At 24.9% G+C, this 131,839-nt stretch overlaps 14 protein-coding genes and 1 long non-coding RNA gene across 17 annotated transcripts; 6 read left to right on the top strand and 9 right to left on the bottom strand.

Moving 5' to 3' along the window:
• Positions 1 to 49,979: 49,979 nt before the first annotated feature.
• LOC134831985 (uncharacterized) lies at positions 49,980 to 50,793 on the bottom strand. The gene is made up of 2 exons (XM_063845841.1): positions 50,478 to 50,793; positions 49,980 to 50,346 (listed from the first exon to the last, which is right to left on the bottom strand). The coding sequence occupies exons 1-2, from the start codon at positions 50,791 to 50,793 to the stop codon at positions 50,081 to 50,083; spliced, it is 582 nt and encodes a 193-aa protein (XP_063701911.1). The 3' UTR covers positions 49,980 to 50,080.
• A 941-nt stretch (positions 50,794 to 51,734) lies between these two features.
• Positions 51,735 to 56,121, bottom strand: LOC134829132 (glutamate receptor ionotropic, kainate glr-3). The gene is made up of 7 exons (XM_063842129.1): positions 56,112 to 56,121; positions 55,909 to 56,049; positions 55,485 to 55,852; positions 54,824 to 55,009; positions 54,189 to 54,764; positions 53,233 to 53,510; positions 51,735 to 52,827 (listed from the first exon to the last, which is right to left on the bottom strand). The coding sequence occupies exons 1-7, from the start codon at positions 56,119 to 56,121 to the stop codon at positions 51,735 to 51,737; spliced, it is 2,652 nt and encodes an 883-aa protein (XP_063698199.1).
• Positions 56,122 to 59,553: 3,432 nt separating this feature from the next.
• On the bottom strand, positions 59,554 to 61,097 carry LOC134829918 (peptidoglycan-recognition protein 1-like). 2 transcript variants are annotated; one of them, XM_063843213.1, is made up of 3 exons: positions 60,727 to 61,097; positions 60,032 to 60,442; positions 59,554 to 59,981 (listed from the first exon to the last, which is right to left on the bottom strand). In XM_063843213.1, exons 1-3 carry the CDS (start codon positions 60,965 to 60,967, stop codon positions 59,737 to 59,739), a joined length of 897 nt encoding a protein of 298 aa, XP_063699283.1. In that variant the 5' UTR covers positions 60,968 to 61,097; the 3' UTR covers positions 59,554 to 59,736. The 2 variants fall into 2 exon arrangements, with proteins under 2 accessions (XP_063699283.1, XP_063699282.1); XM_063843212.1 differs by having other exon boundaries at positions 59,558 to 59,981; positions 60,721 to 61,097.
• A 6,953-nt stretch (positions 61,098 to 68,050) lies between these two features.
• Positions 68,051 to 74,573, bottom strand: LOC134830421 (constitutive coactivator of PPAR-gamma-like protein 1). The gene is made up of 7 exons (XM_063843901.1): positions 73,940 to 74,573; positions 71,701 to 73,014; positions 70,111 to 70,788; positions 69,893 to 70,050; positions 68,635 to 69,158; positions 68,450 to 68,577; positions 68,051 to 68,396 (listed from the first exon to the last, which is right to left on the bottom strand). Exons 1-7 carry the CDS (start codon positions 74,058 to 74,060, stop codon positions 68,314 to 68,316), a joined length of 3,006 nt encoding a protein of 1,001 aa, XP_063699971.1. The 5' UTR covers positions 74,061 to 74,573; the 3' UTR covers positions 68,051 to 68,313.
• Positions 74,574 to 77,768: 3,195 nt separating this feature from the next.
• LOC134830450 (uncharacterized) lies at positions 77,769 to 79,614 on the top strand. The gene is made up of 3 exons (XM_063843947.1): positions 77,769 to 78,403; positions 78,467 to 78,515; positions 79,584 to 79,614. Exons 1-2 carry the CDS (start codon positions 77,902 to 77,904, stop codon positions 78,472 to 78,474), a joined length of 510 nt encoding a protein of 169 aa, XP_063700017.1. The 5' UTR covers positions 77,769 to 77,901; the 3' UTR covers positions 78,475 to 78,515; positions 79,584 to 79,614.
• On the bottom strand, positions 79,478 to 86,833 carry LOC134830449 (uridine-cytidine kinase-like 1). 2 transcript variants are annotated; one of them, XM_063843945.1, is made up of 7 exons: positions 86,740 to 86,833; positions 83,473 to 84,076; positions 83,275 to 83,411; positions 81,293 to 81,732; positions 81,085 to 81,230; positions 80,827 to 81,024; positions 79,478 to 80,172 (listed from the first exon to the last, which is right to left on the bottom strand). In XM_063843945.1, the coding sequence occupies exons 1-7, from the start codon at positions 86,817 to 86,819 to the stop codon at positions 80,056 to 80,058; spliced, it is 1,722 nt and encodes a 573-aa protein (XP_063700015.1). In that variant the 5' UTR covers positions 86,820 to 86,833; the 3' UTR covers positions 79,478 to 80,055. The 2 variants fall into 2 exon arrangements, with proteins under 2 accessions (XP_063700015.1, XP_063700016.1); XM_063843946.1 differs by having other exon boundaries at positions 86,354 to 86,822.
• A 1,481-nt stretch (positions 86,834 to 88,314) lies between these two features.
• LOC134830620 (uncharacterized) lies at positions 88,315 to 89,618 on the top strand. The gene is made up of 2 exons (XM_063844162.1): positions 88,315 to 88,720; positions 88,779 to 89,618. The coding sequence occupies exons 1-2, from the start codon at positions 88,372 to 88,374 to the stop codon at positions 89,528 to 89,530; spliced, it is 1,101 nt and encodes a 366-aa protein (XP_063700232.1). The 5' UTR covers positions 88,315 to 88,371; the 3' UTR covers positions 89,531 to 89,618.
• A 1,870-nt stretch (positions 89,619 to 91,488) lies between these two features.
• LOC134829131 (protein trunk) lies at positions 91,489 to 92,172 on the bottom strand. The gene has a single exon (XM_063842128.1). The coding sequence runs from the start codon at positions 92,170 to 92,172 to the stop codon at positions 91,489 to 91,491; it is 684 nt and encodes a 227-aa protein (XP_063698198.1).
• Positions 92,173 to 93,933: 1,761 nt separating this feature from the next.
• LOC134829280 (uncharacterized) lies at positions 93,934 to 95,263 on the top strand. The gene is made up of 2 exons (XM_063842303.1): positions 93,934 to 94,136; positions 94,194 to 95,263. Exons 1-2 carry the CDS (start codon positions 94,040 to 94,042, stop codon positions 95,144 to 95,146), a joined length of 1,050 nt encoding a protein of 349 aa, XP_063698373.1. The 5' UTR covers positions 93,934 to 94,039; the 3' UTR covers positions 95,147 to 95,263.
• A 4-nt stretch (positions 95,264 to 95,267) lies between these two features.
• On the bottom strand, positions 95,268 to 99,337 carry LOC134829279 (UDP-glycosyltransferase UGT5-like). The gene is made up of 3 exons (XM_063842301.1): positions 99,211 to 99,337; positions 96,871 to 98,170; positions 95,268 to 95,908 (listed from the first exon to the last, which is right to left on the bottom strand). The coding sequence occupies exons 2-3, from the start codon at positions 98,136 to 98,138 to the stop codon at positions 95,620 to 95,622; spliced, it is 1,557 nt and encodes a 518-aa protein (XP_063698371.1). The 5' UTR covers positions 98,139 to 98,170; positions 99,211 to 99,337; the 3' UTR covers positions 95,268 to 95,619.
• Positions 99,338 to 100,512: 1,175 nt separating this feature from the next.
• LOC134829692 (differentially expressed in FDCP 8 homolog) lies at positions 100,513 to 103,064 on the top strand. Its single transcript, XM_063842908.1, has 2 exons — positions 100,513 to 100,958; positions 101,999 to 103,064. The coding sequence occupies exons 1-2, from the start codon at positions 100,584 to 100,586 to the stop codon at positions 102,944 to 102,946; spliced, it is 1,323 nt and encodes a 440-aa protein (XP_063698978.1). The 5' UTR covers positions 100,513 to 100,583; the 3' UTR covers positions 102,947 to 103,064.
• A 730-nt stretch (positions 103,065 to 103,794) lies between these two features.
• LOC134829130 (uncharacterized) lies at positions 103,795 to 109,641 on the bottom strand. Its single transcript, XM_063842127.1, has 11 exons — positions 109,281 to 109,641; positions 108,420 to 108,758; positions 107,553 to 108,358; positions 106,648 to 106,802; positions 106,501 to 106,596; positions 106,143 to 106,434; positions 105,489 to 106,079; positions 104,660 to 104,910; positions 104,316 to 104,604; positions 103,850 to 104,261; positions 103,795 to 103,799 (listed from the first exon to the last, which is right to left on the bottom strand). Exons 1-11 carry the CDS (start codon positions 109,639 to 109,641, stop codon positions 103,795 to 103,797), a joined length of 3,597 nt encoding a protein of 1,198 aa, XP_063698197.1.
• A 6,856-nt stretch (positions 109,642 to 116,497) lies between these two features.
• On the top strand, positions 116,498 to 117,361 carry LOC134829129 (phospholipase A2 inhibitor beta-like). The gene has a single exon (XM_063842125.1). It carries the CDS (start codon positions 116,498 to 116,500, stop codon positions 117,359 to 117,361), a length of 864 nt encoding a protein of 287 aa, XP_063698195.1.
• A 1,528-nt stretch (positions 117,362 to 118,889) lies between these two features.
• LOC134831358 (Y+L amino acid transporter 2-like) lies at positions 118,890 to 120,501 on the bottom strand. Its single transcript, XM_063845077.1, has one exon. It carries the CDS (start codon positions 120,434 to 120,436, stop codon positions 118,958 to 118,960), a length of 1,479 nt encoding a protein of 492 aa, XP_063701147.1. The 5' UTR covers positions 120,437 to 120,501; the 3' UTR covers positions 118,890 to 118,957.
• Positions 120,502 to 120,723: 222 nt separating this feature from the next.
• Positions 120,724 to 125,830, top strand: LOC134831913 (uncharacterized). Its single transcript, XR_010162027.1, has 3 exons — positions 120,724 to 120,981; positions 121,409 to 121,539; positions 125,563 to 125,830. It is a non-coding gene; the product is annotated as an uncharacterized LOC134831913 (long non-coding RNA).
• Positions 125,831 to 131,839: the final 6,009 nt, after the last annotated feature.

Genomic DNA, 131,839 nt, shown 5'->3' with positions numbered 1-131,839 from the left:
TAGTTCGAATTTGGAAAATGAAGCAAGGAAGGAGAAGAATATTTATTTTACGCTAATTTGTGATAAATCACTCTAAATATAAACTCATATTATCTAAAATATATCATAAACTCAATTTGAAAAATTTAAGATGAAGATGTTTAAAACTTAAATCATCAAATGTCAACTTAACGTAAGTTGAGCTTAAATTTAAAAGTTACGTGTTTGGTCCCTTAATTAAAGTTAAAATTAATTTTCAAAAAAAAAAATCAAACTACATTAACTATGGTAAAGAATCAATATAATTTCAAATAATCTGAGCATCAAAATAGTTAAATTTTTGAAAATACTTCAATTCAAGTTTACCAATAATTCACAACTTTCCCATTAATTCTTATGACAAAACAATGCATCTCGATAAATAACTCGACATTTAATTTCTTCTTTGTTTAACCAAAACTCAAGCTTATTCAACTGTAAGAATTCACATCATCAACTCCAACTGCCCTTTTCTTCCTTTACTATTAAAGTTCCTTTGCGTCATTCATCTGGACAATTTTTTTCTTCCGTCGCTTTAAACAAGGAATAAATTTCGTTCATAAAAAAAAGTGAAACCCGTATTTAGTTAACAATTTTCCAAGGAAGCAGGACGATAAATATGATCTGCCACATAAATTCAAACGTTTATTCTCGTCTTCTTCTTGCATTTTCCCCATAAAATACCTCCGTTGTTGTTGTCGCTTGTTTGTTACTACTATCGTTTTTGCACCACACAAATCTACGAAATAAACTTGTGTTCTTGCTGTTTGTTACTGTTGCTGCCATAAGAAAATAATAATAATCGTGTCGTCAGGTCATATATAGCGCATTTGCCATTCCATTGCCTTCGTTCCAGTTTTGCATATATTTTATTAAAATATTACTCGACGCTGTTTAGTGAAGTAAGAAAGTGATTTATTTGACTAAAATGCATTTTTTTGTATTTCTGATTTTTCTTTTCTACCTTATGGAATTTTTTGTTGTTTACATCACGCCGAGCGATGAAGGGAGAGAAAAAAGAGAAAAACAACAGAGATTATCGCACTTCATTATCACTTTCAACACAATTTTCAATAAACTATCCTCTCACGTATTTTTTTTTCGTTTCGGATTAATTTTGCAAATACTCGTACGACTTGATGCTGAAAAAAATAACAACTTGTACAAAAATTTAATTGATTGTGTAAACAGAACATTAAACGGTGAATTATGTGAAAATTGGATCGATCGTTTTAAACCGACCGTCGGTGCGGCGGAGACACAGAGAGTGAAAACGAGTGTTAACTGAGTGTAACCAGACGCTTATTTAATTTTTTGTTGAATTTTTGTATTTTCCTGCTTCTGCTTGGGAAAATTTACTGACTGACTGATTGTTGTGGGATGAATGCCATGTGTCGTAATGTATACACACTCGACTCGACTCGAAAAAAAAACTATATGCCGGTGTTAAGTGAGGTAGAAAAATTTATTGCCTCTATTAACAGATTTATTTGTGTTGTTTTTTTCGTGATTTTTTTATTTTGTATTTTTTTTCGGGAGAAAAATGTTAAGAACAGTCATTTTCATATCGTAATATGATTAATTTTCTCTCTAATTATTTTTTTTATTGCGTGAGTGTGAGAGTGAGATGCCACAAAAAATATTCTGCATTCATTGTCAACAACCACAAATTCATCACATGGCATCCAGTTTCACACACATTGCTTTGTGGCATTTAATTAAATTTCATTCTGTCGGATGCCATTTTATTTCATTTTTAATTTTTTAATATTTTTTCTTTGGTAGGATGATAAAATTTTGAAAAATGTTTCAGCTTTGTTCAATTTTAATTTAAATTTCATAATTTTTCTTTAATTTAAAGGAATCAAACATTAAAAAAAAATTGAATTAGCAAAAAGCGATTTACGAATTTCAAAAATATTTTTATAATTTATTTACTGTTTAATTAATTTATTGAAATTTTTTAAAAATTATTTATTAAACATTTTTTTTTATTTAATTTATAATTTTTAAGTTAAAAATTAAATTAAATTTAATTTTTATTAATTTAAAAAATATAAAAATAAATTAATTAAATAAAAAAAATAAAAAAAAATTTATTTAATTAGTTTGATTTTTATTTAAGAATTAATAAAAAAAAATAAATTTAATTTAATTTAAAAATTTCAATAAATTTATTTAAAAAGTAAATAAAAAAAAATATAAAAATATTTTTGAAATTTGTAAATCGCTTTTTGCTAATTCGATTTTTTAAAAATGTTTTTACTCCCTGAAATTAAAGAAAAATTATGAAATTAAAATTAAAATCGAACAAAACTAAAACATTTTTCATAATTTTTCAATCCTTATTTCATTTTATTTTTATAATTTTCATGAAAAAATTTTTTTTTCCTCTTTCACAGCCTTTCAATTTTAATGAAAAAACTGAAAGGAAATGCATTATTATTTGTGTCAATAACTTACTGCCCATGCTTGAAACGATAGAAAAATCGTCGGTTGTTGATGATGGCATCGGTTGACTGCTTCGGACAAAATTAAAATTGAATTTTGGTCAAACTCACATAAAATTCTCTCCAATTTCATTGTTTTCAACGCAAAGTTACTCCGCAAAAAAAATCAATTTTTCACTTTTTCATTGATTAAATCGACCCCCAAACATAAATAAATGTCGTGCTATGCAAAAATGATTCCAACATTATTCAAAAAAGGGATCAATTTTGCATTAACTCGTCTTTCGCATCTAACACACAGCGCCATAAAATGTGTTTCAAACACCTCATGAATGAATTTTGTTTTTGCTTGTGTCAGCTTTAAAATACATTTTTGGGCCTAAACAAAAGATGCAGAAAATATTTTGCTGTCTGTCGAGCGTATTCGAGACTCTTATCGAGATATTTTTGATACAGAATTGGATTTTTGAATAAAGAAAAAGAGATTTGTCGGAGTGTGTCTATGTGCTTTTTGTGTGGTTACAATATCTACAGAAATTTGTGTATTGAATATAAAAGGAAAATCCACATTCTGAGGTTTACGCAAAGCAAATACGGATGAGTTGGAGAAGTGCTATATCAGTAGTTGTCGTTTTAAATATTTATTGAAAGTTTGATGGGTTTTTATGCTGAATTTATGTGACAGGCTCTTTAATTTTCAATAATTTTTTTTTGTTTTTAAATTTAAATGGAATATTTATTGATTTGTCAGAATTGCAGAAAAAAATTAAAATTTAATAAAAAAAATATTATAAATAAAAAAATACTTTGAAATATTTAAAGAATATTTTGACTTTAAATTTTTTTTTTTTTTAAAAAAATTATTAAAAAAAATTAAAAAATAATTTTTTTTATACGAAATCCAAAAAATAAAAAAAAATTAAATTAAATTAAAAAAATAATTTTTTAAAATTAATTAAAAATAAAAAAAAATTTTTAAGTTATTTATTTAAAAATTTAAAAAGCAAATTATATAAAAATTAAAATAAAATTAAATAAATTATCATAAAAAAAATTATTAAAAAAAAATATAAAAAAATTTTTTAAAAATTATTATAAAAAATTAATGTTTTAAATTTAAAAAAAAATATTTTTAAAAAAAAAATATAAATATTAAAAAATTTTAATAAAAATAAATTTATAAAAAAAAAAATAATTTTTTTTTATTTAAAAAATTTTTTTTATAATAAAAATTTTTTAAAAATTATTTTTTTTTAAAAAATTTTTTTTTAAATTTTGTTAAATTTTGTTTTAAATAAAAAAATAAATTGACCATCCAACTATTCACAATAAAAAGTGAAAGCTATTTTCGCAAAATAATTCACTTGCACTTGTGATCGTCAATTTTTATTTGCATTTTAACCCACAACAAAATCAATAAACACATTAATGGTCATCGACATTCAAAAATTTCGCAACGCCAAAAAATTCTCCCTCTGGATACTGTAAAATTGCATTGAAAACTAAAATATTTATGCGAACAAATGCCGAATAAAATATGGTCAATGAACACCAATTAGTGATTGTTGTAGCAATTTATCAAATTTACACTCAATCAAACAAGCAGACAGCAGCAATGTGTGTGCATGAATCATTTACCTCTCTCTCGTCTATGAAGCACTTTGGCAAACACACACGATGTCGAGAACGATGAGAAGCACAATCGACTGCAAAAGTCAATCAATAACTTTGACCTGTGTGATGAGCAACGTCGTCGTACGAGGCAAATATTGAACTTGCATGCCGAGGCGGTCGATTGTTAAATGATGTGTGCAACGCAAATCTAATCTGATTACAAATAATGTCACTTTAATTTTTCAAACGCTTTTCTCGCCATTTGTCACGATTCGTGTCACGGCGAAAATTTTCCAATTTTTAGTTTTAATTAAAAAACACTCAAAAAGCGAGCGATGTGTGTTTACCCAAAAATTTTTTTTATTGTTCTCGAATTTTTATTTCTTTTTTTTTGTGCCACGGGCAAAATTAAAAATTGATAAAAACTCAATTCAACAGTTTTTTTGTTGCCCAATGTTTACAGTAGTCTGATAGTATTGAAAAATATAGTAAACAATTGTTTTTTTTTTGTGTTTCAATGTTTGATTTGTCGGGAAAATGTATTATGAGCGATAAATAATAAATAAAGAGAGATTTTTTGTTATGAAAACTAGAGAAATTATATTAGCATAACAATGGATTGGCGATAAAAAAAATAACCAGCAGATAAATAAACGAGAGATCATCTATCAGATTTTGTGGGCTATTGGGATAAAAGTAGATTTGAATATTTTATTAATATTTTTTTTTGTGTTCAGTATTTTTTTTAGGTTAGTTGAGATTTTTAAAAGTTAAAAAATTTTTATATTAAAAAAATATTTTTTTTTGTTTTGTCTAAATTGTAAATTTAAAAAAAAATTAAATCTTCAAAAAATTTTTTGAATAGATATTTAATTTTGGCTTAACGTGTCAACCTTTGAAATGTTTAAATTATTTTTTTTATTATTTTTTTAAAATTCATACAAATTTTTTATTTATGAAAGAATTGAAAAAAAAAATAAATAAATTAGCAAATGTCAAAATAATTATTCAAAAATTTTTTATAATACGTTTAATCTTTTTTTTTTGTAAATTTTCTCATATGTTGAGCAAAAAATTTGATCGAATTAAAAAAAAATTTTTTTTTTCATTTTTATTTTTGTTCATTTTCAAATTAAATTTTTATTTAATTTTTTTTTTTTAAATTTTTTTTAAATTTTTTATTTTTTAAAATAAAAAAAAAAAAAAAAAAAATTTATTTAATGAAATATTAATTTAAATTAAATATTTAAAATATTTTATTTTATTTTTTATTTAATTTATTTTTTTTTATTTTAATTTTTATTTTAATTTTATTTTATTTTAAATTATTTATTTTTTTAATTTAAAATTTTAAAATTTTTATTTTATTTTATTTATTTAACAATTTTATTTTAATTTTTTATTTATAAATATTTTAAAGATAAAATTTTAAAATTAATTCCTTAAAAAATTTTCCAATTAAAAATTTTACCTTTAAAACTAATCTCAAAAACTAATTTAACTCCTAAACTCATCTACCAAAACGCAAAAAAATCACACGACATAAAATGCCTCTTCTTCGCAGTCATTTCACACCAAAAAATAAATGACGTCACTGTCTTTTCCGCCTCCGAATTTCCCACAATCACGACACAACAACAAACGTGAGACGATTAAATACTTAAAAACAAAACTCCTGTTGCACACGGCAGACTTTTTTGTTTTATTAGTTGCGGGAAACGAACAGAAAGTGTCTTCTTTCCGCCGCCGTGTGTTAGTTTTCTGTAACAAAATAAGCAAAAACGACAACGACGACGACGACGGAGAAAAAGGAGATAACGGTGTCTGTTTTCATTGCAACAAACATGCAAAATCGCAGAAGAAAAGTTTACCAATTTTCCGTGAGCCAAGCAAGGATGACACAAATTGGAGGTATTGGGAAGCAGTCTTTGTTTTGTTTTGTAATTAAAATGTTTGGCTTTCCTTACTTTCCGTTTTTGCTGGCGCACAGTCAATTTTGTGTGTGCAAATTAAATAAAGTGAGAACCGAGCAAATGTGCAACAAGAAATTATCCAAAGGGAAACGGGAATTAAAAGTATTTTGTTACATTTGTTGTTTTTGTGGTTTTGCAAAATTCACAGACGAAAACAGAGACAAAAGGTGTAAATTTATCTCGATTTTCTCGAATTTTTGTTGCTTTTTTGTTCGAATTTCTTTAGAAAAAAAATATTAAAAAAAAAAATCTGAAAGAAATTTTGTTCTAAAATTCACAACCAACGTCAGTTCACACAAAATAATATCTTAACGTGCCTCACTTTTGATTGTCTGACGTGAAAATTCAAGGAAATTTGCACCGAAAAGCCACAGAAAATGCAAAAGCTTTAAATAAAAAATTAAAATTCGTTCGTTAAGGCTCAGAATGAGAGAGAAAAGCGGAGAAAATTAAAACGTGCCACAAGTTCTTTGCATTTCCTTTCTATTATTACTGTTTGTTGTTTCTTTTTATTTTCCTCTGTGTTTTTTTTTTGTTTCACGATCCAAAACATTTACAGACAAAATACGACTCGGGCAAAGTTTATGTGGAAAATACGAAAATTAACTACAACTGCACTGTTTAATTTTCCAACATGTCAAGTAATTATGCATGCATGCAAATGTACACGTTTATTTATTTATTTTGTTTCTCCCTTCGCACAATTTTTGCATGTTTGCGAAATAATAATGAAAATTTTTGCGGAAAGTTTCGCTACAAGAAAGACCGAGCATAACAATAATTATTACACTAAATGTCTTCGTGTTGAATTGCTAAAGCGAGAGCAGCATTATGGGGAGTATGTTAATCATTGCTCCAGTTTTTAGAGGTTAATTTTACGGAAATGTTTTTGTTTAGTTTTTAGGGAAAATGTTTTTTCGATTTTAATTTTTTTTTGCTAAATGAAAATAAAAATATTTTTTTTTATTTTTAATTAATTAATTATTTATTTTATTTTTCTTTATTTATTTTAAAATAATTTTAATAAAAAAAATAAAATTAATTAAAATTAATTTTATTAATTAAATTTCATTTTTTTTTTTAATTCATTTTATTTTTTTTAATAATTTAAATTTATTTTTTTTTAATTATTTTTTTTTAATTTATTTAATTTTTTAATTTAGATTTTTTTTATTTTATTTTATTTAAATAATTCAATAATTAAAAAAAATAAAATTTTAATAGTTTTTATTAAAATTAAATTAAAAATTAATTTATTTTTTATTTTTTTTTAAATTATTTTTAAAAAATTCTTTGATTTTTTTTTTTCAAAAATTTTTTTTTTTTAAAAAGAAATTTATTTAAATTAAATTTATATTTTAAAATTTTTTTTTTAAATTTTTAAAAATTTATTTTTTTTAAAAAAAAAAAATTTAAAAAAATAAAAAAAAAAATATTTAAAAATTAACTTCAATTTGAATGATTTTATTTTATTTGTAAAAATTTTAAAAAATATAAAAATCAATGACAATTCAACAAAATAACGTTTTTCCATTCGATCTCAAAAATATCCAAACAACCAACAAGGCATTAAAATAATTAAGAAATCTAAAAATAGTTCGGGAAAAATTTTCATCGAACGCGATTTTCGCATCAAAAACTTACAAAACCACAAAAATAAACAAGAACAGCTCAAGTCATCCCGCATCTATTTATTAAAATAATAAGAAAACACTTTCCGATATAATAAATAGTTTGTAAAAGGTGGCTTATATCGCGCCTTCTGTACGAAAAATCCTATAGAAAGAAACATTTTAAATGACTTGTAATTAATTTCGAAAATTGTTTACACTTATTCGAACATGAAAAATATAAATATTTATGTGTTTCAGATTGATGCAAAAGTATCAATTTTGTATATATTTTTCGCTTACTTTTTAATGTAAATTCGACTCGCTTGAAAATTTTCCCCATGTGAAAGTAATATTTAAATTTATTATTTTTTTTTGCAGAAAAACTATGAAAAATTCGAGAACGTGCTTGAATCAAGATGCAAGAAGAGCAAAAAAGCAAACAAAAACAATCATCATAATTTAATAATAACCTCATTTTTGCACCTTTCACGTGATAATAAACGTTCACTGCATTAAATTGCGAAGATCGAGGGATTTTAATACAAAAACGATTATCTCTGCTTCGTCGGAGGGATTCTCGTACAAAATCACGTACTTGGAACTTTTTTTCTCATCCAATTCCGAAAACAAACGTAAATTACCTGCAGCAGTCTGTTCAGTTGTGGTGTCAATGTCGTCGTCGTCGTTGGTCGGAAACAAGTGTAAGGTATCACGTTTCAATTTTTTTTCTTTTTTTTTGAATTCAAGTAAAATTGAAGGAGCACAGGAAAACACTCTTATAAATTATTATTATTTGCTTTTATTCATGGCCAACAAGAATTTTTTTTTCATAATCTATTCAAATTCTCATTCAACATTTTTTTTTTTTTTTTTTTCAGGGAAAATGGCTATTATATTATCTACCTTCGAGAGAACACTCGAGAAAAGGAAAAAAATTGAAATAGCGGAAATACGAGGAAAGACTAAACGATTATTATTATCAACAAGTTGCCTTCCATTGTTCAATTTATTCAGATTTTTTTTTCAATCGTGTCACTTTTTATCACGAATCTGGAAGAATTTTAAATTTTTTTCAAGGTAAGATGTGAATTTTTTTTTTTAAATAAATTTTTTAAAACGATACAAAAAAATCTAAACATTGTGAATATTGATTGATATAATTTTGACGTGAAAAAAAAATTTTTTTTAAAGAAAGTGTGAACGCAAATTAAATTAAACAAAACCGAAGTGTGATGAAAAATCTTTGGCTGTCTTGTTTTTGCTTTTTTGTGAGATTTCAAGGGGGCATTCCATTTTTATTTTTTTGTTTTGAAAGAAATTTTAAAAGAAAATGATGAATGTCGAAAAAATTTGAATTTTTGTTTATAAATTTTTTTTTTGTGAAAATTTACGATATTTCCTTTTGTATGCATTTTAAACAAAATTAAATATTTTTTTTATTTTTTAAATTTATTAAAAAAAAATAAATTATTATTTTATTTAAATTAACTAAATTCAATTTATTATTTGATTGTTAATTTTATAAAAAAAAATTTAAATATTTTTTATTATTTTTTTTAAAAAAATTAATTAAATAATTAAATTAAAAATTTTTGTAATTATTTTAAAAAATTTCATAAAAAAATTTTTTTTTCAAACAAATTTAAAAATTAAAAAAATAAATTATTTTTAAAATAAAAAAAAAATTTCAAATTTAAAAATAAAAAAATATATACTTTTTTCTTAAAAGTAATATTTTTGAATGAAAATTTAAAAATTTTACTCAATAATTATTTTAAAAATTAATTTAATTAAAATTTTTAATTTTTTTTTAATAAACTTTTAATCAAATAAAAAAAATAGTTTTCAAAAGAATTTAAATACTGAAAGAAAATTTAAATTTCATGAAAATTTTGAAATATGTTAGAAAAAATATTAAATTTATTTCAATTTTTTTTCTTTAAAATTTGAAATTTTTTTGAAATTATTATTTTTTATAAAATATTAAAGTAATTAAAATCCCCCCAATAAAATTAAAAATTAATTTCCGTATAAATCTTTAATAAAAAAATTAATATTAAATGTAATTCGAGCAAAATTAATTATTTTTCCATAAATTGCTTGAAAATTGTTCCCATATTGATTTCTATAAATAATTACATAACTCTCCATTACACGATGCAACTGTGCGAAAAATTCCATGCAAAGTGCGAAAACTGACAGGAAAAACAAACATCATCACTTTGGCGAACATGTGGCTCTCATCAAACTTCGGGCAAATTAGTCGGATTTTACTTAAAAAAATGGAAATTTAATATCGGTTTAAATTGTGCGCATGGAAAATTTCTCTCAAAACTCATAAATTACATCAACAAAAAGGAAATTAATTACCGACATTTGTATAAATGTCTCTAAATTGTGCACTTTGCGTGCTTGTGTGTGCCTAAAACTGCACAAAACACAATAACAATTTAACAATCATATCAACAAGACAGCATTTCCTTTATCCGTTTGTGTATCTTTTGCGTTTCAGATAAATGTGTCACCCCTAAAACGCACTTTGACTTGCACTCGGACTCACACTTGACACAATTTATGGGCGTCGGAAATGCTGAAGCGGCATTTTTCGTGTGAATTTGGGTCAAAAACGGACCGTTGCTCATTATCGGAGCAAATATTGACGTTCCAGTTGTCATCTTGAACGCACAATTTTCATATTCGATGGGAAAACAAGCAACACTTTGTGTCTAAAATGCACAACGAGCATCATTAAAATGTCTCGTATTTGCTCAATGCCGAATGTACGACGACTCAAAGTGATGTACAAACACCTCGAGGCGAGAACAAACAACAAATGCCTTAAAATGGTGTTGTAACAACAATAACAACGTCACATACGTCGCACCGTGGCACAAAGGATAACAATAATTGTCGTGCAGGATTTAATTTAATAATTCAATGGAAAACACACTGATCCGATGCTCCCTTGAGACAAAAACGAAACAAGCAATATCTTGGCTATTAATCTTGCATACGGCGAGCGAACGGAACAATTGATTTAAATTTATTGATTAAGTGTAGTAGAAAATTGAATTACGTTGTTTTCGGGCCAGCCATTGAAAGTCGAGACGATGCACGGTAAATTTAACGCCTATTGTTGTCCAGCGGTGCAATAAATGATGGATGATGCTGTAACTGTAACGTAATTTATTGTGTGTGCCGCGCGTAAGAGGATCAATTGACATATTTTCGAGATAATTGTCATGTTTGGTGCGAAGTCACATGTAATTATTCGACATGCTGAGATAAAGATTTATACGGAATTAGGATCTTTGAGGCATGTTTATTGAGGGGATTTTAGTTACTTCAATGTATTTAGACTAATTTTATTTTTATAAATTTCATACAAATTATTTTTTTAAAATTAAAAAAAAAAAAATTATTATTTTTTTAAATTTTTTTTTAAATTAAAAAAATTATTAATAATTAATTTAATTTATTTTTTTATTTAATATTATTTTAATTAATTTTAAAAATATTTTTAATTTGATTTTTTTTTCATATTCGAATATACTAAGTATATTTTTTATATTTTCATCCAAAGTTAAAAATGAGAAATTTCTAAGAATGAATATTTTAAAATTTTTTAAATTAATTTTTTTATTTGTAAATTTTTATTTGACATAAAATTTTTTTGAGGAAACTTAAATGTTTTAATTATATTTTTAAAAATTTAAAAAAAATTTTTTAAAATATTTTTTGTTTTAAATATCACAAAAAAAAATCTTGAAAATTGATATTTAAAAAAAATAATAATAATAAATAAAATAAAATATTTATTTTTTTTTAATGTGTAGATGATTTTGTATTATTTTTTTCAAATTTATTTATTTAAATAAATTTTTATTATTTATTTCATTCTAAAATGTTTCTTAAAATTTTTAGAAATTAAAAATTTTTTAAAAATTAAAAATAGGTTTTTAAGCCCGAATTTTTGTTAAAAAGAATTAATTTTTAACAGAAAAAATTATTTTTAAAATTTTTAGAATTCTATTATTCTCTTTAAAAAATGAAATTTCCTTTAATCCCGTGTAAGAAATGCAATTTTCCCTGCATTAACTTCGACACCGCAAAATTTGTTCACTCAAAACCATAAACTATGACAAACTTTTCCGTCTTTTCATCTCCGTTACCTTCTCAAGTAATGGCAATACATCAATTGAAATTTACATCACACACACACGAAACGACACAAAAGGCGACAGAATAATATCAAGATTAAATGTGTATTAAGGTTAATTTGATTTGAATGTCTTCATTTCACCTCCGCTCTGCAGTTATTGTGCCAAAAACGGCGAATAAATGTCTTGCTTAACTTCCATCTGTCTCTTTTAGCTGAATACGAGACGAGAAGAGTCAATCTTCACACTACTTGGCATCACTTGTGCGAATAATCAAGAAGACATAAATTCAATATCATCTTTAAATGTCTCCGTTTTCCGACATAATACTTCGAGTAAAGGCATGCAGGATGAGACTTTAATAAAATAAATGGTATTGTGATTGATTTATGCCAGAGAAAACAATTTAATTATTGTTATTGTGTTAGATTTAAGGCTTTAAACTTGTGTGTCGTGAGGAGGAGAAGAGAAGAGAAGAAAATCTGTGTCATCCGAGTTTGGTGCTAAAGATAATTTATTGAGACAAAAGACGAATAAAATGTCTTTAAAGACAATGAAAATATTTTTTTAACATTTTTTTCTCTATTTTTGATTTTTTATTTATTTTTTTTTTTATTTTTAAATTTAAATTTTAATTAATTTATTTATTTTAATTTTTTATTTTTTTTTTATTTTTAATTTTTTTTTATTTTATTTTTATTAACTTTAATTTTAGAAATTTTTTATTTAATTTTTTTTAATTTAATATTTTTTTTTTTTTTTTTATTTTTTTAAATTTTTTTATTTTTATTTTTTTTATTTTTTTAATTTTTAATTTATTTTTTTATTTATTTTTAATTTAATTTTATTTTTTTATTTTTTTTTTTAATTTTATTTTTTTTTTTTTTTTTTTTTTTATTTCAGAAAAATTTTCGAGACATAAGAAAAAAGTTCATGAACGAACAAAGTAACAACATTAACATCGTTAAAACTTTTCAAATAAATTTTTTTCTGTGTTTTTCTGATAATCGTACAACTTTTCTCGTCGTTCATGGAAAACACAGGTGAAAAAAAATTTAGTTCGTCATTTTTTGTTATTATTTTTTTTTTACTTTTTTGTCAGGTAAGAACAAGTGAGAGAAAAATGAAGAGAGAAAACTACATGCTTGTTAATATTATTTTTTTATCTTTTGGCAAGTCGACTCGACACTATTTTTTTCATTATTATGTCTCCAAGTTAAAAATGACATGAATACCTGTCACTGTTCCTGATACACGTGTTCGTACAAATAAAACAAAAAAAAAACGACACAACATGGAAAGCAAGTCCGACAAAAAATACAAAAGAAAAAAAGACAATTTTTTAGACGCACAACTTTTTTTTTGCTGTTACAACGAAGCGGGTCCAAATGTCAAATTTTTAACATATTTTTACAATTGAAACAACAAATAAGCAAATATGTTACAAATATTTTTTTTTCTAAAGTGATTCTCATAGTTTATGATTATTTTTGTATTAAATGAAAGATGAAAAAAAAAATAAATATTTTTCCATGGATATTTTTAGATCTATATGTCTCGAAGTTGGTGACGATGATGAAAAAAAAATATTTTTTTTTTTGTGAAAACTATGGTACAAGTGACGATCTGTCAAGCGAATGTCAAATACATTCGAAAGTTAAAAAATATTATCATTGTTCAATGTCGCTTTTACACATAATTTTAATCACGTAGAGAAAAATGGACACACAATAATAATAAAATAAAAATATTTGAGACATTTGTCGATTTGATGAATGAAGGAAAAAAATGACAAAAGCGCTTTTTTCGATAATAAAATAAAATAATTATTTCATTTAATTAAAAAAATTTAAATTTAATTAAAAAAATTTTTTTATTTAATTTTTATTTTTATTAAAATTTATTTTAATTTAATTTTTTTTTTAATTTTTTAATTTAAAAAATTTTTTATTTTGTTTATTAATAAATTTTTAAATTAAATTTAATGAAATTAATTTTTAATTGCAATTTTAAGATTTTTTTTTCAATAAATTAAAATTATTATAAAATAAAATTTAATTAAATAAAATTTAAATAATAAATTTAAAATTTTAATTAAATTTAAAATAAATAAAAATTTCATTTTTTTTTGAAGGATTATTTTTTTTTTTTAAATAAATTAAAAATTATTGTAAAATAAATTAAATAATTAATTAATTTTTAAAAATTTAAATTTTTTTTTAATTTATTTATTTGAATAATTTTATAAGAATTTAAAAAAATGAAATTTTTCATTAAAATATTTGAAAAAAAAATTAAAATATTGAAATAAATTCCAAAACAAAATTGAAAATTAATTTAAATAATAATTATTAATTTTATTTTATTTTATTTTATTTTAATTAAAAAACTTTTATTTTAAAATTGAGAAAAAAAATTTTTTTTTGAAGTGAAGGACAAATAAACATTTAAAAAGCAATTTTAATAAAGAAAAATATCTTCATAAAATTTTAAAATGACAATAAATTAAAAATTTGAAACAACAAAAAAAATCTTGAGGAATTTTTGGTTTTATGAAACTTTGAACTTTTAATGCTTTGTCACTTTTAATGCGAAATAGAAAAATAACGCAAAAAACGTGTCTCAATTTTTTTTTATTTTTTTCTAATCTTAGAAATTTTGAATAGTTTCTTCATAAAAAAATAAATAAATTTTTATCGTTCAATATCATCTGAAATTCCTTTCCAATTTAAATTTGGTTTTGTGTCTTTTATTTTTTTTTTAAATTCTCCAAAGTAACAATTTTTTCTGAACAATAAACTCCATTGATTCCATTCCAAACAAAGCAAAAAAAAAAAAGATAAACTAGAACACTGCGTTTTTTTCTTTTTTTCATTATAAATCATTGGGTATTATAAATTTAAAAATGATGAAAAAAATCTGTTGTCGGTCGTTCATTGAATGAAAACATGTTTTTAGCACATGCACGAACAAAAGTATTACACACATAATAAAAATAAAAGGCAACGAGAATAGACAACAGCCGACAGGATAATATTGGTCGCGTATTATTGCTTTTCCATTGTGCGAGTCCTGCTGGTTAGTTTAGTGCCGAGAAATAAATGAATGAATTGGTAAACATTTTTTTTTTGAAACCAAAGCGATCGAAAAGACAATAGAACGTTGTTGCTGCTGAAAGAGAAAAAAAATATTCAGTGCGATAATCCGGTCACGGAAAACACGTTTCTTATGCACTGTCAATTTTTTTTTCTTTAATGAAAAATGAAAATGGGTTGAAAAATACAAATTTACGCGTCTAAAATCATGAAAATTAATGAGAAAATTTGTGTCACAAGGGGATGAAATTTTTTCCTTTAAGACATTTTTTTAAATAAATCGCTTTTAAAAACATTTTCACACCTGAATGATTTTTATTTTTATCGATTTTACAGGCTAATAATAAAAAACAACGAAGACGGAGATAAAAACAAAAGGTAGAAAAATTTCAAGTGAATTAAATTCGAGACGAGGACAACGGTTAATGCCATCACGCTGACAAGAAAAACAAATAAATAAAATGTTTAGTAACAAATATTGATTGAAAAACGTTTTTTCTTGAAAAAAATAAATTAAAATATGGAGAAAATGGGGGATGCGAGGACAATCGATGAATATCAATGAAGGTAATTTCTTGAAAAGTTAATGTTGTGAGGAGACAATTTGTGATAATTTTCTTTTATGTTTTCTCAGAATGTTAAATTATTTTTACAAATTAATGATTTTATTTCATTTTAAAAATTATTTAATTATTTTAATTTTAAATTAAAAATTAATAATAATTTTAAAAAATATTCATTTGGTTTATTTTTTAATGAAAAATTTTTTAAAATTAATTTTAATTTTTTTTTATATTTAAAAATTAAATTTAATTTTTTTAATTTTTTTTTTTAATTAAAATTAAATTAAAGTAATATTTTTGTCTTATTAAAACTCAAATTATTTGTTACATACTAAAATTTATATCATGCTAAATTTTTCAAATATAATTTTGAAATTTTATTTTTTTTAAATTATTAGATAAAAAAAAAATATTTTAATAATTTCAAAGTAATTAAAAAAAAATTTTAAAATTATTTAATTTTTTAAATTAAAAATTTTTTTATTTAGCTTTAATTTTTTTTATTTTTTAATTTTAGTTTTTTGTTAAATAAAATTATTTTTAAAAAATAAATAAATTAAATTAAATTATTATTTTTTTTTATTTTATTTTTTTTTTTAATAAAAATTTTTTTAAATTTATTTTTTTAAATTTTCAAATTTATTTCAAAAAAATTTTAAAGAATTTAATATTTTTGAATATTTTTATTCACTTTTTTCACAGTTTTTTAATTATTTTTTTTTATTTATTTTTTTATAAATTTTTATTTAAAATTAAAAAAAAAAACAAAATTTAATAATTTTTTTATTTTAAAAGATTTTTTTAATTTTCTTAAAAAAATTTAATTCGAAAAATTTTAAAAGACACATGAACTCATAATTTTTTTTATCTCAACAACTATCTTTATAACACATAAAATATGTCACATTACACCAATCCTTAACTTTATCATCGAAACATCAGTAGAAAAGAAGACACACCTACAAAAATTTCATTTTTTTTTCTTTTATTAATTTTTTCTTCACTTTCACATCAGATAGAAAAATCATAATTTTCATCAAAAAAAATCAAATTTTCATTATCTTCATCAATTTTCATCAACTTTAATTCAATTTTTATATTTTCTCGTTATTTTTTCACTCAATTTTTTTTTTCCAGCTAATTCAATATTTTTCGTTATGACGACAGCAGCAACCAACGTGTAAAGCCTTACACAGCTACACATCGCTCGAAGTGAAAAAGGTTGTATTTTTCTCTCGTACCTCCGACATTCACAATGTTTAGACACACTGAAAGAGAAAAAGACAGACAGCCAATCGGAATGTACGGAAAAATACGAGACGGAGTGTGATAACGTTGCTTTTTAAGGAATGCCGGAGATTTTAATGCAAGATCAGGAAAAAATTTATTTTGCCCCAAAATTAATTTTTAAATCCTCCGAGGTTAGTGCGACAATTTAAATACGATGAATTAGCAGCAGGTCACACCGCCGAACCGAACCGCAAATTAGTAACCGATAATTTCAATTCGATTTTAATTTGCGCGATTTCGCATTTTAGCACGACAGGCATATTGAATACATTGTTTTGTTCCCTTTTCATGAAAACACAACAACAAAAAATTTGTTTTCACACATTTTCAAAACCAATAAAATAAACCACTTTAAACACCTCGCATTTAATTTTCGGATATTTTTGACAAAATGTACTGAACGGTAATTATTAGAAGGCGTTCGAGTTTTTGCGGCGAATTTAATTTTAAAAAGTTTTTTTTTTATTTAAAGAAATAATTTATTTTTTAATTATTTTTGAAATTTATTTTAAAAATTCATTAAATAATAATTAGTTTTAAAAAATATTTTTTTTTTAATTTTATTTTTTTAAAATTAATTAAAAATTATATTTCTTTAATAAAATTTAAAATTAGTTTTTTTAATTAAAAATGTTTTTAATCTTTTGAAATTGAATAATTATTTTTTAAAATTTGTTAAAGAATTATTTTTTAAATGAAATTTTAAATTAATTCTTTAAATTAAATTTTTTATTAATATTTTCACTAAAAAAATGTTTTATAAAACTAATTTAATTTTTTAAATTATTTAATTTTTTTTCTTAAATTAATTTTAAATTTTTTTAATAAATTTTTTTTTAATTTTTTAAAAAATTATTTAATTAAATTTAAAAATTTATTTTTCAAAAAAAAACAATAAAATATTTTTTTTAAATTTAATTAAAAAATTATTTCTTTAATGAAATTTAAAATAAATTATTTTAATTTATTTTATTTTTAAATCATTTATTTATTATTATTTTTATTATATTAAAATATTTTTTTTTTAATTTTTTACCTTTTATTAACTTTTATTTTTAAATTATTCAATAAATATTTTTTTCGTAATACCAAAACAATTTTATTCTTTATAATTTATAATAAAATTATCGCACCTTGAGATTTTTTAGTATCCGTGAAAATTCTTATACGTGAGTCAAAATGTGTGTCAAGTTATTTTTACAGTAAATTTTTATTATTATAATTTTTTCACTTTATAAATTTTATTATTTCACTGCTTTTATTTATTTTACGTGTGAAATTTTTCTTTTAATTTTTTTCTTAATTTTTTTATTTATTTAATTTTTTCAAAAAAAATTAACCGCAATTTTTTTTTGCAATTTTATTTTTTTAGACTTTGATTTTTTTTTTCGTTTCAGAAAAAAATATTAGCGTCGTTATTTATTCAAATATTTATTCTGCAAATAAATTATTGTGAATTATTTGCCCGGAAAACGGATTCTTTACGTCTTAATCTGCCGAGAACGAATGCAAGACTGAAGAAAAACATTTTCGTACGCGTACATCGACCGACTTTGTGTGAGTTTCTGTGTCTGTTCGTGCATCGTACACGTGAAAAACAAAAATAGTTCGGTGTACGTTTACTTCATAGCACGTACTTTACTCCCTGAGACGAATTTTCAATGACGACTTCGATGATGGTTGATGATTGTTTTTCTCTCGCGCGCGCCATGTGACTCCGTACGGCGCTTTTCTGCACGAATTTCTATGGAAAAGGAAATATTTATAATTTGAATCAGATGTTTTTGTTGTTCGGGAGTCAAAAGTAGTTGCGCATGACTCGTAATTTGTACGAAATGCATAAAAAACGTACGGAAAAGCCGGTTGAGAGAACAAAAATAATGAGAGAGAATCCGATATTTGGACCTATTTTTGTGCATTTAACATCAAAACAACGAATTATTTCAAGCAACAGTTAATTTTTGCCATTTTTCGTCGAAAAAAGAATTTTTCATTATCCTCTGGAGCGCCATTCAAATTGATTCATCCTCTTTTTCCGCCGTATTTTTATTTATTTGTAACACTTGATTCGCAAAAAAAAAATTAAATCTCCTTTGCAGCGAGAATTTTATTGCCAGCATCATCGAGTCCGTCGTGAAAGTGAATGGAGCGGGCCAATGTTGTGCTATAAAATGAATAGAAAAGCAATCAAATGTTTATGTAATGCAAATTTATTCGTTGTAATCTGTTTCCATCCTTCGTTCATTCACTTTTTTTTCGTCGGTCGATTCTCTAATGTTTTCTGGTTTATTGTTTATTTCTGCATATGAATTAGAATAAGTGTAATAAAAAGGAAGAGGAAAAGAATGTCCGACGCGTGAGTGAGTGATGTTGTTGCTTTTATTGATTTTTTCCTTCTTTTCTTGTGTTTAAAGGGACTTAGAGGAAAAAAGGTCAACATTTTTGTTTATCTTGAGTGTTGTGTGAAGGAATTTTTTTCGGTATTTAAATAATTTTTAAGGAGGATTGGAAAATTTATTGCTTTGAATTTTCAATTTAAAATAAATCTAAAAAAAATTTAAATAAATATTTAAAATATTTATATAAAATAATAAATATTTTTTTCAACAAAAATAAATCAAATGAAAAATTAATAAATTGAAATAATTCAAAATTTAAATAAAAAAAAAATTAGCAAATATTTTAAAAATTTAAATTATTTTGAATTTCTGACTTTAAAAGCCATTCAAACAATTTTTTTAAAAATAAAATTATTATATAAAAAATATTAAATATATTAGAAAAAAAAATAATTAAATAAAATAATTAAATTAAAACTAAAAAATTTCATTGAATTAAAAAAAATTAAAATTTGAAAAAATTTCTAACATATACAATTAAAATTTATTTTAAAAAAATATTTTTTTTTATTTTTTCAAATAATTTAATTTTTTTAAATAATTATTTACAAATAAAAATAAAATAATTTATAACTTTTTATCAACTACAGACTTTCCATTGAAATGCATATATTTCATAATTTTGTACCCCTAATTTCACATTTTCGTACTCCTCGAAAAAGAAGAAAAACGGTCATAAAATTTTTCAAGTCAAGTTTTAATCAACTTTCGATGGATTTCAAAGCTAAAATTGAATAAATATTCATTCTAAAGTTCATTTCTGTTCATATTGGGTCGATATTTGATGAAACAAAAAAATCAGCGTTTTAAAAACGCTGATTTTTTTACATGTCATTTTTTGATCACTTTTAAGCCTAAAATTGAATTAATATTCATTCTACAGATGATTTCTGATCATATTGGGTCGATATTTGATGAAACAAAAAAATCAGCGTTTGGAAGTAAAAGTCAAATTTGTCAAGTTTGTCATTTTTTAATCACTTTTAAGCCTAAAATTGAATAAATATTCATTCTACAGATGATTTCTGATCATATTGAGTCGATATTTTTTTGGAAGTAAAAACGCTGATTTTTTTACATGTCATTTTTTGATCACTTTTAAGCCTAAAATTGAATAAATATTCATTCTAAAGTTCATTTCTGTTCATATTGGGTCGATATTTGACGTAACAAAAAAATCAGAGTTTGGAGGTTCAAACTCTGATTTTTTTTGTAAGTCCTTTTTTGATCACTTTTAAGCCTAAAATTGAATAAATATTCATTCTAAAGTTCATTTCTGTTCATATTGGGTCGATATTTGACGTAACAAAAAAATCAGAGTTTGGAGGTTCAAACTCTGATTTTTTTTGTAAAAACGCATGTCATTTTTTGATCACTTTTAAGCCTAAAATTGAATAAATATTCATTCTAAAGTTCATTTCTGTTCATATTGGGTCGATATTTGATGAAACAAAAAAATCAGCGTTTGGAAGTAAAAACGCTGATTTTTTTACATGTCATTTTTTGATCACTTTTAAGCCTAAAATTGAATAAATATTCATTCTACAGTTGATTTCTGATCATATTGGGTCGATATTTGATGAAACAAAAAAATCAGCGTTTGGAAGTAAAAACGCTGATTTTTTTACATGTCATTTTTTGATCACTTTTAAGCCTAAAATTGAATAAATATTCATTCTAAAGTTGATTTCTGATCATATTGGGTCGATATTTGATGAAACAAAAAAATCAGCGTTTGGAAGTAAAAACGCTGATTTTTTTACATGTCATTTTTTGATCACTTTTAAGCCTAAAATTGAATAAATATTCATTCTACAGATGATTTCTGATCATATTGGGTCGATATTTGATGAAACAAAAAAATCAGCGTTTGGAAGTAAAAACGCTGATTTTTTTACATGTCATTTTTTGATCACTTTTAAGCCTAAAATTGAATAAATATTCATTCTAAAGTTGATTTTGGGTCGTTCATATTGGGTCGATATTTGATGAAACAAAAAAATCAGCGTTTGGAAGTAAAAACGCTGATTTTTTTACATGTCATTTTTTGATCACTTTTAAGCCTAAAATTGAATAAATATTCATTCTACAGATGATTTCTGATCATATTGGGTCGATATTTGATGAAACAAAAAAATCAGCGTTTGGAAGTAAAAACGCTGATTTTTTTACATGTCATTTTTTGATCACTTTTAAGCCTAAAATTGAATAAATATTCATTCTAAAGTTGATTTCTGTTCATATTGGGTCGATATTTGATGAAACAAAAAAATCAGCGTTTGGAAGTAAAAACGCTGATTTTTTTACATGTCATTTTTTGATCACTTTTAAGCCTAAAATTGAATAAATATTCATTCTAAAGTTGATTTCTGTTCATATTGGGTCGATATTTGACGAAACAAAAAAATCAGCGTTTGGAAGTAAAAACGCTGATTTTTTTACATGTCATTTTTTGATCACTTTTAAGCCTAAAATTGAATAAATATTCATTCTAAAGATGATTTCTGATCATATTGGGTCGATATTTGATGAAACAAAAAAATCAGCGTTTGGAAGTAAAAACGCTGATTTTTTTACATGTCATTTTTTGATCACTTTTAAGCCTAAAATTGAATAAATATTCATTCTAAAGTTGATTTCTGTTCATATTGGGTCGATATTTGACGAAACAAAAAAATCAGCGTTTGGAAGTAAAAACGCTGATTTTTTTACATGTCATTTTTTGATCACTTTTAAGCCTAAAATTGAATAAATATTCATTCTACAGATGATTTCTGATCATATTGGGTCGATATTTGATGAAACAAAAAAATCAGCGTTTGGAAGTAAAAACGCTGATTTTTTTACATGTCATTTTTTGATCACTTTTAAGACTAAAATTGAATAAATATTCATTCTAAAGTTGATTTCTTTTCATATTGGGTCGATATTTGACGAAACAAAAAAATCAGATTTTGGAGTTTCAAAACTCTGATTTTTTTTGCAAGTCATTTTTTGATCACTTTTAAGCCTAAAATTGAATAAATATTCATTCTAAAGATGATTTCTGTGCATATTGGGTCGATATTTGATGAAACAAAAAAATCAGCGTTTGGAAGTAAAAACGCTGATTTTTTTACATGTCATTTTTTGATCACTTTTAAGCCTAAAATTGAATAAATATTCATTCTAAAGTTGATTTCTGTTCATATTGGGTCGATATTTGATGAAACAAAAAAATCAGCGTTTGGAAGTAAAAACGCTGATTTTTTTACATGTCATTTTTTGATCACTTTTAAGCCTAAAATTGAATAAATATTCATTCTACAGATGATTTCTGATCATATTGGGTCGATATTTGATGAAACAAAAAAATCAGCGTTTGGAAGTAAAAACGCTGATTTTTTTACATGTCATTTTTTGATCACTTTTAAGCCTAAAATTGAATAAATATTCATTCTACAGATGATTTCTGATCATATTGGGTCGATATTTGATGAAACAAAAAAATCAGCGTTTGGAAGTAAAAACGCTGATTTTTTTACAAGTCATTTTTTGATCACTTTTAAGCCTAAAATTGAATAAATATTCATTCTAAAGATGATTTCTGATCATATTGGGTCGATATTTGATGAAACAAAAAAATCAGCGTTTGGAAGTAAAAACGCTGATTTTTTTACATGTCATTTTTTGATCACTTTTAAGCCTAAAATTGAATAAATATTCATTCTAAAGTTCATTTCTGTTCATATTGGGTCGATATTTGACGTAACAAAAAAATCAGTTTGGAAAAGTTTGGAGGAATAAATATTCATTTCAAAATTTTTTTTGCAAAGTCTGATTTTTTTACATTCATTTTTTGATCACTTTTAAGCCTAAAATTGAATAAATATTCATTCTAAAGATGATTTCCATCAAAATCTCCACGATTTTTAAATAAATAAAAAAAAAAATTTTTTATTCTAAATAATAAGTCTGCTGATTTTTAAAAAAATCTATTTTGATTTTTTTTTTAATTCTTTAAAATTTTTTGTTTTTAACAATATTTTTTTTTAATTTTTAAAATTAAAAAAAAAAATAAGAAGAATTATTTTGAATCTTTTAAATACAAAAAATATTAAATGAATTAGAAAAAAAATAAAATAATTAATATTAATTAAATAATTTAAATTTGAAAAAATTTCTACAATTTAAATTTAAAAAAAAATATTTTTTTATTTTTATTTTCAGCAAATTATTCACAAAAATTTATTTTACGAAAAAAATTGAAAATTAATGAAAAAATAATTTTTAGCATACTTAAATCAAAAAATAAATAAAAAAAAACTTGAACTTACCCTTAAACGAAGTTCAAAGACATTTTAGTACCCAAGTCATGAACAAACCCTGATGAAGAAAAAACTAAAGAAAGTAACTAAACTAACGAAACGGTAAAAAGGTAATTCCCCGAGCAAACATTAAAATGTCAGAAGTCATAGACGGCAGTCTGCTCATGTATATGCCTTGTAATAATATCATCAATATACCAACTCACTATCCGTCGGTCGTCCAAAAAGTAGGAAAAACTCCATAAATTTCACCTAATTTCGCCCATATATTAAAGTCGACGCTTCGTGGCTCTGGACTGATAGCTGTGGGCACTTCAATTTTTTTTTTGTAATTTTTTTTTTTCATTTTCACAGACTAACACTTTCTTTCGAGCTCTTGTTCGGGGGATTTTTTTACAACATTTTTATTTTATTAGCGTGCGAAAAGTAACAGCACAGCTCTTGCACATGCATCATGATTATCACATTTGTTTGCAGGAGAGAAAGAGAGTTTCGTGCGGATACGAGTGAAAAACACAGGAAAAATTTACTTCCATCCCGTCATATTTATCATTTTAATGGTTTATGCGAATGTGTGTCGTTTTTGCCGTCGCGCAATGTTTCGCATATTTATTACAATGTTCAAAATTTATACAGTTCTGCACGAAAATCCATTTTTACGACCCAAAAATGCTCAAATTTTCTATTCACTGGACTCGTTACTCCAAAATTCATGCATTATGAGCTCTTTTATATGCATGATCTGCTAAATTTTAATGGAAATTTCGAGTGAACTAATGAAAATTGAATGAATTATTTTTTTAATTTTTTTTTTATTTGCACCAAAAAAAAATAATAATAATTACCTTTCAATCAAAAAAAGACATTTTTCTTCCTTTGACAGCAGAAATTGACTCACAGTGGATTATTTGAACATTTATTACCTTCCAATAAAAAAAAAATAACAAAAAGGCTTTAAATTTCTTTTCATGGCAAGAAGGAATGCGACAACAATGCGACACGGAATTGATTGCATGTTTGTTCAGTTCGAGTCGTTGTAATTGAATTGTAATCGGTTTTTGATAAATTTCGGATTATTTTGTGTTATTTATTGGCTTTGTGTGACTGTTTTGACGTATTTTTTGATTGATTGGGTGCAAACTGAATTAAAAGTGTCTCTCAATGAATTTTTGAAAAATAAAGAAAATTTGAAGAGAATTGTTTCAGATGTCCAAAACAACATTTTTTAAGGAGTTTTTCTATCTCATTAATATAAATTGACATTTTTTCCTCACTTATCTTCTTCTCAATCATCAAATTATGTGAAAGGGATGCCAATGTACTTAAGAGGCACTCGAGCAGCAACAATATATAATAAAATAATGAAGAAATGATACGAAAGATGTTTAAATATTGGTTAATAATGCGTCACACATGTTTCGTCTCCCTTTGTTTTTTTTTATCGCATTTCAAAGAAAAAAATGTGGTTTTATACTGAAAAAATTGTCCTTCGTACCAAAAATTTAATAAAATAATTTAATTTTCTAATGAGGAGTATGAAATTGTGAAATTTGCACAAAATTATAAAAATTACTTGATGAGGAGTAATAAAATGTAAAATTTTATTTAATATAAAAAAAATTAATTAAAATTAATAAAAAATAAAAAATAATTAAATAAAAAAAAATTTGAAGATTGAGGAGTTCAAAATAGTGAAATGATAAAAATTTTTGGAAAAATTTATAAAAAGTTGAAAAATAGAAAATTTTAAATTTTATGAGTGTAAAATTTTATAATGAGGAGTACGATAATGTGAAAAAAAATTTAACTGAAAATTTTTCAGTGAAAAATGAAGAGGATTTTTAAAAAAACTACTCGTGAATTAATAATAAAATCTGTTAAATCAAAAAATTCTTTGAGCTTTGAGGAGTAAGAAAATGTGAAATTTTTATACTAAATAAAATAAAAAAAAATTTGAAAAAATATAATTAAAAAAAAAAACGTTTACGGATAATGTAAATAATAGTTAAAAAAGAAAATTTTTCAAGTAATAAGGAGTAAAAAAATGTGAAATATTAGAAATTTTATGAAAATTTTTTACAATTTTTTTAAAAAATCGAAAATATTTGTAAAATTGACTTTCTGCATTGTAAAGAGTGCAAATTAGAAAAAAAAGGATTTGAGGAGTATGAAATTGTAAAATGAGGAATACCAAAATATGAAATTTTTAGATTTTTTATCTGAAAAATGAAGAGGTTCTAAAAAAAAGACTCTTGAGTTAATAAGATAATCTGTCAAATCAAAAAATCTAATTTCTTTTGAAGTTTGAGGAGTAAGAAAATGAAAAAAAAACTTTTTAAATTACGAGGAGTAAGAAAAAGTGAAAATTTGAAAAAAAAAATGGATCTATAATATCAAAATGCGATCAGATTGATTCTTTCATCAGCAAAAATACTCTTGAACTTCATTTTTTTGTCAAAAGGACTCTCAACATTCAACAATTTTTGCCTTGTTGTTCGGGGTGATACACTCATCAAGATTGTTGCTTCAGATAATAACAATGACAAACAATAATAAATTTTCATTCAGTTACACACATGCTCTTGAAACATTTTTCGTCATGTTACAAAGAAGCGAATGAGGAGGAGGATTCTCACAAAAGCGAAATAATATAAAAATAAAACAATAATCAATGAGATGAAAACAAATTGTTTGTTTGTTTGTACACAATTTCCCTCAAATACGAAGAAAAAGCAGTCAAAGTCCCACGAAGAAAGGAAAACCAAACAAAAAATACGAAGAAAAATCAAAAGTAAACAGTAATTGTTCTCTCTGAAGACACTTGAGACTTTCTTACGGAAACAAGGAAAAAACTCAGGAAATAACTTGTGAAGACGACGACAAAAAAACTGTCATTAACAAATGTAAACATTTAATTTGTCAGCCAATATATTGAGTTATGTTCGATTTTTTTGTTGATCATCGTCATCATTATCTCCAGATTGTTCGGAGACATCGGAAAAAGGGACAAAAGAAGAAAAGAAACGGAGCTAATGAGGCATGTCAATGTCCATTCAAACGATTAAAGACCAAAAAAGTGTGAAAAAAGTGAACCACGTGGGAAGTAAAAAAAAATAAAATTGCGAAATTTTTACAATTTTTTTTCGTAGTAAGTACCATCAACTGTCCTTTTTCCGGCAAATCCGGTGTCAATGTGACGCGTAAAAAATATGAAAAGTGAACAACAATGGATGGATGGCAAAATGTAATAAAAATGTATATCGACTAAAAAATCATTCAGTACTTTTAATCGGATTAAATGCTTTTTTTTTGTCCTGAGTGTTTTTTCGTGTTTATATTTTTAGGATTTTTCGCATTTTTTGTCACTATCGTTGCTTCTATCGTAAAAGAAGATGCGAAAAAAAGAAAAAAATTTTGTTTGGGTTTGTGTTAAATTTGTGAAAAACAAACTTTTTTGGTTTTCTGTCAAACAAATTTTAGACAAAAAATTTAAAATTTAATTTTTTTAATAAAAAATAATCCGATCCGTAATAAAAAAAAAGCAATAAATGATAAAAATCGAGCGATTATATTCGCACCCCATTCCAAAAAAAATCTTTATCGGTAATAAAATAATAAAAAATTCCTTAAACATCTTTTAAGCAACTCATCCGTCGTCGTCGCTGCATGAGGAAAAGTACACTTGATAAGCCGATTTATTTATTATACCTCTCTTTAAAACCCTTTTTCTTCTTTTTTTGTAGCTCTCGAATGAAGACGATTTCGATATATTGTAAAAATTCTTTTCTTCATTTGTCGGTCGATTCGTCGTTCAATCCCAAGCATAAACACAGGAATTCAATGAGGAATGAAAAGATTGCACACAATTGAATTGTCATCCTCTTGCCGAACGAAACTGATATTTCATTAGAAATGGCAATGATTTGCGGATGGGATAGACGATGAACGAAGAATTTAAGTTTTATTGATTTATTCATCTCGTTGTCGGAGATAAAAGGAGGAAAAATCGAGAGTTCAATCGATTTTTAATTTATTTATTTTTTTTTTAATTTTAGAAAGGAAAAATTGCTTGAAAAAAATTTTTAAAAATTTTATTTTTATTTAAAAATAATTATTTATTTATTTAAAATTATAATTTTACTTAAATATTTATTTAAAAAAAATAATAAAAAATATTTTTATTTTAAAATAATTAAAAAAAAAAAAAATAAATAAATAAATAAAAGAAAAAAATTAATTAAATAAAAATTAAATAATTAATTAAATAAATTGAAATAATTTTTTTTATTTATTTAATTTTTTTTAAATTTAATGTTTTTTTTATTTTTTTTTTAAAGAAAAATTGCTCCAAAAAAAATTAAAAAAATATTTTTAGATATTTAAATAAATAAAATTTTAATAAATAAATTAATTATTATTTTTTTTTATTAATTTTTACTTTAAATTAAATAAAAATATTTTTTTTTATTTTATTAAAAAACAAAATATTAAAATAATTTTACTTAAAAGAAAAAAAAAAAATTCAAAGAATTTTCAAAAATTAAAATTTATTAAAATAAAATAAAAAATCGACAAACAGTCAAATAATTTTAAAACAATTTCTGATGTAAATAAATTTTAATTTCTGTGGCAATGGCAAAAAATAAAATTCCTCCTTTACTCATTCAACTGGAATGAGAGACATATTTATCTCTACCGAGGATTAAATTTCAGTTCACAAATTGAAAGAAACGTAGAGATAGAAGATTAAGACAAGAGAAAAAGTATTTCGAGTATCATCAACAGTTTGATTGCTTTTCTGGAATGCCAAACTTGAAAACGAAAAAATATTTTTTTGTGGTTTTTCCTCTTTCTTCAAAAAATTTCTGTCTGTTGGACATTGAAAGTCAATTAAAACTGTCTCTTGAATTTTAAATAAAAATCAGATTTTTATTAAAAAAAAATACAAAAAAATTATAAATTGTGAAAAAATTGAATTTTGCATTAAAAATGATTTAGGTATTAAATTTTTTTTTATTAAAAAATTTTAAAATAAATTTAAAAAATATTTTTTTTATTTTTTTTTAATTTTTGAATAATAAAATAATTTAAAATTTAAATAAATTAAATTAAATTTTAAATTATTTTATTATTTAAAAAATTTAAAAAAATTTAAAACAATTTTTTTATTTTTTTTAAAAGGCAAGGAAACAATTTTCGCTTAAACCACACACTTTTTATCAATTTATCAGCGAGGAGTGTGTGTGTGGGAAAATTGTTATTTAAATACATCATCATTATGATTATTAGCAACAGCAGCGACAACAACAACAAGAGTCGAGCTATTTTACATGCTCTGTTGACTTTTATCAATAAACTCACACAAAAACAGGGAAGAGCGACAAAATGATATACAAAAATAATAATAATGGGTAATAATGATAATAATGCGAGACTCTTGTGCCATGCCATTTTCGCGTTGTGTGACATTAAATGATGCTTAAAAGGCTCTGGAAAAAATCTCTGATGTGTTTTTAAAAACAAAATTGCAATATGTTGCCATACAAGCGACAAAAATGAGATTATAATAAGCGGATATGAGTTAAAATGAGTGAAAATGGAGCGAAATATTTTTCTAACAATTTTTTTTTTTATTTATTTTTTTAAAGAAATTTTTTAAAATAATTTCAAAAAAATAATTAAAATATTTAAATAAAAATAAACAAAAATATTTTTACAATTTCAGTCCAAAGCTGACAAAATAAATAATTTTATCCACAATTAAATGACACATATTGTGCAATAAAATAAAATAATAATAATAATCGCCCGAAAAGCAGATGACCATGCCGTCAACATCAATGACGCGCCACGCAAAACTGACTTCTACGCCAATTTTATTCTGGCGTGTTATAAATTATCACTTAATTGGATGGAAAATTGTTTTTGATTAATGAGCATTATGGCGAGAGAAAAATATTGTGTGATGATGATACAGCTGATGCAGTAAAAAGTGTACTTTTGCATGTTTCTGCATTATTTGTTGTATACTTGTGTGTCTCCGATATAATACTAAAATAACAAAAACAATATAATAATATATGATGGCATGAGGAGAGTGCAGTAACGTTAATTGTATTATGCAACATGTTATCCGGCAAAGTTTTGACACAGGGTAAGAAATTTTTTAATTTTAAATATTTTTTAAAAATTTATTTAAATTTTTTTTTTGAATATTAAAAAATTTTAAAAATATGTTATTTAAAAAAAAATAAATTAATTATTTTAAACAAAAATAAATATTTAAAATAATCTTATTTTTATTAATTATTTATTTTTAGAGAAATTAAACCAAATTTTAATTTAATTTTAATAAAATTTAAATTAAATTAATTTTTTTTATATTTTAAAAAAAAAAATTTAATTTAAATTAAAAAAAAATAATAAATTAAATTTAATTAATTAATTTTTTAATTTTTAATTTATTTAATTTAATTTATTTTTAATAAAAATTATAATTTCTCTTAAAAAAATAATTTGGTTCAAGTTTTATAAAATTTGTTAAATTTAAAATTATTTTTAAATATTTTTTTTTATTTTAATTAAAATAAAACTTAAAGTCATAAAAATATTCAAAATTTAATTTAAAAAAATTATAAAAAATATCTTATTGAAAATATTTTATATTTTTTAAAATAAAGGCTAATACTTATCGAAAATCTGAAAAATATAACTATAAAAGAAATTCAAAATTATTAAAATAATAAATTTTAAATTTTTCATTTAAATTTAAAAATTAATTAATATTGACAATAATTATTTTTTTTCTTAAAAAAATATATTTAGAAAAATATTAAAATAAAAAATAATTTGGAAAATTTGTCAAAAAAATTTCATGACTTTTATTAAAATTAATAAATTTACTGATGCTCATGTTTTGATATTATTTTCGCCATAATTATCACATTATTAAATTATTTCTGGCTCTTTTAACGCGCAAATTGCATGGTCTGCTGTGTTCTCGAGTGCGATAACTGTAATTTGATGTGACATATTTTTTAGATTTTTGTCAAAAACACACAAAATAAAACGTCCCAAATGCATGCACGCGACAATAGTGGTTAAAACGTTGAAATTTGTCATCATTTTTAGAGACAAAACAACAAAATTTGATTCAATTAGACGAAATAAAAAAATCACGTCGGTCGGAAAAATAAAAGTTTAAAAAAAAATCCATTAAATCCCAATTTTAACAAATTAAGCAATTAAAATCTAATCGAGACACAAAAATATTTGCCTCAATCGGAAATTCATTTGGGGAAAAAATTTTCAATGAACAAAACAATAAATATTCGACACGAGCGGTTGTCGTGTGTGTGTGTAGAATCAAAACCGTGCGTTGACTACAAAATTGACTCGAAATAAATTTTTACCATTTTATTTTCTCGCTTGCTCGCCGTTAAAGAATTTATTTGCTTCCATTATTTGATTAAACCTGCGTTCTGGCTTTATTGCCGAGCAAATCGGGTGCCGAAATACGTGTCTAAGCAATTAATTGTGTTCCTCTGAGTTATTTTACTTTTTTTTTCGTTTCAGATTTTTATTCGATGACGTGATGAATAAAAACTCGCAAGTTCAAAATCAGAGAAAATTACAAAGTTTACGGTTACTTTTATTGACATTTAAGAAAATGTTTTTTTTTTCGTGTTGAAATTAAGTGGGAACAAATTTTTTAATGCCACAACACTTCGACAAAAGAAGAAGAAATTCAACAGAGAAGCTGTTAATTATTTTATTGAGCATTTTTTATGTCTACAACGTCGTTTCGTTCTGCCATATAATCATTTTTCACCCCTTTTTCCTCCGTTCAGCTGCGAAATTCGAGTGAAGAAGGGAAAGAACGCCTGCCTCAAGGAAATGTTGTAAAATATTTTCTTGTCTTTCTTCGTTCTGAAACTCACTCTCGTGCTCTTTAATGGTTTTAATTTTGTTTCCTTCACAGTACATTACACCGAATGGCGAGAGACGAGGAGCATCAACAGCAGCCACAATGAAAGAGTGTTAAAACCAATGGAATTAAAATTGTTGTGAAATTAAATAAAGCACAAAAAATTTTTGTTGATAAAAGAAAATTCCTCTCTCGAAACTATTTTTGGTCCATTTAATTATTTTTGAATGCCATTTTGTTGTTTCATCGGAATGAAATCTGAGGTTTTTTGTCTTTATATCTTTGTAATTTTGGATAAAAAGTTATATAAAAGTATTTTTTCATAAAAAAATTAATTAATATTTTTTTTTTACATTATTGAAGAAAATGCTCCAAAATTAAATATTTTTTTTATTAATTTAATTTTTATTTTAATTAAATTCAAAACCGATTTTTAACAAGTTATTTATTTATTAAAAAAAATTATAAAGAAATTTTTTTAAAATATCGAAAATAATTATTTAAAAATTTAAATTATTTCGAAATATAAAAAAAAATATTTTTTTAAGTAATTTAATTTCTAATTGCTTTTAAAATATTTTTAAATTAATAATTATTTTTTATTATAAAATTATAATTTTAAATTTCTGAAAAATATTATGCAGATTTTTTTTTATTATTTAAAAACAACAAATTGTTGCTAAGCAAAATTTCCTTTTAAATATGACAACAACCTCGCATTTTTTTCTTTATTTTTAATTGAAAAGCTATTTCAACAAGATTTATCAACACAAAATCTCTTTTTTTTTCTTTCAATACAAAATAAAAACGTTTCTTGATCTTTTTCATGATATTTTCCTTTTTTTTCAGTAAAACAACATTTAACCCAAAGACAGAGAGAGAGAAAGATGCAAAAATGATAAAATTTAACTGTGAGTTGAGTGCCGCATGTCATGTTATAATTTTCCCTGCATTTCATATTCCTCTACTTTTTACCTTTAAAACACAAGATTCGTTTTAGGAGATAAATTGCCTTTACATATTTTCTTCATTCATTATTTTTCCGACTTTAGTTACCGCTACACAGCTCATGACAGGTCTAATCAGGAACGAAAATCAAGGCTACATGTTTTTTTCATCGTTCTTTCAGAAAAAAAATTTCCCTTGCAGGGACAGAAATAAAGAAAAATACGGAAAAAAATGTTTTTTCCACAATATTTTTTATTTATTTCTTCTGCTTTATCTCTCGTATGTGGAAAATACTTCTCGCAAGTCTCCGTTGTGTACTTCACCTCGCAACCAGGCTCGTTACTAATTCATTGGCATTAAAAACATCCGTACAATTTTCGTGTGTTTTCCATTCTGGCGAGGAAAAATAAAATAAAATACGGAAAAATCAGCATTGGAACAAAAGCGAATGAAATGAAGAAAATACTGTCTGATGAATGTTCTGCAACATCAAGGAAGGCGAAATTTGTTACAACAACAACAACGCACGGAGAGTTGCTTTGTGTAATTTTTACTTATTTATGGAAAATTCATGCATTCATTCATTTCATTTTTCAACGCAAATGCATAATAAAGCAGCTACGAATTCGATTGCTACAGTCTGATATTCCTCCAGCTCGTTTCACGTTACTTTACTTTACACCTTTGACTTTAGTTTTTTTATTTTTTTATTTCAGGTAAATAAATATATGCGATTTTTTGCATTTTTCAAGCGTTTTGCGAGACAGAAAGAGAAATGTTGTTGCTGGATTTGCATATTTCATATCTCGGAAAAGGCTCAAAGCTTGTCTGTGGTTTCAAGTGTTTATTTGACGCGAGAAGAGTTTAATTCACGAGATCCTGTAAGTCGATTTTTTTTTTGCTTTTTTCAACTTTAGGCTGTTTTCGATATTTTATGTGTTTATTTTAAATTAAATAATTTTTTCAACTTGAAAATTCAAAAATTAATTAAAATTGATAAATTAAAAAATAAAAAAAATAAAATAAAATAATTAAAATCAAAAATTTTAAAAAAATCTAACCTTAACAAATTTTAAATTATATTTTTAATTCAATTAAAATTTTTTTTTTATTAATTTATTAATTAATTTTATTAAATATTATTTTTTTTTAAAAAATTTAATTTATTAAAAAATTAAAATTAAATTAAAAAAAAAATAATAATAAAATTTAATTTTAAAAAAATAATTAATAAAATAATTTTACTCAAAATTTAATTATTTAAATTTAATTTAATAATTATTTATAAAATTTTTCAGATTTAATTAATATTTTTAATTTTCTTTAAAATATTTTAATTTAATTTTTATTTTAATTTTTTTTTAATTAAAAATATTATTTATAAAAAATATCGAAAAAAAATATAAATAGAAGCTTAATTAGGATTAATTTTAAGAAAAAATTGAACCGACAGATAAAAAAATGAAGAAAAATGTCAAAAGTCGTCATTGTTATTGCAATTGCTTCTTTTCTTAAACCATGTCTCTGCATCTTGCTGCACTCATTATCATCCATCCATTCAGTTTTTAACTTTTTCTGCTCTTTTTTATCACAACATGCCACAAAGCAAGCTCCAGAGACGAGCGAAAGACCAAAGTTGATGCATAATTTTTAATTTTAAAACACAATTCTAATGCAGAAATAATGGAAGAAAATGTGAAATATATAAAGTGGCATGTTAAGCTTCATTAATTTTTCATTATGTCGTGGATTTTTTCTCTCCCTTGCGCTTCGTCGTCGTCAGAAAGCAAATTTATTTTTCTTGCACAACTTTCCATTATTATCTTGTTCATCTCAGCGTCGACGAAGATGATCGGAGGAATCGCCGAATGTACGTTTCCCTGACTTTTAAATATTATGAAGATAATAAAACAAGTTTTCGCTTTGGAAAAATAATTTTCTTTTTTTTTGTCTCAAGCAAGAAAAGTGCAGAAGAGAATCAATTTTAATTGAAAGAGATTTCCATTAATCTTGTTTAGAAGAGAGAAAAAAATCAATTTTCAACTTTTTTCATCGTGAGTCAATTTTTTGAGCTTTAATAATAAATTTTTACCCGTTTTAGGGACTGAAAAATAATCTTCCGTTAATTGCATGGTCATTAAACTACAGGTGGTATGTCTCGATTACTCAAGCGTTACAAGTCCTTGTTTAACGAAGGTAAATAAGAGAATTAAAGTTCTTATCAACAACTAACACAAATAAATTTTTAGTCGACACAGACGACGCAGTTTAGTCAATAAAATGACGAGAATCCCATGAAATAACATTAAAATATTTGTTTCAATTACGAAATTTGCATAAAATGAGAGTTAAAGTCTGAATTTGGTCTGAATGAAAGACGAACGAGGATTGGGGATGGATTATTTGGTTGGTTTCGGTTACTTTTGATTTTTTTTTTAATCAAATTGTAGATTTTAAATAATTTTCAGCTTTAAAATGAAAATAAAGAATTTTGGAAAAAAGAAATTTTTAAGAAATTGCAATTACACAGACGACTTTTGATATTTTTCTTCAATTTTTTTATTAAATTTTATAAAATTTATTAAATAATAATAAAATTAAATTTAAATAATAGAATTTTGAAAAAAAATTAATTTAATTTAAAAAAAATTATTAAATTTTAATTAAATTAAATTTAAATAATTAAATTTTGAGTAAAACTAATTTAACTTTAATTTTTATTTTGTAAAAAATAATTTTTAATTAAAAAATTTATTTATAAATTAATTTATTTATCTTTTTAATTTATTTTTAATTAAAAAATTATTTAAAATAATAAAAAAAAATAATTAAAATTAAAAATTTAATTTTTTTCCTAAAACTGTAAAACATTTTTTTTAGTAATTTTCAACACTTTTGGTCTTGATGATTTTTTCGTATTTTAATTAAACCTACTTAACATGTTTAATTTTCAATTTTCCCAAAAAATAATTTTTTCCTAAATCCTTAAATAGCTTACAAGAACACAAAATTATTCCTTCTTTTTTTAATTACAACAATTAAGATATTGCGTGTGTTAAATAAATATTTCTCGCCTTGTAAATTAACGAAACCCCGTGTTCTGCTTTTCGTGTCGCGTATTTCTCGTGTGTTAACAAAAACAAGTCTCTGAGGAATCGCCTTTATTTATTTATTCAAAGAACAAAAATGGGTATTATGACTTGTAATAACAATTTTATAACGACACAAATGGAAATTAGTAAAACAATTTATAACTCACCGACTGAATTGCAAGTTGAAATACGCAGTTAACCGTGAAATAATGATGATGGGGAGTTAATTGTGATGAAAGTGTCACGTAAATCAAGAATTAGCAGAACAAAACTGTACTTGTCATCAATGGAGTTAATTTTTTTTCTTTGTGTTTTTTGAGTGTATGATTTTTTTTTTTTTTTTTTTTTTTTGAAGAATAATGCGGAAAATTATTTCTTTTATGTTGCGTTATCAGATGAAAGACACGCGTTTAAGTTTTTTTTTATATAAGGGGAGAAATTTTTTTTTCAATTAATTTGAGATTTTTTTTTAAAGTTTTAATATTTTTTTAAAAATTTTTTTAATTAAAAAAAATTAATAATTTTCATTTAATTAATTTAAATTAAAATTTATTTAAAATAATTATTTTTTTAAAAATTTTTTATATTTAAAAAAAAAATAAAAAAAATTAAATTAAATAAAAAAATTATTTTTGAAATTTTTTTTATTAAAATATTTTTAAACTATTTTAAAAAAAATATTTTTAAATTAAAATTTTAATTTTTTTTTTTTTTTTTGTAAAAAAAAATAAATTTTTAATATTTTTTAAAAATTAATATTTTATTTTATTTTTAACTCTAATAGAAACTCAACTCAATTTAAATCTCAATAAATTCTTTAAAAAACCTTAAATTCCTGTAAAAAAATTAAACCCTTTTTGCTTCGTCATCATTTAAAGTCCAAACCATTAAAAAACAAGAAACTTACCTCACCTTGACTTTTCAATTAAAATTGTTTGTCGCATCTCGTACGTAATTTGCATGACTTTACATAAAATTTCTCTTTTCTGATACAAGAAACGTCAAAAACATTTCCCCTTACACGAAAACGCGAGATATAAAAATATGTAATTTTCCTTGCCATTTCGCACCTTCATAGTCGAAAACCGAATTGAAACCTAAAAAAAAATAAGAAAAGCAACAAAATATGCAAAGTCATTTAAACCTAATAACATAATAATGGCATTCTTTATTTTTATGATACGGCTCAAATTATTTACTTTACACCCCTTTTTATCTTCCTTTTGACTCGTCTTATCATTTTCTTCGTCTTCCTTAAAAGCTCACACATCATTTTGGTTTTCTTGATACTCTCTTCAGAAAAAGAGAAAACGCACGATACGGATCGAAGAATTTTCAACATCTTTTTTTTCTAACCGCATTTCGAAGAAAAAATGTGGTTTTATGGCAAAAATTGTTGTCCGTGAAATTTTTCTTATGAGGAGTATTAAATTGTGAAATTCATATAAAAATTAAAATTTTTATCAGAATATTTTAAAATTCTAAAAATATTCAAGATTTATATATTGATTTTCTCATTTAAAAACTATTTTCACAATTTTATACTCTTCTAAAAAATTTTTATGACTTTTAACTTCCAAAAAGAAACAAATTTCACAATTTCATACTCCTCAATACACTCTATGACCCAAAATAATGTCTTATCTTCCATTTTTTGTAACTTTTGATCATAGTTTAGTCTTCAGTATTTCAAAAAATATTAGAGGAGTATGACATTTTCAAATGAGGAGTACGAAAAAGTAAAAATTTCATATTGAGGAGTAAGAAAATGTTAAAGGTCAATATTTGACAAAAAAAATATTAAAAAAAGTTTTGGATGAATAAAAATGATGAGTCAAAATATTGGAGGTCCTCTGGAGGAGTATCAATTTGTTAAATGAGGAGTATAAAATTGTGATATTTGTATAAAAATGTAAAATTTTAACAGAAAACTTTATTTAATGAGCTTTCTATAAACAAAATTTCAGAAAAAAAATTTAACCTTTTCATTTTAAAACAAATTTCACAATTTCATACTCCTCTAAAAATTTTCATGACTCAAAAGATTTTCTCTTCTCACAAGTTTTGAAATTCCTGTTCAAAAGTCAATCTTTTGAGACATGAAAAATTTTTAGAGGAGTATGAAATTGTGAAATGAGGAGTACAAAAAAGTAAAAATTTCATATTGAGGAGTAAGAAAATGTGAAAAATTTGAAAAAAGTAACTTTTTAACATCAAAATACGATAAAGTCGAAGTTTTGTTCAACACAAATATTCAAAATCTAATTTTTAAAGTAAAAGAAAAAAAAGAAAACATTTTCTGGCAAGATGTTACGCATGAATTCCATTGTGAAGGATATTTTCTTATGTCTTTACAAGGTCTTTACATTTTTTTTATAAGTCAAAAAGGAACAGGTAAATATAATTCAAATTCAAGCAACACAAGGGAACAGATAGGGGTGAAATGAATCGGATTTTCCTTCCATCTATTATATTTTTTCTACATTTCTGGTACATTTATTTCTAACGAAGTGTTTTGAAGAGGGTTATTACGCAACGAAAGAGCTGCAAAGAAAAAAGGAAAAGATCTCAATATGTTTATTTAAGGCAATAAATACATTATTTTATATTCCATTTTAGGCAATTCACGGTACGACACTCGCTTTTTGTGTCGAAAATTCGCAGTGAAGTCTCTTGAATTTTGAGGAAAAAAGGAAGAAAATTGAAACGCCGTCACTGCTTCGAATTTCCCTCCCTTTCTGCGTTCAATATGTAAATACAGTTAAGCAATAATAAAATTTGTATCAATACAAAAGGTGAATTGTTATCTTGGGGATCGCATGCCGTCCAAGCCATACGACACACACACACACCGGAAAATGAAGTGTGAAACAGACACAAAGGGAGTTGAACAGATTTGAATAATTTAATTACTAATTTAGGCAAATATTCCGGGCACAAAATTTTATTTTAAAGCAATAGATGGATTTTCGGTGCTCCGTAAGCGGTTCAATGGTTGTGCAAGCAATTTAATTTCACTTAATTAATATTAATGATATTTGATGTTTTTTGGGAGCATCGTGCAAGACGATTGAAAAATTAGGAAGATTTTAATTTATTTGGCATGAGCAATTTAATTTTCAAAAGCAATCACATTTACGGACCGAAAAATGTTTCAAATAATTAAAAGACCGAGTTTTGCGGTGTGCTTTTGTGTGTTTTGATATAATAAATAAATAATTGAATGAAAAGTGGTTTTAATTAGACTAAAAAGATAAATTTTTGCCCTCAAAATGTGCAATTTTATCCGTTAGAAAAAATGTTTGTGAGAACAATGTTGTTGGAAAGTATCAAAAAAGAAGCGAAAAAGAGGAAGAAGATGGATTTGAATTAAAAAGGAACGATAAGAGCACTAATTGAAACTAATTATGAAATATTATCGTTCAAGTTTTAAAGGAAAAAGGCAAGTTTTGAGGAATTTTAAGCAATAAAATTAAAGAAAAGAGATGAAAAAATCTTTTCTTTTAAATTTATATATTTTGGTAAGTTTTATTTAAATTAATAAAAAATATTTTTATAATAATTTTAAAATAAAGATAAAAATTAACTAAAATTAAACAAATTAAAATTAAATTTCAGATTTATAAAAATTAATATTATTTAAGAAAAAATAAATAAAAAAAATAAATAAAATAAAATTAAAAATAAAAATTATTAAAATTAAAAAAAAATTAAATCAAATTATTTTAAGTTAATTAATTTACTTTGTTTTATATTTTAAATAACAAATATTTTTTAAGAAATTTTTTTTTCTTTTAAATATTTTGTTAATTTTTCTTTAAATTCTTTAATTAAAATATTTATTTTTTAACATTTTTTTTATAAATTTTAAACTAAAATAATTTTTTAGAGAAAATAAAATTTTTAATATTTTTTAATAATTTTTTTTATTAATTCTATTTTTTTAAATTAATATTTTTAACTTTTAATGCATTTTTTTACAATTTTTTTTATATTATTTTTTTTAATTTTAAAAATTTCAAAATATTTAAATAAAATTTTAAACTTTTTTTTATAAATATTTAAATATGTTATTTAATATTAACTTATTAAAAAACATAAATTATTATTTATCATTTTATAAATTATTTCTTAACATAATTAAATTAAATTAAAAAATATTGAAAATAATAAACGTAAAAATATTTTTCCTTCCAAAAAGTGAATAAAACTGCATAAAATATTAAAGATAACTGAACTGTCAATCCCTTTAACCAACTTTTACCTTTTTGAACAGTTCTTGACATAAACGACAAAACTTTAAAATTTTTCTGTTCTTTGCAAAAAAAAAAAATGCAAAACTAAACCAATATCTTAATAATCTTTATAAAAACTTTCTTCTATCTAAAAATTTTTACTTTTATTTTTTTGTTGCATTTTTCGCATTACAGAAAGTTTCCTATATTTTTCTGTTCCCAAAACCATGATTTTTTAATATTATATATTTGTGTAATAATAATCACATAAAAATATAAAAACTTTATCTTTTACAAACCATCAAAAAAAAATACCTCATAATATTCGTAACAATGTGTTCCCATTTTATGCATAAAAAACGGGAGAAAATAAGCTGACATGAATCTACGAACAGTCCCTGTAACAATTTTTTTTTGTCGTAACTGATGTGAAAAAAGTGCAAAAAAAACTAATGTTATCATAATATTTTCATATGCTTTTGGATTCATTTTTTCCACTGTTGCAGCATTTTTTATCGTTGGAAAATTATTTTTTATATTTATATGCGGGAAAAAAAAAGTTTTGTGGAAAAAAAATCGTACGGCACTCAGTCTTTCGCTTCATTCAACTGCAACAGATACTCTCAATTTTTTTGTGTGTGAACGTTCCAAAACTATTACAAATAATAATTTTTTATAGGTATCTGTCTGGTTAAGTCGATGACGATATGGTGAACAAAAAAATTTTTTGATGTTCGGTTTGATGGGTAATAAAAGGGATATGTTTAAAAAAAAATGAAAAAAAAAACGTGTGAAAAATAAATTGTCACAAAATTAATACTTTTATTCAAAGAAAAAAAAAAAAAAAATATTTTTATTAAAAAAAATTAATTTTTTAAAATTTTAAATTTTAATTTAAAAAAAAAATTTTTAAAATATTAAAAAAAAAATTTTTAAAAAAATTTAGTTAAAACTTAAAAAAAAAAAAACTTTTTTAAAAAAAAATTAAAATAAAAAATTTTTAAATTTTTTTAAATAATTTTAAAATTAAAAAAAAATTAAAAAAAAAATGTTAAATTAATTTTTTTAGTTAAAATTTATTTTTAAAAATTTTTGAAATAAAAAAATAATAAAATAAAAAAAATAAATAAATTAATAATTTGTTTTTTTTAATTTTTTTTTTCTATTTTTTTTTTCTGAAAATTCTTGAAAAAATTTTTTTTTAAATTTAAAAATTCTTCAAATATAACAAGATAATTAAAAAAATATCACAAAAAAAAAATATGTGATTTTTCCCGTAAAATAATAAAAATTTTCCAAATTTAAAATCTTTACCATTTAATAATCGTATCCCGTGCATGCAAAACCCCGAACGAATCGTCTCCCCTTTAATAAAAATATATTATTTCCGTATCACTTTTCAAATTTTTTTATGAATTTTACTCGTTCTCAGGACCAAAACTATTTTACTTGCCTTTTGCCTTAAAACACTTTTCTGCAGCAAAAACGGAGGAAAAATGAATTTAAATTTTTTAGATTATGATAAAACAAAGGAAAAGGTCTCCAATTTTTTTGCCACAAAGCAAATTTACAAAAAAATTTAACAAAAATGAAGAAAAATTTCGAGAAAAAAGTGTTTGCGGTTATTTTTATTTATTTTTCGTTTTTTATGATTTTTTTTTCGTAAAAAAAATTTAGAGGAAATTTTATCAAATACTAATTTATGGGAGAGCAAAAAAAACTTTTAACGCAAAAAAAAAGAGAACTTTTAGAGGGAAAAAAGACAAGTCTATTATCTGACAAATTGAAAAACTTTTACTTATCTCTACACAGTGGCGGCAATAAAATATTTATGCTAAAATAACTTTTTTCATGAACTTTGACAATTTGCCACGTTTTTATCATCATCATCATTACCGTCAATGTTATTTTTTTTAAAAGTTTTTTTTTGTTTGAACGGCGAAAGACAATAAAACGGTTGTTGCACAAGTGAAAAAGAAAAAATTAAAAATCAATTTAAAGAAAATAATAATTTATTTTTTTAACAACAGGAAAAGAGTGGAAAAAAAGTAAAAGTTGCTGTTTTAGTTTTTTCATTAATTATTTTTTTTTTAATCTTTTCTTTTTTTATTTCTCGAAAAAAAGTAATGATAGTAATTAAAAATTTAAATTTTAATGGACAGAAAAATAAATTTTAAATTAAATACTTTTTTTTTTAAAAAATATTTATTTTTATTTATTTATTTAATAATTTTTTTCAAAAAAAAAAAAAATTTTAAAATTATATTTTGGACAAAAATTAATATTTTTTTTTAATACAGTTATTTCTAAATAATATTTTTTTTTTATTTTTTTTTAAATTTATTTTTTTTTATTTCTTTAATAATTTTTCAATAACAAGACTAAACTTATGTACTTAACATTTCGCGTTTCTTCTAAAAAAAAAATATCACAAAAAATGTCTCATATGTGATTTTTCCCGTAAAATAATAAAAATTCATCCAACTATTTAATCCCAATCTTTACCATTGTAATAATCGTATCCCGTGCATGCAAAACCCCGAACGACATCGTCTCCCCTTTAATAAAAATATATTATTTCCGTATCAGTTTTCAGACTGCATTTTTTGATATGAATTTAAAGCGTGACTCGTCTCTCAGGACCAAAACTATTGTTACTTGCCTTTTGCCTGTAAAACACTTTTCTGCAGCAAAAACGGAGGAAAAATGAATTTAAATTGTGGAAAATTGTAGATTATGATACGACTCGCAGGAACAAAGGAAAAGGTCTCCGAACAGGTGAGTTCTATTTTTCGAACAAGTTGCCACAAAGCAAATTTACATACAAAACATTTAACACTTTTGCATAAATTTCCTGTTTCGGTGTCGGTTGATTTGAGAAAAATTTCGTCTCACGAGACATGAACTCGAGAAAAAAGTGTTAATGCGGTTATTTTTATTTATTTCTCAACAAAACTCGTTTTTTATGATTTTTTTTTCGTAAAAATTAGAACTTAGAGGAAATTTTATCATTTCATTCAATTTGCTTGCCCTTCTTTACTAATTTATGGGAGAGCAAAAAAAAACTTTTAACGCAAAAAAAAAAGAGAACTTTCGGAGGGAAAAAAGACAAGTCTATTATCTGACAAATTGAAAAACTTTTACTTATCTTACACAGTGGCGGCAATACAACGGGAATATTTATGCTAAAAGTACTTGACTTTTCTTCATGAACTTTGACAATTTGCCACGTTTTTATCATCATCATCATTACCGTCAATGTTATTTTTTTCGTCGAGTTTTTTTTTTGTTTGAACGGCGAAAGACAACGAACACGGTTGTTGCACAAGAGAAAAAGAAAAAATAATAAAAATCAATTTAAAGAAAATAATAATTTATTTTTCTTAACAACAGGAAAAGAGTGGAAAAAAGTAAAAGTTGCTGTTGATGGAAGGAAAAGTTTTAGTTTTTTCATTCAATTTACGGATTGATCAATAATTTATTTTTTTTTATTATTGCAGAAATCTTATCTTGTAGTTTTACGTTTCGGCTGAAGTAATGATAGTAATTAAAAATTTAAATTTTAATGGACAGGAAAATAAATTTTAAATTAAATTAAATTTTTTTTTTTAATTTTATATTTATTTTCATTTATTTGTAATTTTTTCAAAAAAAAAAAAAAATATTTAAAATTAGATTTAAAAAAATATTTTGGACAGGAATTAATATTTTATTAAATTTAATACAGTTTTAAATTTTCTAAATATTTTATTTTAAATTTTATTCAAGTGTTAAAAAATATTTATTTTTTTTTCTTTGTAAAAATATTTTTAATTAATTTTTAAATTGTCAAAAAATTATAAAAAAAATAAATTAAATAAAAATTTTTAAATTATTTTAAATCGGAAAAATATCTTAAAAAATTTGATTTATTTTATTTAAAAAAAAATTTTTTTTTAAATTTAATTTTTTTTTTTTTTAAAATTATATAAAAATTAAAAAAAAATTAAAAAATTAAATTTTTTTTTTTTAAAAATTAAGTTTTATATATTTTTATTTTTTTTAATAGGTTTTTTTTGTTTTTGTTTAAAAAAAAAGCCAATTCAAAAATAAAAATGTTTTGATTTTAAAAATAATATATTTTAAAAAAAATTTTTAATAAATTAATTTAAAAAAAAAATTAAAAAAAATAATTAAAATAAATTTTTATATAAAAAAATAAATAATTTTAAAAAATTTTTTTTAAAAATTAAAAAGGTTTTTTTAAAAAAAATAAAAAAAAAAATTGTTAATTTAAAAATTAAATTTTTTTTTTTCAGATCAAAACTTAGAAAATGCTTCAAAAAAAATTTTGAAAAAATTCTTATCTGAAGTTTCAGAATCAAAATTAAAAATTATTCCAATTAATTCAAACCAAGCATAAAAATTTAAAAAAAAAATTACGAAAGATTTTTAACTCAAAATGCCAAAAAATTGAAATGAAATTTTTCGCTTTTTCAAAACTTAAAAAATCTCAAAAATAAAAAATGAAAACTTACCAACTTTAATTTTTGACACAATTTTCAGTCAAAACAAACAAACAAGTCTCGCCGCAAATAAAAAAAAAACTACGACTTTATCAATCGCACTCATCTTTTTACGATTATTAGGGTAACAACCTAGCAGCAGTATCACTTTTGGAGCAATAATAAGCAATAAGCAAGCACCCATTGAGAAAACAAATCACTTAGCATTATAAAATTTGTCTGCTTGCCTCGTCGTCTTGCAACACTTTCCCGCTGCACGGCGCAAAATTCCGTGGAGAGAAACCAAATATCACGACTCACAATAAACTTGAATTTAAGTCGACAAGACAGAAAAATGCACAAACACTCACATTATGATAAAATCTGTTCTGTGCACGAAGACGAACGAAGAAGGAGAAACATTTCACGGCAAAATTTATGACATGTCGCTTCTTATATTGTTATTATTATTTGCCATTATCACATGGGAAAAATAATAAAATTCGAAAATCAAGTCACGTATGAAATTTTCTGTTGTTCTCCGTGTTGCATGTCGACGATAAAGCGACAGAGCGAGAAAGCGAGAGAGAGAAATAAACATAATATTATTGTGCTCTGCTGCTCCATTGATAGATACAATAAATGCATTATTTGGTTTTGATGATGCTCTGATAGTACGACGAGAAAAATACAATAACGCGTTCTATTTCATTCATTTTTGAACCAATTTCGTATTCAATATCAATAATGTCTAGAGTTATCATTTTTAATCATTTTTAACTCAAAACTGCCAAAAAATTGAATCTGAAAAAAAATTTTTTCTTTGATATAGTTTTGTTTTGAAAACTAAATTAAGAGCAAAACTGTGTCAAAGCTATTTTTTTTGCTCCACATTTCAAAACTGCCAAAAAATTGACTACTGGAGAGTATGTTTTGTTTTTTGCAAAAAAAGTGTGAAGTTTTGTTTCGTGTTCAAAAAAAGTGCTTGTTTACTTGTTTCACATTACCGCAAAATTATGATGATGTGGTTTTTATGTAAATTAAAATTTAAAAAAAAATATTTGTTTCAAAAGTGTGAATTTTCAGTATTGTTAATCTTATAATTAAAACTGCCAAAAAATTTTTTGAAATTAAATTTTTTCCTTTAATAGTTTTTTTTTAAATTATTTTAAATCAAAAAAAAAAACTGTGTCAAAAACTGTGTAATTTTTTTAAATCTTTCCAAATTAAAAATTTAAGAGGGCTCTAATTAAAAAAAATCAAAAAAATATTTAATTAACTCAAAACTGCCAAAAAATTGAAACTGAAAAAAAGTTTTTTTTTTCCTTTGACATAGTTTTGTTTTAAAAACTAAATCAAGAGCAAAAAAACTGTGTCAAAAACTGTGTCAAAGCAATTTTTGTCAAATCTTGCTCCAAATGGATAAAAATTTATCAGAGGGCTCTAATTTATCATTTTTAATCATTTTATAACTCAAAACTGCCAAAAAATTGAAACTGAAATTTTTTTTTTCCTTTGACATAGTTTTGTTTTGAAAACTAAATCAAGAGCAAAAAAACTGTGTCAAAAACTGTGTCAAAGCAATTTTTGTCAAATCTTGCTCCAAATGGATAAAAATTTGTCAGAGGGCTCTAATTTATCATTTTTAATCATTTTTTAACTCAAAACTGCCAAAAAATTGAAACTGAAAAATTTTTTTTTCCTTTGACATAGTTTTGTTTTAAAAACTAAATCAAGAGCAAAAAAACTGTGTCAAAAACTGTGTCAAAGCAATTTTTGTCAAATCTTGCTCCAAATGGATAAAAATTTGTCAGAGGGCTCTAATTTATCATTTTTAATCATTTTATAACTCAAAACTGCCAAAAAATTGAAACTGAAAAAAAATTTTTTCTTTGACATAGTTTTGTTTTGAAAACTAAATCAAGAGCAAAAAAACTGTGTCAAAAACTGTGTCAAAGCAATTTTTGTCAAATCTTGCTCCAAATGGATAAAAATTTGTCAGAGGGCTCTAATTTATCATTTTTAATCATTTTATAACTCAAAACTGCCAAAAAATTGAAACTGAAAAAAAATTTTTAATTTGACATAGTTTTGTTTTAAAAACTAAATCAAGAGCAAAAAAACTGTGTCAAAAACTGTGTCAAAGCAATTTTTGTCAAATCTTGCTCCAAATGGATAAAAATTTGTCAGAGGGCTCTAAATTATCATTTTTAATCATTTTTTAACTCAAAACTGCCAAAAAATTGAAACTGAAAAATTTTTTTTTCTTTGACATAGTTTTGTTTTAAAAACTAAATCAAGAGCAAAAAAACTGTGTCAAAAACTGTGTCAAAGCAATTTTTGTCAAATCTTGCTCCAAATGGATAACAATTTGTCAGAGGGCTCTAATTTATCATTTTTAATCATTTTATAACTCAAAACTGCCAAAAAATTGAAACTGAAAAAAAAATTTCCTTTGACATGATATAATAAAGAATTTTAATTAAAATTAAATTAAATTCATTAATTATTAATTTAAATTAATTTTAAAATTTTATTTTTAAAATATTTATTTAATATCTATAAATTTAAATTTTAAAAAAATTATTTCATATTTTCATTTCAATAAATATTTATTAATTTTTTTTTCTAATTCTCCTCAAAATATTTATTTTTGCTTCAAAATTAAATTCAAAATTAAAATTTCTTTTAAAAGTTTAATTTTTTTATTTTTATTTATTTTTTCAGATAGAACAAAGTTTACGGGTCCTCAAAAAAAATTTCAAATAAAAATTAATAATTCATCCCTCAATGGAAAAAAAAATCTTTTATTGTTATTGCATGTCTATTACCAATTCCAAAATGTGCTCTGCTTTTGTTATTAAATATTAGTGCAACAACAAATTTTCCAAAAAACCGACACCTTGCCATTTTAATGAAGCGATTTGATTATGAGTGCCATACGTGACCTGACTAAAAATGTTATTTTGCCATTTGTTGTGTTGTTTGTTTGTTTGTGTATCGAAACATTTTCGGAAAATTTTCACATGATGTCCATTCAAGCACCCCAAAATAGATACATTACACCAATTATTGATAATCTAAAAGCTTTTAGTGTAATCAAAATTTAGATTGTTTTTTTTTTGCTGTGTGCTTCTACCATGTTTTAGTTGTCATATTTGTGCCAAATGCAAATTGTTTGACCAACCGGAGAATTTATGACTCGAGTTATTTATTTAGTTCGCTTTATGATTTAATAGTTTTCGACCAATTTGTATTGGTTTATGCAAATTAAAGTGCTTGCCAATTAATTTTCTCTCGAATGGGATTTTTGTCAAATTTTGTAATTTTTTTTCTATTTTTCAGTTCATTGGAAGCTTCTTTGTCATAAATTGCATAAAAAGTGAAAAAAATAAATTATTATGCAGATTTTCAATTTCACATGCCGCTCTTCGTTACTTACTTCTGTCTCGGTAAAAATTGCAGGAAAACGACATGAATTAGATGACATGGAAATTTGTTGAAAAGCACCCTTGAGGGGAACATAAGCAAGTTTTAGGCAAAACAGTATTTTGCTTGTGAATTGTGGAAAGAATTTGTTCGTCGTCGTCGTCGTGTCGTGTCGTCTGAAGGCAAAAGTATTAAAATCCACACAATATGTGCGGAGAGAAAAGTGAATTGTGTGGAAGGAAACATCACACATCTGTCTGATGAAAATAAAGTTATCGTTTTATTATTGTTGTTGCGTGCGAATGAAGAGGTTTGCCATCTTTGCGACTCGATTTTTGATCGAAAATGAACATTTTGTTACTAAAAAAAAAATAAAGAAAAATATTTAAATTAAAAAAAAATATTTTAAAAAAATAAAAAAAAAATTAAATATTTAAAACAAAAAATAAATTAAAAATTATTAAAAAAAATTAAAAAAAAAAATAAATAAAAAAATAAAAATAATTATAATAAAATTCAATTATTTAAAATTTAATTTAATTTAAATCAAATTAAAATTTATTATTTTAATTTATAGTAAATTTTATTAAAAAATTCATAACATATTTTTATTTTTTTTTTTTGAAAAAAAAAATCTCAGTTTCTTAAAATTTAAAAATAATTTAATTTTACGCTTTAAATATTTTTTAAATTTAAATTTAAATTTAAAATTTTTATATTTTTATATTTTTTTTATTTTAATAATGTTAACTTAAAAAAAAATATTCGAAAACTTTATTAAAAAATAAAATAAAAAAATTTCAATTTGAAATTAATTTAAGATAAAATTAAAAGTAAAAAAAATATATTTTTTAATTAAATTGATTTTTTTTATTGAAATTTTTCATGAACAAATTAAAAGAAAATTTTCTAAGCCAAATAATAAATTTTAAAATAACTAAAAATTTATTAATTATGTTTTTAATTTAAATTAATTTTTTTTAAAATTAATTAATAAAATTAAAATTATTAAAATTAGATCTAAAATATTTTTTTTTTATTTTTTAGATTCGTTCGATGACATGGAAACCCTTCCCGTAACAAGTTTATTGATACACACAAGCGAATTCACTTTATCGGCAAAAAGATATTGTCTTGTCATCATCATCTACAACATGTGAAGCGAGAATACACAAAATGGAAAATTGCACAAGTGACAATGACGAAAATTAAGTTAAAAACAGATCATGCATACACACAAAATTGTCATCTCTTGCTTCTAATGGTGTGATATCGTTCTGAAATGCCGCCCAGAAGCAATATTTTGAGCTGCTTGGTAGCGTTACATGCCTCTTTTAATTAAATTAATTTTCTGACAAACTGAGCAATTTTCTAATGTGTCTTCCGTCTTTTGCGCTCCCTCTCGAGCTCAACGGCAACAAAGTAAGTCAAGTAAGGAACGTGCATGTGTAAAACCAATAAACGTTCGTTGATGTCCTGCACTCATCTCCTGCGCCTCAAATTATTTATTTTATTAGCTGACGTTGTCGTTCTTCGTTTGAGTGTGAAACGACATCGCATCGGAGCAAATCTAATTGAGTCGAATAGTAAATAGAATAATAATCAATTTTATACACAATAGGATTAGAGATGTGTGTCCTTCTTGCATTGTCTGCGTTCGAATGGCTTTCGTTTATTATTGACATGTTTCAAATGCTAACTATTAATAATGACTTTGATATTGATTCATTCAATTAAATGCAGAAATTTGAAAATTTATCGAATGAGCATGAATTTTCTCAGTTCCTGACACTTTTTGAGGCTTTTTAAATTATTTTGAAGATAAAAATGTAAAATTTTAATTATTTTTAATTAAATTTCAAACAAATAGAGGTTTGTAAATGAACGTAAGGATCTTAAGTCAGTTTAAGTCGTGTTAAGTCAATAAATTTTAAAATTTTTTACTGAAATTCGTTTATTTTTTTCTAAATTATAAGCTGTAAACATCTTTTTTAACATTTTTGAACAAATTTCAATAGAAAATTTTACTTTAGATTGACTTAACATGACTTAAGCTGACTTAAGATCCTTACGTTCATACAAAAAAGTTAAAATTTTGATTTTTATGAAATTATTGTAACGAAATTCGTATCCTAATGTCTTGATTTTGTCAAAATTTTTAAAAAAATAATTTTTTGTTACAAATTTTTACGAAAGGCAAAAAAAATTTTCACGAAAAAATTTTGACTTAAGATCCTTACGTTCATTCTTAAGTTACAAATTTGCCAAAATTCTCTGAATTCTTTAATTTTTTCTCACTCAAGAAATTTTTTTGATACTTTTTACTTAATTTTTAGGCAATTTCTTAAACAAAAATTTCAATTTTTCTTTTTTTTTCATTTTAAGTCAATTTTAAGTTCTTACGTCACTTCAAAATTCATAAAATTAATTTATTTCTCACTCACTAATATCAAAATTTCACTAATTTCAGTTTTAAAAAAATTTCATGTTACAAGTTCATCATAAAAATTTTTGTTTAGAAAGTATCCAAGCAAGATCATGCCGACGAGGAAAAGACAAGTACCCGCAAGAACGATTATTAGCGTCACTTTTAGTCGTTTTGAGATGAGAAAGCCAAAAGTGTGATTTAGAGTTTCATGCGGAACTGTCAAATTTACTTGAGGATCGTTTGTACTTTGCTGTTGGTTCAAAATTATCGACGATTTTTGCTCGAAATTTCCTGAATCTATCGTGACTTGATGAATTTCATCTAAAAATAAAAATTTTGTTTACAAATTATTGATAAATTTCTTATCTAAATTTACAAAATGAATCAATTTCATTAAAATTTTTCATAAAAATTAATTTTTTTAACAAATTTTCTTAATAAAATTCTGTTACCTCCGCAATCCATTTCCAAATTCGTTCCATTATCCCCATTTTTGATAACATTCTTCACTAATTCATCATTTTTTGGATGCAAAAGCAACGTAACCGGCCCGTAAAAGTTGTGAGAGTCGCCAACATTCGTATTTAAGGGATTGTTCATGGTAATTTTGTTCGTTCTCGGAGCCGAATCGTTGATTTGCATTGGAAAATCATAATTTTCTTGCTCTTTAGTGCTTCCATTGTCACTCAAATTGTCACTTGATGATTGATTTTCAGCGCTATCGATACTGCGAATTGATATTTGGTCGTGATTTTGCGTTTGTGACATCTTTTCTGCGCAACAAACAGTTCATTACTGACAATTTTAATCTTTATTATAGGAAATATTTTGATAAAATTTTATAGATAACGAGTTAGCTTATCAGTAGCCGAGATTTCAGTTGAATATTTATCTTTGAAGGTAAATAGCGCAAAATTTCATGCAAATTTATTTATTTTTTTTTCTAAATAATTTTTTATGTGCAATTTTTACAATTTTAATTATTTTTTTATTTTAAATTTTGGGTAAAAATTAAAATATTAACATTTAGAAAAAAATATTTTTTAAAATAATAAATAAAAATATTTAAAAAATGTTTATTTAAAATTTAAAAAAATAAAATTTAAAAATATAAAAATTTAAAAATTTATTAAAAAAAAAAAAAAAAAAAAAATTTTTAAAAAAATATAAAAAAATTTAAAAAAATTATTAAAAAATTAAATAAAAAAATTAATTAATTAATTTTAAAAAATTATTTTTTTTATTTTTTTTTTAAAAAATTATTAAAAAAAATAAAATAAAATTTAAAAAAATATAAAATTAATTTTTTTAAAATTATTCCTAAATTAATTATTTTAAATCATGAAAAATTAAAAAAATTTAATAATTATTAAAATAAAAAAAAATTTTTTAAAAAATTATTTTTCAAAAATAATAAATAATTTATTTTCATAAAAAATTTTTATCGATTAATGAAAAGGCCGCTAAAAATTTATTTAAACTTTTTGTAAAAAAAATTAAAAAAAAATTTTTTTTTGAAAAAACTTGAAAAACAAAAAAAAAAAAATATTTAATTTAAAAAATAAAAAAATTTAAACTATTTAATTAATTATTAAAAAATTAAAAATAAAAATTAAATTGAATTTTCCTAAAATTCAAAAAAAGAAAAGTCTAAAAAGCAATTCTAAAAATTATTTTTTAATCCAAATAGCTTGGTTTTACTCCAAATTTTACTCCAACATATCAACATTCCCGCCCGCTCTGAACAGCGTATTCAAATTCGTTTGTTTCCGATTAGCTGGCATAAAAGTATCGCCTCCCAACGTCACTTTTCCCTTCTTTCCTTTGCCCTTTGCCGTATCGCGTTTCACCGTTTCCGCATAAGTTGGCGGCGACGGATGAATTTTCGCACTTATCGTCGGGGGCGTCGACAATCCAACAATCGCGTCATCATCCATGGGCTTCACTTGCAACACAGGAGGTCTCTTCTGCGCCCGACGTTTGTGATAAATTACCTCGCCAACGAGCGTTATCATGGCTAAACCAAGTCCGAAAAGTGTCGCGATAAAAACGCCGCCCAAACTTTCCAACGTGATGCCTTCACTTTCGTCGGAATTCGGGCAATAACCTTTCAAGGAGTTGTTCCAATATTTCGCCGTCAGAAGTTCAAAAAATCTCTCGTGCTGTAATTCGATGATACTTTTGCTAAATTCGTCGTGCAAATGACTTCCTTGTTGAATTGCCAACGCGTACGGTTGTTCCGCGAAAATTTCCCCAACTTGCGTAAAATTACAATTTCTCGCGATTTGATATTTAATTTCGGCTGCGTCGTGAATGAACGCAAAATCAGCATTTACTGCCTCATTCACCTTCCGATATCCCTCTTCGGCATCTTTGACGGGCATGGAATCGTTAATTGCGAGTAAAATGTTGCCATATTGCTCCTTGATCGGATATTCCCAAACGCGATATTGCAAATCGTCGCTGCTGCTGTTCAAAGTTATTTCTTTCCACATGCGGTAAAGCGTGTCTTCGGCGAATTTCATGTTAATAAAGAACTGATGGATGTCGGAACCTTCAACGACGGTATAATTAATTCGAGATTGTCGCGCCAATTGATCCAGGGACTGAACGGGAGTCTTCATTCGTTCGACAGTGAGAAAAGCAGCAAGATTTGCGGTGAAAGTAGCCAACATCAAGACAACAAATAACCAATAAACGGCGACTAAGGTACGTGCTGAGAGAGATTTTGGGGCTTCGCCGCCGCCTTGAGGCGTGAAACTTGTTAATGTGAACCAGAAACTTTCTTTCAATGTGAATTCACTAAAGAAAAGTAAATCAATTTTAATTAATAAAATTAATTTAAAAAATTAATAAAATAATAATATAATAAAAAATTAAATTTAAAAATTTTTAAAATATTAATTAATTAAATTTAAAAAAAAATTTAAAAAAAATAAAATTAATTTTAAAATTAAATTTTTAATTTTTTATAATTTTTAATTATTAATTTTTCTTATTTTTAAAAAGTTTTTTAAAAAACTATTTTATTAATTTTTTTTTTATTTTTAAAATTTTAAATTATTATTTTTATATTTATTCTATTATTTAATTAATATTATTCATTTTTTTATTTTAAGAAAAATTTAAATTTAAAAAAAATTTTTTTTTTTCGATTTTTTAATTAAAATTTTTTTTCTATTTTTTTTTTTTAGAAATTTTACTCACCGACATGGAAAAGGATAAGCTTTTTTGTTATTCCTTGAACTGTACGGAGAATAAGTGTCGAGAAGCCATAACATAATTGACGTTGCTACCAAAGCTGCGATGATACTTAACCATACTTCTAACCTCAAAACTGTCATGAATTTGAAAAGACTTGTTTCGACAACGGGATTTCTCATCATTATAAGGATGCCGGTTTGTTCATAAAAAGGAGTTACAAAGTCGATTACTTCTTCTCGTTGAGCTGTCATTTTGAGAGGAGCGACAACGACGTCAGTTTCCTGAAAATATTAAAAAAAAATAAATTTACTTTAGTTTAATTGAAAAAAAAATTATATTTAAAAAATATAAAAAATTAAAAATAATTCTTTAACAAAAATTAATTTAATATAAAGCTAAAATTAAATTAATTAAAACTATTTTAATAATTAATTTAATTTAATTTTAAAAAAATTAAAGATAATTTTTAATAAAAATAAATAATTATATTTTTTGAAAATAAAATTAAAAATAATTTTAAAAAATAAAATTAAAAAAAAAATAAAAAAACAATGAAAATGATTTTTAAAATTAAAATAAAAAAATAATTTAATTTTTATTAAAATTTAAAATGAATTTAATTTTGATTAAAATTTTAGATTGATTTATTTTTAATAATTTTAACAAAATTTTTAAATTTATTTTTTTACAATTTTATCTAATTTTATTATTTTTTATAAAACTTAAGTATTCTTTTTAATTTAATTTTATTTTGCTTTTTAGTCAAATATCTGAATTTAATTTATTTTTTCGTATTTTAAAAATTTTCTCAAATTTTTAAATATCAATCAAAAAAAATTTTTTTGAGACATAAATTTTTTAAATTTTAGTAAATTTAATTTTTTCTTAATATTTTTTTTTTAAATAATTTCAGGAAAGGAATAAAAAAGAATAAAAATAATATTTGAACAAAAACTCACCCCATAATACAAATCGCCAATCAAACCATCCCATTGACCATCGGCAAACTTTTTCCCAAATTTTCCTGTTTTCGGCACAACCCATTCAAAGTCATAATCCATCCTTTCAGCCAATTTTCGTGCAAATTCGATGCAATATCCATCCCAAACTGGCTGCCCTTCGTCATCCAAGACGAGTTTTCCCTTCCTATCTCGAACCATATAAGACCATGGCGCCGCTTCAACAATCCCAACCCGAAAATATCTCTTCGTCGGCTTAATTCCCGTCTTTGTATCAACTCGCAACACCGCATTCGAGATCGTCGCTACCTTCATGTGCTCCATTTGCTCCCATCCACTGAACACTTGCATGTCATACGAAAATCGCAGCGTCATGCCATTCACGGCATCCACAAACAGCAACGGATTACCTGAAATGACAGTTTCGTAAATCGATGAAATTACTGCACTTGTCGTGGCTTCCGATGAATTATTCAATGATAATTGCGCGCAATCATATTTTACGTCGATGTGATTATTTTTTTGCAGCACCGGAATTATTGATTTTACGAAATTCTTCAAATGCGATTCCGATAACTACGAGAAAAAAATATTGAAAATTTTCAAGGTTGATGGTGAAGGTTAATGGGACTTACGCTGAAGCCATTAGGGCAATCACAACGTCCTGATGAGACATTTAAATGCTTGCAACAGACACTTTTATCGATCATCAAGCGGGAAATTTCAGGATATGCTTCGTGATACTTGAATTTGTCGTATTCGAAGTCAGTGAAGAGGAAATGCCATTTATTGGGGATTTTGAAGAGTTTTGCGTCTTTTATCTGAAAAAATAAAAAAAAATATATTACAAATTAAAAAATTAAAAATAAATTTTCATTTTTAAAATTAAACTTTTAAATTTAAAAAAATAAGTTTTTTAATTAAAAATTATTTCATGTTAATAAAATAAAATTTTTAAATAATAAAATTAATTTTTTTTTGTAAAATTAATTTTTTTTTTTTAATTAAAAAATAAATTTTAGAATTATTAAATTTAAAATTTTTAATTAAAAATTATGTCATCTTTAAAAGAAAAAAAAATAATTTTTTATTTTTTAAAAATTTAAATTTTTTTTTTAAATTAAAAAATAAATTTATTAATTTGAATTTTATTTAATTTTTTTTTTTTTTTTTTGTAAATTTATTCGATTTTTTTTTATTTTTTTTTTTTTTTAAATTATTAATTATAAAATTATTTTATATTTAAAAATTAAAATATTTAAAAAATAATTAAATTTAATAATTTTTTTTTCTTACCATCTCGAACCAATTAATCAAATTTTTTGTACTCGCGATCAACGAATAATGCGACGGAACAGGACGAACTTTCGAAACGCGTCGCAATTTCGAGTCATCAAGACCATCGATAACCAAAACTCTTAATTTTGACTTGTGAATCATGTGATAAAGCATTCCATCGAGCTCCTCTTCATTTTGAACTATATAAATTGTGTCATATCCGCTGCGAGATTTTACATACATATCAATGGGCTCAGCCAACGTTTGAATTGTTACATCGACATGAAAATACGGAATCGGAGTAGAAATTGTCGCAAGATGCTTTTTGAATCCGGAATGCGTGAGATCGAGAATTGCTGAGACTCCGGTTTCGGTGATTTGACAAACTTTAAAAAATTTAAAAAAATTATGAAAAATAATTTTTTAAAGAAAAAAAACTTACAAATGTCTTCAGTATCAGATTTTTTGTTAATTACGAATTTTTCAGTTAATTTTAAGCCTTGTCCAATTTCAGCTTCGATTTGGCGAAAAACTCCTTGAACCAAGTCGATGATACTGATTTGTTCTTGATCGTAAATTACGCCTTAAAAATAAAAAAAAAATCGAAAAATAAAATTTTTAAAGGTAAAAAAAATAAAAACTTACCTAAAGTCATTTCATTTGAATTTTGACTTTTGACTGAAAAAATTCTCATGAAAAAAATAAAAATCAAAAATTTAAAAGCCATTTCATTAAAAAAATTCTTTTAAAAATTTTCAAACTGATAAAATAAGGCGTCTTAACTTTGCGCGCTTCCGTTACAAAATAAATAAATCTAAAGAATTTTTTATCCTTTTGACTGTGATTTCACAATAATTTCTTCAAATGTGTCATTATCCATTTATATTTTCCTTTTTTTATTTAATATGTTGCATGCTAAACTAATGATAGGATTGTGTGACATAATTTTGTGGCACACGGTGTTTCAATATTTTCCAAAAGTTATCGAAACATGAATTGGGTAGAAGGTAAATTTAAGACACCCTACAAGTTTTTTTTATTAGACAACAAAAAGAGAGACGCAATATTATTAAGTAATTGTGACATAAAACAACAAAAAACGTATTATTGTTTATTTATGGAGGGTAAGCTTTCGTAGTTAGAAGTTGTGGTTTAATTTAAATAACTATCATTATGGAAATTTTCATTGATTTGTAGGTCAAATTGCGTTTTTGGCATAAAAATTTGTTTTTTCTGTAAGAAAATGTTAAATTTTGACACAATTCTGAACTTTAAATGACATTTTTCAAGTTTGAATTGAATTTTTGAGGTTATGTTTAAATTTAATTTTTCCCGCCAAAATTGAGATCTTGTGAAATTGTGAATATTAACACAAATGAACATTAGAATGACATTTTTAATATAAATTTTGACACAATTCTGAACTTCAAATGACATTTTTTTAATTTTGAATTAAATTTTTGAGGTTATGGTTAAATTTAATTTTTCCCGCCAAAATTGAGATCTTGTAAAAATTAATAAAAATCAACTTTAGAATGAATATTAATTCAAGTTAATTCTTAATAATTTTCCTATTTTGTCAAAAATTGAAAAAAAAATTAAATTAATAAAAAAAATATTTTTATTCTAAAGAAGATTCAGATAAAAATGAACAGCTAAATAAACAGAGAGAACTCGTACAGTAGATATTGTGAACTCAACTAATGAACACATATGTATATAGTAGAAGAGCTATCGAAATTATAACATATGATTTAATGAAAAAAAAAACTTAATATTTGAGAGTTAAAATTTTTTCTCTCATTCTCTTGTGATTGGTTCATCATAAAAGTTTTATAAAAAAAATCAAATCTTTATTTAAAAATAATTTAAAAAAATATTACAAACAAAAAATATTAAAATTAAATAAAACTAAGAACCAAAAAGTTTAAAAGAAACTAAAACTTTTGTGAAATTAATAAAAATTACTATTAAAAAGTCGCAAATAAAATAAATAAATAAAAATTGAAACGTCAAGTAATGTGAGAGAACTAAAAGGGGATTCCCCGTAAATTAAAATTCACCGTAAAATGGAGAGAATCAGTAATAGTCTCACTCTAACATTGAAGGATGAACCAATTTTAGCAGAATATCACGAAATTATACAAAAAATACTTGATGGAGAAATATTTGAAAATTCATTTGATTCAACATTTTGGCAAAAATTCAACGAATCAATATTTAATGTAAAATTTCCAAAATTACCAAATACTTCAGAGCTCAAAGAAATACTTTCAAATGCCACAAATCTCATAATAGAAAATGATTCCTTCAACCTCGAAAAATTCTTCATGAACACAAAAAATTTAAAATCCGTAACTTTAAAAAATGAAGCTTTAACCTTCACAAAATCAGGAGAATGGAAAATTAGTCAAAACTTCATCGATTTGATGCAAAATTGTTCAACATTGAAAACTTTGATAACATCGTGCCATCTTCCTTTAGAAGTTAATTCACTAAATTCATGTTTCGCCGACTTGAATTATGCCTTCTTCAAAGTTGATGAGATCATCTTCAACTGTGATCCGTTGCCATCATTTAGGGATCTTACTGAATTCTATTGGATTATGACAAAAATGAAGCTTGAATTCAACAATTCCGAAGATTCAACTCAACTCTATGTTGAACCATTAGCGATTGAACTTGGCTTAAGCGACAACTTGGAGAATCAATGCCCAGATTATTGTTTAAGAGATCACAAATCATTTGAAGTTGATTCGGTAACATCTTTCAAAGGATCATATGATGCAAAGTTGAGATGTCCTAACTTCATGATGAGCTGCTTCAAGAGCTTTCCATCATTAGAAGAAATCGAGTTGAGAAACAATGGAATCGGAGATCAACTTTATGTATTGTTAACTTTTGCTGCTTTTGAAAAGTTGAAAAAAATCTCGCATGAATTTGAATCTAGTTCAATGGTTTGGCCTTTGAACATAAACATCACTGATTTGAGGTTGACTTTTGAACAATCATCCAAACAAAGTTTCGAAAGATTTTTAAAAGCATTTCCAAGAGTTAGTGAATTGCGAATTGAGGTTAAAACGGGACTTTTGTACAAAGATGCGATTCAACTCATTTCTGAAAATCTTCCTTTAGTGAATAATTTTGAACTGAAATGCGGTGAAATCATTTTCAAAGGAAGTCAAACTAAAAAAATCACTTCTGTCAATGAAAATCTTCAACAAAATGATTTCAACTTAAATATCAACGACTTACCAATCGAGATCCTTGAACACATCTTCAAGTTTCTGCCTAAAAAATCATGTCGCCAAGTATGCAAAAAATGGTTCAACATCTTTTCCTGTAGTTCCAAACTTGATCGATCACTTTACTTAACAAATCGTTTCGTCGCTGAAGATAAAAATCCCGTCAAAATCTTGATCTCAAGTGATTTCAAGTACAATCGTTTAGTGATGGATTATTCTACAAAAATTTCCGTGGATCACAATTTGACAAATTTTTGGCAAAAAATCGGAAGAAATATTGAAGAAATTCACATTGAAACAAATATTGAAGTTTTAACCAAATCACTTCAAACTGGCTTAAAAGGAGATCATTTACCAAAATTGAAGCATTTGACAATTTTTCGATCGTCTCATCAAATCATTGAAATCCTTCAAGATTTTTCTTCTAAATGGAAATCTGTAACTCGTAAAGTTAAAATTTTAACAATAGCAAGTTGGTTCAAGTTAAGAACTGATGTCAACTTGAATCTTGTACAAGAAATGCCAAATCTGGAAGATATTCGACTCTTTTTTGTGGAAAAAAGTACCGAATTTTCCTTTAACTGGATGGAAAAGTTTCCAAATGTAACCAAGTTGGCAGTTTATTTCGCTGATATGCAAGAACTGAACATTTTGAATGGCGAATTTGGCAATATTGAAGTACTTTTTATAAGAATTCCAAAATCTGGTAATGTCAAAATTTGGGTTGAAATGATTTTAAAGAAATTTTCAAAGTTACGATCGATTGGGATAGGTTTGGATTTTAATCAAAAATCGATCGACGTTGAAAATACGAAAGAAATATTTTCAAAGTTGGTATTTTTAAACGAAATTTATGTCGTTAAATTTCTCGATATGAAAATTGTTGACAAGAAATTATTTTTGAAATTTGGAAAAGAAGTTAAAAATCCATCCCATCAACATTTCGATAAAATTTGTAAGGAATTTATTGGTTTTAGTTAATAAAAAAAAATATTCGAGGATCAAAGTTGAAATTTTCAAACGTTTCACGATTCGCCATAAACATTCGCAGTCCAATGACTCCAACTCTGGATCTCTTTGTAAAGCATATCGCCTGGACTGGCAAATAGCGCTACTTGTCGATGTCCCAAAAGTTTATAATTCGAACTCAGAAATTTCTTTTCAACACCATCGTCTAACAGCAGTTTGGCTTCTTTCAAAGCTTCCTTCGTTGGAATTGTTGAAGTGAAGTCGCCTATAAATGCGATTCCAATACTTCGTTTGTTCCAACCTAAAATTGAAATTCATTCAAAAATCAATTCGGAAAAGTCTTTGACTCACCTTTTGTATGAGCGCCTTGAAGTTTCCATCCTCTTCCAACATAAACTCTTCCATCGCCGCCAATGACAAAATTATAACCGATGTTTCCGAAATCATACCCGATATGCAAATTTTGGATCATTCGCATTTGCAAAGAACAAGTTTCGAGGTTGAAACATTGTTCGGTGACGGTATGAGCGATAATTACTCGAGTAGCGGGCAGTTCTAATGGAAAAGTGTAATTTGGTTCGGGAGTTTTTCCATGCCATTCGTAGACTTCGACGTAAGTTAGGTTCACTTGAGGATCATCTTCGCCATTTTTGTTGAGAGTTATTGATAAAATGAAGGAGATCATAATGAAAAGAATGGCGATGGATATGGCAAATGCGATTTTTTTGTTCGATGAGTATCGTTGAAGGTCAATTAAGGGAACTAAAATTAAAAATAATGAGGATTTAACTTAAAAACGAAAGAAATGGCATTCAAAAGATCATTTTTGTCGAAATTTTAAAAATTTTCGATGAAATAGAAAGAAACGTAAACTTTACGAATTTTACGTTTATTTTATTTCATCAAAAATTTCGACAAAAATGATCTTTTTTCATTTTTAAACCTGAAATTGTTCAAAAATTGATCGCTACAAAAACGTAAATTTAAAAAATTCAAAAATTTACGTTTTTGGGGATCAATTTTTGAAAACAATTTCTTACTTTTACTCGATCGTGACGCATTTTCTCCTGTCACTTTTTCTTCCTTTCCATTGAGATGTATTTGTTGTACTGTAACCGGCCCATGATAAACTACAGAATTGCCAACTTTAACTTCAGAGGATTGAGTAACATTTAAAACTTCAATTGATGGACTTTTTTGAGACTCATCATTGAGCATTAATTCGTTATTTTTTGTTCCTAAATCAACTTCAGTAAAGCCATCATTTTGTTGACTCGACGAATTCATGGTTCATAACTTTCAGACTTGTATACAAATATCAGAGAGTGAATCACTCGAATGCTTATCTTTGTACAAACACGAATCGCTGAGAGCCGATTAATAACCGAGCGACGATAATGACGAATGTGTGGTTTGTTTAGATGCTAAAGAGGAACTGACCGCAGTATAAGTAAGTTTTTATTCATTGCAAATTTTCTCACTTTTTTACTCTCTTAACTCATTTAACTCTCAGGATTTCGTTCATCTCAGTAATCGATTTGTGATTTAAAGCCAATTACAATCAATCAAAAAATTTTTTGCAGTAATTCGAACAAAAATCTACCATGTTAACATCTTTTAAATTGGCTTCAAAATGTCTGGATTTGTAACAAGTTGTTGACTAACGTGCAGACAATGCATCGAATGCAATGGAAACAATCATGTTGAAGTTACTTATTGATGATGATGGCAATACTATATGTTTGGAAAAGCAAAAAATCGTTGAAGAGAAATAAAATAATCTATAAAAATGGGAGGAGAAATTATGTTGTGAAAGGACATTTTGTCGGAAATCTGTGACAAAAACATTGTTCGAGTGTTTTACAACAAATAAGGGATTTTAAATGAAGTAAAATTGAGTAAGGAGAAAGAAGCTGTCAAAGTATATGGAAAAAAGTAAGAAGATTATTATGGAAAAAAAGCTTTGGAGTTAAATTTCAGGTAAGATTTTAGAGCTTTTAATTTAATTTTTAATTTTTTTTTTATTTTTACAACAGGAGGCCTATCAGCTCTGCATTAAGCCACAGAACAAGCTCGAAATTGGTTAATGGAACTCGATTTGAATTTATAAATTAATTTGTTGTGATTACATACGATGAAAAAAATGACCTTCAAATGACATTGACTCAATTTCAAGAGAAAAGCCAAAGACAATGTGACTAAAATTTTTTTTTTGAGATCTTAAAGACGAACAAATATTTAAACTAAAAGTATCAAATTTTAAATTCCCAAAATCTTTTAAAAAATTTCCCGTTAAACACAAATAATTCATTTTTCACCTCAAACAAATTTCCCCAAAAAAAACCTCTTTTAGGGAACAATTTATGGCATGTTTAACAACTTCTTACCTGTCTACTCTTCAGACCGTTTACGTGAAAAATAAATTACTCTTTTTTTCGTCGTTTATTCTTTTCTTACCCTCACATGAATGAATGACTGGCTTTATTTATGATTAGACATTTGTACAGCACGCCACTCCATGTGTGATGATTTTTTTTTTTTCAAAGGAAAATAAAAAATAAACATTAGACGTGTTTATAAAATACACAATAAAATAATAATCGTAAAAAGAGTTTATTTAAGTCGCACACAGAAAAAAAAAATTGAAAAAAGGGCGCACGAGACGAGGCAAGGGGAACAAAGGAATTTTTGATAAGATCCAAGTTTTCTTTTATAGAATAATAATAACAACAGCGTCATCATGTCATCATATCATGAAATTTTTTTCAACGTAGATGACAAAGATATAAACAACATTTTTTTTTTCGTCTTGATAAAGTCTTGAAAAATAGCACTTTGCGGTGTGTGTTTGGCAAAAGAAGAAAGGAAAGTGAATCACACAAAAAAGGGTTATTCAAGCATGTAATAAAAAATTTAAAGAGCCAGAAATAAGGCACTTGACACACGTGAACGAAGACCATAATAATCGTAATAATGGAGAAACGAAGAGGGTAATAACCACATCATTATTGCGGCACTCCTTGCTGCACATTCAGAGAAAAAAAAAAGAATTCCAAAAGGATGTGGCAAAATTGGCTTGTTTAAAAATTACCCCGTAATAAATCTTTTACACCCCCCGTGTGTTGGTTGTTCGACAGATCCGGTCGAGCGAATTACTCTGACTGCGCTTATTGACCTTTTAACAATTAGTTTTATCACCTTTTCACTGCGGAAATTCTCTTTTTTTCTCTGCAGTATTTTTTACGACTTTAACGAAAGTTTTTTTTTCAATTTAATTCAATTATACACAAAAATTAAATTTCTCGATTCTTGTGGGAGAATATATAAAAATCTGTTCCGGATTTATTACCTCATTTATTGCACTCTTATTGAGAAGAGGTACGCCACATATTCACATTTTTTTTTTGCACACAAAAATACATATTCGGTTCACATACCAAACAGCCTCATTGAAATTTATGACTTTAATTAATTAATCTCTTTGAGTGTCACATACAAGCGAACGGATGTATAAGGATTCAAACGCGGCAGAAAAATAAAAGCGCAAACGAGAAAAATCCTTTGAGAGATGAAAAAAATTACGGAGTTCAACAAGGTGTAATAAATTAACAAGAAAAAATCAGGTTTGATGCCAAAGGAGAGAAATTAAAGAGTCAAGAGATTAATGGGAAGACAATTAATTCAGATTGAGATTCGTTTTACGGACTTGAGAGGTTTCTTTAATCTTAATGCAGTGAGAAATTTTTTATAAATAAGAGATTTTTTCTTAAAGTTTTTCTTTTACAAGATTTAAATAATTAAAATAAAATAAATTAAAAAAAAAATAAATTTAAATAAAAAAAAATATTTATTTTTAGAATTAAATCTTTTTTAAATTCTTAAAAATTTTGTAAATATTATGAATTTTAAAAATTTTATTTTTTTTATTTTTTATTTCTTTATTTTTATATTAACATGAATTTTTCTGATGTTTTTTTTAAATAAAAAAAAAATAATTATAAATTTTTAAATTAAAACCTTTTTTAAATTTTTATGAATTTTTACTTTTCTGAGAATTTTTTGATTTTTTTAATTATTAATTTTCTTTTTATTTTTAAAAAATTTTTTAAAATAAATTTATTTTATTTTTCTTAATTTTTACATTCTTCTAAAAATTAAAAAAAAAAATATTTTTTTTTTAATTTTCATAATTTTATAATATTTTTAACTTTCAGATCTTTTTCTTGAAGAAATAAAATATTAAAAAAAATCCACAAAAACTTCAAATTCAATAAACACACAAATAATAAAAACTTTAACCACATCGGAGGACATTGATTTAACATCAAAACAACAACTACAATAAACGTTCATGAAAAACGACTGAACAACAAGTACAGCCAATTTAACACAGACACAAACCTTAAAACTCGCCACCTACAATTTTTCACTAAAATTCGTCGTTATCACAGACAGACATCCCCCAAATTCTGAAATTTCTCGTAAAACACTCCAAACGACATCCCATGCGAGAAAAACAAAGATTGATGGTGACGCTGTGCTGTGCGACTGACATGTGAGACGAAATATCGCAACAATTGTAACAAATTCCCTTCACAGCTCGGAAAAACCTCGATGTTGTAAATATTATTTTATGAAAAATGGTTTTGCAAAAATCGTCGTCGTCGTCCTGCTTCGAGCTGAAAAAAAAAATTGTTTAGATGACTGACATTTGACGATAATTTAATAGGAAAAATAACAAACTGCAAAAAAAAAATTGTGTAGCGTACAGCATTATATCTCGTTAATGGAATAATAAATGACTTTAATTATATTTGTGAAGCTTTTGTTGCGTTTGTTTGCTTGTTTAGTCGGGAAATATTTATTTATAAGAAAAGTTGCAACGATGCGAGCAAAAAAAAGTGAACAAATGGAACAGGAGTCGCTTGTCGACAGGAAATTTTCGATAAAATGTGATTAACAAGCGATTAAATATTTTTTATTTCTGACATCCGATTTATCACAGAAAATAATAAAAATTGTGCGAAATATGAAAAAGTTTTGTGTGTGTGAGGAAAAAAATGTGTCAATATGTTTTGCGATAAAAATTGAACGACAAATGAACAATTTATTGAGTGGAAAATATTAAAAATTGGTTGTTTAATTTTTTTTTATTTTTTGACAAAAAAAAATTAAGGAGTGAAAAATTGGTTTTTACTCTTTTGATTTTTTTTTTATATTTTTATTAAAAAAATTGATGAAAAATTATTTTAAAAAATTGATTGATTAAAAATTATTTATTTATTTTGTATTATTTTTTTAATTTAATAAAAATTTAATTTATATAAAAATTTAATAAAAAATAAAATAAAAATAATACAAAATAAAAAAATATTTTTTCTTTCAATTTTCAATTTTTTTCACTTATTTTTAATTTTAATTTATTCAAATTTTAATAAAAATTAAAAAGTAGCAGAAAATTATTTTTTCATCGATAAAAATTTTATTAAAAAATTTAATTCAATAAAAATTTTAATTAAACTATAATTTTTTTTTATTATTCATTTTTCAATAATCTTATTATTTTATTTAATTATATATAAAATTTTTTTTTATCTATTGATATTTTTTTTAATTTTTATTTAATAATATTTTTGTACAAATAAAAATTTTATTCAACTAAAAATTGAATAAAAAAATAATTTTGTATTCAATTTTCTTAAAAATTAAAAAAAAAATAATTTTTATAATTTTAAATAATTTTAATAATATTTTTTTAAATAAATTCATAATTAAATAATTAATAAATAAAAAATAAATAAATTAAATAAATGAATTAAATTAAATAAATAAATCAAATTAAATTATTAAATAATTTTAAATTATGAATACAATAATTTTTTTATTTAATTAATAAAAAAATTATAAAAAAGTGTTATTTAAATTTTTAATTTAATATTTTCATTAAATTTTTATTTGTTGAAAATTCAACATTTAATTCAATTTTGTTCCAATTTTCCATTAACTTGTTGTCCAAACAGATGTTTAAATTTTATTTCATTTTTCACGCTCGATTAAAAAATACAATTTTTTCTTTTATTTGCGTTTTCCGGTTTTAAAAATATGTCCTCATATCATTTATACTTCAATAATTTTATTGTCTACATTGAAATTTTTTTTAAACAAAAATTCGTAAAAAGGAAAAATTTAAAAAAATTATCAGACAAGAAACAACAAATTAGCAAAACATTCAATTTTAAGCACAACAAGAATTTGTTACGCCCAATTTGACCTCACATTGGCTCACAATAACTAATGTTGTCGATAACTGAAAACCCATAAAACTCTTCTTTTTCTTCCAGATTCATTCCTTTGCATTTATTTCTCTTGTAATTCTTTGAAAAAAAAGAAGAAAATAGAAAATTTAAAACAAATCGTATGAGAGTTGAAATAAAATTAATGTTTATTGTCTTGTGATATTGAATTTTTATTTCATTTTACAACAAGACGATTTAATAATATTGATTGTTGCAGTTTATCTCTCTCGGTTCAAAGTACACTTTAAAAGTTTTTCACTTACCGAAAAATAAAGTAAATTTATTACAACTCCTCTTTAGGTGAAAAAATAAAAATTTAAACAGAAAAATTTTTTTTCGTGTCAATCTGAACGAGACAGAAGACGAGAGGATGCTTTAAATTAAAATTCATTGATCTGTTTTTTCCTCGTTCACGCATTTAATCTGAATTTCAACTTGTAGAGAAAAAATGAGGAAAAAAGGAAGAAGACAACAAATATCCTCTGGAATTGGAATGGAATGACACACGAACGATGATGGTAGGTAATAAAATGGTGTGAAGTTATATTCTCGTTCGTACTCGTCTCCTCTTGTTTTAGAATTTTTTATATTAAATTCAGCATTGCATGAGTTTTTATTTGTATGGAGATTAAGAATGTTGAATGTCGTTTATTCATGACTTTCTTTATTATTTTTTTATTTTTATTCAAAAATTTTTAGAATGGCATTGAAGTTTTCAAGTTTATGAGGCAAATAAAAAATTAAAATTATAATCAATTTTTTTTAACTTTGAACTTTTTTTAAATATTTTTTTTAAAATTATTTTTATTTTTTTAAATTAAATTAAATTAATTAATTAATTTTACAAATTTTTTTTTTATTTATTTTTTATTTATTAAATTATTTTTAAATTTTTTTATCATATATCATTAATTTTTTTAAAAGAATATAACTAAGCAAAATATTTTTTTAAAATTTTTTTAAATATTAAAAAGATATTATAATAAAAAACTAATGAATATTTTTTTCATTAAATTATTTTTATTAATTTAATATTTTGTTGAAAAAATTAAATTTAATTAAATTTATTAAAAAATATTTAATTCAGTGCCATTCTAATTAAATTTAAAAATATTTTAATAAATATTAAAATGTTAGAAAAAAACAATTTTTATTTTTTTCAATATTTTAAAGAATATAAAATTATAATTAATTAAATTAAATCAAATTTTAAAATTGTTAATAAAAAATATTTTAATATTAAAATATTAGAAAAAAAAAAAAAATAATTTAATTTCAATTATTTTAAAAAATATAATTAATAAAATTAAATTAAATTGAAAAAAAAATTAATTTAACAAAAAATTTTATAATAAAAAAATTATTAATAATCAAATTTAAAAAATAAAAAAAAAATTGATTAATAATAATTTTTTTTATTATAAATTTTTTTTAATAGTTTATTATAAAAAATTATTAAAATATTAGAAAAACTGAAAAAATAAAATAAAACAATTTTTAATTTTTTTTTTCAATATTTTTTTTATTTATTATCGTTTCACTATAAGTTAATATTTGTTTTTATTTTTTTCCCCAAAAAACATACAGATTTATTTTTTCTTCATAATATTTTTAATTTTTTACTCCTGTTTTTTCCTCATGATGGCTCCTTGATGATACTTTGCACTCAAAAGAAAATTTTTAAATCTTGAATAAAATTTTCCTTGATATATAATATAAATTGATAATAATATTGTATTACAATATAACAGTGAAATTTTTCAGTTTTTTTCTCATTTTTGTAACAACATGAATTTATTTTTATTTTTTTATGTATTTTATTTTTTAAGGGTTAAACATTTCCTTCTAATAATGATATTTTTTTGGTTATATTTTTTTCCATAATTTTTATATAGATATTTTTTTATGATAAGGTTCAAACATAACAATCGCGATTTTCAAGCAAAAAAAAAAAGTTTAAATAACAAAAAGTTTAATAGAAATATTTTTCTATTTTTTTTTTATATTAGAACAATCAACAATAAAAGCGAAAATATTTTATTTTATTTATTTTTTTGCAAATACATGCCTACGATATTTATAAATAATAATAATGTTTTAATTAAAAATTGATATTTAATATATTTTATTATATTTTTTCCATTTTTCTGGATAAAAAGTTAATTAAACATGAAACTTTAGACTTTTATCCTGTTCTATGACGTTTTTTGTGTAAGAAACGTTACTTTTGTTACACAACATAAAAAGTTAAGATATTTTTAATTCAACTACTATTTAAATTTTTCTCTGTATGTTGTTTAGAATTTGGTATTCAGGAGTTTTTACTTTCGAAATTTTCTATTGAGCGTCTGTTGTTAACGATTCTTGATCTCCAGAGGGGATTGTGTGTGTACTTTTTCCCGTTTTTATGGAATTTTTACCTAAAAAATTTTTTTTTTATTATTTTTGAGAGTAAAAAACCAGACGCACTCACCATTATTGTCTAAATCTTCGACATTTTCGTTTCCATTAATACCTTTGGTAGTTAGTTCGTCATCCTCCTCTTTTAAAACCTTATCACACACTTTGGCAACTGTCGATTCAAGATCCTCTGTTACGTTGCTGAAAAATTTTTTAATGTTAAAAATGAAAAAAATTTAAGATTTTTCAAAAATTTACCCGTTTTCTTTGCACGGCACGGGATTTTCGCTCGATTTCAGACTCATTTTCTCCGCTTTGTCAGTCAAGCTGGCGATTTCCGCGTCATTCGGTTTCTTGAGAATTTTTTTCTCCTCAGTCACAGTCGAAGATGACGCCGACGATGCAGCAGCTTTAGTTTTACCTTTTAAATTATTTTTATTAATTGCACTTCCTCCTTTTCTGTTTGTAATTTTAATGTTTTGTTTTTGGCTTTTGTTCATGCGTAGCTTTTGTCCGGCGATGGCTTTCGCGACGTTTCCTCCGACAGCAGCGGGATTGTATTGATAGCCGCCGCCCACGTTGTTTGCCATAATTCTGTATGAATTTTGATGTGTGGGCGTTTGGATGACGACACGACCTCCGCGTTGAACGCGTTGCTTGTTGATCGGGTATCGAGCACGATTTGACGAGATATATTGGCGATTGGGAGCTCCTTGTGCCCATGAACCGACAACAACTCCGCCGACTTTCAGTTGGGGTTTCTTGTTGAGAGTTGTTGATGGCTGAAATTTAAAAAAAAATTAGAAAATTTCTTTTTAAAATATTTTAAAAATTAAAAAAAATAATTTAAAAATTAATAAAATAAAAATCGTAAAATATAATTAAATATAATTTAAAAATAAATTTAAAAAAAATAATTTAAAAATTTTAAAAAAAATTTTAAGAAAATTTTAAAAATTAAAAAAAAAAATTTTTTAAAAAATATTTTAAAAATAAAAAAAAATTAAAAAAATATTAAAAAATATTTTAAAAATTTAAAAAAATATTTTAAAAATTAAAAAAATAATTAAAAATTAAAAAAAATATTTAAAAAATTAATAAAAAATATTTTAAAAATTAAAAAAAAATATTTTAAAATTAAAAAAAAAATATTTTAAAATAAAAAAAAAAATATTTTAAAAATTAAAAAAAAATAATAAAAAAAATTAAAAAATATTTTAAAAATTTAATAAAAAAATTAAAAAAAAAAAATATTTTAAAAAATTAAAAAAAAAAATATTTTAAAAATAAAAAAAATATTTTAAAATTTGATAGGTATAAAAATTTTAAAAATTAAAAAAAAAATTTTAATAAATTAAAGAAAATTTTAAATTTATAATTTTGAAATAATTCTTTTTTTTAAGTTGAAAATTGTAAAAAAAAATTTAAATTAAACAAAATTAATTAAAATTCAAAAAAATATTTAAAAAAATATCTCAACAAATAAAAAATTAAATTTTCGTAATAAAAAACTTACCGCTTCACACAATGCTTGTCCCCCTTTTTGGTTATAAAAACTATTTCCGCCGAGAAGTAGCTCGTTCTGCAATTGCAAAGGCAGATTTTTGTACAAATGTGGATTCAAAGGTCCCGTCGAAGGTCCTTGTCCAAAGATTCCTTGACGGAATAATGGATCTAAAACGAAAAAATTCATAAAAAAATCAATTTTTCTAAAAAAAATCAAAAATTACTCACCAACTTGCGTCATTGGCAACAAATGTTCGATATCCTCAAGCACAGCTTTCTTAAATCTCTCAACTTTTAACATGACATCGACCAAATCGTCGCACAACTCACGCAAATTCGAAACCATATTTGACATTTTCAGCTTCCAATGAAACAATTTTCCGTCAAAGAAGAGCCACGGATTTGTCATTGACCAAGGGAGAGGAACGCCGCATGCATCATTCGCCATTTGCGCTGTTTCGACGCCCTGCATGAAAAGTGTTCCCAAATAAACGCCGCGCGAATGAACACTCGGCAAGACCATTTCCTGCGTGAAATCCACGTTGATCAGATGACTCGAAAACGCTGTCGCGATAAAAGCATCCAACTCAATGCCCGTCATGATGGGACGTTCGGCGACGATGTACCGCAAAACGCAGGCAAGCACAAGAAGATGCTGCGGCACGTAATTCTTGTTTAGCATCAGCGGCGTATCGGATCGCATTATTGTCAAAAATGCCTTCATGCGACGTTGTTTGTCCTCGTGCGCCGTTCCGAACCACAAACGTTGCACTGTCGGGACTGCCCAGTTGATTTGAACAGCGGTGACTTTCTCGGGAGTCTTGTATTCGTTCTTTGGGGTCCAAATCCACTCGTTGATGACGATACTTGGGCACAAATCTTTGCCATCAGAGTTTTTGTTGTGACCTGAAATTGAAATTTAATTTGAGAATTAATTTTATTTAATTTTTTTTTCTAAAAAAATTAAATAAATTATTTAAAAAAATAAAATAAAAATTTAAGAAGAATTAATTAAATTTAATTATTATAAAATATTAATTCAATTAATTTTTTTATTTTTTACGGATTTTCATACTTTTCAATTTTTAAGCTCATAAAAAAAATAAAAAAAAATATTAATGTGAAGAAATATAATTATATTAATTAATAATTTAAAAATTTATTAAAAATAAAATAAAATTATTTCTTTTTATTTTTTTTTAATTTTTACGTTTTTTACGAATTTTCATATTTTTTAATTTTTAAGGTAAAGAACCATTAAAGATCTTCTAAAATTTTTATCATATTTTTATCGTATTTTACGTATTTTTTTACGTATTTTTTACGGATTTTCATACTTTTCAATTTTTAAAACTTAACATCCATCAAATAAAAATTAAAAAATATTATTAAATTAATTAATAATTTAAAAATTAATTAAAAAAAATTAAAATAATTTCTTTTTTAATTTAATTTTTTTAATTAATTTTCGAAAAATATTTAAATATTTAATATCGAAAATATTTTAATTAAAAAATAAAATTAAATAAAAAAAAAAATAAAATAAAATAAACAAATTAAAATAAAAGATTAATTTAAGAATTAATTTATTTTTATTATAAATTTTTAAATTCAATTATTTTTTTATTTTTTACGGATTTTCATATTTTTAAATTTTTGAGCTCAAGAATTATCAAATAAAAAATTTAAAAATATAATTAAATTAATTAAAAATAAAATTAAATTAATTCTTCTATTAATTCTTCTATTAATTAAAAAAAATAAAAAAAATATATTTAAAAAAAAAATAAAAAAAATATTTTAAAAATTTTTACTCACCTCCCTTTTGATGCATGTACTTTTGATGATACAAATTGAACAAAATCGCATAGATCATTTGCCGTGCGGGACGATAAAATTCATGAATCGACGGAAAATCACGAAATTGTTCATCCTCCAAGAGTTGCGGCAACAAAATCTCCTTTTTGATCAACAAAATATAAATTCTGGGATCCATAATTCCTCGTTTGTGACGTTCCGCAGCCGTTCTTATGACCTCAGCGGGAAGTGTATAAACGAATTTGACAGATTTCTTGCTGCTACTCGGTTTTTCGCTCTTTGTTTGTTCATCTTGTGACTGTTGACACTTTTGCTCGTCACAATCTTCACTCGCATCCGACAAAAGTTTCTTCGTGGCTTCGTCAGTTTCTGTCGTTTCCGATGCCATGGGGATCGATTTTTGCTCCGAAGCGGGTTTTTCCGCCAAAATCGCCTTTTTCTTATTTCCTAAATAACGTTTGCCACTGAAGGCGCCGCGACGTTGATAATACTCGATGGATTCCTTCAATTGCGGCCCAAATTCCTCCAAATTTAATTTTTTGATGAAATCGTCCAAAGAAGTCGCGTTTGAAGGAAGATTTGCTTTTATCACATCCGCCAACATTTTAATTCGAGACTCGAAGTCGGTGTTCAGTTCGACGTTCATTTTCTTGTAAATTTGTCGCAAAGCCGTTTCGTCGAGCAAAATGTAGCCTCCGAGCAAGGCAGCGAGAACAGCAAGTTGATCGCGATTCAGTTGCAACGTCGCCAAAAGTTTCGACGGGAAAATTTCTTTGGTTTCGAGAGCGCCCTTGTACGACAATCGCAAATCGTGCGAGCTGAAATAGCGGGAAACTTGCGCAATCAGGAAGTCCGCATGCAACCCGATAATCGCGTGCAAACGATGTTCGTGGAAATAATCGATGAGCTCCATCGTGTGATCGTGCACCGTTTGAACGACTTGAATGTTGACGGTTCGCAGAGCGTTTCGGATACACGTGCGGATTCCCGATGGCGGAAGCCACCAAACTTTCGGAGGCGGCGTCCCGATCATCCGGATGTGTTTCAACACGGACAACGCCTTTTGCCGGTAATCGTTGTGCTCGTGCTGAAGTCTTTTGTTCTCCTTGAGAGTTCCATCGAAAAAGGCAACAACTTCAATGTGGGCAGTGCTGAAGGCAGATGCGAGCAATTGCACAAACTGCAAACAGCGATTCCATTGACCGCCGCATGCCCAATCGGAATAGTAACCGCCGTAGAAGCGATCCAGACACTGCTCGATGTCGAGAGCGACGCGAAAACGTCCCGCAGTTTTGATGTTGGCACCCGTTTTTACTGAAAATATAAAAAATAAAAAATAATTTTTGAATTTTCTTACAAGGTAAGTGCAATTTTTGAAAAATTTACACATCATTTTAAATTTTAAAATTATTTTTTGACTAAATTTGAATGATTTTTAATTAATTTGAAATATTGTTATAGTTTAAAAAATTGTTTTAAAGAATTTTAATGACATATTTTGAAAATATATCATTTTCAAAGAAACTATTTAGAAACATTTAAGTTTAATTTTTTTTTAATTAATTTTTTTAATTAAAAAATAGTTTTAAATTAAATTTAATTTTTTTAATTATAAAAAATAAAAAAATATATTATAAAATTAATTATGTAAAAAATATTTTAAAATTAATTTTATTTTATTTTTATATTTAATTAAAAAAAAATATTTTTTTTGTATTTTAAAATTCTTTAAATTATTTATTTAATTAAAATTATTCTCCTTATTTTATTTGAAATTAATTCAATTATATTTAATTACATAAAACAAAATAATTTATTTTTAAATTTTATTAATTTTTTAATTAAAAATAATTTTTCACATTTTATTTAAATTTATTATATTTTTAAAAAAATTTTTAATTCTAATTGAAAATAATTGATTGAATAATTGTTATAAATTATTCTAAAAAATTTATTTGATAATTTTTTTTAATTATTTAAATTTTTAATTTAATTTAATTTAATTTTATTTTATTTATTTATTTATTTTTTTGATAATTTTTAAATAAAATTATAAATAATTAATTATGTAAAATTTTTCAAAACAATTAAATTAATTATTATTATTTTTTATATTTTCTGAATATTTTGATACATTTTTGATAAAAAAAAATAAAAAAAATGTTTAAAAAAATTTACTAAAAAATGTGAAACATTTTCCAAAATTGCACTTGCCTTCAAAAAATTTCAGATTTCTTACCATTGTATGCCTGATGTGCCGAATTAAGCGCATAAGTTTGTCCAATCTTCAGCAAGTCAACTGCAACAACCCCCTTGTCTAACTTTTCCAAATAGGCATGCAACTGCTCCGGACTTATCATCTTGCTCCAAATTAGTGATCACGTCAAAACAAGTCTCAAAACCAAAAATTTCCAGAAGATTTGTGTGTATTTGTGTGCGAGAAAATGCGTAAAGTAGTACAGAGAAACAAAGATAAATTACGGAGAAGAGACAGCCAGCAATCTGGCTTTTTGCGAAAATTAAAGTTATTACAAAACCACACAAATTTTTCCTCTCTACACGTACAGCAACTTCAACAACAACAGGACACTCGTAGACATACGATGCACTTTTTTTTTCGTCGTCTTGCTACTCGTCAAGATTCCTACGTAGGTGAAAAGTCACAACCGGCTGTTTTGCGAAGAACGAGAACTTTTTCTTCGTTTTCTTATTGGATTCCGCAGCGGGCGTGCACAGATTTGATTTTACGCGGATTTGGCAGCACAAAATTACGCGATTGAAATGGAGTGTGAGCAAGAATGACACGAAACGAGCTAACACCGGTTATTGGAAATAGAAAATTGCGAAGAGGAAAATTGTCGATACGTGACAATGGAAATCGCTGCCTGTTAATGCGGGTGTTACGGTATGAGTTACGGGCTGTATGGGATATACGAGAGTGTCAATTTACCGTAATGATAATTCAATGAGTGAAGAAATCACTCCAAAAGTGCTTCCGATGAACTTGTTGACAATCAAGGACGTTACAATTAATTATTTGTTTGGTGAGTTTTTGAAGAGTGAAAAGTTAATAAATATGCATTCTAAAGTTTATTTCCATCTAAATCTCCTTGATTTTTAAATAAATAAAAAAAAATAGAGAAAGTAGTCGTCTAAAGAAAGACATACTATACCGCATTTCTATCTTTTGTACTCTTCATTTCACAATTTCGTACTTCTCAAGTCACATTTTTGTACTCCTCATGAGCCTTTTGCAATTCCATACACTTTCAAAACAAAACCATGTCAAATGATTTTTTTTTTCAGTTTCAATTTTTTGCCAGTTTTGAGTTATAAAATGATTAAAAATGATAAATTAGAGCCCTCTGACAAATTTTTATCCATTTGGAGCAAAATTTTACAAAATTGGCTTTGACACGGTTTTTGACACAGTTTTTTTGCTCTTGATTTAGTTTTTAAAACAAAACTATGTCAAAGAAAAAATTTTTTTTCAGTTTCAATTTTTTGGCAGTTTTGAGTTATAAAATAATTAAAAATGATAAATTAGAGCCCCCTGACAAATTTTTATCCATTTGGAGCAAGATTTTACAAAAATTGCTTTGACACAGTTTTTGACATAGTTTTTTTTTGGTCTTGATTTAGTTTTCAAAACAAAACTATGTCAAAGAAAAAATTTTTTTTCAGTTTCAATTTTTTGGCAGTTTTGAGTTATAAAATGATTAAAAATGATAAATTATAGCCCTCTGACAAATTTCAATCCATTTGGAGCAAGATTTGACAAAAATAGCTTTGACACAGTTTTTGACACAGTTTTTTTGCTCTTGATTTAGTTTTTAAAACAAAACTATGTCAAAGAAAAATTTTTTTTTCAGTTTCAATTTTTTGGCAGTTTTGAGTTACAAAATGATTAAAAATGATAAATTAGAGCCCTCTGACAAAATCCATTTGGAGCAAGATTTGACAAAAATAGCTTTGACACAGTTTTTTTGCTCTTGATTTAGTTTTTAAAACAAAACTATGTCAAAGAAAAAATTTTTTTTCAGTTTCAATTTTTTGGCAGTTTTGAGTTATAAAATGATTAAAAATGATAAATTAGAGCCCTCTGACAAATTTCAATCCATTTGGAGCAAGATTTGACAAAAATAGCTTTGACACAGTTTTTGACACAGTTTTTTTGCTCTTGATTTAGTTTTTAAAACAAAACTATGTCAAAGAAAAAATTTTTTTTTTCAAAGAAAAATTTTTTTTTCAGTTTCAATTTTTTGGCAGTTTTGAGTTATAAAATGATTAAAAATGATAAATTAGAGCCCTCTGACAAATTTTTATCCAGTTTCAATTTTTTGGCAGTTTTGAGTTATAAAATGATTAAAAATGATAAATTAGAGCCCTCTGACAAATTTCAATCCATTTGGAGCAAGATTTGACAAAAATAGCTTTGACACAGTTTTTTTGCTCTTGATTTAGTTTTTAAAACAAAACTATGTCAAAGAAAAAATTTTTTTTCAGTTTCAATTTTTTGGCAGTTTTGAGTTATAAAATGATTAAAAATGATAAATTAGAGCCCTCTGACAAATTTCTATCCATTTGGAGCAAGATTTGACAAAAATAGCTTTGACACAGTTTTTGACACAGTTTTTTTTGCTCTTGATTTAGTTTTTAAAACAAAACTATGTCAAAGAAAAATTTTTTTTTCAGTTTCAATTTTTTGGCAGTTTTGAGTTAAAAAATGTTTAAAAATGATAAATTAGAGCCCTCTGACAAATTTTATCCATTTGGAGCAAGATTTGACAAAAATAGCTTTGACACAGTTTTTTTGCTCTTGATTTAGTTTTTAAAACAAAACTATGTCAAAGAAAAATTTTTTTTTCAGTTTCAATTTTTTGGCAGTTTTGAGTTATAAAATGATTAAAAATGATAAATTAGAGCCCTCTGACAAATTTTTATCCATTTGGAGCAAGATTTTGAGCAAGATTTGACAAAAATAGCGACACAAAAATTGCTTTGACACAGTTTTTGACACAGTTTTTTTGCTCTTGATTTAGTTTTTAAAACAAAACTATGTCAAAGAAAAAATTTTTTTTCAGTTTCAATTTTTTGGCAGTTTTGAGTTATAAAATGATTAAAAATGATAAATTAGAGCCCTCTGACAAATTTTTATCCATTTGGAGCAAGATTTGACAAAAATAGCTTTGACACAGTTTTTGACACAGTTTTTTTGCTCTTGATTTAGTTTTTAAAACAAAACTATGTCAAAGAAAATTTTTTTTTTCAGTTTCAATTTTTTGGCAGTTTTGAGTTACAAAATTATTTAAAATCATAAATTAGAGCCCTCTGACAAATTTCAATCCATTTGGAGCAAGATTTGACAAAAATAGCTTTGACACAGTTTTTTTGCTCTTGATTTAGTTTTTAAAACAAAACTATGTCAAAGAAAAAATTTTTTTTCAGTTTCAATTTTTTGGCAGTTTTGAGTTATAAAATGATTAAAAATGATAAATTAGAGCCCTCTGACAAATTTCTATCCATTTGGAGCAAGATTTGACAAAAATAGCTTTGACACAGTTTTTGACACAGTTTTTGACACAGTTTTTTTTGCTCTTGATTTAGTTTTTAAAACAAAACTATGTCAAAGAAAAATTTTTTTTTCAGTTTCAATTTTTTGGCAGTTTTGAGTTATAAAATGATTAAAAATGATAAATTATAGCCCTCTGACAAATTTCTATCCATTTGGAGCAAGATTTGACAAAAATAGCTTTGACACAGTTTTTTTGCTCTTGATTTAGTTTTTAAAACAAAACTATGTCAAAGAAAAATTTTTTTTTCAGTTTCAATTTTTTGGCAGTTTTGAGTTATAAAATGATTAAAAATGATAAATTAGAGCCCCTCTGATAAATTTTTATCAATTTGGAGAAGATTTGACAAAAATGACAATTCTCATATTCACAATTTGTAAAACCTGAAACATTTTTGATAACTGTAACAGCCTTAAGTACTGTTTTACGTCAAATGCAAACCCATCGCTTAACACAAGTCAAAACACAACAGTTGGGTGTTGGCTAAAAAATCATTTAAAGTGAAATTTTTGTTTTTATTTGTAATTTTAATTTAAATTCGTGTCAAAATTTCATCGTAAATCCAAATCCTCTTAATTTTCTCACAAATTTTCCCCTTAATTGCATCACAAACCACAAAAACCGCCAAATGTCGACTGTGGAAGAACGTTTAGCTTACCTGAACAATCCGATCAAGACACCTCCGTTGATTGGCGATTACACGCCCTTCTATGTGACAATTGCCATTTGCACCGTTTTTGGAGCTTTCTTGATTGCCATCAACGTCATTTGTGCTTGTTGCAGCAAAAACAAGGAATATTGGAAAGACCGACACACAGGAAATCGTTGGCTCTTCTTTGGACCTTTTTGGACTTCGACACCGCACAACAATCCGCCATGCGATTTGAGCGAACTCAAAGATGCGATAATTTACGATGCTTATGACGTTGCGCATTACGGCGGAGGAAGTCATGCTGCCGAATATTCCGTGGGATATCATCAAGAAGAGGAACGCGAGAGACCCGTTTATCAACCGCCAACGCAACAAAGTAGACCTCAGAGACCTCCAACCGGGTACCATAGACAACCAATGCAAGAACAAATGCAACATCAACGACCCATGGAATATGTCGAATTGCAAAAGAGGGAAAGTGAGATTTAATTTTTTTGCTCGCAGAGACACTCGAAAGTCATTCCAATCATTTTTACCGTAGTTTTATGAGGAAACAATTCCGTCCCATTAGTTTTTAGTGTTTTTAGAAAGTAATTTTAATGAGAAAATAATGCACAAAAGTTGCTGCGAGACAATTTTCTTATAAGAAAAGCGAAACTAGAAGGAGACAACGAATCTGTCGACAATCAATTTGCCTTAAAAATGCCTTTGAACAGAAAAGGTCACTCAAAATATCGAAAATTTACGTTAAAAAGACGACTCGTGAATGTTAATTTATAATTTTCGAAATATTGTGAATTTCATGTCAACAAAAAATTAAGATTGGATAAAAAATTTTTAACAAGAAAGTTCATATAACGAAAAAATTTCAATTAAATCTTAATTTTTAATTGATTTAAATGTGAACTTGTGTCATTTCAACTAAAATTTAATTTTTTTTTATTATTATTTTTTTTTTTTTTTGTTGAAAATTTTAATTTTATCATATTCGACTTTAAGCTTTAACTTTTAAATTATTTAAAATTATTGGAAAATTTTTGAATTTTAAAAATTTTCTGAAGTAAAAATTTTTAAAATTTTCTGATGTGAAGTTAAATGACATTTTTGATTAATTTTAAGAAAATTACGAGGATTTTTCCATTTTCATCCTTTCAAGTTTTTTTTTAATTTTAAAAAAATATTCACGAAAAATTATTTAAAAAATTTTTTAAAATTTTTTGGGAACGTTTATTCAAAGAGAAACATTTTTTTTCACAAAAAAAAAAAATTCCAATTTAAAAAAATCTTCAAACAATGCAATTCACATCAAAAAAAATAAATTCACAATAAATCGAGTCAAAAAGTCATTCCAATTAAAAAAATCGCCATAAATTAAAAATTCTTTTTGAGTGACCTTACAAAATATATCAACAATATGTACTATCTCCAACCTAACTTTAAGAGCCAAATGCAATCCGTAACTAAGATTTAATTTTTTTTCTGAGACAAAAATACTAAATAATTATTTTTTAAGAGTTTTTAATTGTAGACATCATATTCTATAAAAAATTATTTTTTTTTCCGTCCATTTACACACAAAAAACCCTTATTTTAAATATTTTTAAAACTATAAAAATGTTTTATATAATATTAATAGTAGTAATAAATTTATGTGTTAGGTATTTAGTATAAATGATAATAATGTTGGAAAAGAAATAAAGATTTTTTTACCTCCAATTTTTTTCTTTAAGTCTCTTTTTTTGTGAGAATTCATAGTTCCATGTGTCAATTTTTTTTTAATATTTTGTTTTTTTATTCTGACACATTTAAAAAAATTTCTCTTACATAATTAATAGGTTCTGATATAATTTTTTATCGAGTAATTTCTAATTCAATAATTTTTTTTATATAAATTTTTAATTTTTGTAACACTTTTTTTGACAATTTATTTTTTTGTTTATCTCCACAATTTTTGTTAATTTTTTTTCTCCAAAAATTTGTAGTAGATTTTTTTTTCTGTTAAAACTTAATAAAAATTTAAGTAACATATGAAGTTTAAAATTATTTTTCTTTTGTAACTTAACGAAAAATTTTTTTATAGGTAGTCCATTTAATGACCTCAAGAAAAATCGAGGTAAATGAACGTGTTTCTTACACATCTAATTCGGGCTCTGTGCCAAAGTATCTGTCACCAAAGTTGCCAATGCCGGGAATGACATAAAATTTCTCGTTAATTTCGGGATCAATGGCGGAAGTTATGATTTTGACCTGAAATTTAAAATTTTATTTAATTAAATTAATTCAATTTTAAATTATTTATTTAAAATTAATTTAATTTTTATTTATAAAAAATTATTATTATTATTATTAAATTATTATGTATTTTAAATCTCTTTATTATTTTAAAAAAATTAAAAAAAAAATTTTTTGAAAAATTTTTAGTCAAAAATTAAGAAAAAAAAAATTTTGAAATGGATTTTCTTTTCAAAAAAAAAAAAAAGTTCTTAATTTTTAAAAAAATTTTTTTTTTTATTTAATTATTGTCTTTTTTTTTTAATTTTAAAATTTATTTTAAAAATTTGAAAAATTAAAAAAAAAAAATAAAAATTTTTTTTTAAGAAAAAAAATTTTTTTTTTTTTAAATTTTTTTTTTTAGATTTTTATTTTTTTTATTTTACTCTTTACTTTTTTTAATTTTTATAAAAATAATTAAAATTATTTTCGGAAAAAAATTAATTAAAAATTTTATGTTAAAAATTAAGACAAAAAAATTTTTTTTTAAAGAATCCACGAAAAAATATTTTAAAAATTTTTTTAAAATTATTATTGACATAATTAAAAAAAAATTAAAAAATAATTTTAAATATTATAAAAATACAAAAAAAAAAAATAAAATTAATTTGAAACGGTCAAAAAAATTACCTTTGGGAACGCATATGCGATCGAATGTACGCCAATTTTCGCCATCAACAACGAAACTAGGAGAATATTTTCGGGAGGAACGTCATGATCAAGTAATACTCTGATCGCCATGATTGCTGCTGCACCAGTTGCACACGTTGCATCCATGAGGATGACTTTGTAGTCTTTTATGTCGTTTGGTAATCTAAGGTAATAAAGCTAAAAACGACAATTTGACGAGTTAGCGACACTTTTTCGTGATAAAATCCATTATCTTACCTCGGGTTCACCTGTTTGTTGATTAGTTTGGATTAGAATCTTGCCGATTCTGATGTGTTTACAGACGTCACTGACTGCCTGTTCCATTGTTTCACCCGCACGCAAAATTGACACGCCGCAAATTTTCTGCGAAGTCATCCGTTTGCCTTTAAAATAAACAAAAATTGCAAAAAATGTCGACTTAACGAGAAAAAAGTCGGTCAATTACCTTTGTAACTCACACCTTGCGGTGTGTCGACCGTTGAATCCTTAAATGGTAACATGCTGAGGGTATATTCTATCACTAAACGCATCAAGCGATTCGAGTAAAAAATGAATTCGTCGCGCGACGTGCTGGCGTTCCGAATAAATGTGTGCAATCCCTTGATTTGTGGCGTAGTTGGGATGAGATGAAGTGACTCGGGCATCGGTAAATCCTCGTCGTTCAAGTGAGCAAGAGCTTCGCGCAGTTTGAAGCCACGCGACGTCAATTGGGTGTGTACGTGTTGCACAATCAGCTGGATTGCGACTTTGTTTTCGCCGCCGCGTGGCACAATGATGTCGGCGTGCGCCATAGTTGGGGCGATGTAATTACTGTATGCGGGTTTTACCATTGTCGAATACTGCTTCAAGACGCCTTCCAAGTCACGACCACGTTGTGTGATGTCACTGAAAATGAGAAAAAAATTATTATTTTTGGGTTTCGAGAAAAAAAAATTGACAAATTTTCTTAATGAGTTTGGTTTGTTCATTAAAAAAATTTTTTGAAAATTTTTTTTTTTTTTATTTTTTTCTGATTTTTTTTTACTCATTTGGGGTTTGTTTTTTTTTAATTTACCATAAAATTAAAATTTTGACAATTTTAAATATTTAATAAAAAAAAAATTAAATATTTTTATTAAATATTTTATTAATTTAAAAAAATAAAAATATTTGTACCTACTAAAAAATGAAAATTTTTATTTAAATTTTATCAAATGAAAAATGAAAAAAAAAAAAATAAAATAACTTTTTTTTCCAAAAAATTAATTTTATAATTTTAATTAAATTTTTTTAATTAAAGAAAAATTTTTTTTTTAAAAATTTTTTCCTTAAAGAAATTCGAAAAAAAATTTTTAAATTTTATAAAATTCATAAAAAATAAAAATTTTTAATTATAAAATTTTTCACTCTTTTTAAGCTTTTTAATAAAATTATTCTATTTTATTATTTTTAAAAATTGTTTCAAAAAAAATTTTTTAAAATTCTTACTAAAAATTTTGAAAAAGTAAAAAATTTTATTCTTGAATAATAAAAAAAATATTTTTTGAAATTTAATAATAATAATTTATAATAATAAAAAAAAAATTTCATTAATAAATTTAATTATTTTTAATTTTTTGGTCAAAATTTTATTAAAAAAAAAAAAAAAAATTGAAAATAAAAAAAATTTTTTTTTTATTAAAAAATTTTTAAATTTAATTTTTTTTAAATTTTTTTTTTAAAGTGTCAAATTTAGTTCAAATTATTTTTAAGAAGTTAATTTAATTTTCAAAAATTTTTCATTCAATTAAATTATATAATTTAAAAAATTTTTAAATATTATAAAAATTAATTTATAAAAAATATTAAGTTTAATTCGTCACTTTTTTATATTTTTTAATTAAAATTATTTTTTTTAATTGCAATTTTTTTTTATTTTTTTTAAATATTTTATTAAATATTAAACCAATGATTCGAAAAAAAAATTCATCAAAATTTGTCAAAAACACAAAAAATCTTTAAAAATTAAAAAAATTCTTTCAAATTCTCGGAAATTTCCATTAATTTCACGTCGCAGTTACTCAATTTGCTTGATCATGACCTATTTCAAAAGAAAAATGCGACACAATCTCTTATCACTTCCAATAATCCGCGCCGCATTGATAAGAAAAATCACACGAAGATGTCATAATCCGTATCATCATCCAAAAATAGCTCGGTCAAGCCACGTATCGAAATTAATTTTTTTTTTGATGATGACGCATTAACTGCAGTGCATGAACGACAAATTCGGTCTTTATCATTGCTTTGTTTACATTTTGCCATGCAAATTTATTATTTTATAATTTGTTTGTTTGTGTTTTTTAGCTAAATATGCGCTTATTTTTTTTTATCGATGTACAGAAGTTGTTTATTTATTTTTTTTTTCATCGAGTCGAATTGAGTTTATGTAAATTTTTTTTTACTCACCGTTTCAGACGTCTCGCCAGCCTGATGTCGGGATCTGTGTCGACAAAGACTTTCATGTCGAGCATTTTAACGATTTCAGGACTGTGAAACGTGAGAATGCCCTCGAAAATGATGACGTTGGCGCCGTACATCGTTTTCTGTGAATTTTTGTTGAAAATTATTTTTTTTTTTAAATTTTTTTCTTAATAAAAATTTTACCGTTTGTGGTTCCCGCGAATGTGTGACAAAATTATAGATGGGCACTTCGACTTTTCTGCCTTCCTTGAGTTTCCGCAGCACGTCAGCCATGAGTTCGATGTCAAAGGCATCGGGATGATCGAAATTGTACTCGTTGCGAACCGCCATTTCGTGCTGCTTTTCATTGAGAATTTTGTAGAAACAGTCCATGGAGAGCAACGTGACCCACGGAACATCGAGACTTTCGATGATTTTTTGTGCAACAGTTGTTTTGCCGCTTGCGGAGCCGCCGCAAATCCCAATGACGAAAGGTTCGACTTGCTGCCCGCTGACATTGTACCACGGAGGGCGACCGGCAGTGTAAATTGTGCGATTGTTCGCACGCATAATCGCCTCATTCTGATTCGTGTTTTGGCTCGTCGAGGTTGTGCGTTGCCGACGAGGCTTTGGCGATTTTGTCGAGTTCGAGCGTGAGGTTGTTTTGGCAGGAATTGTGATGGGAGATGCGGGACATCGTTCGTTGTTGGGATCGTCGGCAGAGGTTATGTCAAAGGGTTCATTTGCGTCGTAGTGCCGTCCGCCATTCTGGATCGTGTAGATATTTTCCACGGAGAGACATTCACCGCTGTAAGGAGAAGAAAGGAAAAAATATTTAAAAAATTAGAAAATTATTAAAAATTAAAGTCATAAATTTTTTTATGAAATTCTTTAATTATTTCAGAAAATAAAAAAAATAAATTATTTTTTTTAGATTTTAATTTTATTTTTAAAACTTTTTATTAAATTTTAATTTTTAATTTCTGAAATACATTAATTCAAAAAAAAAAAAATATTTAAAAAAATTTAAAATTAAAAAAATTATAATTTATATTAAAATACTGAATTTTATAAAAATTTTTAATAAATGTACGAATAAATTTTTAAACAATTTAATTTAATTAATTAATTTAATAATTTCCTCAAAAATAAAATACAATATTTAAAAATTAAAAAAAAAAAAATTAAAAACTAAAAAAATTTAAAAAAATTTAAAATTTTTAAAAATTTAATGAAATTTTATTTTTTATTAATAAATTTAAAGGTTAAATTTTTTTTTTTTATAATTTAATAATAATTTTTTAAATTTTTAAACAATTTAGATTTTGTGAAAATTTTTATAAAATTTTCAGAAAAATTTAAAAGTTAATTTTGAGAATAAAAAATAATTTTTTTTTAACAATTTAATTTAATTAATTAATTAATTTTATTTTTTTATTAATATTTTATTTTTTGATAGTTTCTTTTAAAAAGGTGATAAAAAATTAAAAAAAAAAATCTTTTAATAAAAATTCAGTAAAATTTTAATGAGCTTCAGACTTCGAATTTAACGAAATTCATTTTTTTATATTTTTTTTTTAATATTTTAAAATAATTTTTTTAAATAAATTTTTATTTTTTTTTTATAAAATCTGAAATTTCTTATAATTGAAAAGCAAATTTTAAGAAATATTTAAAAAAAAATTTTTTTTTTCTTTTGAAAAATTAAAAAAATAAGTCTAATTAAATTAAAAAAAATTAAATTTAAAAAAAAAAAATAAATTTTAAAAAAAAATTTTTTTAATAATAATTTTTATGAAAAAAAAAATAAATAAATCGTGAATTTAATTTTTTTGAATTAAAATAAAATTAAGAAAAAATCTCAAACATTATTTTACGCATTTACAAACATCGACGAGACACTCCGATAACCCATGCCAACTATCATGACTAATTGATAATAAAAATAATCGTCGTCTTGTAAAAAATAACAACAAGCGGCAAAAATTCGCACCTTTACAACTACCATCGCAAACATTCTCTCTATGACGACAACAAATCACGCTCTGTCCTCCTTTCAAAAAGTGATTTTTTTTTATTTTCACATCACAAATCACAAAATTTAGGTCGATTTTAAAGAACGTTCAACCTTCTAAAAAAAAATTCGCTCACTCTCATCAATTTTTTTTCTCATTTTTTAATTTTTTATGTTTTTTTTCAAACGAAGATCCAATTAAAGAAAGAAATTAAACGTCCTTCAACTAATTTTCGGAACGAAATCCGTCAAAATATAGACAACAACAATTTTTTTCAAAACGCACACGTTCTCACGTACGGTTCACCTTCTTTTTTATTAATCTGCCGACGACGACGACGACGTAACACACCGACATTTGTTGACGAAATTATAATCAGACCACGCGCTGTGTGGCTATACGATGACTTCCCATCTGATTTCTCGCTCAAAACGACTTTTTTTTACGTAAAGAGATTTAATTGCTCGAGCTTTGTGATAAACTCGTGGAAAAATATGAAATCATGGGAAACCACGTTTTTTCCGACGTTTTTTCATGCCGCTCTGCGCTATTTTTGTACGTGCACTCGTTGTCTGCGTCGCTCGTCGGCGTTTCCTACGAAGAAAATGTGAATGGAGGAAAATCATTTGATGCATTTTCGTGCCTTTTGTGATTTTTTTGCGGCTTGTTAATTCGCGATTCATCACTATTTTTAGTACTATGTTGCTAGAACGGGTGATCTTTGTTCTTCTCGCGAGATTTCAAACGAAAAAAAAATACTTTGTCGCACTTTTTTTGATGATTTGGCATCGTTTCCGCCGATGATGCTTGCCGCTGATTATTTTTTCGCCGTATTTATCATCAATTAATGACAAATAATAACAAACGACAATTAAATACACGCGAAATTTCTTATCAATTTTCCGTGTCATGTCAAGTTTGCTCACTCGTTGCACACTTTTCGCCTTTTTTTAATTAAATAATTTTTTTTTTTTTTTTTTTGATAAATATTTGGCAATATTTGATTTGTCACTCTGCGTTTCGTCAAATATTCAACAGATACAAAAAAAAATAATAAAAGAAAAAATTACATGTGATTATTTTTTTTCGTCGTAGTCGTAGAATTTTTGTTGTTGTTGTTGTTGGAATAATTTGTTGGCATTTTGGGAGCACGTTTCAATTTTTTTTCTCTTAAACACGGGACACGAAATTAACAAAAATTTAAATAAAACTTGATTTCCAGTCTTTAAAAATTTTTCAAAAAAAATTAAAAACTTTTTTTCTTGATTTTCCAATTTTAAAACTTTCGGGAAGAACGCCACAAAATAATTTTATCTTTTTTTTTCTTTCTACTTTTTCGACAGAAACCGGTTCACTTCTCTCTAATTTCTTTTCTTTTTGCTGTCTTTCTTGGCTGTCTTTGTCCCTGTGTCACTCTCACTGTGTGCGTGCGTTTTTTTTCGTTTGCCGTCTTTACCTGTCTCCCGATTGAGATGAACAAGAACTGCAAGAAGAAGCTGCTAAAATTTCAGTTGCTCCGACGAAATTTACGGACATTTTCACAGCTAGACAATGACAGACTGAGGCAAATGTTTGACAGCAAACGTGCTGTCGTTCCGTGTGATATTATTGGGAGATTAGGGTGACTCTGAAAGAAAAAAAAATGTGAGATACATTGCGCAAGAGTTTTTATAGAAGTTTTTTGGTTAAAAATATATAAAAAATTATTTAATTTTTTTAAATTACGAATTAAAATTAACAAATTTTGCAAAGACATGATTTTGAAGTTGTTGGATTTTTAATTTCATAAAAAATTTCTTTGAATAAAATATTTACTGCGCAGTAAATATTTGAAGAATTTTCCATAAAAATTTTTTGAATATTGAAATTTCATGTAAAAATAACTAAAAAAATGTCTTTAAAGCTCTTTTTATTAATTAAAGAAAAAAAATTAAATATTTTTTCAAACAAAATGACTAAATTGAAAACTTTTTTAAATTTTTATTATTTTTGTTGTTTTTAAGTTATTTACAATGAGATTTACTAAATTCAAAGTTAATTTCATAATATTTTAAGTAATACTTTTTAATTTTTTATAAGTTTTATGAAAAAATAAAAAAAAAATATTTTATAATTTTTTTTAGAGAAACAAAATGTATAAAAAAATTATTTATAAAGAAAATATTGAATTTAAATAATAAAAATTTTATAAAAATTCATTTTTTAAAAAAAAAAAAATTACTTTTTTTAAATAAAATTTCTGAAATAATTTTTAAAAAATCTAAAATAACTTTAATTAAAAATTAATTTGAAAAAAAAATTTTTTTTTTGAGGAATTTTCTTACAGAAAAAAAAATATGTTAATATATTAATTTTGGTAAAAAAATTCAAAATATAATTTTTTTAATTTTTATTCTTCAAAAATTATGAAAAAAGGTAAAATATTGGTATTTTTAATGAAATTTTTACAAAAAAAAAAAAAAAAATTTAAAAAATTCTTTAAAATTTTTGTTAATTTTGATGGTTACCCTAATTTAGTGATAGCAGAGACCTCTTGAAATACAAATTGAAATTACGTTTGAGACGAATGGAAATGATGATTTGCAATTTTCTTATTCATTTATAATTCAAAAAATTTTCGTTTTTCTTTTTTTTTTTTACCAAAAATCGACCAAAAATTAATTAATTTAAAATTTAAATTAATTTTTTTAAATTAAATTTTAATTATTTAATTTTTTAAAGCTTTAAAATTTATCAAAAACATGTCACAGAAAAATTTTTATAAAATTCTTCGAAATCAATTTGATGATTTTTCGTTAAAAATTTATTGAATAAGGACTGAAATGAACTTTAAAATTAAAATAAAAATTAATAAAAAAAAATTAAATTGAATTTTAGGTTTAAAATTAAATAATTTTTTAAATAAAAAATTAAGAAATTTATTTTTTTTAAATTATTTTTAATTTTTTTTTTGCAAACTCATGCAAAAATTACTTTCCATCGTTCTCAAGGCAAAAAAATAAAAAATCATAAATGAACAACGCCTCTTGTTTTGAAAACAAATCAACACATGCTTACCTCGTAAACTTAAAAATCCCTTTCAAAAACAATGTCAACGATTGCCATTCCCGAAGATTTCGACTTTTGTGTCAAATTTGAAGTTCCTCCGGATTACGCGCCTCCCGAAACATACGAAGATCAGGAAAATTGCATCGAATATCCGAACATCAACACTTCTCAGTATCGTCAGAAGCCGGCAGAACATTTTTTGGACCTCTTACCTTTCTATCAATGCTTGTCACGAAACTCCGAGGGCACAACAATTGTCGCTTCGAACTCTTACAACACCCGACGATGGAACGGATCGATTTTTGGCTTCGATAATGTCGACGAGGAACGACCTGTGCTTGAAACACGCGAAGTTGCGTTCAAAGTTTCGGCAGATTCGACAATTTCTGGTAAGAAAATTTAAAGTTTTTAAAAAAATTTTTGAATTTTCATGAAATTTCGTTGTAGATATGAAATTTATCGATGATACGACGTTCGCGCTAACCGAAAGTAATGGTCAAGTCACTTTATTCAGCACGAGATCCGTGATGCGAGAAACTCCGGAGAACAAATATTGCCTTTTTCGTGTGGGACAAAAGACCGAACATCGAGGATACGCGAATTGTCTCGAGATTTTCCACAAAAATCCGCAAAAAATGATCACGGGAGACAGTTACGGTTGGTTAATTACTTGGGATTTGGGAAATGCTGACTTGACATCGACGCAAAAAATTAGATTCGCTCATTCCGATGCCATTAACGACATTTCAGCGGATCCAAAATCCGAAGATTGCTTCGTCACAGCGTCAAACGACAAAAATTTGTATCATTTTGACATGCGAGATCCGAGACCGTGCACAGCCCTTATGGAAGCGCATGGATATCAACTAAAATCCTGCAAGCATTTGAACGATCATCAGTTGTTAGTTGGCGATCAGAAGGGATTCGCTTATGTTGTTGACACAAAAATGCCGAAAGAAGTTCTCACGCAGAAGGAAATCAACGACAGAGCAGTTCATAAATTTTTCGTCAAGGGAGAAAATGTCGTTGCTTTGACAGATTCTAATCGACTTTCGGTGCAACAATTTAATGGAAAGGAAATTTTGACGGTTTTGGATGCAACTGAAGCTCCAAATTTCCTTCGATCAGCAACTTGGATTAATGAAAATGAGTTTTATGTCGCTGGATGGAGTAATTACATGCAAAAATACAAGATTTAAAATTATTTTTTAATAAATGAATGAAGAATGTTAGAAAAAAAATATTTTTTTAAGAAAAATTAATTTGTACGATTTTTGTATGGAAACAGGACAGTAGAATTCGTACGTTCTGAGTGTGCGCATGTAAGAAGTAACGTTCTAAGCTCAGTACACTCAACATTCCGTGTTAGTATATCGGTTAGTATCCCCGCCTGTCACGCGGGAGAGCGGGGTTCGACTCCCCGACACGGAGAATTTTTTTTTTATTTTTTTATAAAAATATTTTTTTAATTAATTAATTTTATGAAAAAAATTAACAAAGATATACAAAAAAAAAATATTACTTTAAAATAAAATAATTAAAAAAAAAATAAAATAATTTTTAAAAATATTATTATAAAATAATAAAAAAATATTAATTTTAAACTTAATTAAATTTATTATTATTTTATTTTTTTATTTATATTATCTATTTTTTTATTTTTTGTTTTATTTAAATTTTTTAATTATTATTAAAAATAAATTAATTTATTTATTCAAATTTAATTATTTTTATAATTTAAAAATTTGATAATATTTCAAATTTTTTTTTTTAATTCAATTTTTAAATAAATTAGTTTTTAATAATTTTTAATTGAAATTAATTTCATTAAAAAATCATAAAAAAATAAAATTTTGACTTATGATTATTTCAAAAAAATTATTTAAAAATTCTAAAAAGTTCAAAATTTATTTTAAGAGAAAAAATAAATTTTTAACAGGTGTTAAAAAATAAAAAAAAAATATTTTAAACCTCTTTTTTAGTACAATTTTCAATTTATATAAACATTTTCTTTACAATCTAACTTTCCTAAATTTTTTTTTTTTTTAAGTTTATATTTTTTTAAATAGATCAATTTATTTTATTTTAATTTTAATTAAAATTATTAAAAAAAAATTATTAAAAAAATAAAATAATTAAAAAATAAAAAAAAAATTAAACCTCTTGTATTAGTACCTATAATAAAAATCAAAATACAATTAAAAAAAAAAATAAAATAAAATAAAATAAAAAAAATAAAATAAAAAATAAAATAAAATTATTTTAAAAATAGATGAAAATAATATTTTAAGTTAAAATTTATATGAAAAAAATTATATTTGAAGAAAGTAACATTTTAATTCGAAAATATTTTTTTAACAATTTTTTAATTATTTATTTTAATTTATTTAAATAATTTAATTTTAACTTTAAATTAATTTAATTTTTAATTTATTTAATTAAAAAATTATTAGATTTTTGTATATTGTAACTTAATAAATTAATATGGAATAATTTAAATTAATAAAAAAATTAAAGCTCAATAAATTAATTATCAGAATTTAGTGAAAATTATCGAAAATCTTATGTAATAAAATGCAAAAAATTAACTAAATATAAAATTTTAATTAGAAAAAATTTAATTAATTCTTTAAATAAATTTAAATTAATAAATTTTAAAATTTATTTTTTTTTCTAATTTTGAAAAATTTTAAATAATTTTTAAATCAATTAATTAAAATTAATTTTGTGGTTAAAAACAAATTAATTAAAAATTATAAAATTTCTTCGAAAAAATGAACTTTACCTGAGTCTTGAGTCACATACTTGAAACCGAACAAAAGGCGAAACTAATAATAATTTGGCAGAAAAGAAACACAATTGAACGTTATTAATCAAACAAAAGGATTTAAATTAACTTAAATTTTTAATTCCCATTTTATAAAATCTCGTAAATGTTAAAGGATTTTTTGTACAATTTTTATCTTTTCTTTATTTTTCTCCTCTTTTTCTCTTCTAATAAAATAAAATAACATCTCAATCCTAAAAACTAGAAAACAATTCAAAGGTAAGGTACTAAGCCTCTCTCATTTGGGTCCCTAATCCTAACATATTTACAACTTGCTTTTAATACGGCTGATGTTGGTTTTTTTTCTCTTAATTTTTTTTTCTGCATTTTTCAGTAGAAACTTTTGCGTGCGAGAACGCAATCACAGCAAAAGTTGACGGCGCGTTCTTCCCATGTCCAAACCTCGAGTTGCGCATTCGGCGCAGGCTTTTGATTGTCGATCAGTCCCAAGGCTGCCAATCCCTCGGCTGTTGTGCATTTTCCGCGTTGCCGTTTGAGGATTTTCACGGTGAAACTTTTCGGCTTGCACGTCGCTTTGCCGTACCAACAGTCGTGTTTGACGCATTCGATCGTGCGAATCCATCGGGGGTAGTAGTCGGGACCCAAATCCTGCCATCGGATCTTCGAGTCGCAAAACCAGGGCTTTTCGCGTTGCAGCTGGGCGTCGTTGTTGCTGGAGCGGAGCGCACGTTTGTTTCGCGTGCCGCCGGTTTTCGTGATAAAATCCACTTGCCACGCCGGCTGATTGCTCAGATCCATCTGGAATTCGTCGTCGACGTAAAAGTCGGGATCGCTGTCGCTGGCGCCGCGTTTCCCGCTCTTGCCAAGTACTTGCGGGTCTGTCGTCGTCGTAGAAGGCGCATCGACGCTCATGTAGCGCGGATTGTATGCCGAGCCGAGAATTTTCACGAGGACATTTTCGGGCAGCGACTCACACTCGATCGTGTCGATATTCCGACTGTCTGTTACCGCAATCAAAAATCCATAAATAATTAGAATTAAATAAGCACTCATTTTTTTTTCGTCTTTGCTTTCTAGATTTCACCGGTTTTTCATGAGAAAATTACTGAGAATTTTTTAGATAATTTTTTTTTCTTGCTTTTCGTGTGAAAGAGTTCCTTCTTCAACAAAGTCAGTCAATAAACTGTCTGTTTTTTTGTAAAGAACCCTTATCTGGTTCGAAAATTTCTACCTGTACGCCGTCGTGAGTGCACGAGGGATGCGTAAGGATGTATTGGGGATGCGTCATACAGGTTCTCGTACACGTGCAAGGATACGGCATACGGACAACAAATACCCATTACCTGCTCCGAGAGCGAACATTGGTCCGAGGCATTTTGCTCAGGCATGCGGATTATCTGCGTTACTTTAGCAATTTGAGGGTACAAATGGACAAAAAGAAACAAAGGACTAAGCTTTTGACTTTTAAATGCGTTTTCAAGCAATACCTTCGATCACAACTAATTAATTTTTCGCCCTCAATAACAACAACAATCCGTTTTTTTTTTCAGATGTTTTATGACGAAAAATTATCATTATGAGCATAAAATTGGCTCATAAAACCCTTTTTTATTTATTTTTTCTATTATTTTATTTTTTGAAAATATTTTTTATTTTTAAAAAAATATTTAAATTAATTTTTTAATTTTTAAATTTATTTTTAAAAATATTTTAAAAAATAAAATATGAAAATAATCTTATTTAATTAAATTATTTTTTTACAAAATTATTAATATTTTTTTAAAGAAATTAAAGTATAAATATTGAAATTTTTAACTTCTAAAATTATTTTTATATTAAAAAAAATTAAATAAAATGTTGGAAAACAAAAATTACTAAAAAAATAATTTTTATTAAAATTTTAAAACTTTTGATGAAAATAAAAATTTAATTTAATATCAAAATATTTTTAAAGCAAATTTATTAATTAATTATTTTTTATTTTATTTTATATATTTTTTTTTTTGAAATAAAAATATTGTTTTGTAAATTTAAAACCTATTGCTCATTTTTTTACTTAAAAATTTAAAAAAATTAATAATAAAAAAAATAAATTGAAATGTTTTTAAAATAAATTTTATTTTAAATTATTTTTCATTTTATTTTAATTTTTAATTATTTTTTTAAATAAATTTTATTTTTTATACAATTTTAATTCGATTAAAAAAAAAACTAAAATTTAATTAAATTTTCAAATTATTTTATAAAAAATTTATTCTGAAATTTTATTTTTAATTATTTTTTTATTTTATAATTCGTATTTTTAATTATTCTTGAATGATTTTGATTTTTTAAATAATTTTTGTTTAATTAAAAAAAATTATTCTAATTATTATTTTAGATTTTTAATAAATCTTAATTTTAAAATATTTTTTTTTATTAAATTTTATAATTTATTTAATTAATTTTATTATTTTTTTTAATAATTTTCATTTTCAAAAAAAAAAAAAATCAAAAATAAAAAAAAATTAACAAATTTTATCTTAAATTTTTTTTAAATATTTTTTTAAAAATTATTAAAAAATTAATTAAAAAAATATTTTAAAATAGATTTTATTTTTTTAATTTTATTTTTTTTTTAATTTTATTTTAATTTTTTTAAACATTTTTTAAAATAAATTTTATTTTTATTTATATTTTTTTTTTAAATAAAATTTAAATGTCCACAATATTTCAAATTGAGTTCCTTTACCTCGTCACTCATACCGTCACTCACATTTTGTTTCTCACTCTATTTCATAACTTTTTCTCTCATTCTGTCATTGTTATTGTTTGTGTCCCTTTAAAAATAAAATAATTTTTTTCATGTTTTGTCTTTAAAAACCCATAAAACTACCTTTTATTACATAATTTTAGTGCCAGATTGCAACGAGACGTCGGTATGTCAGAAGAACAGGCGGAAAATCACAAAAATCCCACAAAAATTCCCGAAATAAAGAGTTTTGCGTTCTTCGATATCGAAACAACTGGGTTGCCAAGTAAGAATTTCTTTGTATTTCACTAAAAAAATATCTAAAATTAAAAATTTTTCACAGGCGAAGAAGGAAATCGCACCAAAATAACTGAAATTTCGATCGTTGCATGTTCCGTCGAGCATTTCCTCAGCACAAAATCTCCAAAAATACCGCGAGTTTTGCACAAATTGACACTTTGCGTGAATCCTTGCAAGCGAATTTCGTATAAATCGGAGGAAATTACGGGACTTTCGAACGATTTGTTGGAGCATGAGCGAAAATTCGATAAAGAAACCGCAGAAACTTTAAAAAATTTCCTTTCTCATCTCCAATCGCCGTGTGCGCTTGTGGCTCATAACGGATTCAACTTTGATTTTCCCATTTTGAAGCGAATGTTGGAGCTAAATGACGCGAATTTAGGAGATTCGTTACTTGCAGCGGACTCTTTGCACGTTTTTCGTGAAATTGACGAGCTTGAACAGGAATTGGCGATGACACAATTTGTCGATCCCGAGGAAAAAGCAATCGATGACTTCATTATTGAGGAACTTTTGAGCATTAAAAGGCAAGAAAAGCAAAAAGCTTCGTCGTCTCGCTTGAGAAATGGATCAAAAAGTCCCGAAAACGCGAGAGAAATGCAAGAAATGAACGAAACGACGCCCGAGAAGCAAATTTTATCAACAAATGAGCTCAGTTGTCTTCAAAAACTTCCAAAATTAGAGCGAGAAAGGGACGATGTCACTCCAGAAACGTCAAAAAATCCCCAAGAATGGAACAAAAACAATAAAAGAACACGAGATTGTCCTCCAAAATCCCGCCGAGACTTGTTTGGAGCGAAAAAATCCTTTAAATTGACCAAAATTTACGAAAATATCTTCCAAACGGAGCCCGAACATTCCCATTATGCCGAAGCTGATGTCATAACGTTGCTCAAATGTGCCATCGCGAAGAATTTTGACTTTGTCAGAGTCGTTCAGGAGCAAGCTAAATATTTTAAAGACATTCCCGCCTTAGGTCAACACACTAAAATGTGATTTTTTATAAGAAAAAAATAATTTTGTTAAAAATTTTATATAAAAAAAAATAAATTTTATACGAAAAAAAAATTTCTCCGTGTCGGGGAGTCGAACCCCGCTCTCCCGCGTGACAGGCGGGGATACTAACCGATATACTAACACGGAATGTTGAAAGAAGTTGCTTAGATTGCCACGTCATTTGTATTGTCGCGCCCTCCATTGTCGTGTATCATTTGATATAGCGACGCAAAATCGCTTCTGTACCTCATACAAACACGAAAGACGCTTTCTTGTACGGCTTTTGACAAACAACACTCAACATTCCGTGTTAGTATATCGGTTAGTATCCCCGCCTGTCACGCGGGAGAGCGGGGTTCGACTCCCCGACACGGAGAAATTTTTTTTTATTTTTTTATTAAATTTTTAAAGGCACTTATTTTATTTATTTTTGTAATTTTTTCCCTTAACCTTAATTTTTTGTTGAATTTTTTTTATTTTTTCTTCTTGTCGGCTTTCACTTGAGCTATTTTGCTTTTTTTGCCGCAACAAATTCCGAAGAGAAATGCGAAAAATTTTAAAATTACGATGAAAATTATTGAAAAGAGTCCTAAAACATCCAAAGAGTGACGTTGAATGAAGTTCAAATCTTTGCCGGGATATTGGAGATGAGGCGCTCCATGATGTTTCAAGACATATTCGACCCAAAATACGGCAGTATTGAGTGCTGAAGCGATTCTGTCACGATATTTGTCGGAATATTTCTTCACGTTTTCACGATATCTAAAAATAAAAAAAATTACAAAAAAAAAATATTAAATTTATTTTTGTTTGAAAAAATAAAATTAAAAAAAAAATAAAATTTCCAAAATTTTTTAAATTAATTTTTTTACTTACATTCAACATTTTGAAATAAAAAAATAATTTTAAATAATAATTTATTTTTTTTTTGTTAGAATAAAAATTAAATATTTTTCGATTTACACGAAAAAAAATTAATTCAATTTAATTTTTTATTTTTTTGTTGAAATAAAATTTAAATATTTTTATAAATGCAAAAATAAAATATTTTGAAATAAAAAAATATTTAAAATTAAAAAAGTTTAAAAAATTTCCTGAATATACAAAAATATTAGTTTAGAATTTTCGTATTAATTTTTATTAAATTAATTTATTATTTTTGCATTAACATTTCAAAAATATTTAAAAAAAAAATATTACTATTTTTTTTTGTAGGAATAAAAATTCAATATTTTTTTTATTTTTTTTCAAATTTTTATTTTATTTTTAAAATTTTTGTCATAACTAATGAAATTAAATTTTTCACTCAAAAAATTGACGAAAAAAATTAAAGTTTAAGTAATTTCCAAAACATGCAAAATTTTTAATTTTTTAAAATTATTAATATTATTTAACTTTTTTTTTTACAAAAATGAAAATTGAATATTTTTTTTAACATTTTTGTGAATTTGCTTTACTTTTTTATTTTTTAACAAATAAATTATTTTTTTTTTCTTAAAATAAAATAAAAGTAAATGTTCGAACTCATTTAATTGATTTTTAAGTTAAATTAATTTTTCATTGAATTATTTTGCTTAAATTTTGCATTTTTTATTTTATTTTATTTTTTTTTTGTTTAAAAAAAATTTAAAAAAATATTAAAAAATTATTTTATTTTCTCGTGCTTTTTCGAAATTTTTAAGAAATTTTTGTTCAAAAATTATAAAATTTTCTTTAAAACTTACTTTTTATTCGTCAACAAATCATTCAAAATCTCCTCAAACGCTTCTTCTGTCACATTAAACAACTTCATGCCTCGTCCCCATCCTTCCTGCGTAATTTTCTGCACATTTCCATCTTGATCTCCAAAGAACGGAAATCCCAAAATCGGTACTTGATGATATTTTGCCTCTCCAACGCCTCCCAAACCGCCATGCCCAATGAACAATTTGACCTTCGGATGTGCTAAAATCGAATCTTGCGGCAACCATTTGACGCCGAGAGCATTTTTGGGCAATCTCGAGAAATCATCGCTTTCCCATCGCATGACAACTCGTTCCTTACGTCGCGACAGAACTTTTAGCATGATGTCAACTTTATCTGGTTGCGTTGTTGAAACGGGAAGATTCGATCCAAAAGTCCACAAAATGGCGCCATGCGTTGAATTATCCAAAAATTCACGCAATTCTCCCTCCAATGGCGAAGGTTTCGTTTTAATTTGAATCCCGCCGATTTCAACTTCGTTCGGAAGAAGCGGGCGAATGATTTCCGTATCGGCAAAATGTTGATTCAGGAAAATTAGAGAGTTATTGGCGATCATTTCATCATAAGATCGATATTTTTTGGCGGGAAAATGTTCCGAGTATTCGGCGCGTTGAATGCGATCCATGTAAAAAGTCATAAAATATTCCAAAATTATGAAGAGAAAATTTTTCACACGTTCAACGAACGACATTTTCCCATGCATGTGCATAAAAAAGCTCGGAACAGTCGCCGGGAGCGAAAGAGATCCCGTAAAATGGCGAATTCCAAGCGAATTTCCAACAGTTGACAATCCAATCCATGGCGCCTTAAAATGATCCGCAATCCCGAGTTGAACATTATTGAAAAATACAGGAATGAAGAAAACCAAGTCGAATTTTTCGGTTTTCATTATTTTTTGAAATTCCGCAGATTGGAATGTTGCAATGGCATCTCCTCGATATTGATCGCTGACTTGCTTGAAAAACGTCGGGGAAGGTTTGGTTTCGCCCGAAGATAATTTTCCAAAGAGATCTGCTTCAAATCCGGGTCTTTCGATGAAAATTTGACGAATGTTGGGAGATGAATTTTTGAATTTGAAATTTGTAACAGAAATAACTTGATGTCCTCTGGCAGCTAATTCGTCACAAATTGGCATGGCAAGTAAAACGTGAGATTTGCTCGGATTTGGGAAGAAACATAATATACGAGATGAATCCACGAATGATGAGGAAATTGTCAAAAAGACACAAATTGAGGTAAGAAGTGACATTTTTTATATATATTTTTTTTAAATAAAAAAATCTGAAAAAATAAAAAAAAAAAAAATTAAAAAAAAATAAAAAAAAAAAAAAAAATAAAAAATAAATAAATAAATAAAAAAAAAAAAAAAAAAAAATTTAATTTAAAATTAAATAAAAAAATGCGATTATTTAAAAATAAATTTTAATAAAAAAAAAAAATAATAAAATAATTTTATTTCAATAATTAAATTTTTTATTAATTTTTTTTATTTCAAGAAAATAGAAAAAAATCTTTTATTTTTCATTTTTTTAGAAAATAATTTTTTTATCAGAATATATGAAAATTAATAATTAATTTAATTTTTAATTTCAATTAAAATAATTAATTTAATAATTTTTATTTATTTAAAATAATTAATTAAAAAATTATTTTTCATTATTTTTTTTTTGTTGAAAAATTGAAAATTTTTTTTCAATTTTTATTTTTATGAAAATTAAAAATCAATTTATTTTTTAATTTTAATTTAAAAAATCAATTTTTTTAAATAATTATTTTTTCGTTAAATAATAAATTAATTTTTTCATCAATTATTTTAAAATAAATTTTTAAATATTTTTTTTTCATTTAAAAATAATATTTTTAATGAACGAACCCAAAAAATAAAAAAAATATGAAGTATCTCTTAAAAAATTTAATTTAAATAATATTCAAATGATATTTTTTACAAATTTTTTGCCTTTTTAATAAAAAATTTTTTTTTCAGTAACAAAAAATTAATTTTCACAAAATTTACTGATTCAAACGATATTTTTTCGAAACTTCTTCTATTACATTTTTTTTCAAGTATGACATTCTCATTTGACAGGTCAATTAATCTATTCCAACTTTCAAACTTCTGTCAAAACATCAAAAAATATTCATCGAAATTGGCTCGCAGCAAATTATTCCAATAAAAATTTGCGTTTTATCTAAAACTCCAAGGTCGCTACTTAATTGTAATTGACGCAATAAACAATTTTACATCGTAGGCAACTAAAATTCACTCTTTAGCACTAAAATTTGACGAAAAACTTGGATAAAATGCCAACTACAGCACTTACCGACGCAAACAACCAAAATCGCCGAATGTTTTCTTACGATGAAATGGTAATGGCGAGCGACGGAACACGATTTTACATCAAATATCTCGACGGACCGACACCAAATCAACCTCCGAAACCCGCGACAGTCACACAACAAAGAGCACAGGCAGCAGCAGCAGCACGTCAAACAGCTTCACGGAACGTCGTACAGAAAGCAACTGCTTTACCGACACCGACACTGACGACAACTTTGCAACAACCCGCAGCAAAGCGTCAACGAGTCGCAGCGAATCCAGCGCCGTCGCAAATTGCCGCTCCGCAACACGTTCAATGCGGAATTTGCCTGCAAAAGTTCAAAAATATGCCGAGTTTGAATTTTCACATTGAAAAGACGCACAAGGATACCGATGGGCCCGTGGATTGTCCTTGCGGAAAGAGATTTGCCAATAAAAAGTACATGAAACGGCATCAGAAACGACGATTCGAGACTGAGAGGATTATTTGTGGGCGCGAAAGTAATGCGGGAACGAATGCCGTGAAGAGTGGCTTTCGCGTTAATTATCAAAATCTCTAAATTTTTTAACTTTTGCACGTAAATCTCTTGAAATTTGCTGAAAATTTCCGACTTTTCCTGAAAAATATTTTAAAATTGATGTAAATAGATCGTAAAATATCATTAGAAAATAGTTAAAATTAATAAATTTAAGCAATTTCTAACTAATGAGTAAATATTCGGAGAACAAATAAATTTTAAGTTATCTTTAAAAGTATTAAAAAATTATTTTATTTTTTTATTTTCAAAAAAAAAAAAAAAATAAATAAATAAATTTTTTTTTTATTTTTGATACTTTGTTTTTAATTGAAAAATAGCAAAAATCTAAATTTTTATTTATTTATTTTTTTTAAGTTCTAAAATTCTTTTAAAAATTTTCTGAATAATTTTTCAAAAATTTAAAATTTTAAATTGATGTTTTTTTTATTTTTTGCTAATTTTATTTATTCTCTTAAAAAGTAAAAATTTATTTCAGCTTAATTTAATTTTTTTTGAAAATTTAAAAATTAAAATTTTCTTGAAATTTCTCAAAAAATTTAAGTCACTTTTTAAAAAATATATTTTTTTTTTAAATTAATTTATTTTTTTTTGAAAATTATTTTTTAAATTATCGAAAATAGCAAAAAAAAATCGTTTTTTATCTATTTTTATCCTTAAACTCTTTAAAAAAAATAACCAATGTAAAAAAATTCGCTTTTCGACCCACTGTTCATATCTGTCAAACTCTTGTCAAAATCAGCTGCTTCATTGTTTTCATTTTCATTCAAAAACTCAATTTCTCTTCAATCCACAGACAAAAAAAATTATTTCTTACCCGAAAAATCCCCCTTTTCCCACGATGAAGTCCCTTCGTGGCGGCATCCAGTGCATTTTATCGCAAGGCAGCAGTGACAGTTCTCAAGACAGCCAAAAATCGCAAGCAATTCCGACGGCGCTCATCAAGGAAGATTGGCAGCTCATCTTAAACCAAGACGCATCCATCGAAGAACTCCGTTCAGCTGTGGAAAAATGCAAAGAACTCGTTTTGAAGACGGAAGAATGCAGCTACGAGCGAACTTGGATTGTTCGGCATTTGTGTGAACTTCGGCTGAGGCTTCAGGAGTTGGTTGAAATCGAAAATGATCCAAACGAGACGTCGGAAAGTGCGAGAGTTGTGTTGGGACATCATTTTATTCCGCGCCATTTGAAGGATAATGTGCTTGGAAGTACAAAGGTGAGTTAAATAAATATTTTTTAATAAAATTCGGGTTGATTTTTATGAAATTTAATAATTTAGAACCTGAAAATAGAGAAAAGTTAAGAAAAAAATTTTAAAAAATTCTTAAATTTTGACTAAAATAATAATTTTTTGTAAAAATCTTTGAACTTTTCTTTAAATTTTGTCTTACAATTAATTTGAATTTTACAAAATTTATATTTTTTTTTATTTTAATATTCATAAATTAAATTTTAAAATTCGTTAATATTTTTTTTCCATGTAAAATAATCAATAAAGTGTGAAAAATATTCTTAAAAAATATTTTTTTTATTAAGATTTATATTTTTTTTTTATTTTATTTTTTATTTAAAGTCTAATTTTAAAAAAATATGATTTAATATTATTTTATTGCAATTATTAAATTTTTTTCATTTTTTTTAAAATAAATTTTTGAGAAAATTTAAAAAAATTTTGTTATTTTAAAAACAATTACAATTCTCGTAATTATTTTAAGGAAATTTTTTATCTTATTTTTTTTTTAGAAAAATTTGCCTCATTTTTAAGGAAAAAATATTTTAATTTTATTTTTAACTTTATTTTTGGAATTAAAAATTTTTTTAATTTTTTGAATAACCAAATTTGTTGAAAATTTTGAAAAAAAAATAAATAAAAATAATTATTTAAAAAAATTTTATTCAATTTTTAAAATTAAAATTTAAAAAAAAAATTATTTAAAAAAATTTTTCGTAAATTTTTTTTAAAAAAATTTTTTACAAAATTTCATTTTTTTTTTTAATTTTTGAGTTTTATTAAAAACGATTTCAGCATAAATTATTTTTTTTCTTTTAATTTTAAAATTTGAAAAAAAAATAAATTTTTTGTAAAATCAAATTAGGTAAAAATTTTTGAAAAAAAATCAAAACATTAAAAAAAAATTTTTTTTAAAAAATTTAATAATTCTTTTTCATAAATTTTTTAATCAAAACTAATAAATTTCATTAAAAATCAATTTTAGAAATTTTTTTTAATTAATTTTTTTCATTTTTAATTTTCAGGTAAAATACTGCGATTTCTGCACCGGAATCATCTGGAATGTCATTCAAGCGTCTTTCTTCTGTGTCGACTGCCAATACATCGCTCATGCTCGTTGTGTCGATCACGTGACTCGCATTTGCGCCAACATTACCGCTTCCGAACGCGTTTTTCCCGAAGAACGTCTCCGTCCCGAGACCGGAATGCACATGCAAGCCTACAAATGCGCCGACTGCAAAAGCAACTTCCAACTGACGACACAAGACGAAGCTTACGACATTTCGCCGCGTCTCTGCGAATACTCAGGCAACTATTTTTGCCCGTGTTGCCATTGGAATGACGTCTCCATCGTCCCCGCTCGCATCACACACAATTGGGACTTTAAACTTTATCGCGTCTCCCGTTCGGCGTTGCAAGAAATAAATTTATTCATGGAACGCGCCGTCATCCGATTGGAAGAAAAAAACCCGAAACTCTTCATTTTCGTGCAAGCGCTTTGCCAAACGAAAAAATTGCGACACAACTTGTCGATTATGAAGAAATATCTCACGGAATGTCGTTTTGCGACAGAGAAAAAAATACTCGACAACGAACTTGGCATGAAACGACATTTGGCACTTTTTCCCGACGTTTACAGCATTCAGGATCTCGTAAATGTTCACAACGGGTCGTTGCTGGATCAACTTCACAAGATGTCGATTGCGTTTGAACAGCACATCAGAAATTGCGAAATTTGCAAAGGCAAAGGGTACATTTGCGAGATTTGTGGGCACAACGAACCGCTTTTTCCCTTCGACGATGGCGGAAATTTTTGCCAAAAATGCAATTCGATGTGTCATCGGAGCTGTTGGATGCGAAAAGAGGAAAAATGTAAAAAGTGTGAAAGGCTGCAGAAGAGAGCCGTTGAGAAAAGTGCGAGTCAGGAGGAACAAGAAGAAATTGAATTAGCAATTGATGCAACTTCTAAATAATTTAAAGCAGCTTTTTAATCAAAGACGTAATTTTATGGGATTTTTTTATATTTAAAAAAAAATATTTTTTGAATATTTTCATGAAATAATTTTGACAGGTTTTAAAATTTTTAATAAATTTTGCAATTTGAGTAAAACTGAAAAAAATTAAATTTAAAATTTTGCTTTAAAATCTTAATTTTTTTTTTAGTGAAAAATTATTTTTTTACATTTAAAGAGACAAAATTTCAAAAAAAAAAATTTAAAAAAAATAAGCAAAAAAAAAAAAAATTTAATTTTTTTTTTAAATTTGACAGCTGTCATTTTATGAAAATTTAAATCTGTCAAAATGACAGCTGTCAAATTTTTTTTTAATAAAAATTAAATTTTGAGAAATTTTTTGATATTTTCTCTTAATTTTATTTGAAATTTTGTCTCTTTAAATGTTAAAAAAAATATTTTTCATACAAAAAAAATTAAGTTAATTTTTGACAGTCAAAATATTGACAGGTGTCAAAAAAAATTTTTTTTTAATAATTTTTTTTTTTTTATTTTTTTTTAATTTAATTTTGATTAAAAATGTATTTTTAATACATCTAACTTTAAAATTAAATAATATTATTAAAAGTACAAATTTTTAGTTAAATTTTGACAGCTCGAAAAATGACAGATGTCACAATTTTTAACAAAATATTAATTTTTAAGTATTTCAACGGCCTAAAATTAATTTAAATTATTAAAAATATTAAAACATTTAAAAAAAATTAAAAAATTTGGTTGAAAATTAAAATTTTGTTGAAAAAAAAAAATTTAATATGTCAAAAAAATTTTTATCAAAATTATTTCATGAACAAATTTACTTTAAAAAATTAAGCTAATAATAAAAAATATTAAAAATAAAACAAGAAATTATTAAAATTTTACTTAAATCTATAATTTTCATGGCACTTGACGTAATTTTAAATTTCTCTTCACTCGCAGAAGTTAAAATTTCTTCTTCTTTTTTGACATTTTCATTCAAATTCTCTAAATTTATGACTTTTTTCTCCTTTTCTAACTCAAAATTGCAATTAACTTCCTTTCCAAGTCCTTTTTTAATGGTTCTTGTTAATGGAAAGGCGCATTCACTTTCACATCGATTGTCAAAATCATCTTGATCGAAGCCATATAAACGAGCGCCTGCAAGCCCATACTGTTGTATCAAATTAGCACGAACTTTAATTGACTCAACATCCTCAAACGAGATCCAATTGTCGTCTTTGTACATGTAAGGAGCTTTTTCAAGTGTTGGGCGAACAATTTTCCAAGATGAATTTTTCGATAAAAATTTGCAGTACTAAAAAAAAAATTAAAATTTCACAAAAAATTTAGAAAAAATGAAGAAAATTACTTCAAAATAAGCAGGAAGTCCCTCTTTTGTGGCTTGAAATCCTGCAACGTATGGCGCTCCAATATCAGTTTTGTTCAAATCTCGCAATTTCCAAACTCTTCCATAAAATGGAACACTCAAAATAATTTTATTCGCCGGAATTAGCTTCGTATATCGTTTTATTGCGTCTTCAACGGCATCTTCGTCGGGTGAATTTATTGGCGCGTTAATATCTGTTCCCGTGCCACTCGATTCTGTGTTGCCATCCAAATGAAAATCGTGAGCCAAGACATGAATGAAGTTCGAAATCCTTTAAAAAAAATAATTTTTCATAAATTTTATTGGAAATGAAGACAAAAACTTACGCTGAGATGCTTTTGATATCGAATCCGTTGCTTGGGCTTGACCAATAATTTGATGCAGGAGCAGCTACAGTCAACAAGTAACCCGCTGGGATCAATAATTTATGAATTTCTCGTATCATACTGACAAAATGTTCACGAAAACGTTGATCCGGATACTCCCAATGGATGTCGATGCCGTCTAAATCGAATTTGCGACACGTTTCCAAGCAATTTTCGGAAAAAGCTTTTCGCAGTTCTCGACTTGCGGCGATCTGAAAATAAAAATTTTCGTTAAAAAAAATTTTAAAAATAAAAATTTAAATTAAAAAAAAAAATTAAAAAAAATTAAATTCAATAAAAGTATTAAAATTATTATTTTAATTTAATTTTCAATATGACAAAAAATTAAATAAAAAAAATTCAAGAATAAAATAAAAAAAAACTTAGAAAAAAAAATAATATAAAAAATTGTAAAATAAAAAAATATTAATATCGAAAAAAATAGAAAAAAATTAAGATAAAATAAAAAATATAATTAAATTTTATTTAAAAAAATAATACTAAAATAATTAAAAATATAAAAATTTTATATTAAATAAAAAATTTAATAAAATAAAAAAAAAAATTAAATATAGAAATTGAAATAAATTTAAAAATCAAACAAATTTAAAAATTAAAATAAAAAAAAAAAAAAAAAAATATAAAAAAAAATTAAAAATTAAAAAAAAAAAATAATTTTTAAAAAAAAAAAAAAAAAAATAAATAAATAAAAAATTTAAAAAAATAATTAAAAAAAAATAGGTATATAAAAAATTATTTAAATAAAATAAATAATTAAAAAAATACTTACACGTTGAAAATTCGACTTTGAAGTCAAATCTGAAGGTCCTCCAATAGAAACCAAAACCTTCGACGTGAATTTCGGTCGATATTTCAGCAATTCCATCAACATTGTCTCATTTTTCATAAAAATATCTCCTTTTTGATTCACCGAAGCGAACATCATAACCATAAAATCACACAAATTCGGCTTGACATTGCTCATAAAATCCTCATTATCCATCGAAACATAACAAAAAGTCTGCCCAATTCGATCTAATTCGTGATCTCTTATCGGCGTTCGATGATTTTCCTCAGCGCCATCTACCGACACAGCATTTGGATCAATAAAATCACAATCAATCCGCCTTCCAAGTCGATTATTGATGAGTCGCATCAACGGGAACGAACATTCGTACTCGCAAACATTATCATAGTCATCTTGCTCAAAAGACCAAATTTTGACGCCTGCTAATCCGTACTTCGTTGCAATATCTACACGTTTTCCGATGGATTCAAAGTCCTCAAATGAGATCCAATCGTGATCGCGATACATGTAAGGAGCGATTTCGAGTTCAGGTCGAACGACAGTCCATGAAGAATCGTTTAAATTTTTACAATACTGAAAAAAAAATTTTTTTTATGAAATTTTTTTAATTTTTAAGAGAAATTTTTAAAAAATTACGTCATGAAACGGAGGAGAAAACGCATAATCGTTCTGTTTCCCAATAATAAACGGAGATCCAATCGTATTTTTTGACTTATCTTTCATACGCCACCATCTACCGTACATTGGAATGCCCAAAGTTAGTTTTTCAGGAGCAACTCCTGCATCAAAGTACCTTTTTAAGGTATCAACAACGCTGTCATTGTCTCGGGCATTTATCGGTGCATTAATATTTAATCCTCCGCCGCTCCATGGTTCGCTACTGTCGCCATGATAGTCATGCGTTATGAGATTCATGAAGTTTGTTACTCTAAAAAATTAAAAAAATATAAAATTAATTTTTATGAGATTTTTTTGAAAAAATTAAATTTTTTACTCTGAAAGTTCTTTTATTCGCAATCCGCTGCTTGGTCCTGAACGATTTATATCAGCTGGGCCTCCAATTGTCAATAAATATCCCGCTGGATTGAGTCTATGAACAAATTTTATGAATTTTTAATCATTTTTAGGTTAGATTTCTTACAATTTTATAGCTTCACGTGCCATTTCGACATATCCTGCTTGATCTTGAGGATTTGGATACTCCCAATGAATGTCGATGCCATCTAATTCGTATTGATCACAAACATCTAAGCAGCTTTTGGCGAAGGCTTTTTGTAAAGTTGAGTTTGCAGCGATCTATAATGAAAGATTTTTAAGTTGAATTAGCAAAAAGGCGAATTTCAAATTTTTTAAAGGTAATTTTTTGAATTGACATTTTAATTTTTTTTTGCTCAAAATTTATAGAATAAAATTAATTTTAAAAGTTTTTGATGCAAAATTATCAAAATATTGAAATATTTTTAATTTTTTCGTTAAATTAGCGAAAAAATAAATTTCAAATTTTTAACGGTAATTTTTTTAAATTGACATTTACAAAATTTTACTCAAATTCATAAAATGAAAATTAACCAAAATTTCAAATATATTTTTAATTTTTGTTAATTAAATTAACAAAAAATTTAAATTTAAATTTAAAAAAAATTATCAAATTAAATTTTAGAATTTTTTAAAATTTAAACTGCCATTTTTCAAATTGACATTTAAAAATTTGTTTATGAAAATTTTTAGAAAATCAAAATTTTTAAAGCAAATTTTAGTTTTCAACCTATTTTTAAAGAGATATAAAAAATTTTCTTATCTAAAAATTTAAAAATTTTGTAAAAAAAAAAATAAATTTAACGGTCACTTTTTGAATTGACATTTACGAATTTTTGATTAATTTTTAATTAAAATGTACTAAAAACTTCAAATTTTAAGGAAATTTTAAATTTTCAAAATATTTTAAAAATTTTTTAGTAATATTTTATTAAATTTTTCACCAAAAAATAAAAATTTTCTAATTTTTTCAAAATTTATGAAAAATTTCGTTAAAAAAAATCAACTTACCAATCGCATATTTTCCTTCGTCGTGTAATCCGCATAACCGCCAAGCGACAAAATAATTTTCGACGCATATCTCGGCTTCAAATCCAAAAAATTATAAAGTCTCCTGACATTTTCCGCCTGAATAATTCCATTTTCATCCACAGACGCAAACCAAATGTAAATCATTGTACACAACCCGGGCCTAATTTTATCCGTTATATCCAAATGCCATTCGCCAATGTAGCAAAAAACTTGTTGTTTTCTCTCCAATTTGCTATCGACGATCGGCAATCGCTTCGGTTTCGTCTTGGGTTGTTCGTGTTTTTTCTTCAACGTGTGCTTCCGATTCGTGATCCAATCCAAATATTTGACGACATCCATGAAAACGACAAAATTCTCCGTATCGCATTGATGATATTCGTTTTCGAGACCTGCACTGACGACGCCTCGAAGGTACCATCGAGCTCCTTCTTTGATCATAAATCCTCCGCCCGAGTCTCCGCGACATGGTCCTGTTCCATCTTGCCCGCCGGCACAAAATGTCTGAGAATTTACCAACGAAGCGAGTTTTTCGTGACTTTTGGCGCAAGTTTCTGATGAGACAGCCATTAATTTGAGACTATTGATGTCTCCCGAGTCGGTAAATTCCGTTTCGCCAAATCCAACTATCGTCCCAGGGCGATTTTCGATGTCTTCGTAAAACTCCCAAAGGCAAACCGGCACAAAAAGTGCATTCGAGATTGGATGTTCGAGAAAAAGTAACGCGATGTCGTTCTTTCCGGGACCTTGATGATACGGATGTTTCACAAAAAGCCAAATTTTAACAGCTAAAAAAATTTTTTTTAAAATAATTTTTGAAAAATTACCAAAAAATGAGAAAAAACTCACTTTCATTGCTAAAAATTACTAATTCGATGTCTTTAATTGCAGCTGGAAATCCATTCGGTTCTAAACAATGAGATGCTGTGATAGCTACTGACTTATCAATTAATGTTGCGCTGCAAACATGATCTCCTTTGACGTACATTGAAGCTACCCATGGCCAATTTAGTTTGATTGCACGTTCGCCTCCGATGCTGAACTCGACGATATTTTGCTCGAAATGCCCGCATTTTCCTTCGCTGATGCCGATATTGAAAATTCTGTTGTATTCGGCGACGACATCGATTTCAGCTTTAAATGTTTTGAATGCTGTTACGATTTTGTATTGACCTGAAGGTTGTTCATCTAAAAAAAATTAATTTAAAATAAATATTAATTAAAAATAAATAAAATTAATTAATTAATTAAATTAAAAATTAATTAAAAAAAAATAAATAAAAATTTAATTTAATTTAAAAAATTAAAAATATTTTTTTTTATTAAAAAATAATTTTTATTTTATTTTTCAATAATTTTTTTTTTACAAAAATAATTAAAATTAATTAAATAAAAATTATAATTAATTAAAATTTAAAAAAAAAATATTTTTTTTAATAAAATTTTTTAAAAATTAAAAATTAATTTAAAAATAATTAAAATTAAAAAAATTAAAAAAATAATTTTTATTTTATTTTCCAATAATGTTTTTATTAAATAAATAATATTTAAAATTAAAATTTTTTTAAAAAAAAAATTTTTTTAAAAAATAATTTAAAAAATTAAAATAATTAAATTTAAAAAATATAAAAAAAATTTTGAAAATTTATAACTTTTTAAAATAAAAATAATTGAAAAATAAATAAAAATATTTACTAAATCCATACCTACCCTCATCAAGTTCACAGATTTTTTTCCTACTAAAATAAATTTCGCTCAACTGCAACGCTTCATCCTCGAAATAAACCACATACGAAACTCGTCTTCCATTAAGTACTTTTCTCACAATTTCACTCGCATTTCCCTTCAACGTAATATTGACAGAATCCTCCTTAAGACTCACATTTTCCGGCACAAAAAACACCAAAGTGACATTGAACTCGTAAATTTGGATCTTGGGCACGGCAATATCCAATAATCCAACATCTTTGGAGAATTCTTTGCCATATTGGAAAATTTCGGGGCACGGAGACCGAATTGATTGCCCAAAAATTGAAGGAAAAAAGGCAAAAATCAAGAAGATTAGCGCCATTTTGGTTTTGTACTTTCGAAAAAAAAAATACGGGAAAAAACGCGAAATTAATACGCGTGCTGATCGTTTGACTTTGAACACTCAACTGAATCTTGGTTGTGTTGGTTTCTCATATTAAAAAAAAAAAAATACATCGAGAGAATTTTTGCCGATGTAAATAAATAAACAAAGGATCGTTGAGGAGAAAATTTTTCGAAAAAAAATTTAAAAATTTTTTTTAATTAAATTTTAATTAATTTTTGTTACTTTCTGACTTTCAAAAAAATTTTAAAAATTAATTCAAGAATATTTTCTTCTTGTTATGAAATTTTAATCAGGTTTCAACACTCATCGTGTAATATAATTATTTTTATTATCGTACTATTGACACTCGAATGCATTTAACTTGTTTACGTTTTCAAGACAGGTTTTCTACGAGGCGAGGTTTGACCGGTAAAACACATGTAAATTTTATGAATGGAACTCTTATCGTCGAGTTTTGATGACGCATCAAGAGGTGAGTAATTTTTTTAATGGTTTTATTTTTTTTTTTATTTTTCAAGATTTTTTTTGCAGTTTCGCGCGTGCTTGATGTTCTATAGAGTGATGGATGTACTTTGTCTGTAGCTGTTGGTAATGTTGTGGTTATTAAAATATCTCGGTTTATTCAGTGGTTACGGTAACAAGTGTTATGGCTATAAAAAAAAAGAATAAATTTTAAACAAAAAATTTAAATTCTTACCTGATTTTTTTTGGAGAGGAAAATTGATTTTTCGTTAATTTTAAATTTAATTTTAATTTCCTAAAATTCAAACAAGTGAGAAAGGGCTTAATATTCACTTCCAGCTATATAAAATTTATCAAATTTAGGTTGAAAATTTATTTTGGATGAAAAAAAAAAATTCGGCCAAAATCCTCTTATTATGAGGGCTCACATACCTATTTTTCAAAATTTTTTCAACTTTTGTAGATCACGGTTCTCCAGCTCAAATTGAAGGTTTTGATGTTAGAAACAACTTTTGTTTTCGACTTTTTTTAAATTTTGCGTTTTCGATGTACAGGAGCCTTTTAAAGATGTTAGCGAAAAAAATTGATTAAAAAAAATTTCAGCCAAAATCCTCTTATTATGAGGGCTCATGTACCGATTTTTAAAAATTGAGTTATATTACCGTTCTCCGTCTCAAATTGAAGGTTTTGTCTTTAGAAACAACTTTTGTTTTGGACTTTTTCCAAATTTTGCGTTTCCGATGTACAGGAGCCTTTTAAAGATGTTAGCAAAAAAAATTTCAGCCAAAATCCTCTTATTATGAGGGCTCATGTACCGATTTTTAAAAATTGAGTTATATTACCGTTCTCCGTCTCAAATTGAAGGTTTTGTCTTTAGAAACAACTTTTGTTTTGGACTTTTTCCAAATTTTGCGTTTCCGATGTACAGGAGCCTTTTAAAGATGTTAGCAAAAAAAAAATTGATGAAAAAAAATTTCAGCCAAAATCCTCTTATTATGAGGGCTCATGTACCCATTTTTAAAAATTGAGTTATATTACCGTTCTCCGTCTCAAATTGAAGGTTTTGTCTTTAGAAACAACTTTTGTTTTGGACTTTTTCCAAATTTTGCGTTTCCGATGTACAGGAGCCTTTTAAAGATGTTAGCAAAAAAAATTGATGAAAAAAAATTTCAGCCAAAATCCTCTTATTATGAGGGCTCATGTACCGATTTTTAAAAATTGAGTTATATTACCGTTCTCCGTCTCAAATTGAAGGTTTTGTCTTTAGAAACAACTTTTGTTTTGGACTTTTTCCAAATTTTGCGTTTCCGATGTACAGGAGCCTTTTAAAGATGTTAGCAAAAAAAATTGATGAAAAAAAATTTCAGCCAAAATCCTCTTATTATGAGGGCTCATGTACCGATTTTTCAAAATTAAGCTAGATCACGGTTCTCCGTCTCAAATTGAAGGTTTTGTCTTTAGAAACAACTTTTGTTTTGGACTTTTTCCAAATTTTGCGTTTTCGATGTACAGGAGCCTTTTAAAGATGTTAGCAAAAAAAATTGATGAAAAAAAATTTCAGCCAAAATCCTCTTATTATGAGGGCTCACATGCCGATTTTTAAAAATTGAGCTAGATCACGGTTCTCCGTCTCAAATTGAAGGTTTTGTCTTTAGAAACAACTTTTGTTTTGGACTTTTTCCAAATTTTGCGTTTCCGATGTACAGGAGCCTTTTAAAGATGTTAGCAAAAAAAATTGATGAAAAAAAATTTCAGCCAAAATCCTCTTATTATGAGGGCTCATGTACCGATTTTTAAAAATTGAGTTATATTACCGTTCTCCGTCTCAAATTGAAGGTTTTGTCTTTAGAAACAACTTTTGTTTTGGACTTTTTCCAAATTTTGCGTTTCCGATGTACAGGAGCCTTTTAAAGATGTTAGCAAAAAAAATTGATGAAAAAAAATTTCAGCCAAAATCCTCTTATTATGAGGGCTCATGTACCGATTTTTCAAAATTAAGCTAGATCACGGTTCTCCGTCTCAAATTGAAGGTTTTGTCTTTAGAAACAACTTTTGTTTTGGACTTTTTCCAAATTTTGCGTTTCCGATGTACAGGAGCCTTTTAAAGATGTTAGCAAAAAAAATTGATGAAAAAAAATTTCAGCCAAAATCCTCTTATTATGAGGGCTACCCGATTTTTGAAAAAACTTTTGTTAGATCACCGTTCTCCGTCTCAAATTGAAGGTTTTGTCTTTAGAAACAACTTTTGTTTTGGACTTTTTCCAAATTTTGCGTTTCCGATGTACAGGAGCCTTTTAAAGATGTTAGCAAAAAAAATTGATGAAAAAAAATTTAAGTCAAAATCCTCTTATTATGAGGGCTCACATACCGATTTTTCAAAATTAAGCTAGATCACGGTTCTCCGTCTCAAATTGAAGGTTTTGTCTTTAGAAACAACTTTTGTTTTGGACTTTTTCCAAATTTTGCGTTTCCGATGTACAGGAGCCTTTTAAAGATGTTAGCAAAAAAAATTGATGAAAAAAAATTTCAGCCAAAATCCTCTTATTATGAGGGCTCATGTACCGATTTTTAAAAATTGAGTTATATTACCGTTCTCCGTCTCAAATTGAAGGTTTTGTCTTTAGAAACAACTTTTGTTTTGGACTTTTTCCAAATTTTGCGTTTTCGATGTACAGGAGCCTTTTAAAGATGTTAGCAAAAAAAATTGATGAAAAAAAATTTAAGTCAAAATCCTCTTATTATGAGGGCTCATGGATTTTTAAAAATTGAGTTATATTATCACGTTCTCCGTCTCAAATTGAAGGTTTTGTCTTTAGAAACAACTTTTGTTTTGGACTTTTTCCAAATTTTGCGTTTCCGATGTACAGGAGCCTTTTAAAGATGTTAGCAAAAAAATATTAAGTCAAAATCCTCTTATTATGAGGGCTCATGTACCCATTTTTGAAAATTGAGTTATATCACCGTTCTCCGTCTCAAATTGAAGGTTTTGTCTTTAGAAACAACTTTTGTTTTGGACTTTTTCCAAATTTTGCGTTTTCGATGTACAGGAGCCTTTTAAAGATGTTAGCAAAAAAAATTGATGAAAAAAAATTTCAGCCAAAATCCTCTTATTATGAGGGCTCATGTACCGATTTTTAAAAATTGAGTTATATTACCGTTCTCCGTCTCAAATTGAAGGTTTTGTCTTTAGAAACAACTTTTGTTTTGGACTTTTTCTAAATTTTGCGTTTCCGATGTACAGGAGCCTTTTAAAGATGTTAGCAAAAAAAATTGATGAAAAAAAATTTAAGTCAAAATCCTCTTATTATGAGGGCTCATGTACCCATTTTGAAGATTGAGCTAGATCACCGTTCTCCGTCTCAAATTGAAGGTTTTGTCTTTAGAAACAACTTTTGTTTTGGACTTTTTCCAAATTTTGCGTTTTCGATGTACAGGAGCCTTTTAAAGATGTTAGCGAAAAAAAGTGATGAAAAAAAAATTTAAGTCAAAATCCGCTTATTATGAGGGATCATTTACCAAATTTTGAAAATTGAGTTAGATCACCGTTCTCCGTCTCAAATTGAAGGTTTTGTCTTTAGAAACAACTTTTGTTTTGGACTTTTTCCAAATTTTGCGTTTTCGATGTACAGGAGCCTTTTAAAGATGTTAGCAAAAAAAATTGATGAAAAAAAATTTCAGCCAAAATCCTCTTATTATGAGGGCTCATGTACCGATTTTTGAAAATTGAGTTAGATCACCGTTCTCCGTCTCAAATTGAAGGTTTTGTCTTTAGAAACAACTTTTGTTTTGGACTTTTTCCAAATTTTGCGTTTTCGATGTACAGGAGCCTTTTAAAGATGTTAGCAAAAAAAATTGATGAAAAAAAATTTAAGTCTCAAAATCCTCTTATTATGAGCTCAGGGCTCATGTAGAAAATTTTTTCAATTTTTAAAAATTGAGATCACCGTTCTCCGTCTCAAATTGAAGGTTTTGTCTTTAGAAACAACTTTTGTTTTGGACTTTTTCCAAATTTTGCGTTTTCGATGTACAGGAGCCTTTTAAAGATGTTAGCAAAAAAAATTGATGAAAAAAAATTTCAGCCAAAATCCTCTTATTATGAGGGCTCATGTACCGATTTTTAAAAATTGAGTTATATTACCGTTCTCCGTCTCAAATTGAAGGTTTTGTCTTTAGAAACAACTTTTGTTTTGGACTTTTTCCAAATTTTGCGTTTCCGATGTACAGGAGCCTTTTAAAGATGTTAGCAAAAAAAATTGATGAAAAAAAATTTCAGCCAAAATCCTCTTATTATGAGGGCTCTTATTATGAGGGCTCATGTACCGATTTTTAAAAATTGAGTTAGCAAAAAAAATTTTATGATCACCGTTCTCCGTCTCAAATTGAAGGTTTTGTCTTTAGAAACAACTTTTGTTTTGGACTTTTTCCAAATTTTGCGTTTTCGATGTACAGGAGCCTTTTAAAGATGTTAGCAAAAAAAATTGATGAAAAAAAATTTCAGCCAAAATCCTCTTATTATGAGGGCTCATGTACCGATTTTTAAAAATTGAGTTATATTACACCGTTCTCCGTCTCAAATTGAAGGTTTTGTCTTTAGAAACAACTTTTGTTTTGGACTTTTTCCAAATTTTGCGTTTTCGATGTACAGGAGCCTTTTAAAGATGTTAGCAAAAAAAACAAAAAAAATTTCAGCCAAAATCCTCTTATTATGAGGGCTCATGTACCGATTTTTAAAAATCTCAAATTGAAGGTTTTGTCTTTAGAAACAACTTTTGTTTTGGACTTTTTCCAAATTTTGCGTTTTCGATGTACAGGAGCCATTTAAAGATGTTAGCAAAAAAAATTGATCAAAAAAAATTTCAGCCAAAATCCTCTTATTATGAGGGCTCATGTAACCATTTTTGAAAATTGATTTAGATCACCGTTCTCCGTCTCAAATTGAAGGTTTTGTCTTTAGAAACAACTTTTGTTTTGGACTTTTTCCAAATTTTGCGTTTTCGATGTACAGGAGCCTTTTAAAGATGTTAGCAAAAAAAATTGATCAAAAAAAATTTCAGCCAAAATCCTCTTATTATGAGGGCTCATGTACCGATTTTTAAAAATTGAGTTAGATCACCGTTCTCCGTCTCAAATTGAAGGTTTTGTCTTTAGAAACAACTTTTGTTTTGGACTTTTTCCAAATTTTGCGTTTTCGATGTACAGGAGCCTTTTAAAGATGTTAGCAAAAAAAATTGATGAAAAAAAATTTCAGCCAAAATCCTCTTATTATGAGGGCTCATGTACCGATTTTTAAAAATTGAGTTATATTACCGTTCTCCGTCTCAAATTGAAGGTTTTGTCTTTAGAAACAACTTTTGTTTTGGACTTTTTCCAAATTTTGCGTTTTCGATGTACAGGAGCCTTTTAAAGATGTTAGCAAAAAAAATTGATGAAAAAAAATTTCAGCCAAAATCCTCTTATTATGAGGGCTCATGTACCCATTTTTGTAAAAAATTGAGATTTTTAAAAATTAGATCACCGTTCTCCGTCTCAAATTGAAGGTTTTGTCTTTAGAAACAACTTTTGTTTTGGACTTTTTCCAAATTTTGCGTTTTCGATGTACAGGAGCCTTTTAAAGATGTTAGCAAAAAAAATTGATGAAAAAAAATTTCAGCCAAAATCCTCTTATTATGAGGGCTCACATACCGATTTTTCAAAATTGAGTTATATTACCGTTCTCCGTCTCAAATTGAAGGTTTTGTCTTTAGAAACAACTTTTGTTTTGGACTTTTTCCAAATTTTGCGTTTTCGATGTACAGGAGCCTTTTAAAGATGTTAGCAAAAAAAATTGATGAAAAAAAATTTCAGCCAAAATCCTCTTATTATGAGGGCTCATGTACCGATTTTTAAAAATTGAGTTATATTACCGTTCTCCGTCTCAAATTGAAGGTTTTGTCTTTAGAAACAACTTTTGTTTTGGACTTTTTCCAAATTTTGCGTTTTCGATGTACAGGAGCCTTTTAAAGATGTTAGCAAAAAAAATTGATCAAAAAAAATTTCAGCCAATCACCGTTCTTCAAATTGAATTTTAGAAACAACTTCCAGCTAATGTAAGGATATCAAATGAGGAAATTAATTTTCACTTCCAGCTAAAAAATTAATTTTGGATGGTTCATAACGATATTTTATATTTATAAGAAAAAGCGTTATAAAGCAAATTTTATCAAAAATTATTTAAGAAAGGACTTAATATTGACTTCTTTTATTTTAATTTCAATTTATTTTTATAAAAGGAACTACATTTCCGTTAAAAATTACTCACCATTTAATTTTTTCTTTATAAATACTTTTTTTCCCTCAACAGATTCAGTTTCCTTCCAACTTTTGACAAAAAATGAAGCTTTTTTTACTCACCTGCTTCTGTTTGATCCGAATTTCGTTTCAAAACGCAACCATCAGCTACGATTGTCTTTCAATGAATTCCGAACATTGCTCTTTAACCAATATCAACTTCAACAAAACCGAAGAAACGCTAATTTTCAACTCAAATATCAGAGAAGAAGTCTTCCGAGTCACTGTTTCCAAGTCATCAATTTCCGTTTTAACGTCTGACTTTTGCAAATCCTTCCGGAACACGGAAATATTTAAATTACAATCGATTGCTTTGGAAAAAATCAACGAAAATGCCTTGGAATCATGTGAAAAATTAAGCAATTTCGACGCAATGAAGAATTATTTGCGATATTTGGATGAAAAAACCTTCAAATCAAACAAAAATCTCGAATATTTGTTCCTCAGCACAAACAAATTGCGATGTTTGCCCGTAAAAATTTTCCATGGACTCAAAAAACTGAAAGAACTTTACTTGTCGTATAATAATTTACGTTTTTTACATCCTGAAACATTTTCTGGGCTCACGGATCTTCGTCTTTTATCACTGCAAAGCAATGAATTACTCGAGTTTGACGCGTCGGAAGTCGTGCGTCACTTATCGAAACTCAACACGATTCATTTGAAGTACAACGAGATCAAATGCAGCGAATTTCAGGAAATTTTAAAAGTTTTAAAGGAGAAAAATATAACTTTTGACAGAACTTTAACGCAAAATGACTGCGAACCTGACGAGGAATACGAATTAAGAAATTCTTGCATGATGAAATTTGAAAAAAATGAAGGAAGTAAAAGCCGAAAATTAACAAAAAATTCGGTTTTAATAGCGATTTTTTGTGTGAAAATTCTAATTCTACAGAAAAACTAAGAAAATTTCTTCAGCATAACGATTAATAGTTTATTATTGTCAACAATCAATCTTTTTCGTTACATTAAATTCAGTAAATAGTATTCTTTTTTTTGTTGGAATGTTCGTTAGACAATTCAAAGCACAACTAAAACACACGATAAATAAACGAACTAACATTTTTTTAACATTTTTTTTAAATGCAGATCATTACGTTTCAAATTTAAGCCAATTTAATATTTTTCTACAGCCGATGCAATGAGCAAAATTTTTGATATATTTAGTTAATTTCCATCAATTTAATATTTAAAAAAATTTAAATTATCAAAAAAAAAAAATATTTTAAAATTTTTAACGGTCATTTTTTGAATTGACATTTACGAATTTTTAAATTTTTTTAAAGTTAAATAATAATTTTTCAGATTTTTTTTTTACGTATTTAAGGAAATTTTTGGCTGTTTTTTTTTAATTTTAATTTGATATGATATTCTTCTATTTTTTCTAAAAAAAAAAACATGAAAAATAATAAAATTAAATATTTATTTAAAAATTTGAATGGATATTTTTTTGATGTTTAGGAATTTTTAATTATTATTTTTTTAAATAAGAAAATTTTATTTGAGGTTATTTTTCAAAAAAAAATAAATAAATAAATAAATAATAAATAAAATTAAATAAAAATAAATATAAAAATATATTTTTTGTTAAAAAAAATTATTCCTAAAATTATATAATAATTTATTATATATAATTTCTATATAATTAATTATTATAATTAGTTCTCAAAAAAAATTAATTTTAGCGAGAATTAATTTCTTAAAAATATTAACATTTATTTTTTGTGATTTTTAAAATTTTTAATTAAATTTTATTTTAAGTTTTTATTTAATTCTAAATATTTTTGGTCTTTTTTATCTTCTGAAATTAAAAAAAAATAGTTAATTATTTTTAAATATAAAAAAATTTAAAAATTTAATATAAAAAATAAAATTAACAAAATTGTAAAATAAATTAAAACTTAATAAAAAATATTTTGAAAATAAAAAAAATTTTAAAAAATTAAAAAAAAAAATTTAAATTTAATTTAAATTTTAAAATTTTTTAAAAAATTAAATTTTTAATAATTTTTAAATAATAAATTTAAAAATTTTAATAAAAAAAATTAAAATTTTTGGAACAATTAAATTAAATTTTAAATAAAGTAAAAAAAAAAAATTGTCAAATTTTTAAATTTTAAATTTAATTATTAAAAATAAAATTTTTTAAAAAATTAAAATATTTTTTTTCAAATTAAAGATAATTTTTAAAATTTTATAAAAAAAAAATTAAAAAAAAAATTAAAAATTTTTTTTTTACAATTCAAATTCAAATTTAATTTTTGAAAAAAAATTTTTTTTTTAATTTTAATTTTAAATTTAATTTTTTAGTTTAAATTTAATTTTTAAATAAATAAATTTAAAAATTTAAATAAAAAAAAATAAATAATTCAATTAATAAATTTAATTTAAATTCAACAAAAATTTAATTATTTTTTTTTTTAAAATTGGAAACACTTTTGCTCATTGCATCAGCCTTAAGTAACACTCTCTCATCCTCTCAAACTTATCAACTCTAAATTTAAACTTGTGCCGGTTTATTTGACTTTCCCAAAACCATCAACACCTTTTGCAAGAACGACGTCACACAACTCAGCATATTATTGAACCATCTCGGTTTACTCTTCCACGCGATAAAAACCACATAAACTGGAATACTCGACAATATCATGAGACATCCGTATCCCGTCTCAACTGGCGACGCAATCATCGGCACAATCACGACAAAAAGCGTCGCCAGCAAATAAAAGATCGGAAACAGCAAATTAACTTTGATGGGTCTTTCGAGATCGGGTTGTCTCCATCTTAGCCAAGGCAAGCACAGGACAGCAGCTCCAATGCTCAACCAAGTCGCGAATCCAACGTAATTAATTAGCGCGAAAATATTCGAAGACATCAAATAAAGGAAGGATAGGAGAGCCATGATGAGAACCGCTGGCGTCGGGGTAAGTCGTTGAATTTGAATCATCGTCAAAATTTCGGGCATTTGTCCTTCACAGGCACCTGCGTAAAATAATCGCGATGATGTCAGAAGAATTCCATTTACAGCTCCAAAGGTTGAAAGAGCGACGAAAACGGGAATGGTCCACGCAAACATCCCGAAACAGCGATCGGCGAAGGTAACGGCCACAGCTTCGGACCCCAAAACCTCCACGGGCGACAAAATCGTGTAAAAAGCGACATTTGTGAAGAAATAAACGACCGTCACAAGTGTACAGGAGATGGCAATCGCTCTCGGTAAGTTCCTCACGGGATCCTGTAACTCTTCAATTATGAAATTCAAGTAATTCCATCCGTTATAGGCGAAAAGTCCCGAATAAAAAGACAACGCCAACGACGTAATTTCGTGTTTCGTATTGTCAAACGTGAAATATTGCGTGTGTCCCGTGAACAAAAAGTACAATCCAGCTCCAATGATGATAAATAACGCCAAAAGTTTGGCATATGTGAAGACATCTTGTACCGCCGTCGCCCATTTGACATCCCAGCAATTCACAAAAGTCAGGATGCAGATGCAACAGAACGCCAAAAGCCTCGCTGCATCATCCGGGGGTTGACAATCCGGGAAAAATGGCTTCAAAACGTACACGGAAAAGGTCAGGGCGACAATTGCTTGCGAACAGGGCCTCACAATCATACATTCGATCCACAAACGGATGAAAGCCATGAACGGTCCGAACGTTTCCATGAGGTAAGCGTAATCTGCGCCCGATTTTTTGATCATTGTACCCAGCTCGGCGTAACAATAAGCTCCTACCATCGAAAATAGGCCTGAGATGACCCAAACTATCAATGCCATATTAACGCTGCCTGTGTTCATGAGGACTCCTGTGGGCGAAATGAAGATTCCTGAACCAATGATGGACCCAACAATAACTGTGACGCCGTTCATGAGCGTCATTTTCGCCTTCAACCCGATTTCTTCTTCTTCCTGTGGCGCGACGTCATTTTCCTTGAGACTCCCCGTGGACTTGCGTTTTGTCAGGGCTTCGTTTTCCATGATTTTTGGATGGCTACAGGTAAATATTTACAAATTTCACTTTTTTTGATGTTAAAATTTCAACTAATGACGAATTTTGTGATGTCACATTACTAAATCTTAAACGCCACTGACTCCATATGGAGAGAAATTCTGCGCATGCGCAATAAAAAAAATTAAGCGCGCAACTGCATTTGAATGCTGTGTGAGTTCCCGATTTTTTGGGGGGTGACGACGACGACAACTAATAAATTTCAGTTGGTTATCAGCGTTCTGCGTATCCAGACGTTCGTGTCTCGCATAAAAAAAAATAAAAAAAATTCGGAGCAATGATATTTGTTTGACGACGAAGTTCAGTGAGTTACTCGGTTTGAAACATTTTCTACGTTGAGGCAGGCTCGTCGCAGCAATTTTTCAAGAGAGAGAGAAAAGAGAGAGTGGTACATATGCAGCATCTCTGATCGGTTGCTGAGTGAAAAAGGAAGAAATTTCGGAAAATACGGGCGTTAACCGTGTTTGTGCGAAAAATACGAGAAGTGTTTGTGTCGGAATTTCATCTGTCCGAGGTTAAAAATTGTGAAAAATATCTAAAAATCATTTTTTCATCGCAAATTTTGGGGAAATCTTGCACTTGAACATCCCAAAAATTGAATTGACATAAAATTTGGGAGAATTTCACGCAAAAAGTCCCGAAAATTAGTGATGAAAAAAAATTTTAGTGATAAAAACTACATTTTACACATAAATACATATATAACACACATACATCGCGAAAAGGAAATTCATTTTCCAGGGAGTTTGTGAAAAAAGTGCGCGCGCTCTAAAAATTTACAAATTTTCAGAAATATATTTTTTGAATTAAAAAAAAAGTTTTTATTTGAAAGATTTGAAAAGTTCAAAAGTTAAAAAAAGATTTTTACTTGACACACAGAACAACAAAGCATTTCATGAAAAAAATTCGAGTGAATGAGAAAAATTTTAAATTTTTTATAGGTTTCAGAACGGAAGAGCGGAAGAACAGTGAAAGGAAAAAAAAAGTATTTTTTTGAACAGAATATTAAATAAGTGAAAAAATAATTGAAAAAGTGTTTAAATTAAAAGGATCCTTTTGAATTATTCACACGGTAAGTTTTTTTTATATTTTATTTTAATTTATTGTATTTTAATTTTTTTTTTATATAATTTAATTTTTAATGGCAAGAAAAAAAAAATAAGTTTAATTATTTTTATTTTAATTTTTTTTTTTTAAAATTTAAAAAATTATTTTTTTTAAATAAATATTATTTTTAAATTTGTTTTAAATTTAAAAAAAAATTTTTTAAATTAAATTCAATTAAAATATTTTTGATAAAAAAAATAAATTCATTTTTAATTTTTTTAAATAAATAAATTTTTTAAAAATTTTAATTAATTTTATTATTTTTAATAGATAAAATAATATTTTTTTAAATATTTAATTAATATTTTTTTAATTTTTTAAATAAATTATTAAAATTTTAATTTTTTTATTTAAATAATTAGATTTAAAAATATTTGATAAAAAATTTTTATTTTTTTTAATTTTTAATAATTTTTTTAAAAAAAAAAATTTTTAGAAAATTTAATTTAAATTTAATTTTTTTTAATTATTTTTTAATAAAATTAAAATAATTAAAAAAAAATTGTATTTAAAATTTTTTTAAAATTAAAATTAATTCAATAAAATTTAATTTTATGAAAAAAATAAATTAAATTATTTTTTTTTAATAAATAAATTTTAAAAGTTTTAATTTATCTTAATTTTTAAAATTTTTTATAAATAAATAAAAAAATTAAAAAAATTTTTTTTTAAAAAAAATTTAATTTTTTTTTAATTTAATTTTATTTATTTTAAGTAATCGAAAAATATTTTTCAAAATTAATTTTTTTTTTATAAAAATATTTTAATTTAATTTGATTTAATTAATTAATTTATTAAAAAATAAGTTTTAAAAAAGTTGAAAATATTTTATAAAATAAGAAAAAAAATCACAAATATTTTTTTTTATCATAATCTCAGTCGAGACAACCAAAAAATTCATCCAAATACCGAACAATTTCTGTCTGTCACTGCATAAATATTCTGAATTATAAATTCTTTTTCAACTGTACAGCCAGTATATGCTTCTTTTATTCATAAAATTTGTAACAATCACGAAAAAAGTGCAGAATAAAAGCAAGAAGTGGACAAATTAAAGGAATTCTCATAGAATTTTTTATGTGCGGGCACTCAACTATTCATTCATCATATTTAATATGCATCGCAACATGAACCATGGGAAGCTTAATGTTTAAATAAAAACTCGTTCCAAGCAATTTTGTCACATTTTACTCCATTTTCGGTATTAAAATTGTGTCATTGTGTGACAACAAGTTCACCGCATCAGTGACAAGATTTAATTTTGAAATTTTTTTTTAATATTTTTAATTAAAGAGACGCAAAATTTTATTTTTTTATGTTAAAAAGTAAATATTTCGGCATTTTCAATAATAATAATAATATTTAATAAAAAAAAAGATAAATATCAAGAAGTATCGTCAAGACGCCATTCAAGTTACTTCAATCATAACAAATAAAAGATAAAATAACTACCTAACCTGAAAAGATTCGAAGAGCACTTTCGCATTGAACAACTTTTTGATAAGAGTTTTTCATTTAGATAAAGAGATAATTGACAAGTAGGTAAAATCTTAATGAATATAAAAAAGGTAAATTTGTGTTTGAAAGACAAATATTCGTATTTTTTTATACTTTTATCATTAATGAGTCTCTCCGGTATTTTCTTATTTATTTATTTTTATAATGAGTTTGTAATAATGAGAATCCTTTTTTTCGGAAAAGGTATGAAAGAAAAACATCAATAATGACGGAAATTGTGTCGGAAAATGAAAAGAAAATGTTAAAAGTTTTTAAATTTGGCAAAGGTACAAAAGCTTCGTCTTTGTAGGATTTTTTTTCTATTTTTTGTGGTTATTTTTGTATTTATTTGTTATTTGAAGTTTAGTTTTTTAATGATTAATATGAATAAAATTAAAAAAAATTTATTTTAATAAAATTTAAAAAAAAATAATTTATAATTATTTTTAATAAAATTTAAAATAAATAAAATAATTAATAATAATTAATAATTATTTTTTAATTAATTAAAATAATAAATATAATTAATTAAAAATTATTGAAAAAAAACTTTAAAATAATTTTTTTTAAATATATTTTTTTTTTTTTTAAAATTATTTTGAATTTTTTATCACTTATAATATTATTTAATATTTTTTTTAATTAATTAAAAAAATATTTTAAATAAAAATAAATTATTTTTTAAAAAATAATTTAATTAATAATTTATTTTAAATTATTTATTTAAAATTAATTTTAAAATTCAAATTTAATTTTATTTTATATTTAAATATTTTATATTTATTTATAATTATTTTTATAAAATAATTTTTTTCTTATTATTTTAAAACATTTTAAAATTTTTAATAAAAAACTATAATTTATGTCTTTTTTTCAACAAAAACAAAGCCAAATTCAGAACAAAAACTCACAAAAGAAAGATTTTCTATGAAATTTAATTCTTTTTTGTTACAAACAATAATCCGTTGCTGTAATTACACATCCAAACAATTACACTCCCAAAAGTTGTTTGGAACAAACAAACATTATTCTCACTCAATTCAACTCCAAAATAATGAAGCACTCATAAATTAAATAGATTTATGTAACAGCAAGAAAATATATATTTTCGAGAGAAGTGAATGACACATCAATTGAAACATGTATTAATTATATTTTTTTTTCTTCTCCTGCTCAAATGTAACATTTGTCTGCGATGACTAAAAATAACAAAATTTTATTCTTTTGACGTGACATGATTTTTTGAAGCAAAAATTCTTGAAAATCCTTTGACAATAAGAAAAATATTAAGCGCATTTTATTTCGAATAAAACATTTAAATTTCGAGGAAGAGACGAAAGAACTTTCAAAATTCATAAAAATGTGAGAAAAATTGTCATACAAGAAAATCGTGAGTTTACTGCCATGTTTGGAACAAATCTTGTACATATTAGAGATATAGAACAGATGTTAAACATTTTAAAACAATATTAGTACAAACCGCATGAAGAAAAAAAGAAACTATAAAATGTTTAAACTTCACATGTTGCGTTAATCAGACCCTTTGCTACGTCACGCCACATAATGTTTTATGCAGATCGGATGTTTAATATAAATAAATACATTAAAATATCATAAACATATCATTTTAATATTTTTATATTTTTTTTTTCAATATTTATTTATTTTTTTTTTTAAATATTAAAAATAAACTTTTTTTTTCGAAAATTATTCAAAAATTTTAATATTTTATTTTTTAAATTTTTAAATAATATTTTTTTCTATTTTTAATAAATTAATTGATAAATTAAATTTAAAAAAAATATTTAAAAAAACATTAATTATCTTTTTTAAAATTATTTTAAAATTTTAAATTTTTTCTTATTTTTTAATTATTTTTAAAATTAAAAAAAATTAAATATTAAAAAAAAATTATTTTCCAAAATAATTTTATTTTTTTTATATTTTTAAAAAATATATTTTTTACTTTTTATATTAAAAAAAATGTATAGAAATTTTTTTAATTAATTTTTATTTTCAAATTTTAATTTAAATTTTATTTTTATTAATTAATTATTTTAATTAATTTTTTTTTTTTAATTATTTATAAATTAATTAAAAAAATATAATAAATAAAAATATTTATAAAAAAAAATATTTATTTTTAATTTTTAAAAAATGATTTTTTACTTTTAATTTTAAATTTTAAATTAATTGAAAAAAAAATTTAAATTATATTTAAAAATTTGAAAATATTTAAAAATATTTTAATTTTTCAATAATAACTTTTTAAAATAAATTAACTTAAAAAAAAAATATTTTTATTTTACTTTAAATTATTTAAATGATAAATAAACTTTGAAAAAAATAATAAAAATTTTTATTAAAAATTAATTTAACAATTTTTTTTATTATTTTAAACTTTTAAATATTTTTATGTCAGTTTAAATATTTTTTTCAACTTTTTAAAAATACATTTTTAATAAAATTATGTCTTTTTTTTATTTTTCAGAAAACCTTTTGCACCCCCCAACAAATTTCAATTAAATTCAATTTTTGAGCGGTTTACCAAAGAGAGACAACGCGTTGGAACCGCTAAGGCGTATTTTTAAGAGACCGAACGTTTTGATGGATACAAACTCTGTGAGTCCATTGCCACCCCCAGAAGCTCCTCTTGCCATGATGGAAGGTGAAAAGACACCCCCACGTTCTCCCGGAGCCGGCGGCGAAGCTGGAGACGGAGCTTTGCCTCCTCCGCCTGACGAGAAGTAAGTTGAAATTTCACTTAATTAATTTTTTTTTGTCATTTTTACATATCTTCTTCCTTGTGCAAGAAACCCCCAAACTGATAGAAAATTTATTATTATTAATTATTATTAAGAGTTTGCCTAGATTTAAAAAAAAAATAATTAATTAATTATAAATTAATTGGATAAAAATTCAAAAAAAAAAAAATTAAATGAATTTTTATCCAAAAAAATAATTTTTATAAAAAAAAATACTAATCAAAATTATTTTTTATTTATACGATGAATTACCAAAAAAATAAAATTATCAATAAGGTAAAATAATTCCAAAATTATATCAATATAAGGCACTTTTCATAACATATGGCAGAGGCACAAAAAAAATTATAAATTTTAATCAACGTTAGCTTTTGTCATTATTTCATTTTCCCATAAGCCTTATAAAAAAAATTAATAAAAAAAGTCCAGACAATGTTTGCTTATATTTTAATGATTAACTTGAACCTCTTTAATTATCAAAAAAAAAAAAAGTTTCTCAACGCGTCATAATTTTATCAGCTTGTCTTGTCTATTAATAGTCACTTTTGTTGTTTGATGTGCGTTACCAACACGAAAAAAGAGCTTAGAGACGAATTTGTAAGAACTTTGTAAACAAATCTCGTTGGGCTTATTGCGGTTTTATTTTTATCAGTTTTCTCCATCGTCGTCATTTTATGACAAAAACGATTTAGCATCTGAAGGTTTCGAGATAAGGCACGTGATTTAACAAAATAAATATTATTATTTATCATCATGATGACACAAAAAGATAAAAATTTTTACTTTTACATGAAAAATATGATTTTCATAATTTTTCGTCTTTCAGAGCAAAAAAATTGATTTTTCACTTGAAATTCGATGAAAAACAAAAAATTGATAATTTTTTAATGGACCACTTTGACTCCCGTGATTGCAAACGATAAAATATGTATGAAGCAGAACAAGGCTCTTAACATGAATTTTAATGCACATGTGCAATAGAAATTAAATGTCTCGAAATAGGAGTTTTGCTCTCGCAGATTTCTGTGTCGTAGATGCGAAAATGTAGGTTGTTTACAAAAAAAATCGAGCATTACACGAAGTATTACATGGCAAAAGGTGTTTGTGGTTTTAAACTGTATCAAGGTTGTGCCAGACAAAGCGTCGTCGTTACCTATATTTATTTTCTGTCCGGGGTAAATAACCGAATTTTCCGAATTATTCACATTGACGATGAACTTTTTTTTTTGTGACGTTGAATAAATGTATTTGGTGTAGTAAATGTTAATGATTGCGTGACAAATACCGCCAATCAGGCTACTATTGCTGTTAATGTGGTTAATAGAAGAGCATTGTGTGTTTCGCTGAGGTTGTTAACTTACTTACATGTTGATGAATTGATAGGGTGTCGATTTTTATTTAAAAAATTAAAATAAAAAAAAAATTAAGAATGAAAATAAATTATTTTCAAATAAAAAAATAATAAATAAAAAACAAAATTAAAAAAAAATAAAACTAATTAAAATTTACCCTTAAATTAAAATGAATCTAAAAATATTTCAAAAATTTGATATCTCAATTTTTTTTAATTTTCAAAAAAAAAAATGTAATTTCAAGAAAACTTGAATAATATAGAAGTTCAAAAATTTATTTTTTTTTAAATTTTTTAAAGACTTGAGAGTTTTGAAAAATTCTGAAAAAATTATAGTTAATTTTTTTTTCTTAAAATGGATCAGGAAATATTACAAAAATTAAAATAAAAATTTTTTTAAAAAATTTTTAAAAAAAAAATTTTTTTTTTTAAATTTTTATTTTAAAAAAATTTTTTTTTTAAATATTTTTAAAAGTTTAAAAAAAAAATATTTTTTAAAATGTTATTTATCTTAGTTCTAAAATAATTTTAAATAATAATTTTTTTAGCATGTCTATTTTCGACTTTTAAAAATTAAATACCTATTGTAAGTATTTGAAAAAATAATTTTAATAAATTTAAAAAAAAAATTTAAAAATATTAAAATTGGAAATTTCTATTTTTCGAGTTAAATTTCTATTGTTCAGAATTATTTTCAATAAAAAAAAAATTATTATTTTTTCTGAAAAAATAAAATTAATAAAAATAAAAAAATTAAAATTAAATAATTCTTAAAATATGATTAAATTTATCTAAAAAATATTAAAAAATAATAAAAATTAATTTAAAAAAATTAAATTAAATAGAATAAATTTAAATTTTGGAAAACACTTTATTTACAAAAAAAATCATTTAAATTTATTTAAAAAAAAATTCTAATAAAAAATTTTTAAATATTTTAATTTTAATTTATTAATTTAAAAATTATTTAAAAAGTTAAAATATTTAAAAATTTTTTATTAGAAATTTTTTTTTAAATAAATTTTAATTTAATTTAAATTAACAAAAAAAATTTTTAATTAAAAAATTAATTTAAAAAAAAAATTATTTAATAAAAATCATGTCCATCCTCTTCATATATGAAAAACAAAGAACACGAAGTGTGATGGATTGTTTACTAATGCTACCTAATAAAACAAACTTTGTCAGCTCATGGCAGATAAAAATGAGTGAAATGGGTAACATGTGAATGTGAACGGTCATATTATTATTTCCTGTTCCTTTTTTTTCGGACATTTATACTAAACGTATGAATTATATTCACACATAAATAAATTATTTCCATTAATTCGTAAATTTCTTCTTCTTGTTTTTTTCATAATGGATCGATTTTTTACATGACGAGTTCAGAAACCTTCCATTTCCTCGAAAAAAATTTGTAAATTTTTTCCTTGAATTTTTTTCAAGCTTTTAATTAAAAAAAAAATCCTCAAAGGCTCAAAGAAATTTTCAAAGTTCAACAAACCTTTGAAAAAAGTTGTTTAATTATTTATTTATTTTTTCAAGTCAGAACATTTTATTTATGACGAGGGTTTCCTTTTTTGTTGTAAATGGCATGTTTGTGGATTTATGCTGCGTGGGAAATGGAACATCTGCGAAAATCGATGACATTTATAGATTGCCTCCATTTCTCTTCTAAATTTTTTTTTGTTATCATTAATCTCGCTTTTAATCAAAAAAGTTGAAAATTTAGAAGGACTTTACGTGATAAATCATAAAAAATTGTAAAAAAATTAATTGGGACGAATTGTGGTTGAACACGTGAATTTTTTGAATTATTGATAAATTTCAAAAAATAAAAAAAATTTTTTTTGACCCATTTTTTTAAGTGGTCATGATAAATAAATGTACTTAACGTTCGCCACGTGACTGCATTCCCTGATTTTTTCGATAAATATTAAATTCTCGCCACAAAACGCAATAAATAACATATGAAGTTGGGCGTTGATGTGATGTTTGATGAAAAGTTACGAGCCCAAAAGTGAACTTTTGTGACGCTAAACAATAAATTTATTTTTTTTTCTCTGGTCATTCTTTTCTATTTTCACTTCCATTTAACTCGCTCGTGTCCCAGATTTTTGCCATATAGTTTTTTTATATGTCACACGTAATTTAGCGATTATTTTTCCATTCACCCCGTCAGAAAAAGAGAGAAAAAAGAAGAAAATCATTAAAATGGCTAAGAAGATGTTCGTCACACAATGTGTCCTCATTTACTTTCCTTTCTTGTTTATTCTCCGGTTTTTGTCGTTCTTTGTGTGAGTTTTTGCAAGGAAGACTGATGGGTTGAATGTTACCTACTTTTTCACATCATAAGCATCGAGATAACTGAAAAAAAAATGGGGAAAGAGAGACAAACAAAGGACTCTTTCTTGCAAATTAATGACTTTTAACATTACCGCACAGCGAAAAAAAAACAAATTTAAGAACAACATGTTAATGGGGCATGGAGGCGTAGCATGAAATTATGGAGGAGAAAAAAAATTGTAAGAAGAGGAGATTACGAAGGAGATTAAAATGGCGAGGATTTGAGATTATTTGTAACTATTTTTTATTTTTTTTTGTTGAATAAATTATCTAAGGTTTTAAGTTTTCTTTAAGAAAAAAATTAACAAAAATTAAAAATTTTGTGAAAATTAAAAAAAATTTAAAATTTATAAAAATTTTTAAAATAATTAAAAAAAATTCAAAAAAACAATTTTTTAATTAAATAATTATTTTTTAAATTAAAATAAAAAATCTAAAATAATATTAATTATATTAATTTATTTTAAAAAAATTAATTAATCAAAATTAAATAAAAAATTATTTAAAAATGAAAATTAAAGTAATTAAAATAATATTTTTTTTAATTAAAAAAGATTAAGTCAATCTTAATTTAATTGAAAAATTAATAATTTAGTTTAAAAAAATCTAAAATAAAACTTAATTTAATTGAAAAATTTATTAATTAAATATTTAAAAAAATGATTAAAAATATTTGAATTAAAAATTTATTAATATAAAAAAATAATTGAATTAAATTAAAATTTTTAACTAATTTAATTATTTTTTTTTTTTATCAGATTTCATGAAAATTAATAGTTTAACAGACAACTAAATATATTTTTATAAATAAATATAATTTTTTATAAAAAAAAATCTTAAAATGTAAGAAAAAAAATTTTATGAGAAAAGGACGTTTGATAGTTTTCTTTAAAAATATTAAAAATTAAAAAAAAATTAACTAAAAACTAATAAAATAAGAATTAAAAGTAGAACTTATTTCATTAAAAAAATTAAATTTATTTAATGAAAAAATTATTTTTAAAAAGAAATTTTTTAACAGCAATATTAGCTGTTTTATCGAATTTATTAAAAATTTGTAAATTTTTAGTTACATGATAATTTTTTTAATTCGATAAAAATTAAAATTTAATTATAAATATTTTGAATAAAAGAAAAATTTTTAATAACAAAAATTAAAATTTAAATTTAATTAATAAAAAAAAAATAATTTTTATCAAAAAAATAAAATTATTTTTAAAAATTTAAATTAAATAAAAATTAGTTTTTGTATCAATTTAATTTATTAAAAAAAAATTAAAAAATTTTTAAAAAAAATTTTAAAAATTTTTTAAAAATTTTTTTTTAAATATTTTAAAAAATTAATTTTTTAAAAAAATAATAAAAATTAAAAAAAATAATTAAAATTAAAATATCTTAAAATTTTCTAAAATTCTTCAATTCTCATGCAAAATTTAATTAAAAACCACTTTTTAAACATATCTTCATTCCCCCCAAGACGAACAATAAAACCCTGTCTTCCCCAAGAAGTAATAATCTTTATCTTTATTACTCTCTCCCTTTTCCCTCTTTTATCTCGGTCTCTGCCTCTTAATTATTCATGCCATCTTCAAAAATAACTTGACACATATTTTGTGTTATTTCCATAATAATCCCTTTTTTTTATTGCGAATAATAATTATAAATGTCTATTTGTGTGAAATGTGATTAAAAAACGCACAAAGTTAACAAAGTCGACCTACAAACCTCCGTTCGCCAATTTTATCAGTCTCTGGCCACTCATACGGTTCAAGATTAATTAATTCAATTAAATCCATAACGTAACATTTAAATTGATGATTAAAATGACGGTCAGTTTTCGGTTGATATGAAATATTCAAGTAAATTAGGAAATGCTTGAATTGAAGCGAAATACACAGAAAATTGATATTAATTGATTTTTACCAACAAAAAGGTGTTTAATCATGCAAACACAAATAAAAAAAGAAGGAAAATAACGAAAAAAATCAACGGAAATATTATTTGAGGATTAAATAGAGGTGCTTGACCTGTTCAAGGTCCTTTTTGTGTATACACTTACAGTTCATTGGCATCCGCATGAGTAATTTTTAACGAATTTTCCCCGTTCTGGTGACACAATTTCGTGTTTGTTTCAATTTTTCGGGCGGATTATGCCGAAAAAAACAACTTTTTCGCGCATGTTGTCGTCGCCGTGGTACTTATCCCGTTTTATGCTTCAATAATGTCAGTTATTTGAAAATTTATTACTCGTTTGGGAATAATATTTTTTTCTGCTCGAACGCAAAACTATAGAAAATCGAAAAAAT

Source organism: Culicoides brevitarsis, chromosome 2, assembly GCF_036172545.1.
Source record: "Culicoides brevitarsis isolate CSIRO-B50_1 chromosome 2, AGI_CSIRO_Cbre_v1, whole genome shotgun sequence".
Lineage (NCBI taxonomy): Eukaryota > Metazoa > Arthropoda > Insecta > Diptera > Ceratopogonidae > Culicoides > Culicoides brevitarsis.
The sequence above is the reverse complement of the archived record's forward strand: the minus strand, read 5'-3'. Positions and strand labels throughout refer to the sequence as shown.

Bases quoted from the DNA above. Each gene is read 5' to 3' on its own strand.
- LOC134830450 (XM_063843947.1), top strand. From the start codon at position 77,902: ATGTCGACTGTGGAAGAACGTTTAGCTTACCTGAACAATCCGATCAAG.
- LOC134829131 (XM_063842128.1), bottom strand. From the start codon at position 92,172: ATGAGTGCTTATTTAATTCTAATTATTTATGGATTTTTGATTGCGGTA.
- LOC134829279 (XM_063842301.1), bottom strand. From the start codon at position 98,138: ATGTCACTTCTTACCTCAATTTGTGTCTTTTTGACAATTTCCTCATCA. The intron at 95,909-96,870 runs GTAAGTTTTAAA...TTTTATTTTTAG, and splicing joins GATTTGTTGACGAATAAAAA to ATATCGTGAAAACGTGAAGA.
- LOC134829280 (XM_063842303.1), top strand. From the start codon at position 94,040: ATGTCAGAAGAACAGGCGGAAAATCACAAAAATCCCACAAAAATTCCC. The intron at 94,137-94,193 runs GTAAGAATTTCT...AATTTTTCACAG, and splicing joins CGAAACAACTGGGTTGCCAA to GCGAAGAAGGAAATCGCACC.
- LOC134829130 (XM_063842127.1), bottom strand. From the start codon at position 109,641: ATGGCGCTAATCTTCTTGATTTTTGCCTTTTTTCCTTCAATTTTTGGG. The intron at 106,597-106,647 runs GTAAGAAATCTA...ATTTGTTCATAG, and splicing joins GCACGTGAAGCTATAAAATT to ACTCAATCCAGCGGGATATT. The intron at 104,605-104,659 runs GTAAGTTTTTGT...TTTTTTTTAAAG, and splicing joins GATATCAAAAGCATCTCAGC to GATTTCGAACTTCATTCATG.
- LOC134829918 (XM_063843212.1), bottom strand. From the start codon at position 60,967: ATGAATTCGTCGAGTCAACAAAATGATGGCTTTACTGAAGTTGATTTA. The intron at 60,443-60,720 runs GTAAGAAATTGT...TTTTAATTTTAG, and splicing joins TGCGTCACGATCGAGTAAAA to TTCCCTTAATTGACCTTCAA. The intron at 59,982-60,031 runs GTGAGTCAAAGA...TTTCAATTTTAG, and splicing joins TCAAGGCGCTCATACAAAAG to GTTGGAACAAACGAAGTATT.
- LOC134829692 (XM_063842908.1), top strand. From the start codon at position 100,584: ATGAAGTCCCTTCGTGGCGGCATCCAGTGCATTTTATCGCAAGGCAGC. The intron at 100,959-101,998 runs GTGAGTTAAATA...TTTAATTTTCAG, and splicing joins ATGTGCTTGGAAGTACAAAG to GTAAAATACTGCGATTTCTG.
- LOC134830620 (XM_063844162.1), top strand. From the start codon at position 88,372: ATGTCAACGATTGCCATTCCCGAAGATTTCGACTTTTGTGTCAAATTT. The intron at 88,721-88,778 runs GTAAGAAAATTT...ATTTCGTTGTAG, and splicing joins GGCAGATTCGACAATTTCTG to ATATGAAATTTATCGATGAT.
- LOC134830421 (XM_063843901.1), bottom strand. From the start codon at position 74,060: ATGATAAGTCCGGAGCAGTTGCATGCCTATTTGGAAAAGTTAGACAAG. The intron at 70,051-70,110 runs GTGAGTAATTTT...TTTTCGTTTTAG, and splicing joins GTTGCCAATGACGCAAGTTG to ATCCATTATTCCGTCAAGGA. The intron at 69,159-69,892 runs GTAAGTTTTTTA...TTTAAATTTCAG, and splicing joins GACAAGCATTGTGTGAAGCG to CCATCAACAACTCTCAACAA.
- LOC134829129 (XM_063842125.1), top strand. From the start codon at position 116,498: ATGAAGCTTTTTTTACTCACCTGCTTCTGTTTGATCCGAATTTCGTTT.
- LOC134831985 (XM_063845841.1), bottom strand. From the start codon at position 50,793: ATGTCACAAACGCAAAATCACGACCAAATATCAATTCGCAGTATCGAT. The intron at 50,347-50,477 runs GTAACAGAATTT...TTTTATTTTTAG, and splicing joins TTTGGAAATGGATTGCGGAG to ATGAAATTCATCAAGTCACG.
- LOC134830449 (XM_063843945.1), bottom strand. From the start codon at position 86,819: ATGTCCGTAAATTTCGTCGGAGCAACTGAAATTTTAGCAGCTTCTTCT. The intron at 84,077-86,739 runs GTAAAGACGGCA...TTCTCCTTACAG, and splicing joins TCATCTCAATCGGGAGACAG to CGGTGAATGTCTCTCCGTGG. The intron at 83,412-83,472 runs GTAAAATTTTTA...AAAAATTCACAG, and splicing joins ATTCGCGGGAACCACAAACG to AAAACGATGTACGGCGCCAA.
- LOC134829132 (XM_063842129.1), bottom strand. The intron at 55,853-55,908 runs GTAAGTTTTTTT...AATTTTTTAAAG, and splicing joins ATCTGATACTGAAGACATTT to TTTGTCAAATCACCGAAACC. The intron at 55,010-55,484 runs GTAAGAAAAAAA...TTATTTTTTCAG, and splicing joins TGATTAATTGGTTCGAGATG to ATAAAAGACGCAAAACTCTT.
- LOC134831358 (XM_063845077.1), bottom strand. From the start codon at position 120,436: ATGGAAAACGAAGCCCTGACAAAACGCAAGTCCACGGGGAGTCTCAAG.